We start from the raw sequence: 144,179 nt of genomic DNA, 5'->3' as shown, positions 1-144,179 counted from the left end.
TTTTAACTTTTTTTGGAGTTAAAATTTTATAATTAAATATGAAAATAAATTTTGAGATAATCTAAATAAATTTTTATACGAAAATTACATGCTACTATAAAATTTGTCAATAGAAACATAAAAAAACATATTAAAAATGGTTTTCTTATTTTTTGAAATTCTTTAATTTCTTTAATATCCTCGAGTTGGATCCCCAACTCGGGACAACTCGGGCTCTGCCACCCCAGTTTTGAGTTAACTCGGCTGATTTATCAAACGTTGCATTTGATAGACATGCCGCCTTAGCGCCTTTAGAATTTGACTTTGAAGAGTTAGGATAGTTCACAATTGTATAGGCCAACTCGATATTGAGGAAAATTATTTGAAAACTTTTATGCGAGATGATCTAAATCAGGGGAACTCGTATTGTCTGATCTTTATACTAAAATAAAATTTCTAGCTAAATGGATTTTACAATAGAAAGCAAAGCTACACCTAAAAACAACCCTGCAAATTGTATTCCAGCACTAGAAATATCTCGGATGACTTTGAAAATCTATTTTCACTCCTGACTTCAACATTTGAAGTATCTAAATTGTAGATGTCATTTTTAAATTAGTTGAATTTCTAAAGTCCCTTAGCCTGAAACATAAAATTCAAGCCTTGATAAAATCCTAGGTATAAGCCAATTATTTCCAGAAACCCTAGGGGAAAAGCCCAAAATAGCATAATCAGTCATTAGGGACCATATTAGTACAATAGACCTTAGTACCTTCATATGTAGTCCCTATACCCCAAATTATAATCCATAGTTTCTATAAAACCCTAGAAAAGATACTTTAAGAGTCATAAATCCGTTAGGCTTACCTGATGTTTACAGCCAAATCCGGCGAGATCACATATGAAATCTCTCCAAATATGTGCTTTAAACAAGATGAAATCTCTCCAAATATGTGCTTTAAACAAGTTAAAATTAAAGATCTATTAAAGATTACTGGGGTTTGCCAAATTACGATTAAAAAAGACTTCCAATCTTGAGAGATCTGTGTTCTTTAAGAACTGATGTAATATTCGACTCAAGATCGCGAAAAATCCTATCATAAAATCCGAAACACTAAAAATATCAAACAATACTCAACTGAAAATTTTAAAATAAAGAAAAGAAAATAAAATAGAAAGAACTTACCTAGTCGGGCCAATTGGCCAGCGCACCCAAAGACTCGGAGTTGGCACCCATATCATACTGTGGGTTGTTTATGTTATGCTCCTTTGCATTTTCTTGAATAATTGGGTTGACAATTGTTAGGGTTTAATAGTAGTTGGAATTAGGGTTTGAGGTTATACCTTGAAATTGGATCTAGGTTTTCCTAATTCTAGGGTTGGGATCTCCTACATGTCGGGTTTTTTTAGGGTTTTAGCTAGCCTTAGGATTTCCTTAGATTTTAGGCATTTTTTATTTCTAGTTTTTTATTCTAATTTTTTGAGAAAATTTGGATTTCTCAGGTATTATCTCTAGATATTTTTGGGGTTTTCTTAGAGAGGTTTATTTAGACTAGGTCTATGGCCCTTTTTGAAAATTCTAAAAAGGTGGTTTTATTTATCCTTAAAATATTTCTAATTATCCTAAGGAAAATTAGGCTAGAAACATGCTCATCAGATAGCCACAACCACTACAGCAACCCCTCAAGAAGCTTCCATAAAATTCAAGGGTGTTCTGGAATTTCCATAGTAACCATTCTAGAATTTCTTGTAAATAATTTTGTTCGGGCCATAACATTCTAACAATATGTCGAATGGGAATGATTCTTAAATTGCTAGAAAGCTCTTGATCTCCCCTATGATCTAGATTCAAATTTAGCCCAGTTTGGGTGATATTTAAGGTTCGGTTTATAGGATTAGGACTTAATCGGCGTCAATTTCAAGTTTCAAGGTGTTAGATTGGTGTCCGGATTGGTTTCCTTTGTTTATAAGGCTCAAATGTGTCTAGGATGACTAATTTAATGCTTGGATAAATCTAAAGTTTGGGTTCTAGGTTTGGAAAAGATGTCTAGGGTCTATTAGGCTCTTCTGATCTCCAGAGGTTTAGGACTTTTCGAAAGATTGCCAATTTCAAAATCGGGTGTCTATACATATAGTCAATTCATGACAGGAACGAACAAAATTCATATACGATTAAAACTCACTGGAATCCAAATCACGTGAGAAATCCATCTGAAAAAACATTCATATCGCAATAGGATTCATGGGCCCAAAAAAGCAGAAAGTGAAAGGAGACAACAACCAAATAGTTTTGCCAGAGTTAGAGAGTCAGCAAAACAGATCGCATTGCTACTAATGTGACAATCAAAATTAATCCTAATCACAATGAAAATCTAGAATGATCCAAAAATGCCTAAATCCACATAAATCAACCTATAAAATGTTCATTTTTAGAGCCTATAAATTTCAGTTTAGAAAGCTTAGGGATTATGAGTAGCTCACTAGAGTTAAAGAGAGTTCACAAACCCTAAAGAGATTAGAAAAGCCTAGCCTTGGAGAACTAAACTATGTAGCTTCATCCTCCATAGGCATGAAAACCCTAGAAAACCTTGATTAAGCAACCCCCTAGAGGTCTAGACACCTAAGATCTTGAAAGCTCGGTCACCTCAAATCAATTATATATCAACAACAATACTAGTAAAATTCTTTTAAGGAGAAGGCAAGGGTGTAAAACAACCTGTAGTCTGATGTGGTCCCCAACTTCGAAGTTTTAGTTTTCCTAGGCCAATAGGTCCAGTTATGGTAAAAAGATCTATCTTTTCTAATTTATTTCGTTTAAATTACCTCAGAAATATTTGTTTTGGCTCGAAAGATTAGCCAGCATTACCAACGATTATAAGAGAAATTGGTTTATCAAGATTAATGCATTTCCATATTGTATTCAACCATTTCCATGAATCTCTATCAAATTTATTAAATTAGCTGATTTATAGCATAAAGGGATTTTGTGCATAAATTTTTTTAGGATTTGTTTGTAAGCAGTTTAGTTAATCTCGCCTCATTTTCCCTTCCCAAGGGCATGAAGTCAACCTTTTACGCCCTCCAAGAGGTCATAAAACTATCAGACACTCCATGGTTGCACAAGTAAAAAATGTTAACTACCCCATACTAGAAACATGGCTACCTCATCAATGACAATATACAATTAGTGTGAGAAATATCTCACTTAGATTCCTGGGGCAAATGGGGTAATCTCGTTATCTACAAGTGTACAAATTTCTCGATTGTCTGACAATAGAATAGTGGCCAACCCATAAAGGTGATCGAACTATCATGTTTGGTCTGAACAGTGTTTGCACAAAGTATCCCTCGTGGTTAATCTAATTAGAATGAAAAGGCACAGAGAAATAAGTAAAGACCTTGTGCATCATTCGGGAAGATGAGCGCTATAGTAAAAAAAATGTAGATATCATATAAAAGGGTATATGAAGTACAAATCATACAAGTCAGTGAATAAAAAATAATTAAGAGTATATCCAGATAATAAAATAGAACCAAAAAAGTAAGGCATCTAAAGAAGGTCACATTTGCCTCAAATCCGTTGCCCAGAATGTGGCTACTAGAATGGACATACGGGGTTCTAGCCCTTGGCACTCTGATATGGCAACAGAGTTTGGGAATATGATGATGCAGTATCAAGTAGACGAGGAGTATTTGCTCGAGGAAATCACTCTGCCAGTGTTGGGGAGCCTCCCCAAAATCATGGATGAGTGCAGATAGTTTGTCATCTTCTCTTGAGTAGCCCCAAGCTCATCCCTCAACATATCCTGCAAAGGAAATCAAACTAGAGGGAATTCTTTGTAAGCGCAAGGCAATTGAACTCGAAGCAAATAAAAGGAAACATGAAAACAAGGAAGAAGAACACACTACCTCTCCCTGGACATGGAGGAAGGTTTCGAACTGTCTCAACTTCTCTCCTGTTGCTCCTCAATAGTAGTCATTTTTTATAGGCCAAGGGTATTAGATGTCGGACAGTGAAGCAAAAGGGGTTCGAAAAATGAAATTCGGCATTTTTTCAATATTAAACGAGCAAAAATTCAACAATACTGAAGGGAAAACTGTGGTTGTAAATCAAGCCATGGAGAGAAAAAGCTTTCTTTCTTCATTTATAGAGAAACTCTTTGAAAAAATATTCCAATCTCCCTCAATAGGGTGTCTCCTTTCCAAGCAATGAAAAATAAAATAAAATAAAATTGAAAAGATATACATCTTTTTATCCCACAACAAAACTTTTAAGAAATATTTTCCCTCTTTTTTTAAATTCGTACCACCTATGTACTCAATCTCTAACTCTCCTATTTTCTCTCTCCTCAGATCTACTCTTCTAAGATCCCTCTCCCCACATCACGTCTCTCTCTCTGCTATTCATGTGGTTGCCCATCCAACAATAGAAGAATGTGGCATCACGTGACCTCCCCTCATATTACCTTTCTTAAACCTACTAACTTCCCTACAAATAAAGCACTCTACATAAATCTAAGCTTATCCCAACTATTAAGGAAATGATAACGCTTACTAAAAAATAAGATAAAACTTTATAACTACCCAAGACAATTAATAAAACTCATTTTAACCCCTTCATTCAATAAAAGATAAAAAAAAAAACTACCCATATCGCTAAAAAATGAAGAAGTTCTCCATCCACCTAGCCAATTTCAGGACAAACATCCAAACATATTCAAATATGGGTGCACAAAATATGCTCTTCAACTAATTGTATCAGTCAATGGATTCCTTATGAAATAAACATCTTTATTCCAACCGGCTTTCTTCTTCTGAGGCTTCTTCTTTGTCTTGAACTCTTGTGATAACCATACCTTGAGTTGTATGTTATCAATTTGCTTAAAAGATTACAACTCCTGTTGTAGATCTGACATGAGCCTCGTCATTTCATTGTATCCTATTCCCACGAGGCAAACATTACTATCAAGACATGTAGCTTTCAAAGTAGTTGACATGGTTTTGCTAATGCATGTGTAGCTAATTATCACATCAACCGTCTTAGAAAGCTTGTTAAGGGATGAATTCCCTTGTGTAATTTCTAGATGAAATTTTCCCTAAAATGATAGCATAAAAATCACATAACCATATTTGGTTTTACCAATTATTAAGCCCATGTTTTGTGAATAATAATAACACGGAAAAAATGCGTGAGTTTTTGTACTCCCCACTTGAAAGTTATCATCAACATCCTCCTTGCGTTCTCCAACCATACAAATGGCGAGTGCACAAATAGTTTGTCGATCAACACCTAGGGCTTCAAGTACACATCCAAGAAACCATTTCCATTCACATCGCAAACCAAAGAGTAGATGCTTAAAACTCATATGATTGTACCTAAGCTGACAAGCTTCCCCTAGGAAAAATTTTAACACATCTAGATAAATTTTCAAAACATGCATGACACATGGAGGTGTTACCTCTATAGTAGCAAGATCATTATATCTTGCAATAATTTTCTCAATCTCTACATAAGCACCTTTCATGTTATTTCCCATGGACATCAAGACTTTGATTGCAAACCAGTCCCTTCAATTGTAGGGCCATATAAGATTTGTTTAGTTCCAACAAAGTTGACAAAGAGATGAGTCATATCTTCGTGTGTACTCATAATAACTTCATTCATCCTTTTAATAAAACTCTCAAACAATTTAATAACTTCTTTCATGAGCCAAATGCCATCAAATGGTTTCTGTACTTGACTAGGAAGATTTTTTTCTTGGTAAATAACATCAAATCTAATTCTAGTGTGTTGGCTAAATGTCAACATACTCCCACCACAAATTATCATCCCTACATTTCTTGAACATCCCAATTCAGCAACATTAATAAGCAAATGCCACACAAAACAACGTTGTTGAAACCATACTTCAAAAATTTCACACCAATTATGAAATGGTTCCAATAAACGATTGATCACCCAACTTTTTGCTGCATTCATGCTCTCGTCAATGCCATCGTGCATCGAACCCATAAGTACGATCAAGCATAATATTAGGCCATTCCCTATCAGACTCACACACTGATTTATGTCGATCTCCACAAAAACTCGTAAAATATGGATCTAACACCGTAGATCTCATGTTGTTCGATGTGTGATGTTTGAATTTTTCTTTTCGCAACAACTTTTCAACTATCTACGTCATGTTGTCGATTTTCTTGTATATTTGGTTATGCTCGGCATTCCTAAAGTTGCGACCTTTATGACTATCCATCGTAGTCACTAACCATTTTTCGAACTATGCTCTGATACCAAATGATGCAAAAGGAGTCCGGAAAATTAAATCCGGCTTTCTTTCGATCTTAAATAAACAAAAATTCAACAATACTAGAGGGAAAAATGTGGTTGTAAATCAAGCTATGGAGAAGAAGAAGCTTTCTTTCTTCATTCATAAAGAAACTCTCTGCAAAAATATTCCAGTCTCCCTCAATAAGTCATCCCTTTCCTTTTTGTACAAGCAATGAAAAATAAAATAAAATTTAAAAGATATACATCTTTCTATCCTACTACAAAACTTATAAGAAATATTTCCCCTCCTTTCTAGATTTCGTACCACATATGTACTCAATCTCTAACTCTCTTATTTTCTCTCTCCTCATATCCACTTTTTTAGGATCCCTCTCTCAACACTATCTCTCTTTACTATTCATGTGGTTGCCTATCCAACAGTAGAAGAATATGGCTTCAAGTGACTTCCCCTCATATTACCTTTTCTATACTTACCAACTTCCCTACAAATAAAGCACTCTACATCAATCTAAGTTTATCCAACTATTAAGGAAAGTATCACGTTTATCTAAAAACAACATAAAACTTACCCACATGAATAAAATTAATAAAAGACAATTAATAAAATTCCTTTTAACCCCTTCATTCAATAAAAGATAAAAAAATCTACCCATATCCCTAAAAATCAAAGTTTAAAAAATAAATAAAAAAATGTGTCAATCAATTTAATTCTTGCAAGCTTCGATGCAATTTGCATCAGACAGGGAGCAGAAAGAAGTTCCTCTAACTCTATCATTGCCTAGTCTAGCTTGGCCCTCATCCTCTCGAGCTCGGCCTCTACATACATCCTTAAGTGAACTGCCTCTTCAAGTTGTACATCTGAGGCGATCAAGTCCTCTCTGGTGGGCTAGCCTGTCCTACCCTCGTTGTACACATTCCTCATCTGCCTAGCCCCTCCACCCCATGTTTTGAGAGAAGAACGAAGCTCCTCAACAATGCCTAGTATCTCTCTTGATATAAAATGATGTCAACTTATTTAATTTGCTTAACTTTTAATTTAAATGAATTTTTGAAATGACTGAAGTACCTTTATGGAGGGGACTAAAAATAAAACTACCCTCATCTTTAGGTAGTAGTTCTGGAGCGTGCTTTCCTCTCTTTCTCTATTTCCAAAGTTCGAACTCCCCGGCCAACAACTCTATTTCTCACTCTCCATGCCAGGTAATTTTGATATATATATATATATATATATATATATTTAGGGTTTGTCTAGAGTTAACAACCCCTCAAAATATAAAGGTTAAAGTTAGAAGGGGTTGTGATAGGTGTATTTATAAAAAAGATCATTACTTTTTGTTTAAATAATTATTTTAATAGGTAACAAAACCATTAAGCAATGACGAATTTGAAAATTTTACAAAAGTACAATAGCATTTTAGAAGTTAGTGTTCTGGAATTTTATTTGTAAAATGCCCTTGTCTTTTAGTAAAAATTTCAACTTTACCCTTTATGGAGATGACAAAAATACCCCTTGTCTTGTAGTAACATTTACAAATTGCTCTTACTTAATGATGAAGATATCACAAAAAGTAACTTTTTTAAAAAAAAATAGATTATAAAATTAGTAAATCCACCCTTCACAACTCTTTCAATCTTTAAACTTTATAATTTGAAGGGTTGTAAAGTTTAGATTATCCCATATATATATATATATATATATATATATATATATATATATATATATATATATATATATATATATATATATATGAAAGTGTTTGCGAGTCATCATTCTATAGGTCTATAGAACAGTGTCAGATGGCTTAGATTGAATATAACATATCTAACAGCTACCATGTATTGACATTTTTCAACTTTTAGTTTTTATCCACGCAAATATGTCTACTTCAAGTATAGGGTTGGGATTATTTTCCAAATGTCTTTGATATAACTATATCAAAATAAGTTTAACTTCATCTCAAAATTCACTGAAAACTATAGTTTTGGCTTCAGTAAACTTTCAAATCAATCATCTCGATCTTGACCATTATTGTTGTGAAAAAAAAAAAATTCAAGCCCTAAAATAGTATATATTATAACATATTATCTAAATTGTCCATTTTATCCTAAAAATAAGTATTCATGGATCCACAAGATCCGTACCATTTTTTAAGCTTCAAATTTCATTGTCGGTGTTGGAAATTGATTTTAGAGCCATCATGGAGATTTTCGATGCTCAAAGTGCTTTCTAGATGAGGATTCAAGATGAGGTTTTACTTTGTTTTCATAATGCTTAGGCCTTATAGAAAGTGAATCCATAAAAAAAAAAAAAAGGGCTAAACTTAGTCATTTTTTCAAAGTGTAGAGACAATTTTGTCTTTACTTGCACAGATGCCTATTTTGGAAATCATTCAAATGAGCACAAATTAAAGGTATAATGAAAATCATTTCCAAAAAGATAGGAGTAGAAATGTCATTATCGAAAATTACTTACTCAGTTTCTCATTGTCTAAATACTCTTGTTATTACTGTGTAATCAATGTGTGTTATTGTTAACTCTACAATACATTATTCGTGATGTATTTTTAGAGGGAGACGAAGTCATTGATGAGAATTTCTACCTTCTATGAGTGGGTCCCACAATCTTTCGTACGTTCCCAGTTCTTGTGTCTCCTCGCTTTTCCTCTCGCTTCTTTTCTCTAATCCGTTCTCTCTCTCTCTCTCACTTATTTTTCTTTATTTGATCTTTCTCTCTTATGCTTTCTTCTTCTATGTCGTATAGAGCTTGTTCCCTTATTTTAGTCTCATTTGCAGGAAAGAGCCTTGCAAAGTGGATTTTTCAAGAAAAAAAAAGAAAGTGAGGAGGCTTTCCATCAAAACAAACATACCCTTAAATACAAGCTCAAGCTTTAGGTGGTTGGGGTAGGATGTGTCACAATGTAATGTCTTTTGTTCCATACTTACTAGGTGTCAAGTTAACAAAAGTAGATGGTTGAATCATATGCTTTTTAAATTTCCTATTGAGGAAAATGGTCAAATCGTGGGCATAAAATGTATTGGGAAGTGTGCAGAGAAAGGATATTTGGAAAGAGAGAGACACGGATGGGGTGTCATTGATTATGACATGAAAGGAAATCTAAAGAAATTAGAAATGTTATGCAATCTGTACTGATGGAGTCATTTTGTCCGCCATCATATCACTTGTATGGCTTTGCAAAATGGGCATAAAACGTATGGATTCTTTGTTATAAATGAAAGAAAGACCTACATGATATTTTACCGGGGAAATACATATTATTATTGTTATTATTTTTAATAATAATCACCCCTTATAATTTTGGCAACAAGATCACTCATAGATGGTCTTATTACAAAGAATAGAAATTTTAAAAATAAATAACACATCAATAAAATAAATCTCAACTACTTGATGCCATTCATACAACCTAATAATGTGCTTGAGAATATGAAATAAAGAACAAGTAAGTATAAGATAAAGATGTCGGAGATACCTCAACCAGGCTTCTTACACCCCATACCGAGTCACCACATCCAGTGGCGTCAGATCTGCAGTCCAACTTCAATCTTGAATCGAAAAAGCTGATTTCGGCCAAACTATATAACCACCCTTAATTCTTCACAAAACCCTAACCTCCAAAAATAACTTAGGCTTCCCTCTAATTTCTACAACCTTTAGTTTTTTCTTAGGTTTAGGGAGAAAAAAAGTAGTAGGTAGAGTTAGGGCGTGACCCCCCTTTGAAACTTTGGGATAGAGAGGGTTAGAGAGAGAAACTCAGAGGAGAGAGAGTGGGGTATGCCCCTCAAAGAGAGAGAGAGAATTGGAGAGAGAGAGAGATTGTTATTATTTTAGAGATGGAAAAGAACTCCCCTATTTATAAAGAAAATAAAATCTAAGATTTTTTTAGGGTTTCCCATAGTTTGCGTCTTTCATGAGATTGAATCTGTATCGTTGATCAAGGTGACTTTTGGGGTGAGAGATCAGAGACATCCATTCCATAGATGGACCATCAACATTATGGAAGGTGCTTGGACCATTATCCCCCTTTCCTTAAACCATTTTCCCATCAATATATTTAGATAAAATAGATATTATGCATTTCATAAAAATAGCATGATCATATTACATATTCCATAAGGATATGTCAAACATTATCAAGTAAATAAATATTACCAAAAATTTTAAACAAGATAAGGTCAATGTTTACCATCTACTCAAATTGACCATATCCTTTTTAAAGCATACTCATCATAGTACAAAATATATCATGGCCGTTATATCTTTTCCAAGATTTGACCACATGCCTCAAATCAAAATTACCATAATATTAAAGACATTGATCACAAAGAAACAAGAGAAATCCAAAGGGTGGGGCGTGCCACCCTTTTGTGGTACATGTAGGCCCCCACCCACATGCCACATGGTGGGCTAATGTGCACTTTGGGCCCCCATGGAATTTTATAAAAAAAATTTAAAATTAAATAAAACGAATTAATATATATTTGAATTTTTACAACTTTCTAAAATCAATAACAATATTTTTTTTAAGTCCAAAATTTATAATTAAAATATTGAGAGATTCATAAAAATTCAAATAATAAAATGAACACAATTAAATTAATATGATGTGAAAATAATCTATATAATTTTAGGAATTCAATATGTAATAATGGGGTACTCCACCTTCAATTGTGGACTACAGACCACACTAGCTTTATCGAACTGACCAAGTGTTTTTCATGACCCACAGTCCAAGCAGGGGCTCATTAGCGGGTCACCAAAGTTAGGTCGATGAATCAAGGGGTCGCAATCCCAGTCTGTGGATTACAGGTCCTCCCCTAGAGACGAGTCAAGGTCACCACGACCTGATGCGACCATAGCTCTATGGTGCATAGGGGTATATCTCGCACATCAATATGCTTCACGCAAAGGTGGATATCTGGCTTTCCCCGAATGATCTATCAATATGCATGCAGTGTGATGGAACATGGATGAGGTTTTTGGCCCCCGTCTCAATAGGCTTACCATCACACACAAGGGTCACATAGTCCCTCGGCTCTCTCATCTAGGCATAAGCTCCGACCTCATTAAGGGCTAACCCAAAACCCTCATCGGTTAATTCTTTATGCCCAGGCACCTTGGGTCTTACAACCGACTGATTTAGAACGATGGGCACAATTTGGTATAAGCAAACATCATTCGCTTAGTATGATCCTCGAGGGACTACACTGCCACTGAGTTTATGTTTCACTATAATAAAGGTATTTCAATACATATTCATAAGGCCTTTAAAGGCCACATAAATCCAACAATAAACTTGATGTCAAAATCTTTCTTAATAATTGTGACGTGATTTATTAAAGTCTAAAAAAGAATTGGATGGTATCATGAGGCAACACCATTGGCGATATAAAGTAAGACTACTAAATGTTCAAAGCTGGTTGGCATCTAGGAACTTTTCATTGCTAGAATCTCAAAAGATCTGGTTAAATTTTTATGGTGTACCCTTACATGCTTGGAGTTTGAAGTTTTTTGGGAGATAGCAAGTGTGTGTTGAAAATTGGTGGAGATTGACTAGAATACTGTAATTGGTGGTAATGTTGAAATGATTAAGATGAGGATTGAAAAGAAGTTTGGGAAAAATATACTAGAGAACATTGTATTGCAATGACAGATAAGAATTTTATAGTTAAGGTATAGATGAAAATTGACAATAGTTGGTGTTTGTAGGCCAAGTTCAGCAAGAAAGGAAATTTATTTAGTGATTCTAACTGGATAGAAGTAAGAAGAAGAAAAAGGATGTTGGATTTTAATGGTAATAATTGTTATGGGAAAGCAAGAGTGCTAAGGAAGATGGAGGGTCTCATGGATGTTGAGGAAGATGGGGTTGGAATTGAAGATGATTACGTTCTAAAAAGTTAGATAGGTCGGACTATGGTGGATCAATGAAACATGGCCAATTTTGGAATGGAATCAAATGGACGTAAACAAGTGTTGAAATGTAATTTTAAGCAGGCTTGACATCTAGTAAAAAATTCAGATAATACTACATGTCATGTGGTAGGTAGAAAGGCACAAGGACATAAAAAAGTTTTAGAATATAATATGGAGGACAGGGATGGGGGAATTGTTAGTAATTTAAAAGGTTCCAATGACCAAAAGTTAAATGGTGTTTACAAGGCTGTGGTAAATGAGGATGGGAAAAATGATAGAAATAAAGAGGATGATACTATTCGAGTAGATGGTAAGGTGAATGGGTTGGATGTAAGGAGGTTAGTAATCAATGTGGAACCTTCGTGTTTGATGTGTCAGTAGGAGCTTTATGCATGGTGAGCAATATATAATAAAAAGTGAGGTGGTGGAGAAGTTACAAAGATTAGAAACTACTACTTTGGTAAAAGGTAAGGAGTTATAATAAGTTAATTATGATAAAGTTAAGAGTTTAATAGAAAATAAGTAAAAGTATCTATTGAATCGTAAAGCCCTGGGGACTTCTAAACGTCAATCACCTAAGGCTTCATATGGAAGAGATTGGCCAACTGAAGATACTATTTACATTTATCTTGAAGATTGGGCCATGATGCCATATGGTAGGAAATATTTGGTGATTTCAAATGGATCAACTTATGAATGCGGAGAATCTTAAAATATAGAAAACATAAAGTGTCAAGAGGAGTTGGTGGTTGACTTAAAGCCTATTAGAGTGGTGCCAAGTGCAGATGTAAAGGAAGTGACGAATGATAAGAAATTACAAGGTAAAATTAAAAAAATACAGAAGCTATGACGGTCAAGTTTGCTTGTAATGAGGATAATCTAACTATGGTTCAAGAGAGTAATGAAAAGGAAAAAAGAGATTCTATTAGAGATGGGAGTAGCTAAGCAAGCAAGATGATTGAGCCAAAGAGTAAGAGAGGGATAACTGTGCAAAACAAAATGGTAAGAAAGACTCAAATGAGGTGACAATTTCTGATATTTAGAGAGAAAGTGCTCAAAGTGCTGATATTACATGGAAGAAATGAAGATACTCAGTCGGAATGTACATGGGCATGGAGTGGAAAAGGATTGAAGTTTTGTTAATGGTAAGGAAAGAGCGATCATAGATTTTTAGTGTTGCAGGAAACTAAGTTTCAAAGAGTCTATGTACAAAGTATTAGGTCAGTATGGGGTGATAGATCCATCTAGTTTTTGTTGTGAAAGAGTGGGAGGGTCAGTTTGAAGGTATTTGGACAACATCAGATCCTTCTTTTTTGTATGGTCGGATTTTGCTGGGGTCTAGTCTGTATTTCTTATGTTTCAGTGTATTAGTAATGGTCTTAAATAGATGTTATCAAATGTATAAGTCGCTAATGCCTCAGTTTCTAAAATTGATGTTTGGAATGAATCAGGCATATATACAAATTTTTGAGTGCCTTGGTGTGTTATTGGATATTTCAATGGAATATGAGGGCCCGAGGAATCAACTTCTACAAATTGTATCATCCCACGTATGAGAGGTTTTTCTACTTTATCTTGCAAAATGAACTATGGACTTACCACTTATGGAGCTTAGTTTACTTGGTCAAATAGTAGTTCGACCAATCCAATCATGACCTAGTTAGACCATTATCAAATTTCTAATTCTTTGGCTGAAATATATATAGTTACAATATGTGGAGCATTGCAAACGCTGTCATTAGTTCATGCACCATTGATAGTTCAAACTAAGGTGAGAAAACTTTGTACATCATGTTTTCATTTCAAAATTCGATATTTTTCAAATAGAACAATTCAGAATTTGGTGGAGGATGGTTAAAAGTCGAGTAGGCATGAAGGATGGTATGATATCAAGTGAAAATAATTAGTAAAAGAAAATTGATGGAATGGAGGAAATTGCATAAAAATGCAATTAAACAAAGAATTGATGAGGTTATGGTTAAAATTGAAGAGGTGGATAAAATTAAACAAAAGAGAGGAACAATTGATTTTGTTACAGGGGCAAAAAAGATGGAACTCAATAAGGATTTGCAGGAATGTCTAAGACAAGAAGAGGTTTATTGGAGGTAGAGATCAAGAATTAAATGGTTAAAAGAAGATTCTAATACAAGGTTTTTTCATTCGATTGCTAATGTTAGACAGGAGCAAACAACTTACAACGATTAAGATTCCTGGTGTACATGAGGATGATTGGGATAGAATAGAAAGGGCTATTGTGGATCATTATACAAGGGCTTTAACAAATGACTACATATCAAAAGTAGATTTTTCTGGAATTCCATTGCTTAGATTGTTTAAAGAGCAGATATTTGGTTAGAGGGTCTTTTTATAGAGCAAGATAGGGTCCCTGGCCCATATGGCTTTTCATTAATATTTTTCCAACATTATTGAAAAGTGATTAAGGATGATATAATATTGATAGTGGAAGAGTTTTATCATATATGAATGATTAATAAAGCACTAAATGCTACTTTTATTACTTTGACTCCAAAAAGAGGAGTGATTGTATATCTTAGTGACATTCGACTAATAAGTCTGCTGGTAGGCTTTTACAAAACTATTGCAACGTTGTTGTTGGTTGCCTATTAAATGTATCAAGAAAGAGATATAATCTCATGACTCCAAACCATATGTTATAGAACTAGACAACTAACACATCTGGGGCCAAATTCTCCTTGAAATTTTATATATTGGAAATATAAATGTTTTTTACTTATACTGGGGTTCATAAGGAATCCGAGGAACGTTCAATTCTTGTTAAAATTTAAGTAGTCCTCCTTATAGGACCAACAACCCTTGGTTCAAGTCTTGAAGCATAACATACAAATTTAAAGGAAAATACACAGAAAATGGAAAAGATCAACATTGAGGGGCATATAAGGCTTGTATATTGAACTATGGGTATTATCTATGCCTTACTCCTTGTTCAATCTGGGCTTCAATTCAGTGTAGAATCAGCAAAGTTCTCTCTTTATTATTTTCCTTCACTTGCAGAAGCCATTCACTCATTTACTGGATGTGCATAAAAATGATAGAGTAAAGGGTCTCGTTACTCGCTATCTATCATGTCGGAACATGGAAGTATGTGGTGTATGAGAATCCCAACCATCAGTCCCCTTCCCTACTGTATGAGTGGCGTTTAAACATATCTTTAGAAGTGATAAGTATAAAGAACCATGATGTTTATCTAGATCTATAAGCTGAAACCAAGTCTCTCACAGAGTGGTCTTAATGAGATTAGTGTCCTTTCGAATTTAAATTTAAAGCATATTCAAATAGTTATAATGATAAGTTCTAATCTCATTTAAACTCATAACATTCTGTTATTTAAAATTGAGCTTGCAATAAACATGATTTGACACAATATTCTATGAGAAATCGAGGAAGGTGGTTATCCAGGAGTTGTCATCAGTCAAACTGTGAATTGTTCTGACATATGTGAAGGGCATTAATCTCCGATGATAAATCGTTTTGGCCTGAAATTTTGTAAGTTATAAAGGACTCAAAGGAAAACCTAATTGTCCAAATCTCACCACAAATGAATCAATAATGATGGATAAATGACTTATGTAAGTTAACCCATTTTTATTGCAGATTGCAACAACATATTTGAGTATTGTGTACCAAACTGCTCTCACAATAGGGCATTATAATGTTGAGGATTGATGTCTTGTATTATGAAGAAATAGATCTGCTAAGGTGGAGTAAAAAAGATGACACTCTGGGGGGCCGTTAAAAGCCCGTAGGGCTTGAGGCCTGGAGGAGTCATCCTGACATGTTGACTTGATGAACTTGGCCCTTGCTGGGGTTTGGGGGTGGCAGCTCCCGAGGAAAAAATTCGGATATATCCATACATGGGATTCGATATATCTGGCACTTGATATATATCCGTACAAGGGTATTTCAATAATTTGTACCATCTATCTGGGACTCGATATATATCGTTGCGATTGGGGCTTCGTCCAAAATTAAGGGTTAAGGAAAAAACGTAGATCTCTTTGTAATTTGATAAAAACAGAGAGGCGTGAGGAAGAAAGCGTATTGTAACCCTATTTCCATTGCCAGTAAAGAAGCTCTAATATCCCGTGGAAGTAGGCATGTTGTCGAACCACGTATATCTTTGCATTGTGATTGGATGTCACTTTTTTTTGTGTTTATTTATTCTTTCTTGTTTTCGTGAATTGCCTTTCGTTTCTACATATAAACCATGGGGACTTGATAATCTTGTAGAGGGGCTCATGATGTACATCTCTACAAAATTTAAGACCAAAATACTCCATATATTTGAATATATTAAGGATCGGCAGCCAAGCTTTGGCAGAATTTATGCCTACTGTTACATAACTAACTGCCTTCATATAGGAAACCCATATAGTGCCGCCCTTATAGGGTTAATAGAGCTTCGAGTCAAGAATCCAGTGGTCCAAGTCCTCTAAGAAAACTCTTTGTAGAATGGGAGAGATCTCCATTTTAATCAGTGGAGGTATACCTAGCTGCAAAACATGCGTTTGGTAGATGATAAATATGAATTTTCAGTGCCGACAGACATGGATAAGGGGTCAAACCATCTCCTCATGACCATAGCCTTTAGGGATTGGGATGTCATGCCTCACATATGATTTCTCACAAGTTTCAAATAAATTCCTCGAATATCATGATGACGTTAGCGCTCAAGGCATATCCTTGCGATTGATGGAATTGGAAGATGAACGAAATGATGTTCATTTTGTATGATTCTTGGACCAGAGGCATACAAGGCTTCATTATACATATTTGCAAAGTTTCAACTCATTTTAATCTGATATGATGAGGTTGCACGAGGTTTGGCCATCAAACTCGTCTTTGAAAAATGACAGATTTACAGATATATTGTGTCGTATCCAAGTTCCTCTAATATTGTGCGAAGAGGTATATAGGGGCCATGGGAGTACAAGTCTCATAATTGGTCTCAAATTTAGATTATCTTATATGATTGGACATTCGTCATGATGTATGTAGTTGATGGGCTTCCAAGGTTTTCAAGTCGTATCAGGGCCTTGTTTGGCAAGTCTTGACTTTGTTACATCCCCTTAGATACACTTGAAGTGTATCTTACAAATATATCTTGTAATTATCTTCATCGGTTTTTATATTATGACCCTATTGAGGATTGATGTCTTGTATTCTGAGGAAATAGATCTGCTAAGGTAGAGGCAAAGGGATGACTATGAGGGTCGTTAAAAGCCGAAGGGCTTTAGGCCCGGAGGAGTGTCCGGCTAGGTAAACTCGGTGGCCTCGGCCCTTGTGGGGGTTCGGGGACGGCAGCCCCCAAGGGAAATTTTTGTATCCCTATATGGGATTCGATATATCTGGGATTCGATATATATCTATACTTGGGGTATTTCAGTAATTTGTACCATCTATCTGAGACTTGATATATATTGTTGCGATGGGGCGTTTTTTAGGGTTAAGGGAAAAACACAGATCTCTTGATAATTAGAGAGAACAGAGAGGCGTGAGGAAGAGAGCTATTGTAACCCTATTCTCCATTGCCAGTAAAGAAGCTCTCATCTCCCGTGGACATAGGTATATTGCCAAACCACGTATATCTTTATGTTACGGTTAGTTGTCTCTTTCTTTTGTGTTTGTTTCTTCTTTCTTGTTTTCGTGGATTGCTTTTCGTTTCTACAGACCCATCTTCTACCAAGCATATATAGGCTTGACATTCACTTGATACATATCTCTTGAGATGATCCATCAGACTTATACATAGATATTTTGAGTGCATGTAGCCGCTCATGATGGCTCAAAAACACACCCAACAGTTGTCAGAGATTAAGAGAGGTTCTGCTTTATATTGTCTCTGGCCCTCAAACTTCCTTTCATCAAATAATGACAACTTATAGACAAAATACATATAGCTCAGGAATGCATTTGTTCTTGGAAAGCTAGTAACAAAGCTGGGATTGTATGTAAGCAGGATCGAAAAAAATTATACAATAGAATCAATTGGGATTTTCTTTTAAAAACTATGGCAGCAGTGGGGTTGGTGATAAATAGATATTATGGCTAGAAGGTTGTCTTACCACCACATAATTTTCTTTTTTTAATCAATGATATACCCAAAAGTTTCTTTTGAGCTACAAGAGAAGTCCTTCAAGGGCATCCTGTATCCCCTTATTTATTTACTATAAGGCTGAGCTTTTCAATTTGATGTTGAGAAATGCTGAATAAGCAGGGACAATTCATAGTTTTTAAGTCTCAGATAGAGGTAAAAGATATTCACATTTGTAATACATAGATGATACCTTGATTTCTTGTGATGCTATGTAAATGATTGGGAGGTACTAAAAAGGTCTTTTGTTGTTTTGAAATTATTTCTAGACTAAAAATGAACATGAAGAAAATAGTTTTAGTTGGTATGTCTTGTGAAGATTCTAGGGTTAAGGAGTCAACATCAATTATGGAATATGGGGTGGCTGAAATTCCTATTAAATATTTGGGAATGTCTTCGATGACCCTAAAGCTTCTCGGTCTCCGTGGGGCTCAACAACTCAAAAGAATGCAAATATAAATTAGACTTATAGAAACCAAAATTTTTGTCACTTGGAGGTATGTTGACTTTAATAACGTCTATTATGTCCAAACTTTCTATTTATTAGATGTCTCTACATGGGATTCCAAATGACATAGCCAAACAGATTGAAAGGTTAATGTGAAGTTCCTTTTGGGGTGATACAGATGAAGATTAGTTTGGTAGCTTGGAACAAAGTGTGTACTCCTAAGAAGATGTGGGTTGGGGATTAAGAAAATCCGACTTATGAATAATGCTTTGATGTCCAGATGGTGGGGAAGGTGTTCTAGGGAGGATGGGTAGATGTGGAAGGCTCTACTCGACGGTAAGTACGGTAGTGATAGAGATGGTGTTTATGCTATATGGATGGGTATTGTGGCAGTTAGGGATGTCTTTGTAAGGAATGCTAGAATGTTGGTTGGGGATGGGAGTAAAACCTTTGTTGGCATAAAAAATGGGTTGGTGACCGATCAAAGTATATTTTTCTTGAATGGTTTGAGAAAGTATTGGCACATAATGCTAGATTTAATAATCTAGTGGAAAGCAATGGCTTCAACGCTGTATGGAATATAACGTGTCAATATAATTACCAAAATTAATTGACAACAACTCAATTTCAGCAGTGTCTACAATTGCTTCAAGGCCATTATATTTGGCCAAAGGCTCAAGATGAGGTGATATGGGAACTGTGTGGTAGTTGAGAGTTTCTGGTGAAGTCAGTATACTCTATCATTTCGTGACAGGATAAGATGGAGTGTCACTGGTCTGCTGCCTATTTAGAGATTGCCAAATTCCTACTACGGTATGTTTGTCATGCCTTAAGAAACTGCTAACTGTTGATAGGTTGAGGAAGAGGGGAGATCTTACAAATTTTTTGTATTATGTGCAAAAATGTTGAGCAGACTGTTGATCATTTATTTCTTGTCCATTTTCTTCGAGAATTGGGGAATGGGTTAAGGAAGGGATATTGGGGTCCTTGAGCAGACTGCTAATTTATTTGTGGAGAGGATTCACAATGAAGTGAATGGGGTGGGAAGAATGTATTTGAGAATGCTTACATGAGTTGTGGTGTGAGAGCGATGGAAGGAGAGAGAGTTTTTGAAAGAAGTGTGTTGGACATTGGAATGATTCAAAATAGGAAATACGGGTTGTAGTGGTTGAGTCGGCAGGAGGGTGTGAACAATTTTGGGGTTGGACTAGGTCGGGTCACATTTACAATATTAATATTAGGAAAGAGAAGAGGGTTGGAATTGGGTACCACCAGCTGAGGGGGTTATAAAGCTAAATTTTGATGGGAGTTGTTTTGATAATCTCGGAAGTAGAGGAATTGAATGGATTATCAGAGATAAAGAAGGAAGATTTCTTAAGAAAATTATGGCCCAATTAGAGAGGTGATAGCTAATGAAGCAGAAGTTAAATCCTTCTTGCATGGTCTCAGATTGTTTGAAAGATGGGTGAAAATTTCATTATAAAAGGAGATTCTTTGAATGTTTGAAGTTGGTGTTGTGGTAAGAAGAGTGTTCCTTACAGGATGCAAAGTTTATTAAGGGAAGTCAAGGTTCTATCTCAAGATAAAGAGGTTAATTTTTATCATGTTTATAAGTATAGTTGATTGTTTGGCAAGGAGTGGGATACGAGTTCAAGAGTTGTATGTAGAATATTTTGCAACAGGTTGTTCCTGTTATTTTGTAATTTTGTTTTCTATTCATTGTTGTGTACATGATTTGATGTACTTGGAGGATTGAGAAAATAAGAATGAGAAAGTTTTGATTCTTGTCAAAAAACAATAAAAGGTGACATTGAAAAAAGATGAACTTGTCTTTAAATATGATACATTTATCTTTGTATTTATAGAAAATTAAACAAGAAAAAGTTATTCATAGGGTGAGTTATCCATTTCTACATTTTTGGGTAAGTAAGTGGGAAAAAGGCCCCTTACTCATTTTTTATTAATATTTTTTAAAAAATGTCAATGGACTCACCCCCCGCCACACAAAAAATCAAAATCAAAATGGGGGCCCACCCGAAAGGATAAATAGCTCCAAAAAAAATTTCTTAGAAAAATAAATAAATAAAATCCGGTAGATAAAATGTAATTTGAGAGTGCAAAAATATTTCATGCTCCTGCACGAGCATATTGGATAGGTACTCCGTCGCGTAAAACCCAATTGTTTACATGCAATACCGAAAGGGGTGTCTGCACCAATCTAGGAATAATCTTCTGACTCATTTGGGGAAGTGAACTCTTCAACCCATAGACTAACCTTGGTTTAAAAAAAAAAAATCGAAATTAAACTTTATGCACTTGAAAAAAGAAATGTCTCAATACTTAACAGAGGCCATCCAATTTTTAGAGGATGAAATCTAAGTGTTAGTAAACTTAAAATTTAAATTTTGTCTTTTGAGATTTTTAGGTGGTTCTCAAAATTTCAGTTTAGAAAAATCCTCACAACGTCTTCTACCTGAGGGAGACCATATAGTATGCTCTCGTGGGAGAATAATATACATGCTCTAGAGAGTTTTGGGTCAATTAAATACAAATTAGGGGCGTCCGGCCCATGGATCCAGGTGACCACCTAATATTATCTAAATATTTATATGATGGGAAAATTTTATATAGAGCCGAGGCTCTAAACAATCAAATTGAAGCCTACCACAAAAATTTCAATAAAAGAGGTGGTTTTGATGCTCAAAGATCATCAAATTGATGATCTAGACCTGAGGAGCTATGGACATGCGAAAAAAATAGATTTCAAGTTTTAAAAATAGTATATTTTATAACGTATTTTTGGACTGTCAATTTTTGAGATTTTCAAATTTTCATAGATCAGTCGATCTACACCATTTTTGAAACTTTAAACTTTATAAATAAAGATGAAAATACAGTTTAACGTTGTCACAAAGATTTCCAGTATTGAAAGTTGAAACCACATTTCTCAATACGATTTGAAGGTAGGCTCTAATTTAATTGTTTAGAGCCTAGGCTCAATACAAACCGCATATGATATACGCTAGTATAGTAACTCAAGCACCTATATGCCCCATACCCTAGCTGGTTTCCTCTCTCCCTCACATAAAGAAGAAGCCCCTTTGATTTCCAAGTAGGCATATGCTTTGAATTTGTAATAAAATTAAAGGGGTTTATTTTTATACCAGGCAAAAAAATCATCATCATCCAAAGCATTATCCCAATTATATCATCCAAAGCATTATCCCAACTATATAAGGTCAAGTAAAAATGAGAAAAAAAATCTTTCACGTACACTGCGGGAGTAAGACCGATATAAGAATAGATTTATAGATATTTCCACATCAATCAAGGAGGGCACTCAAAAAAACATAGTCAATTTCAGAACCTTTATGCATCTAATCAAGCGCCCACCATGGAATAATCGGTACGAATTTGTTTCCTTTTTTCCTCAACATCTTTTGGCTCATTTTATTGCCAAAGTTCTTGAACTTCTTTTAATTAGAGCCATCCATTCAAGAGCAGGTGTTGGGTGAAGCACCACTTACATCTCTAGAACAATAACTGCAAAAACAAAAAAAGGATAGAGGTTCCCAATGAATAATACATTTGTGATGGCACTGTCCAGTGGCTATGTTAATTTAATGTCTCTGTGTGTGTGCTTAAAAGATAGAGATTACCAATAAATAATACATTTGTAATGCAACTATCCAGTTCAGGATAATTGCTAGCCATGTTACTGTAATCTGTGTGTGTGTGAGAAAGGTTTGACTCTCAGGCTCCAACACACTCTTTGTTCAAAAGGTCAGATTCAGGTCAACTTATCAGGTTCTTGTGCACGAAAATCTTCTCATAACTAAGAAGAATTCAGTCGAACCAGGGAATTTTTAACAAAAAAAAATCCAGAAATTCCTTTCACGACTAAGAAGAGTCCAGTCGAACCAGGGAACTTTTGACCCCCAAAAAAAAAAATTCTTTAGATTTGAAAAAAAAAGAGAAAAGCTATTGTGGTTTTTTTCTGCCCAAAATAACCAAAGCTCGTGATCCGGGGGACCAGTGGGTGTTTAAACTCTTCTCTCACAATATCTATGGCATGATGTACTCACAGTCAGAGTCGGTCTTGACCCATCTGCAACTATCTCCTTGCCCTTGTTCTTCATTTGTTGTTTCTGATTTTGCCATTGATTTGCTGGACAAGTACTTCCGGCTAGACGTCGAAGTACTCTGGGGATATATCCTCCTATGCAATATGGTCCGTAGCAACTGCAAATATATTCACAATAAGAATCATCTACAAAGGAAATAAAGACAACATTATGCCTTTTTTGTTAGAGTTTGAAAATTTGGGTCACTTACTGATCTGAGTCTGTTCATCGAGTCTTGAAAGAAATCAACCACTGAGAAAATTGTATAATCAGGGACCCCAACTTCAAATAATAAAATAAATAAATAAATAAAATAGATTGTTCGGGACTCAAGACTCGCCACAGACCCTATAGTGAACTAGAAAGTTTGCAAAGGTGAACCGCCTACCGCCTCATCGGATAAAGTGGGGTGATTCTTCAGTTGAGAAGCATCCAAAACTAGATAGCCCTAGTGCCGTGCGGGCTCGAGTGATTCCAAACCGGCTCGGCAACTTTTCCATCGCTACTTCTGGCAATTGCCACAAGATTTGCCTAAAATGCAAAGGGAAGGGGGACCAAGCAGTAGTTTGTGGAGTGCTTGCACATCATATGAATCTTGTGACGAGCATCACACATGCGCTGGACCATGGAAGCAGTGAATCTACTGTAGCAGACTTAATATCGTCCTAGAAATGGATAGATGACACACCCTAGCTGAGCCTTAATGACATCTCGCGGCTAGGATGAAGTGATTTTTCCTACAGTACCTTCACTTCTCTTGTTGAATGTGAACTACTGCCTATGTCAAGCAAATTTTGGTATTACGGGAGCAAAATGGAACATTTATGACGCAGGATTATCTTCTTATGTCCAAGATGCACTGTTATCACAATGATCTCAAAAATAATAGAAAAGGTAATAGTAATAATGGTTGAAATATTATTAGATCAATAGCCGCAAATTGTATAAAATTGCTCATGTTACAATCACCCCTAATCGCGAGATGTGAATTCTAAAGTTGTGTGATAAAGTATGAGAAAATGTTTTTTGGATTTTAAGCGCTATCAAAAGAACACTCTCAGCCGCCTAATTTTATAACTCATAATCTTCTTGTACCAACAATAAATGCATGTTATCATATATTTTCTCTTATCAAAATTCCTCCCCCGCCCCCAAAAAAAAAGAAAAAAAAAAGAAAAAGAAAAAAAGACATCAACAATAACAATAAAACCATGTAAACCTTCAAATAATAATGGCAAATGAAATATATATGTCAATTTAAATAATTTCAAAACGTCTTGAAGAAGTTTTGCCCCTTTTCTCCCGATCATGACGTGTCTAAAATAAGAAAATTTTAAATAAAGACTATCAAATTTTTGGAAAATCTAATTGTTTAGAAACTCAAAACCTGATTTTGGATTTTTTTCTTTTAATTATCATTATTGTTTTATTTTAACATCTCACTTAGTGATGCTAAATTGGATCCCAAAATTACATATGTAAGAAAATCCTTTTTTTTTAAAAAAACTTTGAGAGATCCTCAGTGCTTTGAGAAAATCTCACGGTTAAATATTATTTTTTAAAAATTACTTATTTAACCATGAGAAATCCTCCAAAGTAGGTCTTTCACCAGATGAATCATGCTTAGAGTGTGATCCCCAGGAGCACACTATACATGCTCGATGATAAATAATAAAGTTCAATTTACGTTAATAAAAACACCAAAAAATTGGGATTTGGTAATACCTTCTCCATCCTTGATTCAGGTAGGGGATCTCTGAGGCTTGGAACTGGAGCAAACCCACTTCTACAGACAAACATCTTCTTGAGAAGGAATGAAATCGATCGCTGACAAATTACACTCTTGTTGTCTACACACACATCCTTGCCTTTACTCCGAACAGTGCTGGAGCAATTCGAATCCTCTCTCAGCTCGATTCGATCCTCAGTGGCGTCCAACTGATACCTCCTCTCCAAATTCAGAGTCGAGGGGCAGCTAAGAAATTTCTTCAAAGGACAATCACTGTTTTCTCCTCCATTGTTAGAGCATGCATCCCCAGAGCTTGGCTTGAAGGCTAGGAGCCTGGTCAATTCCTTTTGGAGATTTGCAATCTCTTCTGCAGTGAATTCTGACATTTCTTCAAGTTCTTGAGCTCCATTTTTATTGAGTTCTTGATTTTCCCCGTCTTCTTTTAGGTCATTGTTGCCTAAGGTCCCAATGGCAAGTAGCCCATGCTGCCATTGTGTGTTGTCTTCCTTAGATTTGGTATCTTTGGAAGCTTCATGGGTCCCAAAGCCTGCAGGGAAAATAGAAGTGAGAAAATTAAGGGGGAAAAGGAAAATCTAGCTTTCTGTCAGTACATTCATCACTCATAACAATCAGTCTACGGCTGGGCCTGGGCTGGGCTTAGGCTGAACCAACCATAGCCTTAGCCCTGGGCTGGGCCTGGGCTGGGCTTAGGCTGAACCAACCATAGCTCTAGCCCGGCCTTGGCCACTGCAGGGCTGGGCTTGGGCTGAACCAACCATAGCCTTAGCCCGGCCTTGGCCACTGTAGGGCTGGCCTGAACCCAGCCTGGCATGGACTGGACTGGCCGATGGCCTAGGCCCAGCCCTACCACTGTCCACACCGGGCCACATACAATTAAAGAAAAATAAAAAAAAATAAAAATAAAAATGAAAAGCAGGGTCAGCCCAGGTTAATCGAGCTGGCCCTGGCATAGCATTCCCTTGGGCCGTGGTAGCCTTGCCCCAGCCCAAACCTCCGGCCAAACTTTTGTGTCTCAAGCCTTAGTTTTTTTAGTACGGGGCCAACCGGCCCATTCCGAGCCCATTCCCGGCCCTAAGTGCTCTAAACCAAGGACTAGGGTTGGGCTTGCTACGATCCCGAGTCCGAGTTAGGCAATTTGATAATGGCGAGTTTGGAGACCGCAGAATTTGTCGGTTAACCCGCCGCTGAGTTCTAAGAAAATTAGAGTATTCCATTTTCGTTTAAATTAGTCTTTTGTAATATTCATAGCACAAGTTGGGGTCCAATAGGGAAAATAAAGGGCAAAAGTATCTATGCCTTCTCACATTTTAATTTATGGATCACAAATGATGTAAATTACCTCTTTACATATTTTACAAACAAAAAAAAGTTACAATTGACTTAAATTTTGAAATGTGCCTGTGAAGGTTTAGATGTTGGGTATTTAATTTCTCTTTCGAAATGCTTCTTTACTAAAAATCTATAAGAGAAAAATCCACATGTTCTTCACCTTGAGAGAAAACAAAAAGTTAAACCTCAAAAGAATGAGAGAATGGAGTACACATCAATCCATCTTCTTAGCAGGTAATATAAGAAAAGGAAAATAATAATAATAATAATAATAATTATAATTGTTACGATACATGTGAGAAACAAAAGAAGAACGAATTACCTATGGATACAAAAAAATACTAAAATACACAATGAGTCAATTTTAGGTTAAAATTATGCGGAAGGTCGGCCAACCTTTTTTTTTATTATTTTTTTCAAAATTACCTCTCAATTCGGGACCACAATTTATTTTTGTTTGAGTTTTTTCAATAATAGGGTTGTGCCCCAATGTTTGGGGACAGTGCCCAGTCGGTCCGATGTTAGTATCATCGGACTGCCTTCTATGGTGCTCTTCAAAGCAATCCGCGGTTAGCATCTTCGGACAACAAAGACCGACTTTGATAAGCATTCAGAGGTGGTGTGAGCTGTACATTCTCGGACCATCTTCTCTGTACTGTTTAGGGCACTCTAAGGTTGGCATTTTCATATCGCACTAGTTCATTTGTTTGCTAAGAAATAAGGTGGTTTGAGGATGCCCTCCTCGGGCGCCCTTTTAGAGTGGGCATTGCTCCTAACACTAGGGCACTACCCTACTAACGAAAAAACTAAAAAATAATAATTAAAAAGGGTCCGAGGAAGGCATCCTCAGGTTAAGGGGCATATTTGAAATAAATAAAAAAACACGTGTTGACCGACCTTCATGTAATTTTCGCCCAAACTTGGCGTCTTTTTTTTTTTATCCATACGTAAATTACTCAATAAAGAATGTTAGCTTCAAAAATAATAATAATAATAATAGGAAGGAGAAAAAAAAAAAGAAAAAGAAAAAGAAAAAGGCAAAAACAAGTTTGTGTGATCACCCCACGTTTTATTAATCCATCCAATCCTTTTGGTTACGCCACCTAAACACAAAATTTTTGTTATAATATACACACAAGAGATCAACTATGTAATTATATCTCACCCATATATTTTGGTTAAATTTTAAAGTATCCATCGAAATATTATGACTATAAGTTGGAGCAGTTGAAAAAGTGTAAATTATTGAATCATTTAAAATTTAGATATATTTTTTATTTCTCAATGAAAGTTAACTAAAGGCTAAATAAGTTTTCTCAATTTTAAGATCAAACATACCTGGAGAGGGCAGTTGGGTGTTCTTTGGGGTATTTCTCCCATTGAGTTTATGTTGCATCCAACTTAGGAGCTGCAAGAAAAATGTACAAATAAATAACGACTTGTAATTCATTTCAAGACCAAGAAAGAATGATGTAGTTGAAACAAAATCTTATAATTCTCATTTTCATGCAAAAGGTATACACTCATCTTTTTGCTCTTGTGCCCCCCTTTCAGGTTGCCTAAAAACCATCAAAACTAACAGAAATTTGTAACTTAGAGAGAGAGAGAGAGAGAGAGAGAGTCTTCTTTAGAGGGAGAGATGTGAAGTCTTTTTACCTTCATTAGGATGCCTGCGCTTTACACCACAAGAAAGAGAGAGAGAAAGCAAGAGAGAGGGAAAGAGAGAGAAAGCAAGAGAGAGGGAAAGAGAGAGAAAGTAAGAGAGAGAGAAAGAGAGAGAAAGTAAGAGAGAGAGAAAGAGAGAGAAAGTAAGAGAGAGAGATAAAGAGAGAGAAAGTAAGAGAGAGAGCAGGAGTAGCAATTGGTAGAAAGAAAGCTGAGAGAGAGAGAAAGAGCAGGAGTGGCTATAGGTGGAGGGAAAGCAGAGAGAGAGAGGAGGAGGAGGAGGTTTTAGGTCCTGTAGTTATCTCATAGGTGGAGGCAGCTTTAGAGAGAGAAAGTGGAAAGTTGAAGAAAAGAGGTTAGAGAGAGAAAGAGAGGGGAAAGTAGAGGGAGAAGAGGTGGAGGGAAAGGGTTTTATAGGGAGATGTCATCCCATGGCCAAGGGATTAGTTGTTGAGGTTCAAGTTCCCACACACTCCCTTTTAACCCTTTCTCCACCACCTTTACTCCCTCTCTCTCTCTACATTTTTTGTGACCTTTTCTTCTCACTCTCTCTCTACATTTTTGTGACATTTTCTTCTCTCTCTCTCTCAGTTCCCACACCCGGCCTTTTAACCTTTTCTCCATTACCATTACTCCCTCTTTGATCCCCTTTCCTTCTCAACATATTTTCCTCTCTCTCTCTCTCTACTTTTCTTCCCCCTCTCTCTCTAGTTTTGCTTCTCTCCTTTTTAACTTTGCTTTGCTCTTTACTCTTGCGTCTCTCGAATTTTGTTTTTCCCTCTTTACTCTATGCCTCTCCCTCTCTCTCTCTCTATAATTTTGTTTCTAGTTTTTCTTTCTCTCTCTAGTTTTGCTTCTCTCTCTACCAAAGCCTGGTCAAGCGGGAGTTACATTCTAAGTGACCGTTGCCCTTGCTCATAGTCTTGGATAATTGGGCTGAAATTATGTTTGTAAAATAATGTCCTGCGATAATTCAGACAACCAATGTGCTTTTCTTCATCGTCTAAATCCATCTCTCTCTATGTTTGCAAAATAACGTCCTGCGATAATTCAGAAAACTATTTTGGTTTTCTTTTTCATCTAAATCCATCTCTCTCTTAAATATATTTTTTTTGAAATTTTTTATTTTTTTAATACTTACCGGTTTAGGCTGATTTACCAGTTACTCGGATTTGGCCGGTTTGATTTTTTTAACAATGCTTTGGACCATACAAAAGACCGAATTCAATATATTTTTTTTTAATTTTTTATTTTTTTAATACTTACCGGTTTAGGCTGATTTACCGGTTACTCGGATTTCGCCGGTTTGATTTTTTTAACAATGCTTTGGACCATACAAAAGATGGAATTCAATATATTTTTTTTGAATTTTTTATTTTTTTAATACTTACCGGTTCATCCTGATTTACCGGTTACTCGGACTTAACCGGTTCGATTTTTTTAACAATGCTTTGGACCATACAAAAGACGGAATTCTTTTTGGTTGATTTGAGAGACAGAGAGAATTCAAGGGTTGGTTTTCGAGAGAGAGAGAGAGAGAGAGAGAGGTGGTAGTTTTCTTTTTCTTGTAACGAAGTAATAAGTTGTGGCACTTGGGCTCTATATTTTGCAGGGAAAAGTGTGGAAGTTACTCGTTTCTATTTTTGATGGGTGTGGTTTCTATAAGGTTACTTTAAACAATCCAATTACGGTGTATCTCCAAATTTTATCATAATATGTAATTTTGGTGTAAAATTTTTTTAGGACTATCTCAAAATCTATTTTTAATGTTTAATTATAAATTTTTAAACTCAAAAAATGGTTAAAATCAAATAGATCTATAAACATTTGAAAATTTTGAAAATGGACGGTCTAGATAATGTGTTGCAAGATGCACTATTTTTATGACTCAATATCCTTTTGTTTTTTAGAAAATTATATATATATCCATTTTAATTTACGTTATTACCAAAATATTGAGTACTTTTCGTTATTACTCATCTGACCATTTTTTTACTTCATAACAACTTTTCTTTAAAAAAGACGTGGCTATCAATTTTCGGTTTTTCAAGAATCTAAACTTTAAAATTTTGATTTTTCAAAAACCTAAATTTTCTTGAACTTTCACGTCTGCTGTGAAAGAGAAAACGAAGTGAGGATTTAAATACACGTATCAAAGTCGCAAATTCGTGCGGAGTTTGTAGAGAGAGAAAGCTTGAAGTGTTGTTAAAGATGCAAGACACTCTAAAATAGAGGAAACTGCATTGGAAAGAGATAACCCATGACCAATTAGTGATACGGAGATGGAATATGTTATATACTTAGTACGTGCTCCCTCACCAGTTAGAGATATGAAAAGAGATTTACCCAAATTACCATGCAAAAAGATCAAAATTTTAAAGTTTTTGTTTCTAGAAAAACTGAAATTTTAAATTTTTTGATTTTTGAAATACCAAAAATGAGTAATTTCGTCTATTTTTTAAAAAATGCTATTATGAGGGACATATGAGTAATAACTGAAAGCATTTGGTATTTTACAAAGGTTTAAGATAGAGAGAGTTGTGAAGGGTGGATTTATTAATTTTATAGTTTATTTTTTTAAAAAATTTACTTTTGTGGGATAATTTTGTAAATATTACTACAAGACAAAAAATACTTTTATCATCACCATAAGGGATAAAATTGAAATTTTAATTAAAGGACAAACGCACTCTACAAATAAAATTATAGGACACTAACTTCCAAAATGTCATTGTACTTTTGTGAAAATTTCAAATTTGTTTTTGTTTAATGGTAACGTTGTCTATTAAAATAATTTTTTAATAAAAAAAAGTAATTTATTTTTTAACAAATACAACCATCACAACTCTTTCTAATTTGAACCTTTATATTTTGAGGGGTTGTTATATATATATATATATATATATATATATATATCATTGTTGAAAAGATCAATCAGAGGGTTATTCACCATTAAAACAACTTGTCTCGATTGATTTGTTAAGTGCATCTATAATTTTACATTTTAAAGTTGCAACTTTATGTTACTTTTTCCATTTTTAATTGAAGTTGATATTAACCAATCTTTTAGAGAGACAAGGTACGATTGCTTGAATATCACATGGCCTATAAGCTCATACGTAACTTCTTTTAATATGGCTTGAAAAGGCATGTATAGGCAAGTACACTACATACATATTATTTAAGAACGAAGTTTCTATAAGGCCTAGGCTTCATGAAAACAAAATATACTCTGATCTCAAATCCTCGTCTGGAAAGTACATTCGGCATCGAAAATCTCTATGACAACTCGAAAATCAATTTCCAACACCGATAATAAAATTGAAAAGTCAAAAAATAGTATAAATCTTATGGATCTATGAATACTTATTTTCAAGACGAAATAAAAGGTCTAAATAATTTCATGCAATATACATTATTTTTAGGGTTTGAAATCTTAATTTTTGAGAATCATAATGTTGAAGTCGCGATGATCGATTTAAAGGTTTTTCAACGCGTAAATTACAAATTTAAAATAAATTATGAGGTTAGGCTTTACTTATATGATAGGGCTGCAGCCCTATCAAACTATTTTCCTTATCTAAATCCAGTTTTTGGTTGTTTTATAAAGGAATTTAAAGAGCCCACGCTCCTGATTTTCCATATTCAAACTCTTTTTTTTTTAATGTTAAATTTTTCACATTCAAACTCTTGTCTTCTAAAGCATAGCTAAACTTGTTTTTATGCTTAGGATAAAGAGGCCAAAATATGGACAATGCATTTAATGATCCCCTTACATGGTCCAACACTTGCGCATTATTTGGTGCTTGGGCCTCTCCTCTCTATCTCTCTCTCTCACCAAATCATGCATGTCGAGGAGCTGTATCTCTCTCTCTCCTTCCATGGTCTTACACGTGCTCATTATTTGGAGCTTGGGCATCCTCTCTCTCTCGCCGACTGATGCATGTCGGTCTCTCTCTATCTCTCTCTTAGGGGTGATGAATGGGTTGGCTCCAACCTGGGTCTAGGTTTGGACTTGGGCTTCGATTTAACCAAGTTAAGTAGGTTTTATATATATATATATATATATATATATATATATATATATATATATATATATATATATATTTACAACTCATTTTATCATTAATTTTTATAATTTGAAAGGTTGTGAACTTTAGATTATCTTTTATATATATATATATATATATATATATGCTGAGATTAACCCATTAGCTAATATGAATCTAACGGTCTAGAATGAATCGGGGTCGATCTGACGGTCAAAACTTCATTTAGTATTTGAATTTATTTTTTTTTATATATCTAAATAACTTGAAATTGTAGGCTTCCATTCTTCTTATCAAGGTGCACCTAATAAAAATATTTAAAAAATAATTAGTAAAAATAAATTGATAAAAATACCCCCGAAACATTTCAGGGGTATTTTGGTTAATTTATATATGATAAATTATTTTTTTGATATTTTTATTAGATTCTCCTATTTTTTAAGAACATATGCCAAAATTTCAAGTTGTTTGGATTCATAGAAAAAAAAATTAAGATTAAAATACGAATAAGGTCGTGACCATTAGATCGGCCCAGATTCAATTTAGGCCTTTGGGCTCATATGTTCATATAAGTTAGTGGGCTAAACTCAACATTTGTCATATATATATATATATATATATGGAAGATACTACAAAATGGCTATAGGCGAATCTTGGAGCGTGTGTTCATAAAAAAAATATTTTACATAAAAAAAAGACCAAAATACCACTGAAAAGTTTTAGGGGTATTTTGGTCAATTTATTTTCTCATATTATTTTTATTTTTATTTTTATTAGGTGCGCCTCACTAAGATGTACACACACTCTAACTTTCAGATCATTCCGATTTGTAGAAAAAAAAATTGAAAAATGAAACACTATCGGACAATCTTGACCGTGCGATGAACTTTAGACGATGATGAGGGTAGGTGAAATTACTGTTCATTTTTTCCTATAGGCATTGGGAAGAATTTCATATATATATATATATATATATATATATATATATATATATATATATATATATATATATATATAAAGGTAAACCTTACAACAACTAGCCAGCTATAATGAATAATATATAGGTAGAATGGGAGCCGTTAGATCTTCATCATGCAGTTCAGAATGCACATCACTATTTGAATTTTAATTTTTTTTATATAAATCTGATTAATATGAAAATTTGGGTGTATATACCTAACACTATTGCGCACCATATAAAAATACAAAAAAATTATTTTCAGTTACCCTCGTCATTTTTCAGAGGTATTTCAGTTATTTTATATTTTTGAAAATATATTTTATATATTGTTTATTTGTGCGCCCTATTTTTTAATATACATGTCTAAAATTTTATTATGATCTGATTTATAGAAAAATAATTAAAATTAAAATAATGATATACATTAAAAATCGCATGATGAAGATCTGACGGCTCCCATTGTACCTATATTACTATTCATTATAGCTGACTATATATATATATATATATATATATATATATATATATATATATATATGGGTTTGTATAGAGTTAACAACACCTCAAATTACAAAAGGTTAAAGATATAAGGGGTTGTGATGGGTGTCTTTTATCAAAATGATCATTACTTTTTAATAAAAAATTTATTTTAATAGATAATTTTACCATTAAGCAATAGAAAATTTGAAATTATCACAAAAGTATAATAACATTTTAGAAGTTAGTGTCTTGGAACTTTATTTGTATAGTGCCTTTGTCTTTTAATAAAACTTTCAATTTTATCCCTTATGGAGATGACAAAAGTACATATTTATAGTGATATTTATAAAATTACCCGTACTTAAAAATGAAGATATCACAAAAGTAACTTTTTTTTATAAAATGAATCACAAAATTAGTAAATCCATCATTCACAACTCAATCTATCTATAATTTAGGTCCACCCTAGACTTTATCGAGTTGGGTCAATCTCAATCAAGGCTCTCTATCTGTAAAAATCAACCATAAAATTACTCGATCACTCATGCACATATATGCAAGACATTAATACAGGATCTTTCACAATTTATGATTTAATTCAAATAATTTATTTAAGCAACTTGTCCTATTTTAAAAAGGAAAATGTTTATATAAGGTTGCAACCTTAAAATGTAGAACTACAGACGCATTACAAAAATCCATCAGAAAAGGTTGTTTTAATATTGAAAAACCCTCTAATTCATCATCTCAACATCGACATGTATGATTACAAAAAATAAATAAATAACTAAATAAATAAAAATAATTTTGAGTCCCCTAAATAATATATCTTACGTCACATTATCTAGACCGTCTATTTTCAAGATTTTCATATGTTTATAGATTTACTTGATTTTTACTATTTTTGAAGTTTAAAATTTTATAATTAGATATGAAAATATATTTTGAGTTAAACCTAAGAATGTTTTACATCAAAATTATATGTTATGATAAAATTTGAAGGTGCATCTTGGAATGTTTTAGGTAGCAACCTTATGGAAACCACGCCCTTTTAAAAAATCTATTCTTTCAAAAATGTCCTGAAACTCCAAATAAATCCTTAAAAACAAGACCTCTAGTGACCAAATTACACTAATGACTTTAATTGACCTTTCCAGCAGATTTCAAAACTATGTTATATTTATATTTTCTTGAGTGATTTATATTTAGACTCGAAAATTTATTTCTTCAGTGATTTACATTTGGACTCGTAAACTTTACCCAAAATATGAAATGGGGCAATTTTGGATGAAAATTACACAGAATGTTGGTCAGCCTATATATTTTTTTTACCGCTCGGTCAGAGAATACCTTCCTCATACCGTATTTTAATTATTACTTTTTTTGTTTTTTATTAGTAAGGCAATTCTCCAAGCTTTAAATGCAGTGCCCAGGCAGTCCAAGGTCCCCATCATAAGACCACTCTTTCTCTTTTATTTTTTGAAAAAGATATTGGTATGAGGTCCTTATCCTCGGACTATGCTTTATATCTTATTTTTTGGAAAAAACAGACTAATGGGGAAGGGGATCTCAGATCTCTCTCTGAATTGAGCATAACTCAGTTCGAAGGTGGTCCGAGGTCCCATCCTCAAACCGTATCTTACTTCCGAAGATGGGGACCTCATACCGCTCTACTAAGGTTTTTCCACCTATAATCAGATTATTTTGTATTTCAAGGAATTATTTTGGCTCGGTACATAATTTACTCTATTTTCTTTTGACTTGAGATGAAGATACTTTAATTATTGGGCAAATGGAGTACTTTTGTTGGTGATAGCCAAATATGTCTCGTGAGTAGGGCCAGCAAAAGGGATGGCCCAACGCCGGCCCTAGTGCCTAGCCGGGCCAAAGAGGTCCGGGCCCTGTCCAAACTAAGCTAAGCAGGTCCATGCCTAATTGGGCTAAAAAGGACCTGTCCAACCTAGGCTGAGCAGGTCCATGCCTAACTAGCCTTAAAAAAAGAAGAAGAAGAATAAAGAAAGAAAAAGTCGGGTCGGCCTTGTCGTGGTCCTGGCCACCCTGTCGGTGAGGGAGAGACAATGGGTGCAACACTGGTTTGGTAGATGAAGGACGGACAAAATTGGAGACGGTAATGAAGAAGACTGGTTCAGGAAGGAACGAGGAAGTGAGGAGTAGAGAGGAAAAAGGCACTACGGACTTGGACCTCACGACAAACTTGTGTGCATACACACATGGGTCCAAATGCTGTGCATATGAGAGAGAAACAGCTGATTATGAGGGAGAGAGAGAGAGAGAGAGAGTAGTTGAAAAGATAAGAAGCACGACAAAGTTGTTGCCTGTACGAGCGTGTAACTGCTGTGCAAGAAAAGAGAGAGAGAGAGAGAGCTAGGGTTTGCATTGGTGAGCCAGAGATAACAACAATGTGCTAGAGAGAGAAAGAGAGCGATCGACTTGCATGAGAGAGAAACAAATGTAGAGAGAGCCAGCGAAGACTGCATGAGAGAGAAAAAAGATAACTTATGCACGGATACGAAACAAATTTTGAGAAAATTACATATATCCTCCCCAAAATGAACTTTATACGCATTTTATCCTACAATTTTTAATATTATATCTATGATACTATTTTTCTTGCGTTTACCTCAAGTCAAAAACTAAATATTTTAAATATTAAACTATCCCATCAAATCTTTCCTTTTCTCTCTCTACCCGCCCTTTTTGTACCCAAGAGAGAGGCGAGTCGAGAAAAAAAAAGAGACGACAGATAGAAAGAGAAAGCGAGAGAGAGAGAGGACGAGTAGAAAGAAATATTGGACAAAGGTTAGTTTAGTTTTTAAAATATATATTTTTTTTGACTATAGGGTAAACACAAGAAAAAAAAATGACTAAGATGTGTTACTAAAAGTATTGAGATAAGAATGTCTATAAAGTTTATTTTGGGAGGTGGGTGTCCATAATTTTCCCTTTAATTTTTTTTCTTTGTTTTTTTGCTAGTAGCACAATGTCCTAGTATGAGGGGCAGTACCCAATTTAGAAGGTAGTCCGAGGTTACATTCTCGGACCGCCTTATTTTGTAGCAAACGAATAAGGTAATACCGTCTATCTGAAGATGCCAACCTCAGACTGCCCTAATGGGCAGCTCGAACCGCCTCTAAATGCTTAACAAATTCAGTCTTTGCAGTACAAGGATACCAACCTTGGAACCTTTTGAAGAGCACCACAGAAAGTGACTGGATGATGTTAACATCAGACCAAACTGCGCACTACCCCAAACATTAGGGCACAACCCCACTATAAAATTAAAATTTTTTTTTTTACCTAAAATTGACTTTTTTTTTATTTTAATTATATTTTTTTTCGTACGTAATTCACTCAAGGAAAAAAAAAAGGTCGAAAGAGAAATAAGGATACACCCGAGAGAGAAACGAAGGCAGAGAGAGAGAGAGAGAGAGAGAGAGTAAGGGAATGGGATAAGTCCTTAACCAAGGTTGGTTGCGTGGCGTTGAAGGGGGGGCCCTACGGGAATGGGCGAACTCACCATCCACCCACCCTCGCGTGACCATGTCCCTCGCCGACCGGACCGACCGCCCCCCCACTGAAACCAAATATTCCACGTCTCTCTCTCCATAATCAAACACCCTCTCTCTCCCTAAATCACAAAGCGAGCAACGGGCAGTCACCGGGGGCAGCTGCCCATGGTTATGGAGGGTGGCAATTGGCTGCCTTGCCCGGCCCGGCACTAAACGGTTAGGGTTTAAGCCACAAAGTGCGGCTCGAGGGTGGGTTTGGACTAAGGTACAGAGGCTCAAATCAATTTGGCTTGACCTGGCGCAGCCCAACCCTTACTTCTTCTTTTTTTTTCTTTTTAATTTGTTTTCTCAATTTTAGAGTGATTTATGTAGGGATTTTAAAATTTTAAGTAAAATACAAAATACTTCTCTTACGAGCAAAGATTACAAAAGAAGTTGGGTCAACCAATTTTTTTTAATTGTTTTCTAAATTGCCTTGGTCAATTTGAATTTTGCTTTTTTTTGTCTTTTTATTTTGATTTTTTGTTTTTTTTGTTAGTAATGCAGTGCACCAAGGTTTAAGATATTGCCTTACTAATAAAAAATAAAAAATCAAAAAAATCAAAATTCGAGCTGACCAATAAGTAATTTTGAAAGAAAAAAAAAAAAAAAAAAGATTGGTTGCGCAATTTTCACCTTTTGGTATTTTACCTAAAATTTTAAAATACGTAGGTAAAATTTTACTTAGCTAGGGGAGGGGTGAGAATGGGGGTGGGCTGGGCCAAGCCCATGGGCAGCCGTAGGCTATGGGTGTAGGCTATGGGTGAGAGGGAGGGCAGCTCTCGTGTTTTGTAGCGCATTAGATAGATTCTTGGCAAATCACGCCCTTCACAAACTCCAACAATCGCCGTACAAGACAACCTGTGGGAGATCCATTAGATGATCGACGGGTTTTCTTAGAATATGGAACCCCACGCCTTCTCTCTCTCTCTTTTTCTCTCTCTAGTATAGAATATCCAAAGTTGAATAATTTTCGTTTTTACGAGTTTTTTGTAATTTAAGTTGAAATAAGGCTGCTTAGGCAAATCCCCGAATTTCATATCATTGGTCAGCCGTCAGCCCTTTTAACGCATCCCATGCATGTGAAAATGTCCGCCCATGTGGAACCTCCTCCACATCAGCACAAGTGGACGGCCCCACATGTCAAGCAGCCTCAAATCTATCTCCTCACAGGGCACTCCATGGACTCGATCTAAGTTTCCATGGACTCGACATAGGTTTGAGTTTGGGTCCTGACCCAGAATGATAATCGTCACGGGCATATGTCGTGGTGTAGCACTAAAAACGTTAACTATCTAATGTATACGAAAAAAGAGATTGGGGTATTATGTCTTCTCCATTGAATTATTCAAAAAAAAAAAAAATATAAAAAGAAAAAAATTCTACCACGGCCTAAGGCGGGTTAGCCTCACTTAAGCTCAGTCCTAGTCCTTGTAAAGCTGGCCCAGCTAGCTCAGACCCTGCTCGGCTAGCTAAGGTAAGATGAGGGATAAAAAAAGGTTTGGCTAGGCCAATATTGTCGTGGTGTTGGGCCATGCCATACCTGACCTTTCCCTTGGGTTACATTTTGTGACCCATGCCATAATTTGTAGGGACCGGGTCAACCTGGCCCCCAACCCATTGGCAGCCCAATCTAATACTAAGCGTTCAACTCCAGCTTGGCTTGCCCATATAAGGATTTACCCTGGTGTATGTGAACATGAGCATTCTAGGTTTGGGCCAAACTATCGATTTTAGTTAGGTCTAGACCCTACTACATCAGGTCCTAATCACAATCGACCCAACCTAAACCTAATGTATTTGCAACCAGGTAGACACCAAGATATTGCAGATCACCTTAACTTTCCTACATCATCGAAGAATGGTAAGATTATATTAACAGGTTTAAGGGTCCCTGTTCTATGGGAAATATGGAAAAGAGAGAAATAGAATAGTATTTGAAAAGCAAAACTTAGGTGTGGAGTGTATTGTTAGTATAATCTCAAACACTTTATTCAATTAGTTGGTTCCTAACAAGGATTGCCCTGGTATTTCAATAGCTACTCATGTTAAACATGGACCGTGTTGTCCAGTTGGGTGTGGTTTCTCATGTAGTGGGTTACAAACGGATTTTTTTCCCTCAAGATACAGTAAAATTAAATTTTGATGGGAGTTCAACGAGAAATCTAGAGATGGTGTGTTCAAGGATCACCCGAAAATCAAAAAACTCTCTCCCTCTCTACGTAGCTACAGTTATCCATTGCCATCCAAGAAATACCACCATAATAACCACCTAAAGTTATTTATTTCCTCCTTGCAGTTACCCTAAAGTTTTTTTTGGGTGAAAAATTATTCGGAAAGTACTTTCTTAATGCAATTCCTAAAATCCCCCTCTCTCTCTCTCTCATATGTATGTGTGCGTGTGGACATTCCTACAGCTTTATATCCTCGAGATGCAAGAGGAAATAGCATCCAAGACCCTACCAAATTAACAAAAATATTTAGATTTCGGTGGTCACAAAGGCAAGTGCTTGCGTAGGTCTCTCTCTCTCTCTCTAGATGACATCCTACATCCTCGAGATGCAAGACAGAAGAATTTTACGGTATAGTATATCGGAGACTTTTCAAAGGTCCTAGCTAGCTTGCATGGAGTTCCCTAGGAGTCCTCTTCTTCTTCACATCCCTAGATACTATCTAACGCTAGGAAAGAAGGTTTGCAAGAATAATAGGGTTAAAGATAGCACTGAAATCAACACACTTTATGCTATTAGTTGACCACCAAGCCATGTGACCCCCCTCTTCTCCACACTTTTCTTTTTGGCTTAAGGGCCCAAGGCTTCATAAAAGATGAATAAATTAGAAAGAAAAAAAGGTTTCTTGATAAAAGCCATAAACCTCAGTATCCCTTATAAGGAAATTTTGGATCTGGATCAAAATATCATTCCAAAATTAGGAAGTTTTGACGTCCAAAAGTTGGGTTAACCATGCCTTCAATGCAGGGATTAAGGAATGGTTTTATAGCTTCATGTGTGCTTTTGCATTGGTCTAAGCTTCTCCTGGGGTGGTGACAAATGGCACTCTCATCTCAAAATGATCTCACCATGATAATGGCACTTGTTCCCATTTTCTCTCTCTAATTGGAGAGGAAGGGACAAATCCACACGTTCAATCTTCAAAGATCTCTAGAGAATGCGAAGATCATTTTGGGTTGGAGAAAATACCAAAATTTCAATGCGAGGAAGAAAAAGGAAAGCAGATGTCCTTTCTGTAATGCCCCTTCTATTGGTGAATATGAGAGCGCATGGCATCATTTTTGAGAAAAGCCAAAAGATTTCCTACTCCCACAAGTGTATACTGTCTATATTTGCCCTCGAGCAAGACACGGATACTTTTTAGATTTCAAATTTTAGGGATGTAATATCTACAACTGGTAGAAAAATCCCAGTAAAAAGAAGTTCTAAAATGTACTCTCTATATACTAAGAAAATTTAATCTCATATTTTGGGAACTACAAGAATTGATAGATGATTATTTTCAAAAGAAAAAATTTAAAATTTGAATTTTATGACACTTAGATCTAACCTTCAAAAATTTCAAGGTCTCTTTTCAATCTTGTGGCATTAGGTTTATTTTTCCTAAGTAGGTGTTTTGGGTGAGGGAGTAGACACATAACATGCTCCTTAGGGAGCATAGTATTATGCTCTAGAGAAAATAGTCCGTTACAAAAGACTTCTACTTGATAAAAATCCCATATAATTTGCTGAGAGTGATGATAAAAATATCTCACATACCAGCATTCAATACACAGCAACTCTTGCCGTATAAGATCTGTATCTATACATAGTTGCCAAATGGAAATCGGCAGCGCAAAACCTCCCTAGTACCCGATATTTTCGAAGATACTTAAATTTGCATATAAAAGATTACCTAATCCGACTCAAACTCACCTGACTCGGATCAAGGGCAACTCAAGATCAGATCCCTAATAAGTCTGAGCCCAAGTCCAATTTTTTAATCAGTAATGCAAAGAACACATTCTATAGGGAATATTTAACAAAACTAGTCATGTCATCATATTTGTACATTTCCCTTTCCAAATTCACCATTGGCGGTATGGGTTTGTGTAGGTAAACGATCAAATCAGACAATTTAAAGCTTGTATTGCATACTTTTGATAGGTATGGCTACATGCAATCCTCAAAATAGAAGTGTTCTATTAAGCTTTAATATGCCCCTCTGTGACTCCTAAAATAAAAAGCTTAGTGTGAAACTCTAAAGAAGTCATTTTCTTTTGGCATTTTGAAACAACTAGAGCAGCACCTACAAAACACCACTTTGTCATTTGACTCAAAAAATTTCTTTTCTTTACCGATTGCATATGTAGTTAAATAATATTTGCAATATAGAATATACAGGCAATTTGTTCTCAATTATAACGCTCTCCTAGAGCTAAAAGCACAAAATAAAGGTTAGGTAAATGAACGCTTCCATAGCCCGGCCGTAGTTGGGTTTGAAACCTGAAGGACTAAGGCAATTGTACCTTCAAAATCAAAACGAAAGGACTTAAAAAGGAGTTTGTTATAAAAAGGGCATCACAAAATATAAAATAAAAATGCATAAGCCCATGCCACCATAAATACTATGCACGTGTGCATACGTGAGAGAGAGAGAGAGAGAAATCCTAACAGTACTTTATTATAAAAGCATACGATACACACCCAATGCACACTCAATATTGTCAATGTATAAAATCCATTTTTACTCTATGAGGAATTGAGGACTCAATCCGAAAGATATTAATCCCAAAGATAATAGGTGCAATAGAAATGTAGGATACCAAAACATTGAAATAAACAATAACAGAGCACTTAACACCTTTTTATTCCTTCAAAAGATTTCTTAATATGGTGTTGAAGATCAATGATATCATTAATGCTGCCAAATCGTTCAATGATATCACTGATCCTATCAAAATACCAAGCATGTGCGTGTGCGAGTGAGTGAGAGAAAGGGAGAAAAGGAGAGAGACAAAAAGGGGGGGAGAGAGAGTGTGAGGCATCACCTGGTTTGATAGAAACAATTTGAAAAAACAACTGGTATTTTGGTTATTCTGCAAGCAACAAACATAGAATGCTCATAAAAGGGCCAAATTTCGGCCTAAATTGGCTAGACCTGCTTGAGCTCATGCATCAAATCAGGTCCTTTTGTTCCTACTTCTCACCTCATCGTCAATTATTGTTTCCCAATGAGATGCTCACTGAGTCTACTTTGGAGTCACAATCGTGGTATACAATGTAAAGGTAAGAAGAATGAGTATATATTCACAACATAGAGACAGTTTCACTATGCAGCAAAGCCACAAATTTACAACCCCCAGCGAAGCAGAAGCCTCTGCAACAAAAAAAAGCATAGCATAAATGTGAAGAAAAAAAGAAGGGAAGAGTACTTGAATCTTCCTAATGGTGTACACCTATTTAACATGAACACGCATCTCTCGGGGTTTTTGCACATGTAGACATACCAAGGCCACAGTACCCATGTTTAACAATTTGGAAACCTGGACATTTCGTATTAACTTTTCTTCTTAAAATTATCCATAAAAAGTTCTTAATATCACCCAAAATCAGATGTCCTCCCTTCTTTAAATAGTATAGAGATGGGTCATGTCTGAAAAGACATATTTAAGGTTGGCATTTTTCACACTCATATTCATGTCGCAAAGACATTAACATCCGTGTTTTTGTAACATAAGAGTACATACAACAAACTGAGTTAATTTTTTATGTTTGTTCGTTCATGTCCCTCATATGCTTTTGCCCATCATAGTATGCCAGTGTTCTTTTTTGTCGTAAAACTTGATATATACTTTTTTAGATCTATAACATTAAATAAACAAATAACGATTCAAATTTTGAAAACTATTTGAGAAATAGAAAGGAACCTGGGGAATCACCCGCCTCTCCCCCAATGAGTTGTTGAACCATATTATCGCTTTCTATATAGTTCCTCCTAATCTTAAAAAAAAATTCATTTTTCCAAATTTTAAAAGAGTAATTCAGGAAATTTGGATAAGAATCACTGGATTGGTTCTTCAAGTTCAGGCCTAAGGTTTGAAAGTTCCCTAGAAATGCCTATATAGAGAATAATACACATGCCATATGTGAGCTGTGAAAGACAAGGATCTAGAAGTTAAAGGGGGTTACCTTGAGTAAAGAGAGTTAAATTACAGAAATTCATGATCAACATTTACCTCAACTTTATCAGTTAGAGCTCAAAATGATCAGAATCACTTCCCCCTGAACAATAAAGAGTACATCTACAAGTGTCAATAATAATGTCAAAAGAAAGCTAAATTCACAAGGAAAAAAAACATAATGAGGTGGCATAAATGTTCAGGTGGCTCTGGACCTCAACAAGTTTATTTTTCATTCTCACGCGCTTGGTTTTGAGTTCTGAATCCATTTCCATTTCCATAATTTTCAAAGTTGGTTTGACTATATGTAACTTATGATAATGCTGAACCTGTTGTTGCCCATTATTGATAGTTGTTTTTAGAATAACTAGATGGAAATAGTTTGATAGGGCCGTAGCCCTATCAAAGTAAGTAAAGCCTCGGCTCATAACTCATCCAAAAAGAATTGGAAAACCTTTACATCAATCATCTCGACTTGAACGTTATGGTTGTGAAAAAAAAAAAAGGATTTCAAGCTCTAAAAATAATGTATATTGTAACAAATTATCTAGACCGTCCATTTCACCCTAAAAATATGGGTTCATAGATGATTTTTTTAGTTTCAAAGTTTATTGTTGGTGTTGGAAATTGATTTTAGAGCCATCATGTTCTTTTGCCAAAAGTGCTTTCCGGACAAGGATTTGAGGTGAGGCTTTATTTTGTCTTCCTAAAGCCTAGGCCTTATACAAACCTCAGCCTAACTAGAAAGCACCTAACAAGCTGAAACATGTTCCTTTACAGTTGGGGATGCCAAGTGCATGCTGGGGTTTCAATAGTTTAACAGTAAGTCACTCAAACTTTATGTTCTTGACACATCAATATAATTGAGACAATGTTTCAATTTACAACTAGAAACCGGTCAAAAGGTGCCACTGTATGAAGAACAGTGATAAATAACAAAGGGATTCATTTTTGTGTGTTGGGCATGTGCATATGGCAAAATGGAACAGTGATAAATAACAAAGGGATTCATTTTTGTGTGTTGGGCATTTGCATTTGGCAAATGAGAGAGAAAGAGAGAGAGAGATTTGAAAATTGTTAGGAACTTACATCCTGATGAAGCAGTGGCTGCATCCTGATTGTCCTCAGATTTTGAAATGACTGTTTAAAAGCCACCCAAACATTAGTTTTGTGAGGGTGTAATAAAGATATATCTGAACACCACCAAAAGTCAATTTGTTCCAAATAATTTAACTTTCCATTAAGATACATTAGCCCAATGATCTGATGACTCAATTTATGATTTTATATAATTTGTAGCCAACCCCAAATAGTTGGAATAAGGCTCTAATGATGATGATATAATTTGTCACCTATTATGGACCCCAAAATGTAAACGAAAATGCTATATCAAACAGAAAAGAAATAGAAAGAAACTGACCATATTCCTTTCCGAAGAAAAATTCAATTTCACGAGCAGCAAACTCAGGGGACTCTGAACCATGAACACAGTTCCTTATTGCATCCGTGCCACAAAAAGCTCTGATGCTGTACATAAAATATATACAATAAAGCTATGGCCTGTTAATAAACACGTTAGAAATGAATCGTGAAAATGATATTAGTGTCAAGCAAAAAGTGAGATCCCCATGTTAATGATCAATGAGATTACAATAAGCGAAGAAATAGCTATCGTTCTCAATGAACAAGTATAAGCACAAACAGATGCACATCATGGGCCTTTCATCCAGTTCTACCTCACAGAGAGATTCATAAAGATAGGGAAGGGTAAGATAAGATCATAAGCTTAATCTTTTTTTTTTTTTTGAAATTCGAAGATTTGGCCACATTCTGTCAAACCTTCATGTGGTCAAAGAACCTTCTCTCATTTTGAAGGGGCTCCTCTCATGTTATGAGAATTGCTAGATGCCGAGGAATCTTGAAATGAATCATAAATAACTATTTTTGATATTCAACTTTTTCCCAAAAGCTTCTCTAAAAGTCGAAAACATCTTGTTTGTCTCACCAGTAATGGAAATAGTAATGATGACTCGAGCTTCTAAGTAATTGAAGGGGAATGAAGACAGCTTATCAATTCTCCAAGAGTTTGCATTGAACCAAATGTGATTGAAGAGGATTTAAGAATACTTACTTTGGATAATGAATTGCTCAGTCTTTCAGTTGCCAAGCTATGCCGGGCTGGCCTGAGGGTCTGGGGCACGGCCTCCGAACCGTACGCGAGACGCATAAAGAGTAGGGTTTTCTTTATTATTTGTGTGTGGTTAACATGGGAGGCTATCTCCACAACCCTCTTAGTTTGTTAAGGTTTAATCCTTAAATAGCAGAAAGAATAAATGAAAACTATTGACTAATCTTGCTATTTGTTTACATGCAAAATCAGGGATGAAATGGACAAAGCAAAGTCTATCCCATCCCAATTTGTGTCCAAACTTAGTTATTTAAAGATCAGTAGGGAATGGGGTTCCGTGGATTACGAATTATAAGGTATCGCTCCCAAAAGACCCTTTCTTCACAAATCATTTGCAGAACTGGCTTTGATTTTCGTAAAACCTGAAAAGAAACCTTTAAAAATAATAAGAAAATAGGAGCAATGGTTTTAAAAATATTTCAGAAATAAACATCAATTATTAACAAAGAAAATAAGGAAACAAAAAGAAATACCTGGGAAGCCGGCCCTCTAAGCCCAACATTTGGAGGTGGGGCCTTGATCAAACGGAAAATGTTGAGTCTTGCTCCTTGATCTTCGATTTTGACTGAACCAAAATCTTCTTAAACTCCGGGGATTTTTCCTAGGAATTTGCTTCTAGGCTTTGGTTTTGTCTAAGAGGGATGTTCTTCTCCTAGGGTTCTCTGAATTTGCAGGAGGATTAGGGTCTGTGAAATCCCCACATAGACCCCCGAGATTTCTAGGGTTTGTAAGACAGAAGATTGAGAGGCTAGGATTAGGGTTGCATTCTAAAAACCTCCGAAAAAGGTACAGGAGACACCCTTTTATAGACAGAACTTGCCAATATCAGAAGGTGGCAAATCTGGATTAAATATGGATCATGTGTGCTTCATTGACTCAGGGCACGTCGTTGAGCTATTTTCTTGCTCAGCTGCCACGATTCGTTACACAGTTGCCTAATTTGGCAAAATATGTTGTCATATTTTGCTCTACGGACTTCAATTCAGTGGTTTTGAATTATTATTTTTTTTACACTTAGGACCTGCCTATTTGGGTACTAGGCTCCTAAATGGGATATTTGGGAATATTTAGCAAATATTTCTAAGGTTGGATTCTGATTCAGGAGTGGAATATGGTTCAGTGTGTCCTAGGGTTCACTAGGCTGATGTGGCTCGGGGTAAGGGACTCTAAAATATCATCAATTTCTGTGGGGGTATCTACATTATTTCATAATCTCTAGAAAATAGGCCAAATGCAATCCTTTCTATGCAAAGAAGTTACTCAAAATTTCCACCCATCATTAGGGATAGTTGCTTCCTAAAAGTCATTTTTATTAAGAAATGGAGAATGAACTATCCCATCCATAGATCTTTTCACAAATAGAATTACATAACCCTGGATGTCAATAGAGGAAAAAGAAAGTTCCTTACAAAAAGAATAATTTTCATACTCGCTAGCTACAGGCGAATGACATAGAACACCAAAACAAGAAAGCTATAGAAGAGAAGCATATTGGACATATTTAAAATGAAACAGTACTAGATTGTGAAGAATCTTACGTGGAGGGTTCTACTCTTGATGCATCAGCCGGCCCAATGAAATCGAGCCAGTGATCAATAGCATGTGGTTTTTCAAGAACCATGATTACCACTGGACCACTACAAAATTTTGCATGTCAATGAAGAGAACCAAGAAAGGAGTAATGAAGCCATTTGTCAATTCAGGTTAGATGAAAAATTCCACAGCAAATAAAGACTTGAAGCATAAACATCAATTCTAACAACAACCATGGAGTCTTCAAATGGTTACTACTAGACAATTTCAAGTGAAATATGGATAACAAGCAAAGCAAGAGTAATTGATAAGCTATTAGACTAGTTTTCTCTACTAGTTTTTCCTCCTTTTTTCTTAAAAAAAAAGATTGGCCAGAGCAGATCGATAAATAAAAACTCCATTTTCAACCACTTGATCTTGAACGTAGTCCTTGAAGATGAGAACATTGATCCATTTAACATTCATAACTAACGATATCCAGTACTTTTACCTTTGCAGTAATATCCAAATAAACTCTATCGATGCATTTATGTTTTATGCCTAAAAAACTTGTCAATTCTATGGATGATCTAACAGAAGTCAGCATAAGAAGGTTGCCTGAAACCCAAGCTTAGAGAAAATGGAATATCAGGAGCTTAAATTTAATTGTTTCGAGCCAAAAAAATAAAAAGGAACTCAGGACTATCAACCATTAAGTCATTATCAATGCCATTATAACTTTGATTATAACCCCCAGGTGTAAGTACAAATACAAAACAATGAAATAACACTGGACCAGGAAAAGCACTCTTGTCCATGATGATTTAGTAAAACTATAAAACAAGTTTTACTTGTACTTAAGACTCTAAAACAAGGATCTCAGTATCATTCTAACATCTCACTAAACAATTGGGAGAACACTTGTTCAATTCCAATAAAATCAACAAGATATCATGAGCTTGTATCAAATAATCAAAGCCAATAGGGCCAAGAATTGGACATTGTTGAAAGTTAAACCAGACAACTAGTTGATAATACCTCTCACCAAAAAGCTAGTCACGAACAGAAAATTAAAGTTTATTCCTCTCTTAGCCACACTGAACAGTATAATCTAAGTATAGTGTCAAACAAGCTAAATGCTTGTATAGGCTAGCTTTGAATTCGTAATTTATTACTGTTTGCGAGCAATGGCATCCATCAAACAATATAATCTTTAGTGACCGTTAAATTTCAAAGAGATTAAACTCACAAGAAGAACTGAACCATAAAATGATGACCAAACTCCAAAAATAAAAGAGAAGCAACATATTGAGTCCAAAAAGGAGGTACCTCATCATGAACTCTATGAGTTTACGAAAGAACTTCCTATCCAAATGTTTTTCGTACAAATGAAGTGCTTGTCTCATATCAAGCTGAATAATCTTCATCGCCAGAACATGGAAACCAGCATCACGAATCAAGATCTGGATTACATCGCTGTGGGTAACACCATCTGGCTTTATGATCGCAAGAGTTCTCTCTAGTTTTAGAGGCATGTCACATAAAACTCCACTGCAAAACAGTTAAAAGTAGGCACATCTCCATAATTTTCAAATGATTATAAATTCAGAAGAGACAGTTGAACATAATTTGTATCAGAAATAAGAAAAATTATTGCAAACTATGAGAACTTGGTTTTAAAAAAATTGCAAGGTTTGCAGAAAAGAGATCATGTGAAGCCTCTTTGAAAGCAGTTAACAGAAGGTAAATATCCATGGTCTCAAAAGAATTACGATTTCAGACGAGAAAATTCAAAATCAGAACGATGAACTGTACTAGAAAGAAGAAATACTCTAATATAAATATGAGATTTTCACTTTGTTAACAAAGAGATCTAATGAAACTCTGAGAAGAACATTTGCCAGAAGGAAAATCTATGTCATCGTGAAAGCGTTACAATAGTTTCAGAAGAGAAACTTCACATTAGAACTGGAATTTGCACTAGAAAGAAGAAAATCTCTAAAAACAACATGCGAACTTTAGTTAGAAAAGAATTGCAGAGATTGCACAAAAGAGATCACTCTGGTTGAAAACATTCAACAGAAAGTAAATGAAATCTCCATAATCTCTGAATAATTTACAATCTCAGAGACAAATTTTTAAATCTATACCAAGAAAAACTCTTGAAACACTATGAAACCAATTAGAAAATGAGTTCCTGAGATCCAAAAAAAAGGAACGGCCAATCTAATGAATCCTTGTTTAAAAATAGTTAACAGAAGGCAATTGCCCCAATCTTTACATTAAATAACCGGAAATTGAACCATAAAGAAGAATAACTCTTGAGCAACAAAAGACTAGAAGCAACTGCAGAAAAGAGATCGCATGAATCTCAGTTGAAAACATTCAAATAATTCCAAATAATTAAGAGGTCATCAGTAGCAGAATTTGTATCAGAAACAAGAAAATCTCTGAAACATCAGAACCGGAATTTATATCAGAAGCAAGAAAGCCTTAGAAAACAAAATTTGGTCGCAAAAGAGTTGCCGAGAGCTCTAGAAAAGAGAAGATAATGACCTACGGTTAAGGAAAAAAACTGACAATCAGAGAAATATTCAATCTAAACATAAGGAAAACTAAGGGAAACCATGAGAATAGATCTAAAAAAGAGTTGCAGAAGATGCAGGGAAGAAGAGAGGATGATGGATTAGGGTTAGGGTTAGGGTTCAGTACTGACCTTTGGCAAAGAGTGTTCGCAGCGATGAAGAGAAGGAAGAAGAGAGTGAGCCTCCCCATTTGAGAGCTGGAAGGAAGAGCGGGAAACGAAGAAATACGAATGTCAAGAGCGGGGGGTATTTATAGGAGCGACAAACACGTGTTTAATTTAAGCGCCAAAATTTCATTTTCACAAAATTGGGAAATTTAGGTATACTTTCCGAAGGAAAATTACGTAAAAATATCATAATTTTTACTATTAAAAAATCAAAATATTTATTAATTTTACGCCAAGTTCTCTATGTTTCGCTTATTGTTTTGGCGCAACCCAGTACCTTGAGGTGCTTGACTGTATAGTCTTCGTTTGTGTCAAGCGTGTAGAACGTTGGATCGAATTTTTTTTTTTTTTTTTTAAGAAATCGGTCCTACACGTGAAGTAATAAACATAAGTGGATCTTTTATTGCTAATAGCAATAACATAAGAAAGATGTGTTGGCATGGGTAGTTATGATAGAAAAGCATACAATAAGACTAGTGTGTGTAGATTATGCTCCTACAGGAGCATAATGTATATCTATCGCTTCGCTTAGAAGACCTATTACCGATTTTAGTTTGAAATTTTAGGAACTAACTAAAAATCACTAGATGATTATATTCAAAATAAAAAAAATTTGAATTTAGAGTTTCGCACACTTATTTCACCCTCCAAAACTAGATGGACCGTTTTAGCCTTGAGACATTATTTTTCTCTTATACATAGAAAGCGGAACTAGGGAAATTTGTTTTTTCATTATTGTTGAGGTTAGTTTATGAGTTGAAGAGATTACATCTCAAAATTTAGTGTCCTAAAAGCACTCCTAGATTGGACTTTACTCATGGGAGCAATAGACAATATACTCCCACGGAAGCATTAAATCTATGTGAAAGCATACAATACGGTCTTGTAGTATACAATTACTTATCATTCTCTACTAATGAAGCTCGTAAATCACAGCCTTAGCATGTGATAGAACTGATTCTTCTTTAACCTCTTTATATTTTGGTATTGGGATTATATACTATGAGATGATTTATCTTTCTTATAAGAAAGTTACAATTACTCATAGCCATTAGATGCCAAATTAGATGGTTTAAAATGTGTTACAAAGTTCGAATCACAAAGTTCGAAACTACTTTCTTTCTTTTTTTGAACTTAGAGTCTAGTTAATGACACTCTTACAACCATCTGGTTTGAAATTTGATGGAGAAGTATGTTTCGTGATCTCCTTGTACCAAAAATAAATAATCTCTTTCTATACATTTCCTTTGTTGTGTTCAAGTTTCTGTAGTTTGTAAACCTTGTAATTCAATGTAACACAAGCTTGCAATTAGTGCCACGCGGTATGCACTTCTCCTTCGCAAAATAGTTTGCCATATTTCTATTGATCTTAAATAATTCCTTTCTGCCACTCAAATGTATATGAAATACAACATTCAAAAGCAAAGTGTATGTGAAATGCACTCATAATAATAAGAGATTGTATATAATGAGACCATTTACCTTCAATACAAAGTAGTCACAATCACTTACAACCTTCTAATGTGAAATTTGATAGTTTCGTGTGTCACAAAATTCGAAAAAAAAAAATTTTAAAGCTTGAACTTGGTCAATGGAATAAATACACTCACCCAATTTCAAATCCAATGGCCAAGATTAATTGTGACCACCTTATACCAATGGTAAAAGATCTCATTCTATACTTTTCCATAAATAAAGCACACCAATTCATTATCCAACTTCTTTGTCAAGGAGTAACTCAGGGCCTGTTTAGAGGACCATTAATTTTATATGGACCTTAAGAACATTCAATTTTACATGGAGTATGATGTCTTATCTAAGATCAATAATACTTTAATTAATATCATTTTGTTACTTATTTAGTACATATCTCATATCATGTATAATATTCTTAATTTTCTCTTTAGTGATTTATAAATATTTTTAGCATTCTTTAGCTAAAAATGTGATTTTTTTTGAAAAAATCACTTTGAATAAGCTAAAAACAGCTTCTCAAAAAGATAAACTTTATGTAAAACTGCGTTTAAGATTTACATTAGACAACTTTATAACAAACACTGCCAAACAACAAATAATTTATTATCAAAATTAAGTTTTATTAAAATATTAAATTATTAGAGATAATACCCTTAAACTATTTTCACACTAATCCCCTACTGAGCCTCTTGGACGTTGCCGTTAGTTTCTTGACATGGGAATCACAATACCTTGAACACGCTCTAGAATTCCTTTTACTGGCCCTTGTGAACTTTATCTCATACAAATTTTCTCTCACACTCTTATGTATATATTTTTTTAAGATTTGAACTCTTATTCTCAAATCCTGGTGTTTTTCTTTTAAGGTTGTTTTCTCAAATTTTATTGATGGTGGTTATGTTGAAGGTAATACGGTGGCAGCACCCCCACACCCTAGTCACCATATTGTCGTCTTTATTCCCACTAACAACTTCAAACTAAACCATTTGAAAAAAGGGCAAGCTTTTTATGCTTCACCTATAGCACAAAATCCAACCATCCATTCTAAATCGAGGGCTAAGATTGCCCGAATCACATTGTCACATCTATACACTATTTTATTTTTAATTTTTTTCTATAATCTATTTTAACATCAAATTTTATACGTCTAATCCTCTATTAAACTCACACTAGCGAAAAATATAAAATAAATATTTTTAATAAAATAAAATAACCAAAATATCCTAAAAAATTTCAACAGGTATTTTGGTCATTATATTTTATCGAAAATTATGTTTAATATTTTTTTATAGGTGCGCCCCAATGAGAAGATCGCACGTACCAAATTTTATATTCATACAATTTGTATAAAAAAAATTAAAAATAAAATACTTTGAGACATCGAATCTAAAATCAAACGGTGAGCAACTGTCTTGATCAAAATTGGATGGCTGGATAGCAGGGGAAGCATAGATCTTTTATGTTATAGGGAAAGCATAGATCTTCCCTACTAAATTACCCAAAAAAAATTAGGGTGGCAGACGTGCTCGCAAAAGAGGAGCAAACTTGGACTCAAACTACAGTTTGTTGCCAGAAGCACACGTTTCATTTGTTTGTTGCTTTATATGGTGTCATAATAAGCCCCTTGACAATTTCTACTGGTACTTGAATCTTCTCTTATTATTAATGGTATGGGTATAAGATGGTTTTCTCGGATCAAAAAAAAAAAAAAAAGAACCTTCTTAGCCAATAAAGCAAGCATTGTTCTAGACATGTATCAAAATAACAACGGGAATGTTTCCATTTATGTATAGCACTAGAAAAAATAGGGGATATATATACTCCTCTTTATATTTATAACCATAAATAAACTATAGAAGTGGTGGGAAAAGTTAAAACTTCACTGAAGATATGACCCATGATAAAACATAATGACAAACCAATATTCGTTTAGCCAACCCTGAATAGTTGAAAAAAGACTATAATGATGATGATAAGATAAACCCTCATGGGAAGCCCATTGACCCCCTTTGAGTTAAAAGAAAAAAACGTTTTAACCCCTCCTTACCTTTTTAATCTCCAAATTATAATATTGTTATTTTCTTCTTTTAATGACCCCATCACCCAAATGGAATTTGGAATACTACTTTTAAACTACTTGCAAGGTGTAGGTGTGTATGAGAGAGAGATTGGGGCTCAAGGAAAATAAACAGAGAAGAGATCCATAGGTAACGAAGAGAGAGAGAGAGATGTGCTAGACCAAGTTGGCAGTCAGTCGAAAAACTAGTGTTTTGGTGTGCATGAAAGAGGTGCTGTGACTAGGTTTGGCAAACCAAAATCTCACAAAAAATGGAAAGACGGGCTGAACACTAGGCGGAAATAGAGGACACATGGCCGAGGAAAAATTAAGGAAAGAGTTGCCTTAGCATTACAATTTCAGAGGACACACCTCTTTAAGTTCTGGAGTTGAAGGTGGTTTTTGCTCTCACTAACCCTTGGTAAGAATCCCAACTGCCCATCGACTGATTCAAGCTCACAGTTGGATTCAAGTAGCCCATTGGGAACTCCAATCTAGATCCCAGCTCTTCATTGACAAGTTCAAAATTTGGAAGAAATTTCAATTTCGACTTGCTCGTTCGGCCCCAAAAACTGTCTACCCAAAAATTCCAACCCAAGCCCAGACCTTCCACAGTCGAACAACATTCAGACCTTCCACAGTCCAACAACGTCCAAATGGATGCAGAAGAATAGGATGACTGCATGGTAGCACTCAAGCGATAACCGTGTTACAACGAGTACCATGAATGCAGCACTGGAACAAAAAAGATGTAGTGCTTCAAATGCATGATACCAAAGATACATGTAGCATTGAAACAACACCCTGATTCAACATATACCAACATAAAAGGGGTCAAAGAGAGGGAGAGAAGGGATATCCTCCAAAAAGCTACTTGGAAAGGAATGGATGGAGGAAATGGTAGTGAAATATGGTATTGGTAGCGAAATATGGAATGCATTAAAGATGGAAGAATTGGCAATAAAGAAAATAAAAAAATAAAATGAAATGTACGATAATAGCGCTACATAGAATTTCACAAAATCAGAGTTAGGCATTATGACAGGAACTCTTGCACCGACACTCACAACTGGACCAAAAACATTAAGAGTTTCTAATGTCGGGCCTAATATACACACTCTCCTCAATTAATACAACTGATGCAGTGCTCATGCAATTCCCAGCTACCACAGCAAAAGAGAAAATGATACGTTTAGCTACCATAGCAAAAGAGAAAATGACGCATTTTGGTGATATCCTCAAACAACAGTACTCATAAAACGCCAAGAACCAGCTTAGCTGGGCAACACCAGCTAAAGCCAATTAAGTTCATCAATTTCACCTCATCACATTTATGATACACGTAAAGGTGAAAGAGTGGTATATATTCACAATATATAGGCAGTTCAACATGTAGCAAGCAGCCAATGTCTGACCCGTCAGCAAAGCATTTGCCTGAAATACAAGCTAGAACATAAAAGAAAGAAAAGGCATAAAATTTTGACATGTGCAGTTTTAGAAATCACCCTGCTTGTCCTCTTATGTTTTGTCTAAGTATTCATTTCTGATGAAACTTGATGCATAATGATTTCCTAAGTATTTTTAACTTGTCAAAAGCAGTGTTGCATGGACACCAACACAGGTGTTTAATACTTCACCTTAAAAACCCAATACAACCTCGACACGTCTATACAAAATATATATATATATATATATATATATATATATATATATATATATATATATATAAGTTTATGTAAGGGCGAGGCTCTAAACAATCAATTTAGGGCACACCTCAAAAATCCACTTTAACTTCTCTCAAAAAAAAAAAAATCCACTAAAAGAAGTTGTTTTGAAGCCCAAAAATCCTCAAATTGATCATCTCGACCTCAATATGTATGAACAAGATAAAAAATGGGTTTCTAGCATTAGAAATAGTGCATCTTGTAATGCATTTTCGGACTGTCAATTTTCAAGATTTTCAAGTGTTTATAGATTTGCTCGATCTATACTACTTTTAAAGTTTTAAATTTATAATTAGAGATGAAAATAAATTTTCAAGCCGTCACAAGATTATTAGTATTGAAACAACATCTTTCGACACTATTTGAAGGTGCGCTTTACTCGCTTTACTTTGATTGTTTAGAGCCTCGGCCCTATAGAAACCACACCCATATATATATATATATATATATATATATATATATATATATATAGGGAGTGGATTCTGTCAGCCCATGAGCTGACTGCTATAGTGTCAGCCAATGGCCAAGATTCAATCTAAGACGATCTGACGGTTACAATCTTATTTTGTATTTGAATTTTTATTTTTTCCTACAAATCCAAATCACTTAAAATTTTAGGAGTTCATTCTTCTCATCAAGGTGCCCCTAATAAAAATATAAAAAATATAATTCGCAAAATATAAATTAACTAAAAAGCCCCCGAAATGTTTTGGGCCATTGGCAGACAAGATCTTTTCCCATATATATATATATATATACACTATGCAATGCCTATAGGTGAAAATGAACAGTATTTTTGCCGATAAGTGCTACACTGTCTGATTAAATCGGATGGCGTGAATAAACAACCACCACAGACATAACATGTCCGTGACGAGATTTTTTCACGCAAAAAAACGTAGGCAGCCGCCATGGCCCTTGTAGATCTGTGACAGTTTTTAAAGCAAAACCACCACTGACTAGGATGTTTGTGGCGGGACGAAATACTATTCAATTTCGCCTATAGGTGTTTTTAAGAGTTTTCCTAAAATTAAAAAATAATTTAAAAAATTAATCAATATAATTTGAAAATGAAAATATAAAATGTATGTTTTAAGTCTTTTATTTTCCAAGGATTTTTAAACCTCATTAGCGATACTTTTTTAACGTAATGTATGTTAAGCATTATTTATAGTTGCTTTGATATATTTATCCTTGAAAGATGTAAGCTGAAATATCTTAAAGAGCAATTTGTATTTAAAAATTAGAATATAAATTGTTTACATTTGAAAAAAAATTAAGTATTTTAAGTCTATGGGACTACACTAACATCTTAGTCCATGTGGGACCATATTTCTTTGATAAAGTACACAATAGAAAATATTAATACATGATAATTACATTATGAATAGAATAAAAAAAAATATTACTTTTTATTTTGAACATATGACAAATGTCGTACCAAATTAAGTGCATTCATTTAATGTTGTTTGTCATGACCTCTTGGGAATCCCGTCATTTCTCATGGGTGAGTTGCCTCTTACTGTAAAACTTCTCCGCTATCGAGTACTACAGTACTGGAAGACATGGTTTACAAAACCGCATCTTCGAGAAATCAAACACGCCCTAAATGAAGGCACTTCTTTTGGTACAAACAACAATAAATGAAGGCACTTAAATTAGTATAATATTTGTCATATGGGATTAAAAAATCAAATGCAATATATTTTCATTTTATTCATATAACTTCATCATATATTAATATTCTATCTCATGTACTCTATCAAAGGAATATGGTCCTCCATGGAGTACGATGTTAGCATAGTCCCACCGACTTAAATACTTATTTTTCAAATGTAAATCGATTTACATTTTATTTTTTAAATACAAATTACTCTTTAAGAGATTTGAGCTTACATTTTTCAAGGATGACTCATCATAATCATCATCCAAGCCTTATCCCCACTATTTGGGGTCAGCCATCTTTCAAGGGTGAATAGAATATATAAATAAAAATCATCACCAATGAGATTTAAAAAGCTTTGGAAAATAAAAGAATTAAAACATACATTTTTATTTTGTTGTATATTTATATTTTCAAATTGAATATGTGATTTTTCAAATTCAATTTATTAATTTTTAAAATTCTTTTTAAGTTTTAGCTATTATTTTTTATTTTTTATATATAAAAAGTTGTACGGACATGTTGGGACCGTACTGGGCTTTTAAGCTGAAGTACTATACACCAAAGACACGTACTAGACACGACGCCCGACTCAGTGTCCACGTACCATTGAAGAAACACAATGTACCACTGAAGATCATCTCTCATGCACTTATGGGCTGCAAGTATTTACTTTTATCTTTTGTGACATAGTTCTTCATGCTGTCAATTATAAAATTTTAAATAAATCCAGAAAATAAGAAAATAATTTTGGCCTCAGTTTTTGAACCTCACTAAGAACACAATGCTTTGTTGATAAAACTAGAAAGCACATATTTAGGTTTAGACAAGCCAAATCAATATTGTTAACTTCACTTTGCCTTGGATGAATCACCAAAAGTCTTTGGGTCAGCCTCTTGCATGAAGTGAATCAAAGAGCAACTGAAAATTTCGGTTCACCTCTTCAAATTCTAAGAAAAAAGTTGAAAGTTGAAACGTATTGTATGTACTATGTTGTATTGAATATAATACATGTGTATTGAATGTAACACATTTGGGTAACAAACCTAAATTTTGAAAATTTTAGTACTCATTATAATTTTGTATCATAACAGTTCTGTATTTTCCATTAAAATATTGCTCGCAATAATTGTGACATTAATGGTAGCTTCATTTCAAAATATTTATTCAAAATATTGATTGCACTAATTGACATTTATGGTATTTTTACTTACAAACAAAAAGAACTTGTACGTATTTCAAGAGAAGACAGTAGTATGAGGAGAAAATTGTACTCTCCCTCTCTCCAAATGCATAAAAAGATAATAATTAAAATCAAACTTTTTAAGAGTACAAAAGTATATTAATTTTTAAAAAATTAATTTTATATTCTTTACTAAATTGATATTTTAATTTAAATTGTATAATTCTTTCTAATAGTATATTTATATTATTTAATTTTTTTATTAAATTGACCCACCTGCTAGATCCACCATGTGGGTCAAAGCTGGAGCCAGATTGGGTCAAATTGCCAAGGGTTGACCTGACCCCTTTATCACTCATATGAACGAGAAGTCCAGGTAGTTGCAATGTTTCTCAAGGAAGTTAAATTATAGAATTAGTGATCAATATTTACCTCAAATTCTATCAGCTAGAGCTCATCATGGGATGAAGAAATCTCCCCTGTCCATAAAGTACAGTCACAAGTGTCAAATATATTGGTAAGAAACACTTCATTTTGTCAGCAAATAAGGAAAGTACAAATCAAAATCCAGATAATATTAGCACCATTCCATTTTGCGGTCTTTGATATTACCATATCTTGAGATTAGTTTCAAACATGACAAACAAAGAAATAAACTCTGAGTACTGTTGGAGATGGCCAATTTTGTGATCTTTGATATTACCATATCTTGAGATTAGTTTCAAACATGACAGACAAAACATAAACTCTGAGTACTGTTGGAGATGGCTAATCACAAAAACACTAATACGGAATCAAAAAAAATATTGAGGCTTCTCTCTTTAATACATAGAGGAGGTGTATCTTTTAGAATCAGCAGTAAATGATTGAGGGCTACGGATTTAGAACAAAATCATTTTTTCTTTTCAGTAGTTTGGTTTTGGTTTCTGAATTCATTCCATAGCATAAGTATCAAAACAACTCTTGATGGGTGGCCTACATGTGACTTATGATTCTAGTGGACATGTTATTGCCCATTGCTAGCAGCTGTTGACTTTACATCAACTCAAAACATCTCACAAGCTGAAGAAAAAAATGTGCTTTTCTTTCCCTCTACAGTTGAGGATTTAATTTGCATGCTGGGGTTAAACAATACTGAGAAGAAAGCACACATCTTAAAATACAGACGTGGGATGGACACACACACACTCTCTCTTTTTTTTTGGGTAGGGGAAGATGACTCCTGATCATACTCCGAATAATTTGTTCTAACTGTTCAAATGGAACTGCAGGCCCAGTTTTTGTGAGGAAAAATCTACCTTGACTCCACAAATGTCAATTGTAAGTAAATAATTTAATTTTTTATTAAACTTGAAATATATAGTTCCATATACAACAAGAAATCCATATATCAAAAGATAAAATTGAGATAGCATATCTATTACCTTCTGATGAACCAATGGTCGTCTCCTGATCATAGCTTGAGTAGTTCGCCATGACTGTTTGAAAGGAACCCACGAATTAGATTTTGGTAGGGTAACCAAAATTAGATTTTTTTTAAAAAAAAGTGTAAACACAAATCCCTAGTGAATAACTTTAATAGCCCAAATGATGGGAAGAAATAAGAAACAAAAAACTAACCATATGTCTTCCCAAAGAAAAACTCAATTTCCCGAGCAGCAGAGTCGGGAGAGTCTGAACCATGAACACAGTTCCTTTCTTTATCATTGCCACACATAGCTCTGATGCTGAAATATAAACATTGGGGAGATAAGCACAATGTATATTAATCTTTAACAAAAAACCTATAACGAATAACACAAGTACCAAGTTCAGAAAATGCGTTGGTATATATCTGTACAAAATACAAAACAGAGAAGATAGCATCCCTTGTCAAATTAAGGTAGTGCCTGGGACTTGCTTCTAGCATCAGAAATGACCAAGATTCCAAGAAAGAACCCTATCTCCTTTCATGTACCAAATTGGTTCTAACTCCTGCTGCAAATGATTGAAGCAACCATTATAGATTCCAAGAAAACAGAGAAGATAGCATCCCTTGTCAAATTAAGGTAGTGCCTGGGACTTGCTTCTGACATCAGAAATGACCAAGATTCCAAGAAAGAACCCAATCTCCTTTCATGTAGCAAATTGTTCTAACTCCTGCTGCAAATGATTGAAGCAACCATTATAGATGTAAATGGTTCAGGTTCATACTTCTTGAACCTCTACAACTGATTGTCTATAGCAATAGATTTTAGCCATTGGGTAAAATGTTTGTCTCGAGTGGTGAAATCACCATGTCGTTGTGCTCAATGGACAAGCACAAGCAAACGAACACCATGGACCTTTCATCCAATATTTTCTCACACAGACGATAATCAAAAGACACCAAGAAAAGGAGTGATGATAAGAACTTGGCAGAAGCCTGCACTGGAATTTCAAAATTGGGCCACAGCCTCAAACTTCAGGTGGCTAAGCATCAATTTTTCACTTTGAAGGGCCTTCTCTTCGATTAGAAGTATAATTAAAATACAGAATATCTATAAACAATTCAAGATAAATTTTTCACGTATCAAAAGCTTCTCTAATTAAGGGAATGTTAGCGGTGGCCTCAACAATTTTTCACTTTGAAGGGCCTTCTCTCTGATTACAAGTATAATTAAATTACAGGGATATCTATAAACAATTCAAAATAAAATTTTCACACATCAAAAGCTTCTCTGATTAAGGGGAATGTTATCAGTGGCCTCACCATTAATGGAAAGAGTAGCAATGAATCGAGCACTTCAGAGCAATTGAAGTCCACTGATGAGGACAAGACTGCTTATCAGTTCCCCAAGAAATTAATTTTCCATCAAATGCAATTGGAAGAGGGTTTAAAATGCATAAAATAGGGTTGCCTTCGTTATTGTGGAATGATTAACAGGGTTATCTCCAGAAATGCTTTTCATGTGTCAAGGTCTAAATATCAAATAATACAAAAAAATATCAGTAGTGCAAGACTAATAGCCAATCTTGCTATTTCCTACACAATTGCTAGAAAATACTTGTTATGCACAGTAGGTACCCAAAATATTCACGCATGATGTCATTTGGGTTTTGAATACATTCAGGAGAACTTAGGTGTGGCTCCGATTAGATAAGATGAAAGAAAGCAGACTGAGATGGGCTGGCCATGTGCAATGCAGACTCAGTACAACACTTGTTACGAGGTGTGAACTGGTTCAAGTGGAAGGCTCAAAAAGGGCAAAGGCGAGGCCCAAAAGGATATGGTTGGAAGTAGTGAGAAAATATATAGCGACTTATGGCCTCACTGAGGGTATGGCCCTTGACAGAGCAAGATTTGTACAACGGACCTCAAATAGTTGGGAAAAGGCTCTGAGCATGATGATGACGATGATGTCATTTGGGCTTCATTGTAGCACAATGTCCATATTATTAAAAAATAGACGATAAATAACAAAGTATACTCCTTAAACTTTACATTGATAGAATAAGTGCTTGAAAACTTGTGCAAGTGCACTCAGACTCCAACGAATGGCTCAAGCTTGGCAGGGTCCCGATCCCAGAACCATACACATGGGAACTGGTAGACTTTGGCCAGTTCCCATTATTTATTTTTAAATTGATGACAAAAGTTTATTGATATGGAAAGGAAGGCCCATGGATGGAAGTAGAAAGAAACGATATGATGACTTATGGTCTGACTACATTATGGTCCTTGATAGATCGAAATGGCAAACATGATTCTTGTAGCCGACATGAAATAGGTGGGATAACATTTGGATGATGATGATAATCTTGGATGGACTCCGTGTGAGTCTGACAAACTCAGCCGAGTCTGTTACACTGACATGACTCGGACTTGGGACCCTTCCGTGATCCAACTGAGTTTGCATGTTCTAGCAATGGATAGAATTAAACAATATTTGCTCAGAGGAGAAAATCTCATGTACAGAAAATACATTTCATCTCCTGTAATTACAACCTAATGAATAATGATATATAAACACCCAAAAATAAGTAATGCTATAAAAGAGGACAAAAAACATAGTTTGATATATTCCAATAGCAATAATCCTAAATATGGAGAACTGTACCTTGAGGGATGAGATTTCTTTGCTTCTGATGCATCAGTTGGTCCAATCAAAGCACGCCACTCAGCAATGGCATTAGGTTTCTCCAGAACCATGATTACCACTGGACCACTGTATGCTATGCAAGTCAATAAGGGTAACAAGAATTGAGTAATGAAGCCCCTAGTCAATTCAAGTAAGACCAAACAAATACAACAGCAAATAAAAGATTGAAGCATGCACATCAATTCTTTTGTCAAAAGCCAAGTCTTTCAAATGGCTACTCCTTATCAATTTTCAACTGAAAAGTGGAGAACAAGCCTGAGCTAAAGCAGTTTGTGAACCAACAGAATCAATTTTTTTTTACAGTCACACAAGTTTATGGTCACAGTAAATACAGAAATTAAAACTCCATTTTAAATCATTCCAGTTTGGATCAAGTCCTGAAGATGACTTCATTAGTCTGTTGAACATAAAAAACCAGTGAAAAGCCTAGCGTTCTTTTTTTATGTTCTGTGACTCAATAACTGGTCATATAAATTGACAATCTAGCAGAAGCTACTATAACCATATATGGAGGATGCCTGAAACTGAACCTGAGAAAAAATCGAATCTCAATCGCTTAAGCCTTTCTAGGACCCCAAAAAAAACAAAAAAAAACAAAAAACGAAAACAAAAACACCCCCAAAAAAGGGAATAAAAAGAAAATTAGTTTTTGGCAACTTTGAACAACAATCACTATGTTTAGTACCACTAGGTGTAAGTGCAAATATATAACACTAAAATAAAACCAGTGCAGAAGGAACGGTTATATCCATAGTTAGCAAAACCAGAATACAGTTTTCTTGCACGTACATCTAAAACTGGGCCTTCCCTATCATGCTAATATCCAGCTAAAACAGGGAAAGCACTTTTTCTATTATAAAACATACAACAGACGAGAGTGTGAGCTTGCATCAACTATATATCAAATCCCATAGTCTAAAAAGTCTAAAGAGTCAGACAAATGCTTAAATTTAATGAAAATCACTAATGTGATCCTTTTTTTTTTTTGGGCAAGTACTAATGTGATCCTTTAACTTATCAAAAATCATAAAACCAGTCATCAACAGAAAACAGAGACTTTTTGCGTCCTTACCTTTTAGCATGAAATTTACAGGACATCAACCTTTGCAAGCCATTGCTCGCATTGAACATTATAATCCTATTTTTAACATCAAATAATTAGCTGATCTAGACTTCAGCAAGCAATTAAACCCAAATCTTACTTTCATGACATCAAACATAGCAAGCAAACATGAACCATAAAAACTAAGCCAAGAAACGAAAGAAAAGGAACCAGATAGATCAACCTACAATATATAAGGATCATTCACCATGGTGTTTATTCGAGCAAGCTCATCCATGGTTCCATTTACAATACAGCAAATTTTTTTCTTCAAACAAATGATAAACTACAAAAATCCAAGAAATAAACAAGATGCAACACATTGCCAGTTAAAAAAAGGAGTACCTGGTCATGTACTTGATGAGGTTAGGGAAAAATATCCTATTTTGATGCTCAACGTAGAAGTTGGTTGCTTGGCTCTCATTAAGCTGAGTACTCTTCATTGTAATGACTTTGAAACCAGAATCAATAATAACAGTGTGAATTATATTATTGTAACCACCAGAAACACCATCTGGCTTTATAATTGCAAGAGTTCTCCCTGGTTTAGGCTCTGTGTCGCATGAAGTTCTGTTAAAAAAGTAGTTAAACAAAGATGAATATCGGAATATCCATTGTCCACAGTATTGAAATAATTAAAACAGTCCAAGAAGATAAATTTTACATTTCAGCCAGAACTTGTCCTGGAAAGGAAAGACCTCTTTAGAAACTATTGTTTTTTCGTTAAACTTAAGAAACTACAAGAACTTGGCCATTGAATGAGAGTTTCGGAGATTTCAGCAAAGAGATCAAGAGAGCATCCGCTTGGAAACAGTTAACAGAAGCCAAGTGTCCATTATCTCAAAAGGATTAAGAGAATTTTGATCTCTGAAACAATAAAATCTCCAAAAAACTGTGAAACTTAGTTGCGAATGAGTTGCCGAGACTGCAGAAGAAATATCATATTAGTACCAGTCACAACACATTTAGCGTAGGGAGAATCCCCATGATCTGTAAAGAATTACAATAGTTTCAGTTTATAAATTGGAAATCAAAACCACAAATTTCGCCAGAAACGATAAACCCTCAATAAAAAACCATGAGATTTACTCCATCACAAAATAGCCACAGAGGTCGATATAAAACAGAGGAATATGAATTAGGTTATGAAAAAATGATGTATGGGATCAAAATTTGATCCCAGAAAGGAGGAAAAATAGGAAGCAACTATAAGATTTTAGCTGCAAAAAAGTTGCAGAGAATGCAAAAAAGAAGAAACCATGAGATAAATTATGGTTAGGGAACGAATTAGGGTTTGGTTTTTACCGGTTGATTAGAGTCAGAGTGCTAGCAGTAATGAAAAGAAGGATTCGGAGGGATTGCCCCCGCATTGTTGAAACTTGAAACGGATAAAAGAGATAAACACAAAGAAATACACTGGTATTTGAGGGAGCGAAATATATGCATTTATGGCGCCAATTGTTTTTCGGAAACTTACAGGGCGACTATATTTATTTTTAAAATTTCAAAATAGTGTCCAAGATATTTTATATTTTATAATGAAGTCACTGAGCATCAAGTGTGAGTAAGGGTGTTTAATGGACCGGGCTTCCACGCAAACAGTAGCTATCGGGTCGGGCCTGCCCGGAGAAGTCTTTTTGCCCATAGGGTCAGACCCATTTAGCAAGTATGTGGGGCTCCACAAATTCACCATTCCAACCATCCCCATTTAGAGAGGAGAGAGAATCATTTATCATAAATTATGGAAGTGAGGGATATCATAAAATGAAGGTAATTGTGGTGTTCTTACCTATTGTCTCTCGACAAAACCATTTTCAATGAATGAGTGACAAAAGGGGTCTAAATTAGGCACCCTCCAAAGGAGAAACAAATTAGCTTTTGGGGAATAATAGAAAGAAAAAGTTTACATAAGGTTGTAAACTTAAATTTAGAATTAAGTACATGTAAAAAATCCATCATCTACTGTTGTTTTTCTGTTGGAAAACCCTCTAATTGATCATCTCAACATCGAGATGTATGAATATGAAAAGAAAAAAAAAGATTTCAGTTCTATAAAATAGTGTATCTATCTCGACCATCCATTTTCAATATTTTCATGTACTTATAGATCCACTTGATTTGAACCATTTTTTAATTTTACAATTTTTGTAATCAAAATAAATTCTCCAGCATCTTAAAAAAATTTTACATCAAAATTACATTTATAATAATATTTGGAGTCACGCTTTAATTTGATTGTTTAATATTGCAACTTTCAAACCACACCCATAATAAAATGGCATAGAAAATAAATAATTTTTTGAATGGACAAGGCATCTCTCTAACCCTTTCTCTCTAATAAAGAAACAAAGGCGGTGGTTTTGGTAAGTAAGCCGACTCACCTATTACCACGTGGTTCCTAATCTATCCAACGTCTATCTCTATGTTGGATCTCAAAAACTGTTATATCCACTAATAAAAAAAGAATTCAAAAAATAATATTTATATTTTTTAAAAAAGAAAATTTTAAATTTTGATCATTGTCATGGTTGAGATTATTGAACTCGAAATTTTGAATAAAAAATACATCATTTGGGATAAGGTGCACCTACCAAACACTTTTAAAAGGAAAAAGTTTATATAAGTTATCAACCTTATACTATACAAATAAGGTGCACATAAAAAACACACTAGAGTAGGTCGTTTATATGCTGGAAAACCCTCTAATCGGTCATCTTGACCTCAAAATTCATAGATATGAAATAAAAAAAGGGATTTCTAAATCTAAAAATAGCTTATCTTCAAACGTATTATCTGGATCATTCATTTTCAAGATTTTCAAGTGTGTACTGATATGCTTGATCATCACCATTTCTAGAATTTTAAATTTTATAATTAGGGCTAATAATAGATTGTCATATCATCACAAGGTTTTTTTTTTGGGTAAGTCAGTGGAGGAGAAAGCCCCCTACCTGAATTTTTCATTAATAGGGAAAAAAAAAAAAAGAACACATTATTTTACAACTCTATAATACGGCAGTTGTGTCAAATCATATAATAATAGAAGATAAAGAAAGTCTGGCGGACAACGACACCAAATTGTTGCACCTGCAAAAGCCGATGCTTCCTTAGCTACAGCAACTACCATATTCACATCGCGAAAAACATGAGCAATAGTCCACATATGTTTCGAGAGCCTTGAACGAAAATTGTCAACTATCGTTCATAATTTCCATGAGGCACTGCAAAGATCCTGAATAATATCTACTAGTAAAAATGAATCACTTTCCATCTATATCAGAAAGCAACCCATCTGGATAACTAAGAGAATACATTCCTCAAGAGCTTGAAATTCTGCATAATTATTAGACGCAACTCCAAAGTATTTAGCGAACGCTGCCACAAATCTACTATTGCTATCTCTTATGACCCCACCCCCTCCTACGAAACCAGGATTGTGTAAGGACACACCATCAATATTCAACTTATAACACTGAACCTCAGGAAATGACCATGTAATTGGGATCGAGGATTTTGACTTCTGCTGGCGCCAATTGATCTGTAAGTTTTCAATAACCACATTTTTTGACAAATGGAAGAGCCATTTTTTAACTTATGCTAAAGCCTTGACATGTGTAGTAATACGAATTACAACCTACTCCCACCTTAGAGCGTTAGATCTAAAAGTCGTATGTTCCGCTCCTACAGATACCAAATTGTTGTGAAAAAAATAGTCGTCCAGTTGTCAAGTAACCCATGTGATTTGAATTTGAAGGCTAACCACCAATGAAGAATATCTAGGACCGTAATACGAGGCACATATCTCTTGCCACATCGTCAAGCTAAATATAGCCAAACAGCTAGTGAAAAAGGACACTAAAACAAAAGGTGACATAGATTGTCCTCCTTGTTTCTACAAAAAGGGCAAATAGTAGCCATGTGTATACCTCGCTGCTAAAATATGGATAAATTCAGTAACCGATTATGCATAGCTACTAACTATGAAAACCACTTGGCCCGAGGGTGACATTTTGAAGACCAAATAGCACGAAATATGAGTTGAGATGATCTTCTATATCGAATGAAGTTCCATGCTGATTTAATTGAGAAAGCTCCATTGGTAGAATGAGTCCATATCAATAAATCATCCTTAGACAGCAAGGGAAGAGTATATAGCTCCACCTCACCCCATATAGTAAGTAGTAAAGTTGAAGGATGTGAAGGCAATGTCCATAATTGTGGGTTACCATTAATAAACTCTAAAAACTTTCACCTTTCAAGTTCCTTCAAATCCATTTGTTCATGTGCATCTAAAGAATCCCATATTGACTACACTGATTGCCAAGTATCTATCAAGAAATCCACCGTCTGCGCAATCCTAATACACCACTGGACATTATCCCTTAGCTGTGATAAATCGATATAAATGCCCATCCAAGCATGAGAACAACCCTTTTTAGCTACAGAATCCCAAATGGAACACAATCTGAAATACTTGTGTTTGAAGAATTGGGCAACTAAAGAAGATAGATTTGCTAAAATCATCCATGTCAGTTTCATCATACCTGCAATATTGAAGTCTATCATTTACCTCACACCCAGGCCCCCCTCCTCCAGAGGGAAGCAAATTGTCTTCCACTTAACAAGATGAACCCCTTATTTTCTACAACTTTTGCCCATAAAAAGTTTCTCTGAAGCCTCTCTATCTTGTTAGAGGTTTTCTTTGGTAGCATAAAATATAGTATCCAGAAAATAGCCGAAGTATTGTGGACTAACTTAAGCAGCTGAAGACATCCTGCATAAGATAAACATAAAGCTTGCCATGTACCTATCCTACCAATCACCTTTCCAAGCAGGCTTTTGACAATAACTATGCCCGAGATGGCCATGAAATAGAGGTAGTCCCAAATAACGCATCGGCAAGGAAACCTCACTGAACCCCAGCTTTCTCAAGATCCCCGCTCGACTGCCATGTGGAACCCTAAAGAAGAAAACCTTGTTCTTCGTAGAGTTACCATTTGACCAGTAGTATTATCAAAATTAATGATAATTGTCTTTATTACAGAGGCAGATGCATAAGATGCCCCGTAAAAAATTACGGCATCTTCAGCATAAAATGAGTGAGAAATCCCATAGTCACACCCAAAGGGGAAGGCTCTGGGTATCAATCCATGCAACATAGCCTGGTCCAATTACCTACGAAAGAAATCCATGACTAGAAAAAATAAGTAGGGGGATAAAAGATCTCCTTGTCTCAGACCTCTTATTTCGTTGAAAAAACCTTAAGGAGAACAAAAAAAAAGTAGTCGAAATATATAGATAAATCCATGAAATAAATAGGTTTGGGAAACCCAAAGCTTCACAAATAAATTCCCAGGAAATTCTATCATATATACTACTCAGATCAATTTGCATACACATTTTAGGACGAGTTGAATTCTTATAGCAAAGAGATATAATCTCATTTGCCATTAGAATATTATCTGAAATGATCATACCCTTCAAAAAAGCAGCGTACCTAGGGCCAATGATGTCCTCAAGGACAACTCTAAGACGGCTTGAGATTATTTTACCGATAATCTTATAAAAGACATTACACAAACCAATAGATCTAAAATCCTTCATAACAGATGGGTCATCTACCTTAGGAATCAAACATATAAAAGTAGAAACAATCTGTTTTAGAATCTTACTTTTACCAAAAAAGTCCTTAAAGGTTATGTACAGGTCTTTATTAATGATCTCCCAATAGAATTTATAAAATTCTGCTGAGAAACTATCCAATCTTAAAGCACTCTCACTTTTTATGCCGCGATAATGGCTTTAATTCCCTCCATAAGGTTTTGCAGCAGCATAACTACATTTTCGGCATGCTTTTGCGGTGCATCTTCCTTCAATACTCTAAGATTAAACACCTTATAGAAACTTCAACCCTTAATAAAAAAAAAAGAAAAAAGCAAAGCTGGGAAGAATTTCCAAATTTAAATGGTAGGATACAAAAGGGTAAATGTTGCAGTTGTGTGTTTACTGCCACGTGGCGAGCAAATAAGAATCACCTCAGACGTGGCATCGAAATAAAAGGAACACGTGGCATCAGCGTAGGTGGTGTGTTCTGAGTCCTACACTTTGACTTGCAAGAGTTTTGGGGTTTTCAGCGTCAAGGAGAGAGGGCTAAAAAGCTCCTCAATTTTTCTGGTAATACTTCCTTACTCATTTATTTGATAATTTTTATCCTTAATTGATTTTGTCTAACGATATAAAATCCGATTTAGTTGCTTGCTAATTAAACTTTGAATGATTTATTTGTTTATTTTCTTTTTGCAAAGTGATCATCTGTGAGTTTTCTTATGTTTTTATACTGAGTAATGTTCTGATTGCTTCATAAATTTGAGCTTTGCTGTGTTTTTTAATTGTCGTCACTCTCGTGGGAAAAGCTCTGATTATAACGATGATGACGACAGACGACACGACTCTGATCAGCACATGCGTGTAAACCAAGAGCCATCTCTCTAGTTTTGGTACACAGTGTGGATTACACACTTTCTCTCTCCTATCAGGAACACAGACTTTGTTATTCTCTCTCTTTCTCACAGGAATACAACCTTTGCTATCAGTACTCTCTCTCTCTCTCTCTCTAAAATAGGTTGCACTTCTATTCGTCTTTTCTCTCTCTTAAATTCAGTTGAAGTAATTGTCTGCATAGCTTTTGTGCACTGAGGTGTCGTGGTGTAGTTGGTTATCACGTCAGTCTAACACACTGAAGGTCTCCGGTTCGAGTCCGGGCGATGCCATTTTTGGACCCCCCCATCTAGAATTAAATTTTAGGACCGCAAACTTTTAGGGATGTAACCCCCCCCCCCCAATCTAGAATTAAATTTTAGGACCCCAAACTTTAAGGGATGTAACCCCCATCTAGAATTACAAAAGTTTAGGACCCCAAACTTTTAGGGATGTAACCTCTGAATTAAATTTTAGGACCCCAAACTTTTAGGGATGTAACCCCCCCCCCCCCCCCAATCTAGAATTAAATTTTAGGACCCCAAATTAGGGATGTAACCCCCATCTAGAATTAAAAAAGTTTAGGACCCCAAACTTTTAGGGATGTAACCTCTGAATTAAATTTTAGGACCCCAAACTTTTAGGGATGCACTAGAATTAAATTTTAGGACCCCAAACTTTTAGGGATGTAACCCCATCTAGAATTAAATTTGAGGACCCAAACTTTTAGGGATGTACTAGAATTAAATTTTAGGACCCCAAACTTTTAGGGATGTAACCCCCATCTAGAATTAAATTTCAGGACCCCAAACTTTTAGGGATGTAACCTCTTCAATCTGTAGATTAACCTCAATAAAAAGATTCTAAGTGGCCAGAAAACTTTTAGGGATGTAAGCCCCATCTAGAATTTAATTTTAGGACCCCAAACTTCTAGGGATGTGACCTCTTCAATCTGTAGATTAGCCTCAATAAAAAGTTTCTAATTGGCTGGATTGTCCAATTTTAAATGGTGAGATGGAAGTTTTAGAAAATTCAATTTTTTAATTGTTTGCTTTTGAGAATAATCTGCTGGTGATTTTTAGGTAGTTTGCAAAATTTTAGATTGGAAATATCTTCCAAAGTAGGTCTTCTAATCGAGGTAGAAGGACCCCAATTTTTAGAGATGTAACCTCTTCAAACCATAGATTAACCTAATTGGTCCTCTACACTTGAAAAAAAGTAATGTCTCAAGATTGAATAGCGACAAATTTAAATGGTGAGATTATACAATTTTAAATTATTTTATTTGAGATTAATCATCTAGTGATTTTTAGGTAGTTTCCAAAATTTTAGTTTGAAAGATTTTTCCTAAGTAGGTCTTTTAACCGAGGTCTTGAGGGAGTAGAAGTAAACTATCCTCGAGAGGGAGCATAGTGTACGTGCCCTCCATTGTATGCTCTCTATTTTTTTTTCTTTTTTCTTTTTTGGTAGTGTACTATACTAGTATGCTAACCTAATCCAGTGGTAGACCCAAATCGGACCCCATGGATTAAATTTACAGGCATCCTTGTTTTAGTTTTCATATTTCTTTTTTATATAGATAGCAAAGAAAGAAAAAAAAATGAGAGACAAATATGTGATTTTATATATGAATAGCAAAGAAAAAAAATTGAGAGACAAATATGAGTAGGTGAGTTTTTGACATTTAGATAATTTCTATGCATTTGGAGACATTCAATGCTGGCTTGTAACATTGCTTTTAACTCACTCCCAGCACTTCAATCAATACGGAACAATTCTCGGTCTCCAGCCACAAAAAAAAAAAAGAAAAAAAATTGAGCCCATCGACAATTATAGAAAGTGGCTATGCAAAAACTGCACTAAAAAATGATTAATCTATAGTAAACATAGGGTATGAGACGATTTTCCTAAACATGAAATTTGTTTTGTCCACACTGAGTGTTGGCAGTAATAAATAAATTAATCCAAAATTTGTTTTTGATGTTCAGGTTCGATATACATTATTCTTTCGCTAGTATCATTGCTTCATTTTCCTTGTTCAACATTCAAAACTTAGGAAGATGTTATTGGAATGGCTCTGGACCATGGATTGGGACTGCTGGGAACGTACACCAAGCCTCATACTCCAGCTCTTATCATTGGTGGGCTATGTGTTATGCTTGCTATGACCCTCTCCATCTTTCTAATTCTTCAGCACCTCCGATCATACGCCAATCCGGCGGTTTGTTTCTCCTCCTTGCTAAAGCATATAGGTAATTTTCTTTGTTAATATTTTTGATAAATAATTCTTATTAATTGGAAGTGATTATAAGAAAAATATCCCCAGCTCTTCTTTTTAATCTCTCTTTTCTTTTCTTTTTTCATTGAATCATATGATACTATAATCCATATGACCATAAAAATCTCATATTTTATTATCATCGTCATAGCTTTTTCTCAACTAATTGGAGTCCGTTACACGAATCTTGGTATGCCTCTATTAAGGGTCATACCTTCAGTGAGGTCACAAATCCTTATATCTGTTCCTATGTCTTTTCTCACCACTTCGAATCTTTGATCATATTTGTTAGTAAAAATAAGAGCTTTAAAGCCTAGGCTCTCTTATTTTTAATTTTCTTCTTAATTTTAGGTGATCATATTTGTGGTTTCCAATTGACACCTTCAAAAAAGCTAACTCCTTAATCTATTTGAAAAAACGGGTAGGGGCTTGTCGTCCCCGCCTAATTACCCAAAAAAAAAAATATGATGACACATACATGCAATTTTTAGGAGATAGAATGCACACTAAAACATACATCCATAGGGAAAGGCAAATATGATCCTATGCAAAAAGTGATGGCGGCCACTGTGCATTTTGACTTCTTGAAGGCCGTGATCCAATGTCTGCCAAATGGATGGTTTGTGCTCATCAAGGATGGCTCTTGTTTCTCCCCTTTGTTGCCTGTTGGCTTAGGTCTATACTATCTGTTGGCTTAGGCCTATATAATCATTTTTGTTATATATGTATGTATTTAATTATGTATTTCTATATATATGAGCTTTTGTCTCTATGTTTGTTTGTGTGTGTGTTTAATTATGTATCTCTATGTATGTAAGCATGCGTCTGTGTGGGGTACCCACCCTCTTTTATTGGTTTAGATTGGGGGAGGCCCCACCAATGGTTTGGATGGGCCATCAATGCGAATCTGATGTTCTAGCTGCCACTGGTACATCTAAGCCTCCATGTGCCAATGGTGTAGGACCATTCTTAAGTGGGGTGACAATCTCAATGTAATGGGGGGCTTAGATGGCATTAATGTGTAGGAGAGGGATTAGAAAAAATAGAATGGCATAATTTATACAATGTTGATGGCTAAGGATGGCATCTTACATACAAGTTATCCAAGAAAAGAATGAATAATAAATGAACTTTTTATTTGCTGTTATATTCCTAGGATTTTGCTGATGTTCAATGCCATTTGATATCATTTTTACTCGAGATTTTTTATTTGTTCAAATTATGTGAAGCATATATTTGAAATCTCCTTTCTTACAAGTAAAGCTAAGGTTCCACTACATGGGATTATTTTTTGGTTATCCTCATAGTTTAGTGCTGGGTTTTGTGAGCAATGGGGCCTAAGAATCATAGGTTATCTAACAATCCCATTTGTTTAATATTTCAGGAGCAAAAATGGCTTGTTGGTGTTCTTTTCATGGTTCCTGTCTATGCCTGTGAATCAGTGAGTAACATATGAACCTCAATCTCTGATAGTAGGAATAGATTGATGATATTGAATTAAAGGTTGCGTAGTTTCTTGCAAACACCTTTGATCAGAGTTCACTTTTAAATAACAAATTCAATGACGAAATCATTGTACTGTTGCAAATGTACTTTTTTTTTTTTTGAAATTAACGTTGTTGCAAATATACTATTGTTTTACTGAAGGGAACTTTTAAATGACATATTCAATGACAAAATCATTGTACTGTTGCAAATGTACTATTTTTTTTTTTTGAGACTGACACTGTTGCAAATATGCTATTGTTTTACTGAAGGGCAGCACGCACTAGAAAATTTGCTCTTAATCGTGTATATTACCAATGATTAAAGAATGAAAGAAAGAGAAGTGCTTATGTGTTCTCACCAATACATGTCTTAGCATAAAAGGCTTTGAAGCTTCTAACATTCTGAGCATGGCGCATAGTTAACCCCTTCTATTAGTTGTATTTTTTATATCCTTCATAATTTTTTATTACTTGTTATATAGTTTTTTATTACTTGTTAGTCTTACTTATACTCTGATTTGTTATACCTAAGACTCACTTGATTAACATCCCTTGCAATGGTCTCAACTTTTGTCTACATTGTTTTTTGGTTGTACAAGGAGTTAAGCATTTGTTCTTTGTATTTTTCAGTTATTGTCTCTTTGGAACCCCAGTATCTCTATTGAATGCGACATTTTAAGGAATTGTTATGAAGCATTTGCCTTATACTGTTTTGGAAGCTATTTGGTTGCCTGCCTCGGTAAGCTCAGTTATCTGGTCCATTTGGAAGCTAGAAAGCCATATAATCTGATGAATATTTTCTCTAGCCTCCGTAATCTCGTTGTTTAGCTTGTCTAGCCTCAGTATTTATACATATATACTTCAGTTACATACTATTCTATATGAACTTCAAGATTCTTAAATTCCTTAAGAGTTCTGGATGGTCTTATACACCGACCAATCTAGTAATTTTATCAAGTTTGCTCCGAGATTATGTATGTATGTGCTGGTGCCGGTGTGAACATTGTCCTTAATTATTGGCTTGCTAATAGTCACTACACTAAGCCGTATTTATTTTCCTCATGATTTACTTGAATCAGTCCAAGGCTACCACTGAAAGCCATTTTTCTATGAATGATTCTAGTCGAGGTTGCTTGGTACCCATTTATTTTGATAAATAGAAATGCTCTTCTAGGTGGGGAAGAGAGGGTCATTGAGTTGCTTGAAGTTGAATCAAGGAAGCAACTCACCAAGCCATTGCTAGAAGATGAGGGCAAAAATATAGCTGCCAAGGTGCCTAGATTCCACGACTTTTTCATTGGACCATCTAAGCTTGGAAAGAGATTGTCTTCAATTGTAAAATTTGGAATTGTACAGTATGTAAGTGGGAGGAATTTTTCATTTTTTATTTTATTTATTTTATTTTAGTTCTTCACTGACTGTGGCTCCCTTCCAATTTTCTTGCATTTTTCAGATGATTCTGAAGACACAGTGTGCCTTCTTAGCCTTGTTATTGGAGCTCTTTGGAGTTTATGGTGATGGGAAAGTTAAGTGGTATTATGGTTATGAACATCTTTTTCCTTTGGGATCATTTTGACTGAAACAAGGTTTAATATGCCTTTAGAAACTATAGACTTGGTAATAAATCAACCTGCAGGTGTTGAAAGGCATCTATTCTGTAGGGATGTTGAATTTTTTCTAATTTGTGTTATTTTTGCATTTTCTTCCTCTCCGTTTGAGATGCACCGCCCAACATGTGATCCTTTTTGAGATGCCTCTGTGTTGCACCAATCTCTTGAAGTGTTGAAATAATCCAAAAATTATACAGTAAACAGATTTTGGAGGGGAATGTATGGCAAAAACATGTAAACGTCTAGCGGTGAATTTTAGAATCTTTGTGCTTTCTTGAGTTGCATAGGATCGGAGTGAAATGTTGGTTTTGATTCGCATAGAGACTTTTGATCTATGGCATTCTCCTAGCAATGTTAAATGGGACTAGTGACTTGAAAATATTTTTCTCCCTATTCTTCTTTTACTACGGAACAGATTTCCTCTATCAAAGTTTCTTGCATTTTCTCTATTGATGGTTGAGTTCATGATTTGTCTGTTGCAGATACCCATATATAGTGGTTGTAATAAACTTCAGCCAAACATGGGCTCTGTACTGTCTCGTGCAATTTTACAATGCAACTCATCATAGATTAGCGCCTATAAGACCACTAGCAAAGTTCATTAGTTTTAAAGCGATTGTATTTGCGACGTGGTGGCAAGGTTTGGGTATTGCAATCCTTTGTTCACTTGGCATTTTGCAAAAGCAAGGGAGGTTTCAAAGTGGCCCTCAGGATTTTCTCATCTGCATTGAAGTAAGTCGACCTCTCCCTCTCTCTCTCTCTCTGATGCACATAAACACACAGATGTATCATTCTTTAAGATGGACAATACACGGATAGAAATGGAGGGGGCAGAGCAATATTGTAATAAAAATTTTAATGTTGAACTAGTTATCTTTCTGTGAAGCTTCAATGGACTGTCATGGTTATATGTATGATCATGAAGGAGAAATCAGCACAGTGTTTCTTTCTTCTTTTTTTTCCCTTTTTTCCTCTTTTTTGATGGTTTTCATGGTGATATATTTACAGATGGCCATTGCAGAGATCGCCCATTTTTATGTTTTCTCTGCTGAACCTTATCGGTTCCTTCCAGTATCTGAGCATGGGAAAGTAACAACTCCAGCAACAAAAGCCACATTCAAGTTGGAGGAGGAAGGAGAACAAGAACCAGCTCTTGTGGAGCAAACTGAGACTTATGTCAAGGCTCCTGGTACGAGCATTACCGAGAGTGTTCAGGATGTTGTCATTGGGTGTGGCGAACATGTGAGTTCCCTCACTCCGAGCATGAATGTACGTATAAACTATGGCATGCACATGCATCTGCATGAACACATGCCAGCGTGCTAGATTATATGCCCTGAGCCCATGAACAAACACAAACACAATGGTGTGCACATGAATCTACAAGAACACATGCATGCATATGAGTTTCTTTGATATGAGCTTATGTCAGCTCATGGACATAAGCAAGCACAATAGCATGCATGTGGAGCTTCTTTTATATGAGCGCATGAAAATACACACACACAACGGCATGAGCATATATCTAGATGAACACATGTATATGTCTTTATTATGAGCACATGAGGCTACAAAAGCACAGTGACATGCCCATGTATCTTCATGAATGCATTCCAAGAACTTGATTCTTGATGGGCATATGCTTCTATGTACAATGTAGAATGTAATATGTATGTATGCTAGTATGTGTTCACATATGCACATGCATACATACATAAGCATCACACGTAAATTTGCACAACTAAGAGCTTGAATCTATCTAAGTATAATTCACACACACTAACTTGCAAACTTGCATGCATCATTGAAGCCTTAGGTGGATGCATTCATGATGATGACGACTCATGTATTTTACAGTTAATGTGCATAATATGTTCTAAATGCCTACATTTATATTCATGACACATGGATGTAGGAAAGAAACACGTGAGCTAAAATACAAATTGGTTATGAAATCTCAGGTTAGGAAGGATGTGGTTCTAACAATAACCCAAGCAATAGAGCTTGTGGAGAAAGGAGTCACTAAAATACAAGAGACCTTCCACCACATCTCGATAGGTTCAGGCGATGAAGAAGTAAAGGTCGACAAACATGTGTCGGAGAATGTGACAAAAGACAGGTCCCATGTTCTAAGTTCTGAAAAGCCGGTAAGAGCTGAATCTAGTGAGAAATCTAGTGGTGCTCTTGATTTAGATGAGAAGTCATAAACAGCTGAAACAAGTGGTGCTCTAAATTTAGAACATGGGTAAACCCCTTTTATTTTTTACATGGAAACTCCAAAATCCATAAAATTAAAGAAATAACTTTGTTTTATCTTCTATTTTATTGATGGTGTGGATTCCATAAGGTCGCAACCTTAAACAACCAAATTAAGGTGTACCTCCAAACTTTAATGAGAAATTTCATAAGTAGTTCAAATCAACTATGCAAATGCATGAAATCATGAAAATGGACGGTCAAGATAATGTATTGCAATATGTACTATTTTTAGAACTTACTTTATCTTGGTTTCTCCATCTCTATACATCTCAATGTCGAGTTGACTTTAATTGTACATTTTAAGGTGGCAATCTTATATAAACTTTTCCTTTTGTTAATGTTTTCTTATGCGGTCCTCGTGTACTAGCTTGAAAATCATTAGCAAGAGTTGGTTCTCTTATGAGAGAAATGTGTTTTGGGTGCAACTTGAATTCAACCAAGCCCAAAAGTTCTCATCCTTGGCTCAAGTTTATGTGAATTAAGCCAGTAATAAGGAGCTTTAGGGGCCGTATGGATCTTAGAAAAGGATTACCAGGAAATAGTTTTCTGGGGAAATTGTCTATGTCTGCCATTGGTATCAAATTCTGGGATAGAAATTTAGTTCCAATGGAAATTATTTTCTTTTTGAGCCCAAAAACTTATTTAAATGCCGACACCAAGAAAAATCTTTTTCGCCGCCACCTTAAAAAACTTTTTTCCTTCCAGTTTATGTAAGGGTGCGGTTTGTGTAGAGCCTAGGCTCTAAACAATCAAATTAGAGCCTACCTTCAAATACTATCGATAAATGTGGTTTCAATACTGAACATATTTGTACGAACCTTAAATTTTATTTTCATCTTTATTCATAAAGTTTGAAGTTTAAAATATAGTGTAGATCGATAGATCATGAAAACTTGAAAATCTTGAAATTATTTTGAAAATCTTGAAAATTGACGGTCCAAAAATACGTTATAAAATATACTATTTTCAAAATATGAAATCCATTTTTTTTCATGTCCGTGCATCTTGACGTTGAGATGATCAATTTGAGGATATTTGAGCATGAAAACCTCTTTTAGTTAAATTTTTTAGGTAAGCTCTTCTAGTTAAATTTTTTACGGAAGCTCAAATTTGATTGTTTAGAGCCTCGGCTCTATATAAACTTTTCCCTTTATGTAATAGAACCAAAACCTTGCTCACCTCTCTCTCCTTCATTGCCGACGTCCTAACCGAACTCTCTCTCCTCCATTGCCGACATGCTCATCCTAACCCATCTCTCTCTCCCCCCGTCCATTGCCGACATGCTCATCCTAACCTCTCTCTCTCTCCATTGCCAGCATGCTTCTCCTAACCCCTCTCTCTCTCTCCCATGCGCACACCACGCATAAGCGTTTTATGACCTGGTTCGCTTCCAATGATTGTCCTCTCTCTCCTCATCCAATGCCCTATCTCTAGCTGAAGATACCCGGTTTGCGGTTTGAAGGCGTGTCGATTTCAGGTGGTTTTAGAAGAGTACCATTACCAACAGGCTGTGCCCAACCTGGTTTTCAAGGTCTTCATCATCGTGGTTTTTTTTCAATTATTTGCCGCCATGAACTCACTCATGCAATCAAGATTGTTGGAGGGTTCCCTACCTAACTCATGACCCGGCCCATTTGGAATGACAAGCTCATGGGTGAGCGCCAATGTTTGCAATTATAAAAGGATTTCCTGTACATCGCCACTAGAATGCAAGGATGGATCTCAACCATGCCATGCTTGATCCCTTGTACGGCTGGCGATCTTGATCACTATAGTTTAACCTAGATTAAAAGAAATAACACGAAAAAATCATGTAAATAAAGATAACCTTTTATCTCTATCCTGTAAGGGTGAGAATTTGTTTGTTCAAAGAATAATATACCTTGTATTGTTTACCCTAAACTCTCCATTTTTAAGACACTCCTACATATTCTCCAAAGATAGGATTCTTTTTTATTGTGTCCACCTCTTCACTCGGACTTAGTACACATTCGTATGGTATAAATACTCATTTTAAGTCAAATAGTTAGAACGAGGGGTGGGGAATTGGGTCAGGTTAACCAGACAAGGGGTTGGGCCAAGGTCTAACTGACCTCGACCCAACTGGGTCAAATCTTGATCCAAGACCAGCTTAGATAATATCGGTTCATGTCAATTCAACCTAACCCGCCCAAGTGTACATAAATACAAATACATGCTAATATTATCAAGGATATAATATAAAATACCATTCACCAAAAAAATACATATATATTGTATTTCTTCATATATTTCTTTATCTATAGACCTGGATCCGTGGGTTGAGTTCCGGTCCTATCCCCGACTTGGTGCGCCGGTTCCGGGTCCAATTCATCTATTAAATTACAACTAGACTAGGGGAAGAAAGGAAATGAGATAGAGAGAACTAGACTAGGGGAAGAAAGGAAATGAGAGAGAGAGCAACTAGGCTAGGGGAAGCTATCAAAAGGAACAAATCCCACATGAAATTCATCTATTAAATTATAACATAATATACAAACGGTTTACATGTCGCACAAGTCATCACAACAAACCTCAAGGCAACAATTGATGCAAGCAAAGCATGAAAGGGCACTGCAAAACTGCGTCATGGCGATGACGCAGTTATTAGAGAGGCGGGAGCACTCGCGCTCTGCATCTTCTCCGCAACAGACGCAGCAGCAGTCACCGATCACACTGATATTGAGTGCATCGCCAATGTTGAAAATGGACTTGGAAACGTTCAATTCGCTGGATTCAATAGGAATATTGTTTTCAGTTGCCTCGATGCTTCCAAAGCCGACAGTGAGGCCATGTACGAATGTGATCTTGCTGGCTTTTGAGGTCGTGTACTCTGAGAAATCAACCTTATTTCCCTGCGAAGTGTTGGTTTAATAAGTAAATTCAGTTGAATTATGGCCGACAACTTTGGATTGAGCGAGTCCACATATAGCAAGCGGGCAACTGTTGCCCCCTTTTTTCATGCAACAGAGAGAGAGTGAGAGAAAGAGAGATTAGACTCCAATCACTTCCTAATATGGACGATGGGGTTTACATTAATGATTGAATATCCACTTAGACTATTTCCTTAGCGAGAGAGAGAGAGGGAGGGAGGCCCAAACAGTTCTTCACAGTGTACCACCGGGACTCGGCCAGAGTTCCCAAGACAAAAAAAGGGATTCACAAGGATCGAACCCAGGACCTCCCATGAGAACCATCCCAAGGTAGCGTTACCTAGACCTTAACTAATGCGTCTTGTGCTGCATGGTGCATCTTTCTCCAGATCCATGGAGGTTGTCAGATGTGGGCGTCTCTGCAGCCCAGTTGATGATATGCTCCTTCTCTTTTTTATCAGTTCGCTCTTTGACATTTGATGTTAGAAAACAGGAGGTTATATTATGTATATCATACTTTGTTTTGTCTTTGTTTTAATTTTTTTTAACTCAGGCTGAACTCAAGCGAGTTACTTGGACTCACCCAAGGCTCAAGTACCTCGACACTGGTAACAACCAAAAGGGCTGAACTCAAGCGAGTTACTCCGACTCGCCCAAACAACTCGTCTTGGTGAAGGCCCAAGTACCTCGGCACCGGTAACTACCAAAGGTAACAGGTGAATTAACTAAAGGAGACTGTTGGCAAGTGGCATGAGTAATAACTAATTAATGTAATCAGCGGAAGGAATGTGTATAACACAACTATAACTCCAAACTCAGCTGAGTTACTCGGACTTGGCTCTTTGTTAAGCTGAATACTTGGGTTTGTACAATTATTCGTGAGTTTTTCTTGTTATATGACTCATTTTTATGTTTTTTTTTTTTGGATTTTTCTGAAATATCTCCAACCACAGATCAATTATTCTGAATACATGTTATATTTATATATATTATCGTTTTTGGACTTTTTTGGTTAATTTTGGTTTTATTTCAATATACAGTTTTTATGTTTAATTTTTTTTTAAAAAAATAGTTATTTTTTAGGGCCTATTGGCCCTTTCCACTACTTGGTAGAGTCTACTTGAACTTTGCAAAAGTTACTCATCTAAGGTTATGGCCGAGTTGAAAAACATAGGTTATCAGAAAGAGTTTCAATGTATACTGCTCACATTTAGACAGATTCTTACTCTTTTTAAAAAATGTTCAGTTTTAGACAAGAGAGAGAGAGAGAGAGAGAGAGAGAGAGAGATGCTTACCAGCTTTAGTTCATGCACAAGAGAGGAGTGTTTTTCTCTCTCTGTCTGGAAAAGAACCATGTGAGTGAATTCTGATGGAATGCCAGTGTGCATGCTCATTTTCACAACCTGCAAGAAGAAAGGAGATTTCAATTGAAATTAGTTTTAATCGCTCTATATTTATCTAGGCACTAATTATGTGCTTTGGTTAATTATCAACTAGACTTTGTGTTTAATTACTTTGTGTCGTACATTGAGAATATGAATAGATACATATGAACCCAAATAGATGCACAGAAGGGCGTGTAACCCAGAAAAGAATCAAGATATTGAAGTAAAATATGGAAAAAAATCAAAATGTAAAAATAGAAAAATAGGAAAGTCTTTTTTTGCAATAAGAATCAAACTTGAGATATAGCTCTACTAACCTCAGTAGCTCTGCTAATCTCAGCTGCTAACCAATCAATCACAAGCCCAAGCCCAAGCCGAATTCCCTTTTTATTTATGTTTTAATGGGGTAAATAGCCCAAGCCCAATTCCTAGAGGACTAAAAAAAAATACTAAGTATGAATGTTGGAAATGAATTTAAAAAGGCAAATAAAGAAAAAAAATTGTGTAAGAGGAGGAAGGGAAGTAGAGAATACACAGAATGTAGGAAGTGATAGTAGTTCAACTTGAGAAATTTAGAAATTGCCCCCTATAAAACTCTATTGGGTTTTGGAGATATGGATTAACTTTTGGAGAACTTGCAAGAAGAAAGGAAACTTCAATAGTAATTTGTTTTTAATTAATAAGGAAATTTCAATAGTAATTTGTTTTTAATTAATATGTATTTAACTAGTCATTAATTTATATGCTTTTCTTAATTACCGACCAACAATCTATATTTAGTTCCTCACTGAGGGTATGGCCCTAAATAGAGCATAATGGCGACCCCAATTAATTGGGAAAAGGCTATGATGATGATGATGATGATTAATTTGTATTTAGTTACTCTGCATTGTGCATGGAGAATATAACGAGATGAAAATGAAAATGGGCTTATAACCCAAAAAAGAATAATCTAGGTATTTTAGTAAAATATGGCACAAAATTTAAAACACAGAATAGAAAAGTAGAAAGTTGGATACAAATATGAAACTAAGCACGAATGTTGGAAATCAAATTACAGCAGGCTTAAAACAAATGTGCAAGGAAAATAGGAAGGGAAGTAGAGGATATAAGGAGAGAATGCAGGAAAGGATAGGAGTTGTAACTTGAAAAAAGTAATTTAGAAATTGAGAGTGTCTCCTTAGAAAACTCAATTGGGTTATGGAGATCCGGTTTGAGAAGAGCCATTCTTGTTACACTTCGGAGACTTGGTTAACGATTTTCTAGGGAATCATATAAAAATATATGAGTTTGGAAAATTTATAGGGATACCTTACCCTAAATGTCTCTCTACAATTGGTACCTTTCCTAAACTATCTTTTCCTATAGACTTATCTTCTAGTTGATGCCACGTGTTCATCCACTAAATGTGGCTCAAGAATGCAAATAGGAACAAGTCATTGACATTTCAGTAATCATGGTTTTGAGTGTAAATCAACTCAAGAAAGTCACTTGAAAAGCTTATCCTACAAAGTATCTCACTTGGAAATATCCAACTTTCGTCTCGCTAAACCGGAAGATGACCTAGGACGATCTTCTAAATATCATGTCCTCTTTTATTAGTACGCCAGAAGGCCATTCTGGGAGAGTATCTACTAGAGAAATGCCATAAAGATCTAGGAAAAAAATCATTCTCAATGTGCAATGCTAATTAGACAGCCAATATCTGATTAACCAAGAGATACAGATAACAATAGTTTGGAAAGTAATTTGTGGTGTAGAGGCCACATGATGAGAAGAAATGTCATATATCCCCTCCATGAAAAGTAAAGAATCAATGTTCTAAAGAGTAGCCAGCCCAATGCCTAGGCAAGCCAGGGGGGCTCAACGCCTTTCCCAGGCTTGGGCGGGCCTTCTAGAAGGGGTGTCCTTGGATGCCCACCCAGGGAGGCAGGTGCCCACTGCCTAGGCCTAAGCAGTGCACATAGACTGCATTCGCCTAAGGGTGGAAATGCCCTTCATGTGGGAGTATTTCCAGTAATTTTTCTCCCCAAATAAGGGGAAGGAGGGCATTTTCTAAACCCCTAATCTCATCTTTTTCCTCTAAATACAGCAAAAAAAAAAACCAAAACTTTTTTCAAATCTCAACATTGGTTGGATTTAACTTCGAATTTGAAGCTTCAAAAAATTGATCCAAACATTATCCTTTTGTTTTGCATTCAATTTTATCTATTAGGAAGCTCATTAAGGGGTTATTAGAGAGCTTTTGAGATTGCCAAACATCTCAAACATGGAAGATTGAAAATCGAGCATAAAGGTTAATAAAAAATCTTTGTATTTGATACTTTTTTGTTATTTCGATGTCTTCTTCAGGTTCCACTAGAAGTGGTAATCTGAGTTGAAAATATGGTTATAACCTGAATCTGTAGGATAAAAATTGCATAAGGTGTAACTATTATAAAAAATATACTAAGGGGTAATAAACTGGTTCAAGAAACATCCTGATGGTAATTATGGGGTATGTTTCCCCTTGTAAGAAAGTTTAAGAACGAGCTTTATATTGAAGAGGGAGATGATTCCCATGGTGATGGAGTCAACATCCGATGCATATGATTAGGTTGCCCCCACTTTTTCTAATGACCTGAAGATTATTGAGTCTTCAAGTCTAAATTTTTTTTTCTTATTTCCTCCTCTTATGTGCATGGAGTATGGACTATGGATTTTTTCTTTTTTTGAAAGTGTTAACTGTATATATGGATTATTGATTGACTGTATTGTATTTTTGGTTGTGCTAGTCCTTTGGTTTAGATTACGGGGATTTTAATATTTTATAATGTTTTAATTTGTTATTTACATGTACCCATAGTTGTATCAAATGTGTATAAGGTAGTATGGTACTATGGTTTATGTTTATGGAATATAGAGTGTATGGATATACTTTGGTTTGGTTACTATGGATTACTAAATAATATGGAATTATGAATTAAGGCTATGGATTGGTATGGATTATGGTTAGGTTAATTGGTTATGGGTTGTGTATTTTTTGTAGTAATGTAGTACTTTGGGTTGGATTTGGCATGATTGCATATAAAAATGTACAAAAAATACCTGTTCTTAGCGAATATGCAAGCTTTGGATATCCCACCCTCGAAAAAGAAAATTCTCTAGTATCTTTATACTTCCAAAACCTTTGGTTCCTAAGACTAACAACACACGTATAGGCACCACTTGTGAACTCTGCAACCATTCATCTCAATATCCAATATACATTCCAAAAGTTTAACCTGCTCTTCCTACCTCTTTTCCACAAATCACTACATCTGAAGATATACTTTTAAATATTTCCTGCCACATCATACCCTAGGAATAATGTGGCTCAATTCATTCAGGCTTTCCAGATATCTTAACTCACTTGTACAAAAATGACACAATAAAAAGTATCATGCATTACAAATGCCTTTCCTTAGTAGAAATGAGTAACTTGTCTACTGCATCATAAAGTCATTTATTGGTGGGCAATATAATATGGCAAAGCAGGTTTAATTTATCAGACCAGCTTACATTTGCACCAAAATGTACCAAACACATGCAAGTTAGCTCTTGCACATCTTGTGTTGTGTGTTGATGATATCATTGTCATGGAGAAGGAATATATCATATCACTATTTACATCAAGTTTGAAAGCAAACTGCGAGAATAAGGATTCGAGAAATCTGAAGTATTACCCAGGAATTCAAATGGCTATTTTTTGCATAAGAATTGCTTTTGAATAAAGAAATACATTAACCATTATCCCTACAAGTGAGCACCTAGTAGGTCTAGATCATGCTGCTTCCTTGAAAACAGAAACCCTGGCCAATCCATGATTGCATAATGCATCCAGCATTTTACCACATCCACGCATACTGTAGAGTGTCTATTTACTTGACCATAACATGACCTGATGTCACCTAGTCATGATACGACTAACTTAGCTTGGACAACACAATAATATCTATCCCCTTTCTTGGTTCTGAGAATCAGGCACTTGGTAAATGTAATGCAGATTTTTTAATAGAGTGGGGAGCCTCACCAAGAGCTATCTCGTTTCCATCAGAAAGAACTTAGCTAAGTCGTAAGCAAACAACAGTTGCTCACAAAAGTTAGTGCCAAACCTAAATGATAGGGCAATGAGTTCTAGAAATGTGAATGAGTTTGGCTCAGAGGACTTCGATATAAGCAGGAAATTTTGGCCTTCAATTTCAACTCCATGGTCATTTGTGTCAAAACTCAAAATGCCAATAATTAAACAGTGATCCAGTATTCCACTAAAGAAATAACCATATGCAACTGTCTTCAACTGCCATTTTATGAGAAAAAAAAAGATGAACGCAGGATTCATATGAGTTGCTTGTGTGCATTTGTATATTTGGACGTTATACCTTTCTCACTGCTAGAGAAATTGAATATCTTATCCGTAATGCATAAGAAAGATATGCAAATGATTATGTAAACAAAAACTGAAGATCATCTATATCAGTATTCACTAAAGATTATTTTGTACTATTGGTAAGAAACTTGTATTGTGAATTTAAGTTGCACCTAACCTGCTCCTCTAGGTGTTTGTCTTCATGGAACCAAGCTTGGGCTGTGAGAAGATCAATGTGTTGTTTAGCAAGCATCTGGCAGAGAATGCCAAAGAATTAATATAGCCTATATGCAATTTAGCATTAAATCACAGAGTCTCCACCGCTACAAAAACAGATGAATTCACAATCACCAATTATATCAGAATAGCATTTCTCATGTATATGGTAGGGAGAAGGAAAAACCCTAACTTAAATACCCCAGATATTTGCAATCTATAAAGGGAAGCATTTGGAATACTTTTTTTGAATATGTTAACTGTCTAAATTTTAGACAAAAATAAAACATCCAAGAGAGATTATAAGGGAAGTATTTGGAATAATAGACTATGATTTTTCCCATCAACCATAAACACACCTAATATTTTTTTCCCTGAATATATTTGTGATCACTTATTCATAGGACTTTTTTCTGAGTGACTAGGCCAGCATTGGTGATGGGCTGATTCCACATGTATATATTGCACTTCAATTCATGCAAGAACTATTCTTCCAACAAGGAAAAGTTAGATAAGCCGCAGTTAGAGCCATTTTACAAGCCCTCTTTGTCTGAGATGAAAATTATTCAAGGAAATAAGGGAAGATGACATGCATGACTAGAGAAGCAGAATGGGTGAATGAACAATGGATTGTCCAAGACAAACTTAGGTTTTGGATCTCCTTATATTTATTAACAATGTAACATTACAAATATGCATATGGCAATGTCAATTATTGCATATGAATACTAAGACAGATATAAAAGTCTATTTATTAGTTTTCCCTTGCATATCACATTATATCCTTCATATATATGTCCTTTTCCACTAGTTCCCATGATCCTCTAATGTAAGGATATAAGTTGTTGTGAATTAGTAATCATCAGCGATGCTTTAAAAGTTGACACAAATTAAAGTTCTTATGAATTTTTTACTAGAAATATTCAACTCTGTGTTATGATATCAATTCCAAGTTCAAGATGTCAATGTTTGGTTTTGTTTCTAGTTTTGAAGTTCAAAGTATATGCTTATATGATACTGTTTTGGGGAGACTTAGGTAAATGTTAATTAAACAAAATTGTAGTAATGTGCTATTGATTTAATAGTAGTTTGGACCTAGTACATGAATATATTTTCCTACTTTTACACTTTTATCTATTTCATTGAGATTTTCCTTCCTATTTTCTGGAATTTATTTTTATAAAATGAGGCTAACAAGTTTATGACACAACACCTCTGACAAAAATAAGAATAACCTAGTCTATATTAAAAAACTCAAACAATAATTTTACAATTTCATATTATGAATGACTGATTGGCAGCCACCAACAACAGATATATCAAAAACAGAATATCAAAACATCATCAGCCCTACGGATGAAATTTCAAATTTCGAACTGCAAGCAAGTTCCTAAAGAGATAAGCAACATATACTTTTCTTTGTGTAGTACAGATTGTGAATCAGATTTTGCATGTAAATAGGAAATATCTAAGGAAGACTACTGATACTCAGAATGAGTATAACTGAGATCTTAAAACCTTGACATCTTACTTTAACAAAAGGAATGTTCTCTAATCTCTGAACCTTCACATCAATATTCAAATTGGTCCAACCAGGCAAGGAACCTGTAAGTTTGAGAGAATCTGGAAATTTCCCATGAAATCTGCCAAAAATAACCCGGGGACACCTGGATGAAAGATCTGGAATAGGGCATGGGTACACCTAACAAGAAACCAATGCAGAGATAATGAGTTACATAATACATAATGCGTGAAAACAGTGGATCAAGATAATATGACTGACCGTGCAACATAACGTAAACACATATGTAACAAAGATGAAACTCATGCAAAATATTTTAGCCGGTTTTCAATGCATGTCCTGACCTGATGACTCAATTTCGATACATGATTCAAATCCGTTTCCTAAGTAGTAGCAACTTTGGGATTAGGAAAGCTGACCATATGATTGGACTGGAACCTAGAAATAAACCACAATTCCAGCTTAAAATAAGTGAATTCTGGACTCACGAGTACCCTGGGAACATATCCTCTACTTGCAATGTAAGTTCTCTCAATCCTGAGAACAACTAAAAACTGGATCATTCAGGAGACAGTTCTTCCAGAAAATTATGCAACACAGGTGAATGATTGTATGGGACTCTTAGTTCTCATCCTTTTCAAAGTGTTGTCTTCAAATGTGAGTGTGAACCTTTTCTAGAGAAAATCGTGAATGCAGTTGTAAAAAATGAGGTAAGAAACGGAATTTAAAGAGACTATTTACATTTCACTTTGTCAAAGCATGATTAATCGCAATTTTGGACTAGTCAAAATTAATTATGATAAATTGTCTCCTTTCATGTTACTCGTGCTATACATGAATGTTTGCAGTTGTAGATGTGCATCTTTATTCGATGGTTATGCATAGCTGGTGTTGGACCGAGTTCTAGTGTATGGAATGGGACGTAGGGACTGACCAGTATATATCATTTTTAACACATTTTCCTCGGACTGCTGATCAATTCTGTGGTTGACAGCTTTCTGCAGTTGATCCCACATGCAATCTGGTGCCTTGAGGAGGCAGATGTGAGGCCCTCATGCTGAGTCTAGGACTCAATTGCGTGATACATGCTACTCACACATGCCGGCAGATATGACCACGGGCTAGAGTGGGGATTACTCCTGAAAAGAGCTCCCCACTAGCATACTAGGTACATGCAGTACCAGCCACTAATGCCTGGCACTATTTTTAGAACCCGACTCTATGTCTAGGTATCTAGCAGGAAGATTAGACCATTTACTATGATTTCATGCTCAAAGCCCACAGATTGCATAGTGTGATAGATGAAGGAATTGGGTAATAAAGAACTTGAATTGTTGGGATTTGCAGAATTGAGACTCGAACAAAACACGATGCCACATGCTTGGATGCTTAATATGCATAGTCTGAAAACAGGCATGCATCATATGTCCCTACAGTGTGAAAAGAACATGTACATCAGTCCATCTAAGTCTGCCAATCTTCAGAACAGTTTAATTGAAGAGTCAAGTTAGTCATACCCATGTCAAAAAGCCAAAACGTTTTCAAAACATATTTTACTTATGAAAGGTATTCCCATAATTTCACTGTGGTGGTAGTGTTCTCTAATTTGTTAAAAATTGTTCTTCTCATGTTTATTGCAATTTTTTGGGATTTAATGGATTTTATTTATTTTTACAGATTTTTATGACACCATGGCTATTTTTGGTATTTGGTTTAGGGTTTTTAGGGCTTCTGGAGGGTGTATTTTTGGAATTGGTGAGTTAACCTAAGAATCCTGCAAATCATGTTTGGGGGAATGAGATTGCAAGAAGCCCTTTGCATTTATGTGTGGACACGTACACTGAAGGATATCCACTTTTCATTTGTGGAATTGTCAATGACAAGAATGGGGCATGGTGGTGGGACCATTATGGCAGGTTGCCAGGAAGTCTTAGATTAAGTCTTGCGAGATCTGGGGACTGGTGGTGGATCCTGATTAAGATTAGAGAGATTAAACAGAGAAAATTATTTTGGGTAGGGGTGTCTTTTCTCAAAAGGCCAGGGACACTTGTTATCTTTAGGTCTTTTATGGCTTATTGGGAGATGCCACAAACCTCTCTCAATCCTCATACAAGTTAGAGCCATCCAAGAGATGAATGAGGCACGGCCTTAAGTGCCAATTGCAAACGTGATGAAAGACCAAAACCTCAGCTCCCAAAAGCACAAGTCCAGCATCTCAATTGAATATGACATTGAGTGCACATAATTGAAGTTTTTTACTTCCTGGTTTTGATAAAATCAGACTTACCATAAATAGGAGGTACATACCATAAATAGCAAGTGTTACAACATCAGGCCAAGGGCACTTGTGCCAAACCATAGGGACTAGATCCAATAAATTTCCATTAACGGTAAAATAGAGTCATTTTTATATCTTTGAATTTGAATAATTAAAAAAGAATGAAAAAGTTAAATGAGACAGTTGTGGTACTGATCAGTTGAAGTATTTCTGTTTCGGTCCTGATTTGTTTCTACTTGTGAATTTAAAACCAAATCTCATTGAGATTGGTTAATCTGGTTTTAATCCTTGGTCTGGGAACCCCTAAATTTAATTTTAGGCATTACATGAGAAAATAAATTAGTTATAATCATGTAGATTTCATATTATATGTAAAAATCTAATTTTAGCAGTATTAATTGATAAATTAGGCCTTTCATAATAAAATACCAAGTTGTTGGAACTTATCTCATTTATTTTTCTAGACTCAATACAATTTTATAATATGAGATTATGATTTATATTAATGATGTCATGCTAAGGATGAATGCACATGCAAAAAATAGTTTTGCGTAGCATGCTGAACTTATATTTCATTGACGTGTGTATTGCGAGACTCTGATTTTATGTGGAAATACATCATGCTGGAATTTCTTGGGGGAACCTTTTTCAAATATTTGATGCTTCCATGAGAAATGTTTTCAAGAACATATTCACTGCATTCTTTATGCGTATTGTTCAGCATGAGTTAATGTCCACAAACTGAATTTTCAGCAAGCATAGGTTTGGTAAATTGCATGTACGCATATTGAGTACTTGTATTTGCATGTAAATATGAATCTCACACATTATTATTGTCTTTACAAAATCAAAGTGAGCATTTCTAGGAAACGAACAAGTAGATCCTTTAGATTCGTTCTCTAGGGTGTATGAATGTAACCCACTTTGCTCTAATTTTCACAATCTACTTCTGTTTAGGGTTTAACCAACAACTTACACCACAAACTGATATCTAACACATGGAGTTTCAACGTTCCTTGGGAAATTTCAAACACCTCGTGCTCCAGATATTAAAAATCAAAACATCAACTGCCCTGATTTTCTCAATCTACTTCTTTTTAGGGTTTAACCAACTACTTACACCACTAACTGGTATTTGACACATGGAGTTTCAACATTCCTTGGGAAATTCAAACACCACGTGATCCAGATATTAAAAATCAAAACATCAACTATAAATAACTATTTCATATTTTTATAATACGCTATATCTAGGACACTATGTCATTAGGGGTATTTTAGACATTTCATACCATAACAATAATTTGGTTCTTTTGACCTTATTTAGTTATATAACTATCTTGCTTCATTCATTGACACTCATTTTCAGCAATTTTGATTTGAGTTTACCAAGAACTCTTTACTATTCATTCCTATATATTGCATATAAAAGATCCTCCATATAGAACTGGCTAGAGGATACTGCAACTCAAATTCAAGTCTCTTAGATTCTCCATGGTTCTTAGGATCCAAATCACTATTACCTTTCATTAAACAGAAAGAATCTCCATTATATATTACCCCATTGGAAGTTTATTGAAATTAGCAGAAGGAAAGCAAAAGGGAAGGAAAAGATACCTCCACTGTATTTAGATCATTTGTTTCAATAACGGATATGTTGGTAAGTTGAGTACAGAAAGCTGTTGTGAACAGTTTCTGCATCCGGGAATCAATTGACTCTGGACAACAAAGAAAGTCCGTCATAAATGTCATAATCAAGATAATCTTCCTTAATAAATTGCATATGTAATGATAGCACACATTTATAAAAAGGTCGTCGCTACTTAAAGTTGTGAAACAAATTTTCATCACTTGCTATATCAGGATCCTTCTTAAGTACAGATGAGGCAATTGAAAAACATAAGCTAACAATATCTGCATGGACAGTTTCCACTTTTGCTAAAAAAAAGAATTATTTATTAGTCTGCATAAGGCCATTAGAGCCATGAAATGTATGAATAACACTAAACCTACACTAGAAAAGGAATACCAGAAAAGGATGTCCATACTAAGGTGTCCTGAAAATTTCACTGTCCAAATGCCTTATAGAGGGAGGTGCACATTGACTTAGCAAATCCACCAACTGAAGTCCTTATGATAGAGACAATGAAAGTGTTAAGAAAGAATTAGATGATCATTGACATTGCACATTGACTTAGCAAATCCACCAACTGAAGTCCTTATGATAGAGACAATGAAAATGTTAAAAAAGAATTAGATGATCATGGACATCATCATCATCACTATAGCCTTTTCCCAATTAATTGAGATCGGCTACACGAATCCTGGTCCGCCATTTTGCTCTATTAAAGGCCATACTCTCAGTGAGGCCAAAGTCTAGATGATCATTGACATACTTAACCAAACAAAAAAATTCAATTAATACCACATGATATAAAGACTAAATTAAGCTCCACTAGAAAGGAAGGATGTTCTGTCCAGACTTGCACAAAGTGTCCAAGTTACTTGTAACTACACTAGAATACTGCACACTAAGCCATTGAATTCCAAATCAGAATCACTGTGCTTTTTTTTATCGATAAATTCACAACTAAAGCTAACTATTGCATTAGATAAACTAACTTCCTTGTATTATAAATCAGTTAAAATATAGAAGTAAATAATGAAACGAGGAGAAAAACGGAAGAAAATAGATGAAAAGATCGAGTGCTCAGTGAGAGAGAGTGAGAAAGGAATAGGACATTGAGAGAGGTAAAGAGAGGGTGATGTTAGGTTATACTGACCTCCAAGCTCTCTCATATATAAAATATCAGTTTTGAAAGATTTACATACTGTACAAGAATGTCCTTTTGTGGAGAGATTAAAATACAATGTAATGAGGACTGAGCCTTCAACAATCACTCTCACAATACTCCACCTCAAGATGGTGCATAGATATCAATTATGCCCAACTTGCTTAAGATAATTTGTAGTTGATGTTTACTAACAACCTTCGTAGAATACTTATAGAAATTCTTCTGTCTTCACAAAAGGAAGATACATTTCTCTGGTAGCAACTCTTTCTCGAATAAAATGTTGGTCTATCTCAATATACTTGGTCCAATCATGCTGCAAAGGATTGTGAGCTATACAAATAGCTGCCTTATTATCACAGAATAAGGACATTGATCCCTTCACAGGAAAACCAAGTTCTCACAACAAGATTTTTTACCACAACAATTGAAATGCACCATGAGTCATGGGATAATACTCTGCTTCAGCACTTGACCAGGTTACAACTGATTGGTTTTCATTCCGCAAAGTCACAAGGTTACCCCTAACTAGAGAGCAGTCTGATGTAGATCTTCGGTTCATAATACAGCCAGCCCAATCTGCGTCTTATAAGCCTCAACTCTTAGGTGCCCATCATTTGCAAACAGCAATCCTCTAACTGGTGATGTTTTTAATATCTAAGAACTCTGTAAGCAGCTTCGACAAGAATAGTTCTAGGGGCATCATGAACTGACTAATCATGTTCATAGCATGTGCAGTATCTGGACCCATAAGTGAAAGATACATCAATCTAGCCACCAACCCTTGGAACATACCTACATCTTTATGTGCTTCACCCTTTTGGCACCCTTTTGGTCCTCGAGCTTGTGATTTTGTTCCATAGGGTATCAGCAGGTTTTGCCCCAAGCTTCCCTTTGACATCCAACACATACTTCTTTGAGAGAGACAGATTCCTCTCTTAAACCTAGCAACCACTATCCAAGAAAATACTTCGATGGACCAAGATCTTCAATCTCAAATTCCCTCGCTCGAAAGCTCTTGAGTTGTTGAATTTCTTTAAGACAATTCCATATTACAACAATATCATCCAGATACACAATTAGGGCGGTGGTACTGATGCTAGTGTATTTAAACCGGAGTACAATCACCATGACTCCGACCATATCCATGTCTTTGGACACCACCATTAAATCTTTCAAACCATGCTCAGGAGACAGATTTAATCCTTAAATGGCCTTTTTCAATCTACACACTTTTCCTTCATTTTCCAAGAGCCTTAAATCCAGGTGGAGTTAACATGTACAGTTCTTCCTGCAAATCCCCATGAAGGAATGCAGTCCTGACATCTAGTTGGTGCAACAATCACTCTATATTAGCTGTTAGAGATAAAAAGACCCAAATAGGATTCATTTTGGCAACAGAAGCGAAGAACTCTCAATTGTCTATTCCATAAGTTCGAGTAAACCCCTTAGCACCTAACCATGCCTTGTATCTGGCAGTTCTACCATGAGCCTTGTGTTTTACAATGTAAACCCATTTGTAATCAACTATCTTCTTCTCTTTAAGAGGATCTACCAGGTCCCAAGTACCCTTCTTCATTAGCCCCCTCATCTCCTGGCGCATAGCCTCTTTTCACTTGAGATGAGCTAAGGCTTCTATAACACTATTTTTTTGGGTGAGTAAGGCTTCTATAACACTAGAATGAATAGAAACAAGAAGCACAAAAGATTCGAAAGCATGATAAGAAGGAGACAAGGACTCATAGGAAATAAAATTGCTAATTGGGTGTGCTATGCAACTTTGTCTAGTTCAGCAAATAGCAATGGGCAGATCCGAATCAGCACACTGGGGTTTGGGAATATTACCTGGATTGCAGGAATACAAAAGGCATGTCAGCTATGGTGGTCTCCACTTCCTTTTGTTTCTGCTGAGTATAGACTTTCAGTTCTTTCTTTTCAGCACCATGAAAATGCCCCCCACTGTCATCCTAGGTTCCAAATTCAGAAACAATAGGGATAGAAAGAGGAACAGAGGACCTCTCTTCCACACCATTCTCCCCCATGAAGAGAGGTAGGAAGAAAGGAGTGAACTCAAAAAAGGTTACATCCATCAAGACAAAACTTTTCCCAAATACTGAATCTCATAGCATTTGTAACCTTTTTGCGAAGAAGATAACCAAGGAAAATACAGTTTACTGATCTGGGATCCAATTTTGTACAATACGGACCCAAAACATGAGCAAAGCAACCACAGCCAAAGATGTCAGGAGGAATACTAAATAGTGGATGATTAGGAAAGAGAAGCTTGTATGGAGACTTGTAGTCTAAAACACGAGATGGCATTCAACTACTAAAATAAGATGCAGTAGGCAGAATATTGGACCCCAATTTCTTTGGTACATTCATACTCGAGAAGAGAACGATCCACTTCTAAAGATGTCTATTCTTTCTTTCAGCTCTACTATTTTGTAATGGTGTATAGGTGCAAGGATTTTGATATTCCATCCCATGCTTTTCCAAGTAGGATTGTAGCTCTCCATTACAATATTCCCCACCTTGGTCAGATCGAAGTACCTTAATTTCAGTAGCGAGTTGAGTTCAAATCATCTTATAAAAGACCTTAAAGATATGTGGAACTTCATCTTTGATTTTCACAAGGTAGATCCAAGTATATCGAGAGTAATCATCCACAAAAGAAATAAAATACTGATGACCAAAACAAGATTTAACAGGAGAAGGATCCCAAGCATCAGAATGAACAATAGCAAAAGGAACCTTGATTTTATTGTTACTAGGTAAATAGAAGTTTCTAAAATGTTTTGACAGTTCACAGACCCCACATTGAAACTCAGACACACTAGTAAAAATAAACCTCAGGAAACAAAACTTTTAAAGATTGAAAAGGCAAATGACCAAGTCAGAGATGCCACTGCCAAATCCGATATTTATTAACACTAGAAGTGGATTGTAGGGCTCAGAGATGCCACTGCCAAATCCGATATTTATTACCACTAGAAGTGGATTGTAGGGCTTGTGAGGTAGTTGATGCTGACTCAAGAATGTAGTGACTACAAGTTTCATGACCACTGCCAATCATCTCTTGTATCTAGATCCTAAAAGACACAGTGAGAAGGAAAGAAAGTCATACTACAATTCCGACTTTTGGTAATCTTACTGACAAATACTAAATTTGTAGCAAAGATGGGAACATGAAGAAGTGATGACAATGAAATTTTAGGAGAAACATTCATAGTTCCTTGTCAAGCGATAAAAAGACCAAGATTGCTATCTTATTGACAAATACTAAGTTTGTAGCAAAGATGGAAACATGAAGAAGTGATTACAATGACATTTTAGGAGAAACATTCATAGTTCCTTTTCAAGCTATAAAAAGACCCATCACCAATCTTGACTTTGTCTCAACCAGGATAAAGGGAATAAGAAAAAAATAAGGAAGACAAACCAGTAATGTAGTTTGGTGCTCCTGAATCAGTAATCCATAATTGTCCAAATGGAGTAAGGGAGATATGATTTGTAGAAGCACGAGTATGCAAAGAATAAAGTACTGATAGTGGATGGCCTTCTATATATGCGAACCGCCTGCGAAGGCTTTCATTCTCCTCTTTACAGACTAGTATATCTCCTTTGAAGTAGATATTGAGGATTGTGATGGTTGATCTGTACTTGCAGCAGTTAAATTCCCAGTGGATGAAGCATTGTGAGCATTAAATTGACCTTGACAGTTGAATTTAGCTGGATGCCCAACAAGTTTCTTTGAGATGACTAGATCTACCACGATGGTTACATCTTAGCTTACTTTTACCACCTTGATTAGGCTCTCCTTTTCCAAATTTTTGAGTCCCAACCCCCGTATTGTTTTTAAGAGGAAAGGAGTCAGAAGTACGAGCAAATCTATCAACTCCTTGGCTCTCTTCACTTTGAACAAAGGAATACACTTGGTTAAGCGACGAAGGTTATCCCTATTGAATATTTAAACCCTGGCTAATACAAACTCTGGGTTCAAACCTGTCAAGAACTCAAAAAGCGATTTTGTTCCACGAACTCTTTGTATTTCTCACCATCTTCCTTATAGGATGATTTAAACATCTGATAGTGGTCTGACTTCTCCCACATATTAAGAAGTCATGAAAGACGTTCAGCAAGAGACTTCTCCCCCATCAAAGATGGTAATTTCCTACCTCGGTTGATACACTCAAGCCACATTCTTACTTTGAGAATAAGTTTGATATACAGAGTTCCAAATCTCTCGTGCAGTTGGAATAAACAAAAAACCCATACTAGTCGATGGCTGCATTGAGTGAAACAATCAAGACATAAAGGTAAGATTTTCAATTTTCTGCTTCTCCTGTACTCGACCTATTTCTTCGAATTCACCATTGATATACCCCAACTATCCCCTTCCATCGATGAACACTTTAGCAGACTGGGACCACGCTAAATAATTTTTTAATTGAGTTTGATAGTAGTAGTCTGCAGTCTGGGGTTATCTCCATGGATACCCATATGGGAGGTAATACCAGGAGTACTACACTCAAGCTAGACATATTGGCCACAACACATCCCATGAATGATATGTGTTAACCAATACAACTAGCCACTCAAAAATACTTTGAACAAGGGTCTGGGATCATCCATACAAGAGATCTCAAAAAACAATTGAATTTCACAACTCATAAACAATGATTTGATCCATATGAGCGGTCCGACAACAGATTTTAACATCATAGAACCATGTCAGGCAGATGTAAGTTTTCTAATCCTGCCTCAAAAACTCGAGGAGACAACTGTGAAACTAGTTTTTTTTTCCTATTCCTTATCTTTTCTCAGATCTAAGGTTTCATACCCCCTTTTTCTTCTTCAGATCTAGAGTTTGTGGCCATATAGCTTTAGGAGACCTTCACACAACTAAATCACATCTTGAGGGTTAGGAGACCTTCACACGGCAAAAAACCTCACAAAGCTTCCTACTCTGATACCAAGTTAAAATACAACAATAGATAATGAAACGAGGAGAAAAAGGACAAAAATATATGAATAGATCGAGTGCTCAGTGAGATATAAAATGATGAAGGACGAGGACGTTGGGAGAGGAAGAAAGAGAGGGTAATTTTAGGTCATATTAACCTCCAACACCTCTCATATACTTGTATCAGTTATAAAATGTTTACTTACTGTACAAGAATGCCCTTTGTAGAAGGATGAGTAAGTCCCTAGAGACTTAAATAAAATATAATGAGGACTAAGCCGTCAATAATCACTCTCATAAGAATATCCATAAATTTGACAATTTTATACAGAATCAGAGACATGGGGGAACATACTTGTGCCATAAGCAGCATCATAGTGACCCCTGCCAACCATTGCCAACATTCTCAAGAAATAATGATTACAATAAGCACCTGAAAGCATTTAAAACATAGTAAGAAAGAGAAAAGAGCTGCATGAAATGTGCAATACAACTTCATATAGAAGCAAAAAATGATCACAAAAGATAAATTTAAAGGTCATAAACAATTAATAAAATCATTCCCTATTGTTTGTGATCGTCGATTTTATAAAAGTCCCAAATCTAGTATTACATATTATAACAAATTTAAAGGGCAACCACTCTATGAGCGCAACGTTAGGAGGAACGTTTGACATAAATGAGGTTGGAGGTCATAGATACATTCTTAGGTTTAGGATATCTAAAGTGAAAGAAGCTTTGAGAAAGATGAAGATAGGAAAGGCTTTAAGACCAAATTATATATCAATTGAGGTTTGGAAGTGCATGAGAGAGACTGAGATATTTTGGTTGAACAAATTGTTCAATATTTTAAGAACAAATAAAATGCTAGACGAATAGAAGAAAAATACTATGGTAGTTATTTACAAGAACAAAAGAGACATACTGAGTTGTATGAAATATCAACATATCAAGCTTATGAACCACACTATAACAATGTGGGAGAGAGTGATTGAGCTATGACTACAACATAAAACGAGTGCATCAGAAAATCAGTTCGGTTTTATCCTAGGGAGGTCAACTATTGTGGCCAGTTTCCCAAAGAATGAATTTGGTAGTTGACAAGAAAGGTGTCTCTAATGATATATTGACATGGTGTGGGATATGTACAAAGGAGTGGTAACTATTGTGAGGACAACTAGTGGAGAGACAAGTAGCCCTGCATTAGGGGTCAGCGTTGAGCCCATATCTCTTTGCTTTAGTTATAGACGAGTTAATTAGATATCTACAGGATGAGGTATTGTGGTGTATGTTGCTTGTGGACGACATAGCTTTGAATGATGAGACTAAAGATGATCAAACGACATCAACGCAACGTTAAAACTTTAGAGGGATGCTGTAGAATCAAAAGGTTTTAAAATTAGCTAGACAAAGACAAAATATATGGAATACATGTTTAGAAATAATAAAAGTAGAAATGAAGAATTAGTTAAGATTGATGGCCAAGAAGCACCTAAAAGAGATTATTTTCAATATCTTGCATCAATATTCCATGAGAATGGAAAGATTGAGAAAGAAGTCACGCTCACGCCTAGTATTAGAGTCGGGTGGATGAAGCGAAGATTTACTTCTGGAGTCTTATGTAACCATTGTATGCCAATAAAACTGAAGGAGAAGTTCTATAGGACAGTTGTAAGACCAACTATGCTTTATGGGATGGAATGTTGGGCAGTCAAGAAACAACATATCCACAAAATAGTTATCGATGAGATAAGGATGTTGAGATGGATGAATGATAAAACAAGAAAAGATACAATTTGGAATGAATACATCCGAAGGAACTTAAGGGTAACTCCAGTAGGCAATAAGATGAGGGAAAACAAACTTAGTTAGTGTGGCCATGTGGAGCATCGACCTAAAAGGGAACCGATTAGGAGAGATGGTTTGGTTCAAGTGAAAGGTTCTAAAAGTGCAACGGGAAGGCCCAAAAGACATGGGTGGAAGTAGTGAAAAGAGATATGGTAACTTAGAGTCTGACTGAGGTATGACCCTTGATAAGTAGAATGATAGAACATGATCCATGTAGCCAACCCCAAATAGTCGGGATATGGCTCAGATGATGATGAAGATGATATTAACAAATTCCCATGGCATACTATTTTAGATCATTCTATACAAATTTGAATGCTCACTATGCATTCCTTTTTTTCAACTACAACACGCAATTATCTGATGCATGTCATTATTAATGAATAAACCAAGAAGTTGTAAAATACAAGTGCTATAATTTAGATGCTTGCAAGAATAGCTTGTTTTTAATGATTACATTACAGCTTACAAGTAGCAGACTTCTTGTTTATTGCTATTGATGATCAAGAGAAGGCAAACCTATAAGTCAATAGAAAAGTCCCTTGAGTGAAGAGATAATATGCCCCCCCTAAAGCATTTGAAGAGAATAACAATTGCAGATGAAATATGAATATTGGACACCAACATCGTCAGTAGGTCAAATTGGATGGATGAATCATTTCATCATTAGTTAACCTGGCTCCAGCACACGAGTTAAATAGGAGATCTAAATTGTTTCTTAGAAAAGTACAGTTCAAATATTTGAGTAGCTCAGTTAACATCGTCACTGACAATGTTTCAAACTTCAGGAATTGGTGGTTGGTATAAGAACGCATGGAGACATTGATAAGAACACCCACAAGTTAGTTCAGTGGAAGGGTTGATTTGAAGTATACTTTCTCCAATGAGTAAGTTTGTCAAACAAGGGGTACACAACAAAGGTACAGTAACTAGAAAGATAAACAATCCCAGACACTTAGTCCGCCACTCATGCCTTACAAAGCCAAGCTATCTACTTCAGTACTGTCTTCTCTATGAACATGATGAAAAATCCCTAAGGTGCTAGAACTCGCTAAGATCTCCTCCAACACATGTGCAAGTCTTCATGGATAAATAGTGCGATGAATCAAATAATTGATTAGGGCGAAAGGCTGCATAACTTAAATCTTTTTTCTGTAGTTACAATATTCAAATTTCAGTCCAAGGGAATAAAGGTATTTATGGTAGGCATCTGTTTAGGTATATTCTACATTATGTCTTTTTAGGTGAAATATTGATGAAAGCACTCTAAGCAAACTGTTCTATGGGTTATTTGTGCTTGTTCAACCATTCTAATTTGTTTAACTTCAATAGATAACTTGCACTTTAGTTTCTCATGTAATTGAAAATTTAAAGAATGTGGAAAAGAAAAACCATAATCAACCATCAAAATTTAATGCCAGTCTTCGTTAACTCCAGCAGTCAGTAAATACAATATTCACGTACAAGTGTCAAGGCAAATGCCAAAGGCCCTCACTTAATTAAATGGATAGAGAATAGGATTCATTAAACAATTTGCAAATATATGTAGGCCCTCAATGGTATGAGGACATCAATAGTCACCGAGCATTCCTCAGCAAGCAAGTAATCCACGTCTTACTCGTAAGTAAAAAATTACTAGAAAAGTTAATGATATAAATAATTAAGAGAATTACCTACACCGAAAGTGCAAATTCGAGGGGACACAAATCCTTCATTTGTTGAATAAGTTTGCATTATATGACAGATATTTCGTTCATCTCTAACGGCTCCGTCAGTAATAAGAAATATGTAACAAATAGAAGTGTGGGAAACCTTGGATAACATCTTCATGGCCTGAGTACAAAAGACAAAACAATGAATAATGCATATAGATCTTCTCCTATCAGAATAAAGCACGTGGACCACACATTCAATTTTTGGGGAAAAATAGATTCAGCATAAACCTCCATAGTCATAAGAATATGTAAATAAAAAATAACCATAATAAATAAAAATCAGTAGAAATTAGCACAAGATCGTATGTGAAAAGATGAACTTATGCTCCATTTAAAGAAAAAATCACATGACTATAGGAACAAAGGTAATTTTACCTCATTAACAGCCTGAAGAATATTCGTTCCACCCCCGGCTACACATCTTTTGGCAATCCATTGGCAAGCACTTTCAATCATTTCCTTTGTCGAGAATTCCAAAGAGGTTGAAAACGAAATGATTTCCTCATCGAAAGCTATTATGCCAAAAGAATCCCCCGGAGCAAGCATGGAAAGGGCTGTTGAGACTGCTTGTTTGGCATCGTCTAGAGGGCTTCCCCTCATGCTTCCACTCGTATCAATAAGAAAGAGGACATCTTTTCTGAAAACCTATGACATTCATTAGAGTGGAATAAGATGTATTCATTGTTACAGCCATGCGAAATGTGATAAGAATTAACAGCATTATTTCTTTGTCACTATTGACAAAAGATAAAGATATTCGAAAAAGGTGTAAAATTGAATTCGAACCAGGCAAGTCGCTCAACAAGAAATTCATGATTTTGCAGTATAACAGGACACAGAAAACATTGTGCAAGGTAATAGACAGCAGATGAGGAAAAGCAACAAATAGACCACTGATTGTTGCAGTTCTAACTTGAAATGTGTGCCCAGCTCTGAACCTCAAGCATGATTGCAGCAATCCCATTCCCAATAATATTCCCAATAATATAGGTCTATGTCCCTTTGGCTATTAAAGTCATTACTCAAAAATCCTTGATCCGAGGGTTGATATAGCAACCAGCTAAGCAATCCAGTCCAGTGTTTTAAAATGCGGGATGCGACCCTGATGTGGTGAGGGGCCGATGGGGCGATGCGGCCTGGATGCGGGTGCATCTCGTTGATGCGGTCAATAAATGTAAAAAAATTCTAAAAAAGCTAAAAAAATAAGTTAATGCATAGAAAAAAAATTGAAGGTGATATATGTGATAATAGGTATTTTAGTTTAATAATTAACTTCAAAACTATTAGTTGTCGGAGATTTTGTATTCAGTTATCCACTATCCCCTGATAGAAACTAGAAACTTGAAACCAACTTTATAAAGCATTCAACAATCAACACCATAAGCACAAATTTGTACCATAAGCACAACTATAATTAAGCATAACCATCAACAACCATAAGTACAACCATAAGTACAACCATAAGCATAAAATAATGATATTACAAAATACAAATCAAAAGTCAAGCTCAAGAAGAGTTAATAGTTAATAACTTAATACAATCATCCATTTTGAGAGTCAATTTTGAAATTTGAACTTCATTTTTTTCAAATATCAATCAGACAAGTCATCTTGAGAATAGTCATGCGCATCATCAATATCATCCTCGACGGCCTCCATATATTCTTTTTCATCGGTCTCCTCTGAGTCAGCTTCCTCCTCGACATCTGAAGCTAATGTGCGAGTGCGACTAGACCCAGCAGCCCCTCTACTCCTTTGTGCTCTAGTGTTAGGTCGATCTTCTTCAGTAGCCCTTGTTGCTAGCTTGACATCAAGCCATGTAAGATCCTCACCCTCAAACACATGCTCTTGTCTTGGATCCATGGTCCACTCACTTATGGAATCACCATCAGCTTCATGTATTTGAATAGGGATGAGCTTCGTGCGATTTTCATATCTCTCCCTAAGCCGCTCGTTATACCGCACATAAACCAAATCATTCAACTTTTTTTTGCTCCAACCTATTTATTTTTTTTGTATGGAGCTGTGGTAGAAATTTGAAATTAGATAAATTAGATTTTAGAATAGAAAATTGAAATTCAACAAATAAGGATTAATGAATAAGGAGTAAAGGACTTACATGCTCAAATGCAATCCAATTGCGCTCACAACCAGATGAACTACATGTGAGATTCAACACTGGAATAGCAAGATGTTGTAGATTTAGTGTCTCGCTTCCATATAATGCCCACCATGCAGCTGTATAATATTTTATAATATAGAATATAGTTAAAAATTAAGGGTATAAAATAAACAATGGAACTATACATAAAGTAAGAGACAAGTAAGATTATTTTTGGGCTTTTGGCCTTTACCAGGATTTGTAGTGTCTCTATTTCGAGTGGCAATATCTCTCCCAAAGTTTCCTAAGGCTAACTTGAACTTAATCAATTCATGGCTCTGGATCTCAACCTAGATATATTTGTCTGGCACCAACCTCTCCAGCACATCTAAGAACCCACCATTTATTACACAATCTGACTCAATGGATGGGTGCTTGCAGTGAAGAGATGGGTTTAAAAAATAACCGGCTGAATGGAGGTGCTTATGAAGCTGGGTATTCCATCTCCTATCAATAATTTCAAGTATAGCCTTGCGTATATTTTCATCAGCCTTTAAAACATCTTTGCCTCATGTATGTAGCCCATGGCGGTCTTCGCATCGCCATCAACCAGTCGAAGCACTCTCACTCAAGGGCGAACCACCTCAAATGCAAAAATTATTTGACTCCAAAAAGATGTATTCAGAATAATTTTTTCAGCCTTTCTCCCATCCTTATGCTTTGACCTTTTGCTTTGACTCCATTGCTCTGAAGCAAACATGGTCCTCAAGGCACTTTTTTGCTTGGCTAGACTTCGAAGAGTGAGAAATGACGTAGCAAATCTAGTAATACCCGGTCTCACTAAGTCTCTCTTCTTTATAAAAGACCACATCATGCTTAGGACTATGGTGTGATTGTAAATAAATCCAACAACAAACATAGCTATTGAAATCACCCCACTAAATAAATATGTTGTACCCATTTTTTTAAGCATAAGATTAACACAGTGAGCTGCGCAAGGAGTCCAAAACATATGCTTCCTTTTCAAAGTCAAGAAATGCCCAGCTGCAGCATAGTTGGCACCATTGTCAGTGATAATTTGTACCACATTTTGCTTCCCAACAAAATCGACAATCTCATCCATCAAACCACATAAGTATGTACCTTCATGTGACTTGTCTGATGCATCAATAGACTTAACAAAAAAAGTACTTGTTGGGCAGTTAACCAAAAAATTAATGAATGCCCATGATTTCCCATCGGACCAACCATCACACATAATAGTGGCCCCATATTTCTCCCACCCTTCTCTCTACGAAATCAAAATTTTGTTCACATCAAATACAACATCCTTCAACAAGGGCTCCCTAACCTCATGTAGTGAAGAAGGAATAAGTCCTCGGCCATATTGCCCAATTGCTTGGACCATACATGCAAAACTATCAAGAGTTATAGTATTAAACGGAAAGCCGGCCAAGTAAATCCACTTTGCAATCCACTTACATACCGACTTCCTTTGTTCTTTCTTATATTTATTTTCAATTGTGGTTTGTTTTGTTTTTTTCTCGCTCCTGAACCACAATTTTGGGGCTAGGGGTGAAAAAAGAATCCATTGGCCCTTTAGAGAGAGGTGTTCTTCTCTCAGCACTACCATCAATATTTATAACACTCTCTCTTGAGGTTGGAGTAAGAGTACCCCTTTGCTTCATAGCAACTTCAGACATATCATCATCATCAACATCATCAAATAATTGCATATCATCAAGTAATTCTTTTCTTTTTTTTTTGTTTTTTTTTTTATCTTTTTTCAATCTATCCAAATATTCTTTAATCCTCTTTTTTATATCATCTGTAGCTTGTGGGCATGCTCTTACATTCCCAGAAATTCTGGCTAAATGCTCTTTTTGTCAAAAAATACCACCCATATAAGTATTTCCACAGAGCAAGCGTATCACACAATTTCTATCTTTCGGATTTTTTAGTTTAGCATATTTTTAAGCCGGGTCCTTGTTACTAGAAGATTGGGACGAAGACATTGCCCCAAAAATAAGTATAACAGTATTATTATACAAGAAGGAATAAAAAGTTACCGACTTTGTGAAGTAGTGCTCGATTTCTTCACGGCCTCTGAAATTCCCAATTTCTTATCACAAATTCACCGTAACATCCCCAAATCAACAATCAAAGGCATCAAATGAACATCCAAGTATCAAACAACCGCCAAATCAAAGATTTGGATGAAAAAAAAACATTTGCCACATTTTTTCTCCCTCGATTTGATGCAAAAAAAGCCACAAAAGTGGCTGGAAATCTTCGTTTAAGGGGTATAATAATCCCCCAAACAGTTTCCCTATACTTTGGAAGTTCAAAAAGACCATTTTGCCCCTCCCTGAGGGGCAAAATCGATATTTTTTTCCTCAAAAAACAGATGCAGCGCGATGCGGCCTGATGCGGCCGCATATGCAGCGATGCGGCCGCATTTTAAAACATTGATCCAGTCCATAAATTGAATCTTTTAATTATTCACAAACCACATGTGCATACAAATACAGATTGACACATTACAAAAAACTGAGAAACGAAATAAGAACTGAAAAAAATTCCTTAAATCAGCAATCCACCTGCATGAGATATTATTGGCATTTAATCATTGTTTAAAAAAGGGTCCGCCGGTGTCTAGGTGCCCAGAGGACCTCAGGGCATACGCCTAGGGCTAGGCGGCCCTCCTTGGGCACCCGCCCAGGCAGCCCAGACAGGCGCCCCGCGCTCAGATGCTGGGCCCTTTGTTTGAGAACAAAGTGCCCCTAGATTATTTTTGACCCATAATGTTTTCATAAAAGGCTATACGGGATATTATAAACCCCCAAAGTGAAAAAAAATTGGAATCTAAGCCCCTAAATCTATTGATTTTGATATCTTTATGAATCATTAAAAAAGGAAAAAAAAAAAAGAGATTTCAAGAAACATCCAAAAGCTTACTCTTTATTGTTGGATTTTTTTTTTTTTTTTGGAATGCTAGTGTAGGTATTTGAATACATCTTGTCTTGAGTATTCCGTCCTCTTGAATTGGACATTTGGGATATTGACTTTATACTTCTCTTTTGTAGTTCATCTTGTCTAGTTGTGATTGTGTTCATGTGTCAGTATGGAGTATGCCATACTCAGTTGGATTGGATAGTACACAACGAACTTGTTTATGTTTTTGAAAATTTTCACTTTTTCAATGATTTGAAGTTTTGAGTGTGTTTCCATATTCATGCTTATATATTTGCATGCAAAAAGTTAGTTAGAATACATATAAATGTAAAAAAATTACAAAATTAACAAGACATACAATGTTTCACCTCAAAGCGCCTGAGGTTCTGGGTGCCCGCCTAAGCGCCCACCTAGTGCTTGGGTGCTAGAAGCCAACCTGGGCACTTACTGGTTGCTTAGCATTTTTTTAAAACTTGCATTTCATTTTGCCTTGGTGGCATAGACAACCACATACAAGTCCATACTAGTAAGTCATGTCAGTGTTTTAAAAAGCAGGATGCGGCCGAAAGCGGTGGGAGGGACGATGTGGCTTGATGCGGTCAATAAATATAAAACAAATTCTAAAAAATATAAAAAAAATAAGTTATTTCATAAAAAAGAATAAGGAGGTGATACATGTGATAGTAGGTATTTAGTTTATTCATTAACTCCAAAAGTGTTAGCCGTTGGAAATTCTGTATCCACTATCCTATGATAGAAACTAAACACTTGAAACTAGCTTCATAAAACATTCAACAACCATAAGCACAAATCTGCAACCACAAACTTTAAAGTTATAAAATACTACAAACTAAAAGTACATGAAGATTAAAGCGCTTTAAAGTCAAGCTCAAGAAGAATCAATACAACCATCATCATTTCTCAAGTCGTGAGAGTGAGATTCTAAATTTCAATTTTTAAAATACTAATAAGAGAAGTCATCTTGAGAGTCTTCATGTCCATCATCATCACTATCATCCTCGGCGGCCTCCACGTATTCTACTTCCTCGGTCTCCTCTAAATCAGCCTCCTCCTCCTCGACCTCTAGAGCTGATGTGCGACTAGACCCAACTCTACTCCTTTGTGCTCTAGTGTTAGGCCATTCTTCTTCATTAGCCCCTGTGGTTAGCTCGACATCAAGCCATGTAAGATCCTTACCCTCAAACACATGCTCTAGTCGTGAATCCGCAGTCTACTCACTTGTGCAATCACCATCAACTTCATACAATTGAATAGGGTTGAGCAACATGTGCTTTTGATACCTCTCCCTAAACCACTCATTATACCGCACATAAACCAAATCATTCAACTTTTTTGCTCCAACCTCTTTCTTGGTATGGAGCTATGGTAGAAATTGAAATTAGATAAATTAGATTTTAGAAAATTAAAATCCAAGAAATAAGGATTAAGGAATAAGGACTTACATGCTCAAATGCACTCCAATTGCATTCACAACCAGATGAGCTACATGTGAGATTCAACACTCAAATAGTGAGACGTAGATTTGGTCTCGCTTCCATATAATGCCCACCATGCAGCTGTTTAATATTTTATAATTTAAATTATCGATAAAATTAAGGGTAAACAATGGAACTATATATACAGTGACAAACAAGTAAGGGTACTTTTGGGCCTTTACCTGGATCTATAGTGCCTCTATTTCGAGTAGCAATCTCTCTCCCAAAGTTTCTCAAGGCAAACTTGAACTTAATCAATTCTTGGTTCTAGATCTCATCTCTGATATCTTTGTCAGGCACCAATCTCTCAAGCACATATAAAAACCCACCATTTAGTACATGATCTGACTTAATGTATGGGCGCTTGTAGTGAAGAGATGGATTTAGAAAGTAACCGGCCTAATGAAGGTGCTTGTGAAGCTGGGTATCCCATCTCCTATTAATAATTCCAAGTATAGCCTTGGATTTATTTTTATCATCCTTCAAAACATTTTTTATCTCTGCTCTTGCCTTAGTCATTGCTTCAGATATGTAGCCCATGGCGGGCTTCACATCATCATCAACCAATCGAAGCACTTCCACTAAAGGGCCAGCCACCTCCAATGCAAGAATAATTTCATTCCAAAAAGATGTATTCAGAATAATTTGTTCAACCTTTCTCCCATCCCGATGCTTTAATGATTTACTTTGATTCCATTTCTCTGAAGCAAACATGGTCCTCAAGGCACTTTTTTGCTTCCCTAGGCTTCGAAGAGTGAGAAATGATGTGGCAAATCTAGTGATACCCGGTCTCACTAATTCTCTCTTCTTTGTAAAAGTCTTTATCATGCTTAGGACCATGGTGTGATTGTAAATAAATCCAACAACAAATATAGCTTTTAAAATCACCCCACTAAATAAAGATGTACCCATTTCCTTAGGCATGAGATTAACACAATAAGTTGAGCAAGGAGTCCAAAACATATGCATTCTCTTCAAAATCAACAAATGCCAAGCTGCAGCATAATTAGCACCATTGTCAATGACAATTTATACCACATTTTTCTGTCCAACAAACTCTACAATCTCATCCATCAAGCCACATAAATATGTAGCATCATGTGACTTGTCTGATGCATCAACAAACTTAACAAAGAAAGTACCTATTCGACAGGTAACCAAAAAATTAATGAATGCCCTTGATTTCGCATCGGACTAACCATCACACATAATAGTGGCTCCATACTTCTCTCACCCTTCTCATTGAGAAATCAAAATTTTGCTAACATCAGATACAACATCCTTCAATAAGGGCTCCCTAACCTCATGTAGTGAAGGAAGAATAAGTCCTGGGCCACATTGCCCAATTGCCTGGACTATATATGCAAAACTATCTAGTGTTATAGTATTAAAAAGAATGTGGGTCATGTAAAGCCACTTTGCAATATACTTACATACCGACTTCTTTTGTTCTTTCTTGTATCAATTGTTAATTGTGGTTTGTTTTGTTTTTTATTTCTCCTCTTGAACCACAATTTCAGGGTTAGGCGTGTAAAAAAATTCATTGGCCCCGTAGAGAGAGGTGTTCTTTTTCCAATACTACCACCATTATTTACGACGCTCTCTCATGAAAATAGAGTTGGATTACCCTTTTGCCTCATTGCAACTTCTAATATACCATCATCATCATCATCAACATCAAATACTTGCACATCATCAAGTATTTTTTTTCTTTTCATGTTTTTCTTCTCTTTTTCTTGTTTCAAGCTATCCATGTATTCTCTAATCTCCCTTTTTATCTCTTCAATAGCTTGTGGGCATGCTCTTACATTCCCAAAAATACTGGCTAAGTGTTCTTTTTGCCGAAAAATACCACCCATATAAATATTTCCACAAAGCATACAAATCACACAATTTCGATCTTTCAGATTTTTAGGTTTAGCAGATTTCCAAGCCAGATCCTTATTACTAGAAGATTGGGAAGAAGACATTGCCCCAAAAAAAGTATTACTGTAAAAGGAAAAAAAAGTTACCGATTACTTGAAGCAAGTATTGATTTCTTCACGACCCTTAAAACCATCGATTTGCCGTCACAAGTTCGCCTAAATTTCCTCAAATCAATACCCAAAAGGTACAAATCAATAACCGAGTATCAACAAATGCACAAATCAAAGAACTTCAACGAAAAAATTTTCCCTTCAAATTTTTCTTTTGATTCAATCGATCACAAAAAAGCCACGAATGTGGCTCAATATTGTTGTTTGGGGGGTTCAATACTCCCCCAAACCCTTTCCCCCAAATTTTGAAGGTCAAGAAGACCATTTTACCCATCCCGGAGAGGTACCATTTCGAAAAACATTTGCAGAAAACTGTGCAGCCTGATGCGCTATGCAGCTCTGATGCAGAGAGATGCGACGCATATGCAGGGGCATCTCTCCAAACCGCATATGCAGTCATTTCTGATGCAGTGCCAAGCGCGTTGCGCATGATGCGAGTGCATATACGGCGATGCCGCCACATTTTAAAACATTGGTCCATGTCATTTTAGCATACCAAATTTCCTTTCATCCACCTGTTGTACTAGTTGCAATTTTACTCTATAAAAGATCGAATGTTACCTCATTCACATTCAGCTAAAGAAGAGGAAAAATTCATTAATAAAAGCAACCTAGGTCTTTACACGTGGGTCTTGTCCTTTTCAAGCATGTGCAAACTATTGAGGAGGGATCTCTTGTCATGATGTCTTTGTGTAATTTTAAGTGCAGATGGATTATTTTAATGGGGTGTGTTGTCACTCTATCCTGTGGCACTCGAAGGAGTACGCAAGTGCTCAAGATCACATTAAAATGAGAAGTCTTGTATATGCATGCCACGTAATGAATAATTCATGTCTAATGAAGCCCACTCCTTGCAGCATCACATGGTTCCCAACAAACCAGTTAATGGGAAGGGCCAGTATTTCCGAACAAAGGGGATATCTAACATGGACGTGGGTCGATTCTCTCATGGAATACATATAAATAAAATTAAGCATGTCATATTTATGCAAGTCTAGTTTCATATAGTTGGATAACTCTATAGTCACAGCGCCATGGTATCTCATTTGGGATAACAAGATTAAATTCCTTTTTAGGCAATTCCCAGGAAGACCATGGCATAGTGTCTGTAACTACGAGAGTTCATTCTCGATAAGATTACCCTTGGAACCATCTGTTTATTTGTTTGCACACTTCATTATCATTTGATGTAGGTATTTTGCTTCTGTTTTTCTGTTGTCTCAAATTCTCATAGATCTTAGGCATCATCTCAAGAGGAGTTCAATTAGATGAACCCATAAAACAGAGGGGACAACAGGTGGAGTGCAGCTCCCTAATGAAGGGTCAAGATGCATTTCTAAGGGGTACTACTGATAAATTTTAATAGCATTTCATATGGAAACTCATATAATAAAAGGGTGGAGGCTTAATTAAAGGAATAGTTTTTGCTAATGAAGAAGGCCTTCCTAGGGGAGGGGCAGAAACAGAGGCTTTGCAGTCTCAAAACTTCTATGCAGTCTTTCTCAAGGTCACTGATTGTATAAGGGGCTTCTTTTAGTAAAATCAGATGGATAGTACAGTTTTCCAATGGCCCTTATGGTACAGTGGATGTTTTAAAGGAAATCCTCGAAAGCTCTCTCTGAATTTCTAGTACCAAAGAGTAGAAATGAAGTCCACAAGAAGAATGATGTCTTTGCCAACAGCGGGATCATGAAAACAGGCCTGAGACTGTGGAAGCCCTCCCGTTGATGTAACATTTTCAATTCATTGAGCCACTAGTACCAAATCTAAATTCATCAATGAAATGAATAAAATTTGAGCTAGAACCCTACACTCAAGGAAATAAACTTCAACTCTGGTGATCTTTTAAATGACATTGTATGGCTTCATAAGTGTATATATTGTTACAACTGTATCTTTGGCTATGTACTGTAGTACTTAAATTGGGCATTAAATATAATTAGATGACATCTGCTCCAGAAGCAAATCAGTAACTTTTAGCTTTAATAGCTGAGTCCACAGATGATGATACATATATATATAAACATTTCCAAGCTCTAGCTATGATCATTAAAGTTGGCTCAAAATCCCCTGCACCACCCCCCTCCCCCCCCCCCCCACCAAAAAAAAAGAAAAAGAAAATCCACAATAGAAAAGCTAAAATACAAGAAATGATTAATGTGTATTAACAAGATGATAAGAGGTATTGGAACCGCCAGATAGTAGATGGTAAACCACACACCTGTGTATTATAGGTACTTCCAGGATAGAGAAAGAGGTAAAATATCTGTCTTTGATCAAAGTCATATGCATTTTGAGGTTGCAAAAGCAAGGTACCACATATATTACTTGAAGATACCTGCAAAAGAAATGCATACCTCAGGAAAAGATAGAGAGAAATTGTAATTGGCATTGTTTCATTTAAAATAGTTATCTCATACAGAGCATCACCAATCAGAGTACATATATCTCACAACAATATAAAGCACGGCAGCAGTTTGAGGCATCACGGTGTAAAAAATTCCAATCCAAATTGAAACATTCATCTAATTTCCATCACTCATGTACAGCCAGTGCACCTTCAATTTCATTATTTGATTTCAAGATTACAAGCAATTTCTTTTATGCATCAAGGTCATCCATGTAGTGATAATTCTATCATTAAACGCATCATGATTAAGTCCTCAAGAAAAACTCATGGGTACTTCTTTCCAAAATAACATTAGCATATCCAAACTAATTTTATCAATCTATGACAATTTCGATCAATGAGAAATTGGGACCAACATTAATGAAAGCATTTAATTTCATATTTGTAGGTCGAGTAAGGCCTTTAAAAAATCAGCCCCAAATGGTAACATTCTTTATTGTTAAAGAGAGAATCATCATCATCCTTATCAAACCCTTTTCCCAACAATTTGGGGTAGGCTATCAGGATGCATGGAAAGGTTTGGTAAAGTTTTGCGTTGGCTAAAAGGATGCATGTAAAGTTTTGGTCGGCTATCAAATGGCTTAGATATATCCTAAAGTCCAGGGGAATTAAAATCCCAGATATCTCAAAAGACGAAATAAATATGGCTGAAAAACCATTTAAAACCTTTTATACAGTTAAAGGTGAAACTGTTGAGTCTATCCACCCTTCTGAAACTAGTTTACAACTAAAAGGTGAAAAATTAGAAACTAAGGCCTCACCCTTCAAATTAGGACCTAAAGAGACAGACAACCATATGGCCAAACTAGAGGGTATACCACATATCATAGAACAAAATAATTATACAAATATTTTCCTTCAAACCATGGGTAAACAAACTATAAGGATTGAGAATATGTTGAACAACCTAAAAACCACACAGCAGGAAAAGAGAAAGGAAAACCACAGAAAATTCTTGACTTAATGAAGCATATGACAATGTATGTCACCGCTTGTAAGGCTAGCAACAATAAAGATCATGAAATAGCCAAAGCCATTATATGTGGATTTACAGGATGACTTAGAGGCTAGTGGGATTTCCATATGGACGAATCTGCTAAAAACCATATCCTTAACGCCACTAAGCAGTGGGTAGTTAAAACTGAAATTAGTCAAGGACAGGTCCAAGAAACACTAGTGGATGAAGGCAATGCAGTTAATACACTAATTTACACCATCACACTTCATTTTGTTGGGAGTACAGCTCTCTTAGCCGCTAGATCAGAGGATCTACTATCGAACTTACACTCTCTCACTTTAAGTGGTATAAAGAGGTTTCTACTCAAGCATGTTGTCAAGAGAGGATAATAAGACGGATCACTGGAAGGAAAAGTTCATATCCGACCTTCCAAATCTTTTTGCTAAGAAGGTCAAAACAAGACTTAAAAATAAGCATAAGGGAATTATTCGTTATTCTCAATGTACCCTAGGGGCATGTTTGGATAGGAGGAAATTATGAATCTTAGATATTTGAAATCCTAAGGAAATCTATGGATTTTCAATTTCAAGGATTTTCTTCCTGGATTCCTCAAATTTCTTGTTTGGATAAACTATACAAAATTCCTTGCAATCACTTTCATGTCCATTGTTTGGTAACAAAACTTGATACAATTTCTCTCTCTAAAATTTTTATATGCTTTCTCTCTGTAAGATTCAAAATTTGGGATAGTGTATCTCTAAAAATTTTGAGATAGTTTCTCTCTCTAAAATTTAATATGGTTTCTCACTCTAAAATTTAATATACTTTCTATCCAAAACTTAAAATTTGAAATAGTCTATCTAAAAATTTTGAGATAATTGCTCTCTCTAAAATTTTTAGGTGCTTTACTCTCTAAAATTTAATATAGTTTCTCTTTCTAAAATTTTAAGACACTCTCTCTCAAAAACTTAAAACTTGAGATAGTTCTCCTCTTCAATAATTTTGAGATAGTTTCTCTCTCTAAACATTTTTAAGTAATTTCACTCTCTAAAATAAGATATAGTTGTTCTCTCAAATTTTAAGACACTTTCTCTTTCTAAAAGCTAATAATTGAGAATATTTGCGATAGTTTCTTTTTCTAAACAATTTTATGTACTTTCTCTCTTTAAAATTTGATATAGAATTTATAATAATTTCTCTCTAAAAGTTTAAGAATACTTTCTCTCTACAATTTTAAGAATACTCTCTCTCTACAATTTTAAGAATACTTTCTCTCTCAAAAAACTTAAGATTTGATATAGTTTCTCTCTCTAAAATTTAAAATATGAAAAGGCAAGAGGAATCTTACTATGTTGGTGCAATTATTGGAGCGGACTTCAAACCGTTTCAAGTCTGATTACCTCTCACCTATAAAAGGGGGAGTTCCCCATTCATTTGGGGCATCAGAAGTAAAAGAGTGTCTTGCTTTGTATGGAGTGTCCTACTATTGAGTGTCTTGTATTCAATTATCCTTGCTTTGATTGTTGAGTCCTAGTGTTCTCAGACTGGTGGTGTATCAAGCTTGCCTCTACAATCTTGCTTTCTCCTATTGTTCTCAGTCTGGTGGTGTATCAAGCTTGCTTCTGCAATCTTGCTTTCTCCTATGTAAGTTAACCTTACGTTCTCTCTTTTGTATGAGATTGTGTTATCAGTTTCAGGATCCTTTTCTGCCTTCCTAGCTTAAGCGAGATCTTTGGGTCACAATGACTTTTAGATCAGACTACCATCTTAATTTAGCAAATTTTGTTAACCACTATGAAAACCTAGCTTAAACATGGCTCTGATACCATTTTACAGGGGAACAAATAAAAGTGTATAGATTAAATCCTTTTATGCCTTCCCATGCTTTTATGTATTCAAAATAGTGGCAGGATTTGATTTTAAATCCTTTAGTATTAAACAACTTTGGTTTTGAAGGATCTAGTCCCCATTCTCTGTAAGAGATAATTTTGTGTATTTGGAATTTTGAATACGCAATTTGAGAATCATTATTCCTGTAATGGTGGACAATTGTTGCCGACCACGTTTCCATGAGTATAGTCTCATAAAATTCTCTGCATCTCTCTCCCATATTTGGGTGCATATGGTTTTTTAAATAGATCGCTACTATTTCAGCAGTGTCTTTTATCTTAGGGTGCAGTTGGCATACGGATACATCCGCAGGTGTAGAGGTAAGGTGCACCTTCAAATTTTATCATGACATAATTTTGATGTAAAATGTTCTTAGGATTATCTCAAAATCTATTTTTATATCTAATTATAAAATTTTAAATTTCAAAAATGGTTAAAATCAAGTAGATCTATATACTTATGAAAATCTTGAAAATTGACGATGTAGATAATATGTTGTAAAATACACTATTTCTGAGAATTAAAATCTTTTTATTTTTCATTGTCATACATCTCGATGTCAAGATGATCAATCAAAGGGTTTTTCAACATTAAAACTACCTTTTCCGATGGATTTTTGAGGGGCATCCGTAGTTCTACATTATAAGGTAGCATATCCTTATATAAACTTTTTCCTTTATCTTATGGTCATTTTCAACAATTATCAAGAGTATATAAGCTGTTTCAATAAAGGGAGTCCTATTAGGACTTGAACCAAGACTATTAATCCTCAGAAGAGATTGTTGGTAAGCTATATCAATCTCTTGTGTTTTGTTTTTTATTAAAGCACTCGGTGATCTTGATGATATAGCCAGGGCTTTACTTGGGCTGGGAACGATCTCCATTGGCTGTTTTTGGGATTTCTTGCCAGCCCTGCAAAAATTCTCAAGTTAAAAAGTCACGAAGATGATTAGCTTTTTCGTGAATATGTTCAATAGTAAATTCAAATGCGGAGAGAATACCTTGCTATCGTGCAAAGATTTGTTTTGAGACAAGATTTTTGACATCTTTCTCAAGAATGTCCTTGGCGGCTTTACAATCGGTTCGAATAAGAAAAGGTCTATTAAGTAAATCGCTTTGGAATTTTGTTACACAATGAACAATTGCAAGGATTTCCCTTTTAACCGTGGAATAATTTTGTTGGGCCGAGTTCCAAGCTTTTAATGTAAATCTGACCAGTTGTTCCTTTTCATGAAATTTTTGTTTAAGCACTCCTCTTAGCCCTCGTTCAGAAGCATCGGTTTCAATAAAAACTTCAGGACTAGATAATGCGAAGCAGGGAAATTCTTTGGCCTTAAGCTTAATTTTCCTAATGGCTTTGGTATGCTCATCAATCCAATCAAGAGGATTCTTTTTTAACCGTTGGAACAAAGGTTTCGCGTTAATAGCAAGATTTTTGTAGAAATCAGAAATATAATTCAAACATCCAATTAATCTTTGAAGTTCTTTCTTATCTTTTATAACATCTAGAAATTTGTCCGCGAACTGAATTGCTCTATTAATGGGAACAATTCTTCCCTGATAAATATTGTGACCAAGAAATCTTACCTTGGTCTGGAAGAGATTTATCTTTTTTGCTAATACTGCTAGACCAGCCTTTTTAATAGCTTTTAGAAATATATTTACATGTTTCCAATGTTGGTCAATAGATTCAAAGAAGACAAGTACGTCATCAATGTATACTATCACGAATTTAGTGTAAAGATTAAATATATCATTCATGATATTTTAGAATTCGGATGGTGCATTTTTTAATCCGAAAGGCATGATATTTCATTCGTAATGTCCAAAAAGGACATTAAAAGCTGTTTTATATTTATCTTTTTCGGAAATTTGAATTTGCCAATATCCAGACTTTAAATCGAATTTTGAAAATACACAAGCACTAACCAATCTATCAAGGAGATCTATTTTGTTGGGAATTGGATATCTTATCCTTCATGGTGCTTTATTCAGTGATTTATAATTGATTACCAGTTTAGGGGGCTCCTCCTTCAATTTCAAAAGCCTTTTCCACATAAAAGGCTGAGTAACTCCATGGTGAGGAGCTCTTCCTAATAAGGCTTTTATTATGTAATTCTTGGATTTCTTTTTTACAAATTTCTAAAAGCCTACTATTCATTTGAATAGGTCGTGCCTTGGTAGCAATTTTCCGTTCATCAAAATCTGGCTCGTATGGGAGCTCAACTATGTGTTGCTTTCGATCCCAAGAGGCATTAGGGACCTCAGAGCATATTTCTTTTTCAAGAGTCATCTTGCAAGTATTAATCTCTTGTTGTAACTTGGAAGATGACAATTTTTCTTCAATTGTTTTGTATTTGACTTCCTCTTTTAAATAAAAAAGGAATTTTTCTTTAGTACAGATTTTATTCTTTATATTGCTTATCTCATGAACTCTTGGTTTATCTATGAAGTCAAATTTTACTTCATGTCATTCAATATTAGCTTTAATTCTTGTATCATCGATTTTTATAGGGTAGAGCATATTTAAAAAAGGAGTTACGAGAATAACTGACTAGCTTAAACCTTTAACCATAATGAATGGAAATTTAAAACGGGCTCCATTATTGCAAACCGCAGCATCGGATAATTTGTAGTTTATTAGCATTTTGCTACCATCAGCAGTATTTAAAACCTGGGTAGTTTTGCTGAAGTACTTCATAGCGACTAAGCCCTCATTTATGTAGTTTAAATCAGCTCTTGGTCAATAAGAGCAATGGTTTGAAAGCTATATTCTTGTTGTACCACTATTTTAACAGTAGTAAACCACCGTTGTGTTACAACCTTATCCAAAAGATTAATGTAGTTGAGGTTTTGGAGTATAGGCTTTTCTAAAGTGTTACACTGAGATTCTCCTTCCAAAGCTTTTGGTAGAGTGTCATCTACCTCAGGTGGTATGAGGTTATGGGGATATTCATTTATTAAGTCATTAAATTCTTCCTCAGTATTTAAATCCTCTGTTCTTTCCCAAGAAGTAGTAGCTATTTCTAGGACTTGAACTCTCGTTTTAAGAGTTATTAGGTCATTGCAAACTTCATTTAGTTCATGTTTTAATTCAGGAACTGAGGGTTCTTTACTAATCTGAGTTTTATTCTGAACTCTTTTAAGAATATCTTGAAAGCTATATTCCTCTTTTGTTGGTATAAGAGAAGTCTTGGGTGTAGTAGCTCTGGATGGATTTTTGGCCATGTTTATGTATTGGATTAAGGCTTCTTTTGTAGCATCTGGATTATTAATTTTGTCAATTAAGCCAATGATTAAATTTTCTTTTGTAAGAGTATTTAGACTTGAACCATTCATATCCATGATCGCTTTGTAGAAATTACATTCGCAAGAATCATCACCTTTGTAATCATCATCTAAGTCAGAGTCAGAGCTTGAAAAGACTAATTCCTCATCATTAATTTCCCCGATTAATATTTATTCATCAGATTTAGAAGAATCATCAAAAGTTTCTTCATTAATCAATAAAATATCAAATATTTGTTTTTTAATATTTTCATCAATTTCAAGAGCATTATTTCTCCTCTTGACCCGGCATTTATTTTTATAATACTTATCACAGTTATAACAAACTGGTATTATCTTCTTTCCCTTGTGTTTAAAAGAGTGATCTTGGATAAATTTTTAGGGAATTTCTCTTTCTTTTTTAAGGCTTGATTTTATCTGGATTTGTGAAAAATTTTATGCTTCTCTTTATGAAGCGGTTTTAGAAGAAGGTAAAGTGTTATACCCAAATTGCTCATAGAAGTTTCCTAATTCTTTTTTCCCTGTCATCCTTTGTTTTTCTAATTGTCTCCTGAGTTTTAGATCTGTACATAAAGCAAGACCCTCAGCACAAATTTTTGCTGATAATTCTCCTAGGGTATATTGAGAATAAAGAATAATTTCGTTATGCTTATTTTTAAGTCTTGTTTTGACCTTCTCAGCAAAAAGATTTGGAATGCCAGATATGAACTTTTCCTTCCAGTGATCCGGCTTACTATCCTCTCTAGACAACAGTCTTGAGTAAAAAACATCTTTATACCACTTAAAGTGAGAGAGTGTAGGGCAGCGTAAGTTCGATAGTAGATCCTTTGATCTAACAGTTAAGAGAGTCGTACTAACAACAAAATGAAGTGTGACAGTGTAAATCAGTGTGTTAACTGCATCGCCTTCATCCACTACTGTTTCTTGGACCTATCCTAGACTAATTTCAGTTTTAACCACCCACTGCTTAGTGGCGTTAAGGATCTGTTTTTCAGCAGATCATCCATATGGAAATCTCACCAGCCTCTAAGTCATCCTGTAAATCCAGGTATAATGGCTTTGGCTTTGGCTATTTCATGATCTTTATTTCTGCTAGCCTTACAAGCGGTAGCATACATTGTCATATGCTTCATTAAGTCAACAATTTGGTTTTTCAACATACCGTCTATGTTTCAATTAACAATAGACCTGTCGGAATAAGATACAGAACTAGCAATAAGGTCTTCTTCTCTTTGAAGATCTACTAGAGTAGGTCGGGGATAGTACATTCTAGTCTGGGAAACTGGTCTACTTTTTCTTCCATAATCTATCCTGTTGATATCTAAGCTTTCATATTTAAAGGCTTCTTCAATTTTTACAATTTCCTGATCAGAATAATTCTGATCTTTTTGTAAACTTGTACATCACTAATAATAGAATATTTTTTCCTTTATTTTATCATCAATATTCAATTTTGCAAGTCTTTTGACTAATTCATCCACAAGTTCTTTATTATCATCTTTATATATATATAAGCAAGTATCTGAACCAGGGTATAAGCCTAGGCCAATCAACAGGTGTGAAACTCGCCCCAAATGTTCAAGCAATTAACCAAGGACAGTAAGGAACCGATCCAGATTCTATATATATATATATATATATATATATATATATATATATATATATATATATATATATAGATGCATCTTTTGTGGGCTCAGGCACACATGTTGATGTAATCAGCACAAGTGTTTTAAATTCAGAAAGATCCACCTAAGTCCACTCACCTCGAGCCTGGCAGGTCCTGTGACTCCGAGATACATCACAAGACTCACCAGAGTCCAATCACTTCTCTAGATTTCTATTGTACTACTATGTTTAACCTGTATATCCCATGCGTCTCTAGTCTGACTCAGCTCAGGACCTTGGCGAGTCCCAAGCCAAGTCTGAGTTTCAAAGCACTTGGCAGCACCTCTCGTTCTGAGAATGTTCTTGCATTCAATACAGAATACAATAGTCAAAAGTCAAAGAGAAACATTTCTTAGTCACCCATTCCCATGGAAAAATATCAACATGAAAATGACAGTAGCTCAAGAACTTACGTCATAGGAAAAATGAAAATCAGATCTTGACCACATACTGACTTCTGCTTCATATAAGAAGCTTGATTTCCCCGGTTCCTTGTGTCTTTCCTGGAATTTTGGAATATATAGCTTCTTTAGAGAAATGAAGTACATCAAAATAAAAGATTATTTGCAAATATTCAAGACTGATAAGGTCACATATATTATGAAATAATTTTGGAATCATACATAATTGAACTGCAGAGTGACTATAGCCATAAACAATGGACCAACTTATCGACATACCTGCAATCCGTGGCTGCCATTCCTCCATCTGACTTCTTCCTTATTGCCAGAGTCAACACTCACACATATCCTTTCTCTTAGAGAGGAATGTTTCATAGATGGAATGACAAATTCTGGAAAGGAGAAAGGCATGCTGAGGGAGTAGTGGCCATCAGTATATGTTAAATGCTGAAACCAACTGACCTTGAGTGAAAGTACTGATCCTCCTTCAACCTGGACAAGAAGAACAGCAGAATGAACAACAGATTCTCTAAATAAAAAATGATTGAGGTAACAATTTCAGTTCGACAAAAATGATTTCAAAGACCACACAGTGGGCTCTGGAAACATATCCACTTTCCAAATACAGAGGAATGCCAACTCATAAGTTGGTTACATATAGATATGGTTATATGCAACAATATGTTTCCTTCAACTATATATAGATGTCATAGAAATATAGCACTTGTTTCAGAAGAGCCATCCATGCAGCAATATGCTCCCTTCAACTATATATACAAGTCATAGAAACATATCAATTCTTTCAGAAGAGTCAATCCTCAGCACATGGTTTCATAAATTGTTTCACCCTAGTGAATTGGTTATGCGAGAGTTATTTTTTCAATAATTGAAAGAATGCCACATTGCTCAAAAGACATCACAAGGACCACGATTTTCAATGTCCAATGATAATGATGGCACTTATGATAATGCATTATGAAAAACTCCATTCTGTGCAAGCATAATCCACAACCATGCAGTGCATATTCTTAACTTTGCTCCTTACAGATTATTATTGCCTGCTCGAACCTAAGACCAATGTCAATGGTTTTGCTTCACTTTGGTCAAGAGGGCCAAATTAGTGGGATTCGCTTCACTGAGGTGAAGTGCAAAAAGATGAAATCCAGCTGAACCTTCAGCATCTCCAAAGCAAACTAACCACTCCAACAGCAAATCCATTAGTTCCTAGGACTTTTATATTTCCTATATAGGACTTTTATAATATTTTGCAGCCAACTTGACAGAAAACCCCAGTGTGTCTATCTAAACCCAATCTGATAGAGAGTTTATAAATGGGAAATAATTAATCATGGGAGAAGATTGCAACCTCATGTACTTTCTACCTAACTTCTATGTTAATAACTTCAACTATAACATAGAAGTTAGAAAAGAAAATCCATTGAGGATCTTCAGTAGTAGTTCTGGATTAAAATTTCTAAGAATAATGATCTCAGAATTGACCTTAGTTTTGCTACAGTCCTTATTACCATTACGTATAAGTAGGAAGAATTATAATGCTTTTCGTTTGATAATTGACTCATAATGCTTATTTTATCAGTGACAGCTCTTTATTAGCCTAAAGAGTTCTTAAAGTCAAACTCAAACCTAACATTAAAATCTGGTTTTACTTCAGGATGGAATATAAATTTGCAGGGTTAATCTTTTGTTTGAAAGTTTATGAATATAAATATACATCCCTTACTACTGAGCTAATGGTTTATCGGAGTTAGACAAACAGATTTAAATAATTAAGTGACAAAATGACATGTGAAGATTCCCATATTATAAAAAGAGAAGTCTTCCAAAACATGTTCTGATATCTAGGAATCCCAAGTCCCAATAGACAGCAGCTGTGAAAGTCTTGGCAGATCACTAGAGATCTTTCTTAATTCAAAACTCAAACTAATGACCACCACGAGAGAAATTACTAACCCCATACCAACAAAGAACCCAGTTACATCCACAACACCCTACAACCCAAGTTCCTATGCAGAAAAACTTCGCAGCCCCTTCCCTTAGTTCCAATGATTGGTCTGCTCACCGAGTGGTATGACTGAAGTTTCACCTACAGGAGTCCCAAGGATCCTAGACATTGCCTCTCCTGCAGATTACAAAATGTGTTCGACATGTTCAAGGTGACATCGAGCTGGGCCATTTCATCATGTGTTGCACCCTAATCTTCTTGACCCTGACTACTCATATGAGAAATTCTGAGTTTGTATCAAAGCTCAACCTCCATCACAAAATTCTGAAAATCCACTAACTGTCATCCTAAGAGTGAAACATGATGCCTTTATTGCAACCTATCCTCTCTATAAAAAGGTTATCCTCACCATTTGAAACCCCAAGCCTTCACCAGCTACCCAATTTCATCTGATACATAGCTAGCTCCAATCCCTTCACCTATGACCACCAAACTCAGCCTCAATTCTGAGACTACAACAAGCTTTCTAACTTTACTATGTAGAGTTGTGCACATAGCAATCAATGTTCAAGAGTCCTGATTCAAATGGTTTAACCTTTAATAGTTTCTTATTCATAGACACCATAAAGATGAAATAAAAAAATGATTTTAAAATAACAACCTGATTTATGAAAACTAGGATTTAATCTCTTTTCATTTAATGCATAAAATAAATAGGCAATTGTAAGCTATCGAGTGTAATAGACTGGTTCAACAAACAAAGGGGATTCAAAGGCAATCGCATGACGAAATTCTTTATATGTCAGCTAAATATATTTTGATCATGGTTCTAACTTAGAAATATACTCAAGATTCCAAAGAAATAAACAACAATGGAAAGGGATAAAAAATGACATTTAACTTAATTTTAAGAAAGGCCCTCCACAGAAATGCTACAAAGATCTAGTCTAGAGTAGAAGATAGGGACAATTTAATGACCCTTATATGACGTAAGAAAAGCCTATAAAACAATGGCAACAGGATGCAGTTAAGTATATACATTCAGGGCCCATTTGGGAGCACATCTTTCAACAGTAGAAATATTTGTATTTTATAACAATATATTTCAAACCTCCCTTGTGTCCAAAATGCCACTGAAGTATCATTACCGCTACAAGAAAAAAGAACCTGTTTTTCCTTTATCTCAGGAAAAAAGGGGAGGCATGTTCGTTTAAATATCACTGTTTTTCAGGTCATAGTCATAAAGGCAACCACATATTTTTCATGATCGCCCATAAAGGCAACTAAATATATCAACTTGGATGTGATTACCAGCATGACCGACAGGGACTCAATATGCAGACCAATGTCACCAGTGCCTAGTGTGACCTTCTGACTGAAGAGACTCCAGCAGTAGATGGTTATGAGAGTGTTGTAGAGTTGAGAATGATTTTAGCAAAAATTTGTGTATTAAAAACATAAAAAAATATATAATATAGTTTCCAGGTTGGGATTTTTGCCATTCAAATGCAATACCTGGGTAAAACACTAATTGGCACTAACTGAAAGTGAATGATTGACTCCCTCAACTACAGATTCTGGAGGAAGATCAAACCATGCCTCCCTGGAATAATCAGATAAAATACTTAAAAGTGACAAAACCATAGTTGCCGGAGCCTCTCACCCAAGGTTACGATTCCGATTAAGAATCCCGATTCTGCAATTTTGATATGGAATCTTTATGGAATCCTATTCCGTGAAGTCAGGAATCTCGATTCCTTATTTTAGGAATCTCAATTCCTTATTTTAGAAATTTCGATTCCAACACTTAAAGAATATTGTTTCTAATATTTATTCATTATCATTACCGCAATCGTAAAATCTCAATCATACATTTCTTGAATCTAGATCCCACATAAAATGATACTCTCTCCATCAAATTAGAAACACAAACATAGGCCATGAACTACAATAAAAACAATTTAGAACCTATGAGAAATGTCAGACCAAAAATTCAATTCCAAAGATATCAAGATCTCGATTCCATATATGAAGGAATATTGATTCCATATGGGTCGATTCCAAATGGATAGTGCTGAGAATGGGTCAGATCGGGTTCGGATATACATCAAATTTGGATTCAAATCCAGACCCGATCGGATCCAAAATATTCAAATCCGGATCTGAAAAGTATACATGGATTTGGATCCAGATCAGAACTCGATCGGATCCTAAAAAAAGTATTTTATATATTATTTATAGACATAAAATAATATATAACAAAAAAATACTATATAATATATATGTATCAATATAAAATAATATATAATATTTTAATAACTGGGTTGGATCCCGATCCAAATTTTGGATCCGAATAGTAATTAGAATTGGATCTGGGTACATTTGGATTCGATCCAGATCCGACCCGTCGGATCCAAATCTTGAATCCATACCCGAAGTTCGGGTTTCAGATCTAAACCAGGTAAATTCTCAGCCCTACATATAGGTCAAAAACTCGAGTCTAAAGAGGACGGAATCTTGATTCCATATATATAGAGATCTCGATGCCATTTGGGTCAAATCTCGATTCCTATAAATTTGGAATCTTATTTCCTACAATTCTTCTTGTACGGATGTCGATTTTGAGAACATAAATCTACTAGCCAGCCGCGATTCCGGTGCCTAAAACAATTCGGAATCTCGTGAGTTTCCAACAACTATGAACAAAACAATGTCCTCTAGTTTGAGCATGTATATACATACTTGACAAAATTTTGATTAAACTAATAAATGCTGCTTTTAATAATGGAACAATGGAAATAATATAGGATTAAGAAACAAAATTATGACAATAAATGAGGTTACCTGAGGAATTGTTATAGAAAAGAAGTAGGGATTGAATATGCATCCATCTTCAATTTTAGTCGTTTTCCCCATGAAATCTTTAGCATATTCCATTGAAATAAGTTGTGTGGAATATATTCTTCCTGAAACTTCAGCCTCTACACCCAGTATTGAACCCTGTAAATAAAATATAGTTTTTCATATTGGTTAAACCAAACTCTTGCGAATACTGCCCAAATGTTTGTAATTGAAGAATGTATATGACAAGGACAGATATTGGAGAAAGCAAAGGATAACAAAGGACTTGTAGTTGAAGCAACAATGAGTCAGATAGAAATCAAGTCCAGAGTGCCAACTCATTAATATATAGTGAATATAACCATACCTATAGCACAAAATACAAAATAACAAATAAATCCTAAATATACAGTGATAGATTCTAAACCATCAATCACAAAATTTCACCCATGAGCAGATTACTCGAATGATGGCTTTATTCATTTTATTCAACCTGCCATGAATTTTTAAGAGAAGTTTCAGAATCAATCAGCTCAAAATTTAACTCATGCGACTTCAAAAACAAGGTGGCGTTCACTCATTTTACTCAAATGATGGCTTTATTCATTTTATTTAAGCCGCCATGAATTTCTAACACAAGTTTCAGAATCAATCAACTCTAAAATGAGTTCAGATACTATCCACTGCTTCCTGAAGAGCTATGCTGTTAAAATTAAAAGGACATAGAATTTTTGTTAGTGACGAATGTTTTACAAATAACTAATCGCCCAAGCACAAACAAAGACCAATAATGTTGGAGTCCTAAAACAGCTCATATTCCCTACTGTATTGTGATGAAATAGGACATCACTTCATTGTCGAATTTGATTGACAGCTAAATTTGATGTGTAATGGAAACCAGGGAACCCAATGCATAATTGACAGATAAATGCATGCTAGAGAGAGAAATAGACAGATATCCATCAAACTCAATAGATGCCATAACTAAACATCATCTGCATTGTAGAGAGAGAGAGAAAGGGGTACCACTTCATGCAATGGAAGAGCAAGAAGGCAATCACATTTCCTGTCACACGAAACACAGTGAACCCTCCATGAACCCTTCAACTCAAAAATCGCAGAATTTACAACACAATTCACGTCGACCTCAATCCTATTCATATGAAGCGGGATCAAAGCAGGAGGATCCAAGGTCCCATAAACATGAGGCTGATAGCTGGGTATATCAGGGTTATCAACAATTGAAGGATCGGAAATCATGGAATAAACCATAGGCGACCTAGGAAATAAGTGCTTTGAGTCCTCCACCATTTTTGCTGGAAATGGAGCAGAACGACGTCCTGAAAGCTCATTCCGGCCATAATACAGGCGTTTTGAGAGCTTTAGCCCTGATTCTACTGACCTTCCAAACGCTTCTTCCATGACTGAAAAAATGGCGATGAGAGAAATTTGGCCGGTAGTTCGCCGGGTTTTGACCAAAAATGGCCGTAAATTAGGTTACAGTGAGGTAATGTGGGATATTTGATAGGAATATCGCCCGAAATCGGCCCAAAACGGCCAGTAATTAGGATTGAGAAGGGGGGATAGCCTCCGGAAAATGAAAACAGAGAGGAGTGGCCGGAAATTCATTTTTCCGGCCGTGAAGGGCCTGTGAATTTATACTGTGAATTTAAATGGTCCCTCCTTTAGAGAGTGCGGGACCGGGGAAAAAAACGCCTGTCTCTTTCTAGGCGAGGTTCTCGGCTGGGTCCACATAGCCAATTGAGTTTTCCAAGTGGGGAAATCACCGATATTTATCTCACGTGTAACGCATGGGGTTGGCGATTCTAAATCCCGGACTTCATCAAAAAGGAAAAAGTTTATATTGAGCCTCCGTTCTAAACAATCTAAATTTCACTACTAGAGGTTATTTTGATGCTCAAAAAATATCTTTAAATTGATCAAGATGTATAGATATCTAAAAAAAAATTTGAATTCGAGTTTTGAAAATAGTAATACATTTTTTTACTATCAATTTTTAAGATTTTTAAATTTTCATAGATATGCTCGGTCATCACTATTTTGTAAGCTTTTAATTTTATAATTAGAGAAAAAATATATTTTAAGGTTATCATAAAGATTTCCAATATTGAAACTACAATTCTCGACACTATTTTAAAGTGGGCTATATTTTGATTGTTTAGAGCCTCCACTCTATACAAAAGGTATTTACATAAAGAAAAAAATTTATATAAGATTGCAACTTTAAAATATAAGATGCACCTCAAAAATCAATTGGAAAAGGTTGGTTTAATGTTGATACCTTCTGATTGATTATCTCGACATCCAGACATATAAATAAATAATAAATAATATATATATATATATATATAGGTTTTTTCAGAGTTAACAACCCCTCAAAATACAAAAGTTGAAGTTAGAAAGAGTTGTGATGAGTATATTTATCAAAACAATCATTACTTTTTTATTAAAAAAATACTTAAATAAGTACCTTTACTATCGAGCAAAAGTAATTTTGAAATTTTTACAAAAATCCATTGGCATTTTGGAAGTTAGTGTCTTAAAATTTTATTTGTAGAGTGTCTTTGTCATTTAGTTAAACTTTCAATGTTACACTTTTTGGAGATGACGAAATTTGTCTTGTAATAATATTTACAAAATTGCTCCACAAAAGTAACTTTTTTTATAAAATAGCCCACAAAATTAATAAATCCACCATTCACATCTCTCTTTATCTTGAACTTTTGTAATTTGAAGGATTGTAAAGTATAGATTATCTATATATATATATATTGAGTAATGATCCTGTGAGACACTGTCATACCCATGTGTGTAGGACCCCAAATGATCACCATTAAATTTAGCATAGATATCTAGAAAATTTATCATATGGGTGTTGAACTTGACTTTTCTAGAGATATGTGTCAAATTTAATGGTGATCCTTTGGGATCATACACACATAGGTGTGAGAAGGTCACACAAGGTCATTTCCCTATATATATATATATATATATATAAGAATTTGATATCCCATAAATAATGCATCTTGCAACACGTTATCTAGACCGTCTATTTTTAAGATTTTCAAACGTTCACATATCTACTTGATTTTAATCATTTTTAGAGTTTAAAATTTTATAATTAGATATTAAAATAGATTTGTAGATAATCCTAAGAATTTTTACACAAAAATTACATGTTATAATAAATTTTAGAGGTGCGCCTTAATTGGATTGTTTGAGGTTGCAACCTTATAGAAACGACACCCTTACGTAAATGAGTGGAAATGTAGTTGAGTTTGATGTCAAAACTCAAAATGCCCATGAATTTTTCATTTCGCGAGATCGATGCTTCTAAACCCTTCGTTAATCGGACGGAAGAGGAGTTGGTGGCATATTGTTTTGATGCCCAGATGCTAGCTAGTATTGTGTAAAGAAATGCAAACAATAAGATCATTTATTTTTGTTTCAAGGAGGTCATTCACTTGGCCGTTAGATTTAAAATCAAGTGGCTAAACATATTCTATTGACCAAGCTCAAAATTCAAAAGTGGTTTTCTCGAACTTTATGAAATATCTCAAGCTATCAGATTGGACATCCTATGGCTAGATGTGATTATAACCTCCTTATTCCAAGATAAATGGTCTCATAATATTTAGCTCCAATATATTAAAGATGTGGTTTGTATAAGGTTTCAACCTTAAACAATCAAAGTAAAGTGCACCTCAAAACTCTATCATAAGATGCAATTTTGGTACGGAAAAGGGTATTTATTAGAAAATATTTGTTAGCTTGGAAAAATAATCAAGACTACTTGGAACTGTAGAATCCTTAACATACAAGTTCACTTTGGAAAGCTGAGAGCATTTTGGTTGCTTAATTTGTGAGGTTTGGCTGTTAATTTTTAATTAGGAGTGTCAATATACACATGATTGCCTTTTGAGGGAAAAGAAAACAAAACAAAATCACAGAGGAACCTGTATCGTGTACTCCTATGGAGCACATTGTACATTACTCCCTCGAGCAAAAAAGTAACTTGTGAGGGTCTTTATCTCTAAGATCAATTTATAAAACAAATGAATATTTGTAAAAATAATAATAATAATTTAGAGTTCCGATTTGACTATCCTATAATTGGATGGTCTCCATTAATATTGGAATTTTTTTTTATGCACATATAGTACATATTATCATGAAAATTTTCTCAAACTTTGTGATATACCCAAACTATCAGATTTCTCATCGGATGGCTGTAAATAATTATGACCTCCTTGTATTAAAGGTAAATTTTCTGATTGTATATAATCCCTATTATCATAGGTTGGATTTTATTTCTTTGAGGCTGGTCACTAGTTTAATGAAGTTACATCTCCATGATTGTCCTAAATTTGCTCAGGGATTTACCCTAGGGAGTAAACAGAACAATATACTCCCTTGGGAGCATTATTATCTTTTGGCGAAACAAAAAGAGGCGTTTCAATTCTATGCAAGAAGGTAATGCTTTGTGACTTAAAAAAAGGATCCATTTGGGTCACATTTTTGCAAAGGACTCCAAATATACCTTAGTAAATTAAAGGATGGGAGGCGAATCTTTTAATTGTGTGGATTACGAATAAAACCTATGGATTAAGCATCAAGTAAGAGATTACATTACATAATAATATATTGTAAGATTCTTAACTCTTGATGCAAAAAAGTGACAATCACTATTAATTATCAGAAATAAAATTTAAAAGCTCCCTCGTTACAACGTATTGTACACTATGCCCCTGCAGGAGCAACCAATAAAGCAAAACCATGACTGTTAATCTCTCTCACATGGGTCCCGAGCCAAGTTGAGTCAAATAATAATGCTCATAAAAAATTAATGAGAATAATTACTAATGATTATTACAAAATTTAATTTGTGGAGAACATGTGCCGACACATGCTAATCAACTTTTCCTTTTCAAAAAAACGCTCCCACTAACAAAATAGTTTAACATTTGTAGGGTCCTACAACCTTTAGAGGAAACCAATCAAATAAACAATGCTTTAAAAAAAAAAAACAATCTAATAAACTAATCTACTAATTGTCTATGTTTATACTAATTGTCTATGTTTATATTAGTGTTTGTCAAATTGCCTCGCGTTAGCCGAAACCTTCAGATTTTAGGCCTAGACTGAAGTAAAACAAAGCTTGTTGATGTTGTTTTTAGGCCTACACTGAAATAAAATGAAGCTTGTTGATGTTGTTTTGGTCTGATTCAGGGCGCTTCGAGCAGATTTGAATCTACTTTATTTTTCTCATCAAACTGAATAAAACTTAGAAGCGAATATGACAACATTAGTTTATATATAATTGTGTAAATCTTTCAAATTCCACCAATTGGATTGATAAGCTTAGAATGCTTGTCTAACAAAAAATAGTCTATCCATGTGGGACGAAACATAGACAATAGAGGTATATACGATTCATTAAGTAAATACATATCTTTAAGATTTTTTTAATGCAAGAATATACGTGGCTAAATGTGAACCGTTTCATAAGACAATTATTATTTAGTTGAACTATTGCATACACTATTCGTTTACTTCTTTTTTTTAAGGAAAATAAAGGTATGGTGAACAACTTTCTTCTTATGTTGAATAAAGATTTATAGAAAAGATGGATTTCAAGTTCTAAAAAATTATTCATCTTATAACATTTTTTATAATTCATCTATTTTAAGTCTTCATAAATATGACAAGATCTGCATCATTTTTAACGTTTCAAATGGCACAATTGGGAGCAAATTAGATTTTCAAGCCATTACGCTATTTTTCTCCTCCAGGATTGGTCTCTCGGGTGGGACTACAGCCTGTCTCACATAAACCCATGCCCAAAGAGAAAAGCTTGCTCTTATTCAAATTATTTGGGAAAAGTATACAAAGAAACTGTTTATTCTTAGTATAAGGAGATCATAATCTATCTTATCTTTCATATTTCAAATCGGGTGGTTGTGAGCGTGTTGTTTGACTAAACTCAAAGTCCCAAAAATAAAATTTTGAACTTCATAGCATACCCCAAGCATTCATTTAACATCTATATAACCGATAAATAGTCTAATAGCATACAATCCCAATTATTTTACATGGTGAAAAAGTTTCTCGGCACAAATAAGAGAGCACCATCTTCAATATTAGCAAATGGGTGCGCTTGTACAAGGTTGCAACCTAAAACAATCAAATTAAGACGCACCTCCAAATTTATCATAAATATAATTTTGGTGTAAATTTTTTTTAGGATGACTTGATAATACATTTTAATCTCTAATTATAAAATCTTAAACTCCAAAAATGGTTCAAATCAAGTAGATCTATAAACACTTGAAAATCTTGAAAATGGACGGTCCAAATAATGTATTGCAAGATACACCCCACAAAAACAAATCCAAAAGGGATTTGTTTGATCCCAAATTTTGTGGTGGCCTTAAAAACATCAAATAAACACTTTCACAAGAAATAAAAGGGTTTTGAGGACATCTGACCTTACATTTAACAGTATAACAAAATGGGTAGTTAGCGTCAATCCATTTTTCTCTCTCCTCATCAATTGTTTAGGGTATTTTTTCTTTTAGATTTTTCTTAATTGCAAATGTTCAAAGTCAAGAGGAAGTGTGTGTGAAAAATGGGGTTAAACAAATACTCCGAACATCATTTCTTTAAGGAGGGAGAGTTGAACTTCTACAGAATTAGCCTAGGGGCATATGCAATCTTTTTCTCTTGTTCTTGTGTGTGCATGCATGCGTGTGTGCATAAAAGCTTGCAACATGAGATATGTATTGTTTGTGCCCTGACCTGGTTGGAAAATTTAACTCTTATCAAAGATTGCTGGTTGAATTAGCATAGAATCTTCCATATCTGATTCCCTATCCATCTCTATATGTTGCTTTATAGGCATAGGCATTCATAGTCACTAATATGATCAAGTTGTTCTTCAACATTTTAATATTGTGGAATGCTTATTTCCATTATACCATTAGATAGTTTGTTCTTGTCGAGTATATTGTATGAGTTCAATGTTGGTCTATTGCATGATGTGGGTTACGCCAGATTGGCTAGGTTTCTTAATTATCCTAGTTAATGGGTTTCACTTTCACCATTTTGATCTTTTCTAGGAATAACTATGTTCTTGCTTCCACTGTAGGAAGCAAATACTCTTTCATGGGGCATTGCATAGTGAAATATTCACTTGGAACCATGGATGGGCAAGAGAGTATAAAATTTTTCATTAGCAAAAGAAAAAATTTATATAAGGTTGCAACCATGAAATGTAGAAAAAAGGCACATATAAAAAATCTAACAATGAAGTGGAGTTGTTAGCGGTGCTTCAAGGTTTGAAAATCTCAAAGAATGTTGTATTCAATTTCTGTGCATTGCTGAGGGGGATTTTTTAAATGTTATTAATTGATGCAGCCGTATAACAAGATCGCCATGGAAATTGAGATCGAAGTGGATGGAAATCATGGATTTGGTGCGGGACATGAATGTGACTTTTCAATATGTGTATAGGGAGGGTAACAAGGTTGCTGATTCTTTGGCAAAGAAAGGTGTTGAATTACAAACTTTGGTAATTTCAAATGTTTTTATTGTATGAATACTTCCTTATTAATGAATTACAAAACATTGACAAAAAAAAGAAGACGAGAGATATATAGATGCATGAAAAAAGAAGAAGAGATTTTAAAATATTAAAAAATGATACATCTTGTAATACATTATCTAGACCGTCAATTCTCAATATTTTTATGTGTTTCTAGATCTAATGGATCTGTATTATTTTTTGAGTTTTAAATTTCATAATTAGATATAAACTAGTTTTTCATATTATCCTTAAAATTTCCGACATTAAAATTCCATGGTTTGTTGAGGCTTTTGGTGGTGCACATCAACTCATTAAGGTTGAGACCATATACAATCCACACCCACATGAAAAAAAGCTGTTTGGCCAAAAAGGTCGACAGGTAACATTGCTGTCTAGTCCAAAAGAAATTGACTATTTGTCTTGTTCAGACTTTGTCTTAAATTTGGAATTAGGTCATTGGTCTTATTCTTGATAAGTACTAGACAAATGTGGTGTGACTTACTAGTTTCTACGTGGCTTTGTCATTGACACAGACGTTTTGGCTGGTGTGGGTGCGAGTTTATTTATATTGTACCCACGGTTTTAAAATAGGGCTGGTGACCTGGGTCCCATGTCTGAAAAGTTGGTTTGGATGAGCGGTCCGGATTATTGGTGAATAAAAAATAAAAATAAAAATAAAAAGGTTTTAAAAAATAATGAGATTGGTTATGAATCTCGACTAGTTCCGTTAGATAATTAACTAAAACCAATTGATTCATGGGGGAGTATGCTAGTTCTCAATATTTGTTTGGATAAGATCGGCCCGACCAATTCTTATTTGTCAAAAAAAAGAAGATTGGCTCGACCAATTCTCAATCTAAATCGGCCCGTTCCAATCCAAATCACCAGTTTCAAAACATTGATTTTTCCTCACTTCTGAAAGAAACTATGTTTGTTAACATTAACAAAAAGAAAATTTTAGGCGCAAACCTAAGGTTTGTTTTTTAAACCCCAATAATATTCTAAAGAAAAAGGGGAAATTTATAGAAAAATCATGTTTTACTAAAATGATCCCATATATTTCATTCCACTTTTTTAGAGCATAAAATATATTTTAATTTAATCTATTTTTATACATTAGATTAAATTTAAAGATAAAATTAAAATATACAATATACTTTAAAAAAATGGATAAAGTTAAAATATTCTACATGTGGGTGTTGAATATAAAATATAAAATATACAGGAACTATTTTGAATTTTGAAAATAAAGCAAAATTTTTGTGCAATTTTTCTAAAAAATAAGAATGTTTGTCAAATGTTTATTTCGATTTTGCTTTTTTAACAACAAAATTGAAGCAAAACATGCACCTTGGTTCGTTATGAATGAATGGTGGAAATTGGCAATGGCCTTATCCGTTGTACCACCACCGTCCATCGTTCGGAATAGACAACGGACAGCTACGTTGTATACCACACATATACAAGCTGTGTATGGTAGGTAAACCATTGTTGTCTAGAGGAGGATAAGGCCTCCCTACATTTGGTCCCACAAAAAAAAATATTGCACATGGGAGATTTTGTAACCGGCCATATTCTTCTTTTTTTTTTTTTTTTTTCTTTTTTTTTAATAAAAATAAAAATTGAGGGAGCTATTTTCATGAAGAATATCTAGAAAATTGGGAATATGAAAAAAAAGGCGAATGTAAAAAACTAGCGGTTGGAAGCTGAGAAAATCAAGGAAATCTGCCTCTGATAATTTTCCTTTTTGATAACCTGGGAATTTGAAAATCTTTGGTTTAATCATTACTTAAGAAACCCATTAATTAAATGTTGGCTATCACTTACATAATACACGGTTCAGATGGAAAGTTATTAAAGCTATACGATGAAACCATTTACTTTTGATACAAAGAAGTTATATTTGAAATTGGGTAGTTGAAGATGTATCATTGTTTAGGCACAAAGTCTCAAATATATTTTTTTGAATATTGTGACACGTTCATCTATTGGAGTTCATATCTTATGGTTGAAAATAATTGTGAACTCCTTGTACTAAAAATAAATAATCTCGTAGAATATAATCCCTTTATTTTTTATAATGTATTAATTTTCAGCACAGCTGCTTATTTACAAAATAGTGATTCTAAAATGCTATCGTAACATAAAAATATAACATATAGCAAATGTCGAACAAATATTTTTTTAAAAAAATATTGGAAATATACATGCAGCAAATTGGACGGGAAGAAAAACTCTTCCATTACTTCGAATTCTCTAATACAAAATACATCATCACTCATACACACAAACACCTCTCTCTACAATTTCTCTTTACCATTACAACTCACGCACACCCACTCACCATACTCCCTAGCCCACACTTACAACTTGCACACATACGAAAGCTCCACATAACATCCCTTTGGTTCTAGGATGTACTTATGGGACTCTCTCCCTCTCATCGGCCTTTCTTTCTCTCACAAGCCTAGCGGCCCCATTTTTTCTATCTGGAGGTATCTCCCTGTACTTCATGGCAACGTGTAGCGAAATTTCACTACATATCGTCCATTATTCGCAAAATCACCTGATCTAACCGTTAACCACCCCGGTTTGATCGGAACCGGTCATTGGCCGGTTTTAATTTTGGGTGGTTCAGGTGATCAACCGGTATTTAAAAAAAAAAACTCAAAAAAAATATATAAATTATAAAAAATAAGTAATTTGATTTGTAATGCATTTTAAAAGATTCTTTACATTATGATAAATATTAAAAATTGTTTTATCATTAATACTCACTTTTATATTTTCCCATTTTTTATAGAAAAATTTAACAATAGCATTTGAAAAATATAAATTAGGTTAAAATCCAATTTTTTTCATTAATTTTCAACTTAATTTTAATGTGTTTCGTTTTAATCATTCTTTATATACTTTTCGTATTTTAGTAGATTTTTTTTTGTATCGTTTTTATTTCTTTTCAACAATTTTTTGACCTCTCAAAATTTGTCCAGTTAGAGCAATTAAATCGACCAATTTATCGACTAGACCGGTTAAACCGCTTTCAAGCCCATGTCCGATTAACCGTTCCCGTACGATTTTATAAACACTGATCTCACCACAATCCACACCAAGGCCTACACCCTCTCAATCTCACTCCTCTTGTCTGCATCTGTTCCCCACTTGCTCACACTACATCCTTTTTATAGGTGGCGGTGTACCCCTATTTTCAAACCTTTCTCCCACTTTGTCAATATTGGGGGCACCGGCCAATGTTGACCTTACAATAAATGATATAGAAATGAAGGCCATGAGAGTGAGAGTGAGAGTGTGAGTGTGAAAAAAAATAAGAGTGAAAGAGCCATTATTGAGATAATCATACTATGAAAGCGAGTGAGAATGAAAGTTCACAATCCTTTCGAGTTTACACGAAGTCCATAAGCCACCAAAATCATGTCATAATTTTGTTTCTCTATTGTACCCCAAATTTATGGTCTTCCCGACTTTGGGAATTTAACACCATGGCGATGATTTTTCTTCTTCACTTTTGTCATCATACTATTGTTGTGCCTTGGTTTCCCTTTTCAAATATTGAAGTGTCTAGTGATAAAAACATTTTTTAGGTAGTTCAGTGGGGAAAAGGGTCTCTCAAATATCGAAGTGTCTTTTGATAAAACACTTTTTTTAGGTAGTTTAGTGGGGGTTGGTGTCGTGTTGTATTCTTACCACTCAGCCTTAAGCTCATTCTTATTAAAAAGAAAAAAGGTATAAGTTTACACCTTATTATTAGTTTTGACTATTTCCAATAAGAAAAAAGGTTCTAAACAATTAAATTAGAACCTACTTCAAAAATTTTATTAGAAGAGGTTGTTTTGATGCCCAAATATATCATCTCGACATCATCTCGAAAAAATTAAATTTCAAGCTTTAGAAATAGTGAATCTTGTAACGCATTTTTGGACTGGTCAAGTTTCAAGATTTTTAAGTTTTCATATATCTACTCGACCTATACTATTTTTTAAGCTTTAAATTTTATAATTAGATATGAAAATATATTTTAAGGAAAAAGTTTATATAAGGTTACAACCTTAAATGTAGAATTACATATGCACCTAAAAAATCTATCCAAAAAGGTTGGTTTAATGCTGAAAAACCCTCTAATCGTTCATCTCGACAACGATATGTACGAATATGAAAAAAAAAAATTACGCCCCAAAAAAAGTGCATTTTACAACACATTATCTAGATCGTCAAGATTTTTATATGTTTATAGATCTTCTTGATTTTAACCATATTTAGAGTTTAAAAATTTATAATTAAATATAAGAATAGATTTTAAGATAACCTTAATAAATTTTTGTACCAAAATTATATTTTATGATAAAATTTAGAGGTGCGACTTAATTCGACGGTTTAAAGTTGCAACTCTATAAAAACCACACCCATATTTTAAAGCTATCACAGATATTTTCAGTATTGAAACCACATTTTTCGATTTTTCGACGTAAGGTCTAAGGTGTGATATACTTTGATCGTTTAGAGCCTCGGCTCTGTGCAAACCGCACCCCTTCGGTTGACACCTTGCATAAACATGTCCCCTTTTTAGTAGGAAGGTGGCGTAAAGGAATTCTGAACCTGTTGTTCATCGAGGTGCCCGCTTCCTAGCGCGAGAACTAGAGAGAGAAACACAACGTTTTCCCTCTTGGTAGCTCCCTATATAACTAGAGAGAGAAACCCAATCAAATTGGGCTAGATTCTGGGTTTGTCTCCGACTGTAAGATTTTTACCCTGAATAATTCATACAAAGCTATGCATTTATCATTCTCTCTAGCCATGGATTTGTCATTCTCTCTCTAGAAATGTAAGCAATGGTACTGTAAATGAACCACTGTTTCATGCCCAGCCAATGTTTGACAAAATGCATGAAAGAATTTTCTCTCTGTACAGTACCCACCTTCTCTATCCTCTCATGGGCACCCCTTCACTCTTCTTCTTATACACACGGTCGATTGTTAAGCTTCATGAACCACCCCATTAACCAAGTTACACATACTAATGGAATCGGAAGAGAAAGAAACCAGACATCCTCTACTTTAAGGCCACCAAGACTATTGCAAACCAGTAAAGACCCTCTGTATTTGCCCGCTGCTTTGCGCATACAGAAAGTCCTTAAGGTTGGGAAATGGTCAGTTGATGTAGAGAGAGAATTGAACGAACTATATGTAAGCCTCAATACGTATATTGCCAATCAAGTGTTGAAGGTCGAGACTGATTCCTTGTTGGGTTTCTCCTTTTTTTGTTGGGCTGAAAGACAACCTGGTTTTAAGCATGATTACTTCACATACACTTCGATCCTTTCGTTGTTGTTAAAGGATCGTCGATTTGAATTGGTGGCAGTTGTAAGAGAGAAAATGCGTGAGACCGGGTTTGTTATGCACGCGACGATCTATAGGCTTCTTATATCTGGGTTTGTCAAGGCAGAACTCATAGGATTAGCTATTAATACTTTCGATGAAATGCTTGAATCAAAATGCGTAGTTTTTAGTAGGGACTATAGTAGGTTCATAGGAGTGCTAATTAAGTATTGCCAATTTGATTTGGCAAAGAAATACTATGAGAGAATGGTGAGAAAGGGGTATCCATTGACTACATTCACGTATTCAAGGTTCATAAGTGGTCTTTCTGATGCAAATGATTTGGAATATATAGAAAAACTACTATCAGATATTTATAAGATGGGTTATGCTCCTGATATTTGGGCTTACAACAAGTACATGAACTCGTTGTGCAGGTTGAACAAGCTTGACTTGGCTTTGACACTTCTTGAGGATATGACAAGAAGAATAAAGCCTAATCCTGTTACATATACTATCATTATCAATGGTTTATGTAGGAAAGAAAGGTTTCAATCTGCATTGGAGGTTTGGAATGAGATGATTAGGAAAGGTTTTGAGCCAGATTTGATAGCCTGTGGGACATTGGTTTTTGGTCTGTGCAAGCATAGCAAGGTCGATTTGGCTTATGGTGTTGCGATGAGGGTAATAACTAGAGGAATCGCTTTGACCACTCCGGTGTATAATGCTCTTATAAATGGTTTCTGTTCCATTGGAAGGATTGATAAAGCCCAGGCAATAGTTGCATTTATGAGGCGAAATGGGTGCACCCCAGATTTAGTTACTTACAATACAATGTTAAACTACTGTTGTAATGAGAATTTGGTGTTTGAGGCAGAGAAGTTGATAGAAAAGATGAAGAGATATGGCATTAATCCCGACAAGTATTCTTACAACATACTTTTGAAGGGCTATTGTAATGCAAACCAGTTAGACAAAGCCTACTTGTTGTTGGTGGACAAGATGGAATCCAAAGAGATATTCGATGTGGTCTCTTATAACACTATTGTGGGGGCACTTTGTCGGGTTAGGAGGGCTGGCACAGCTTATAAGTTGATGGAAGAGATGAGTATGAAGGGAATTTCACCAGATGTTGTGACTTATAGCTCTTTGATTAATGGGTTCTTTAGAGAAGGTCATATTGACTTAGCAGAGGAGCTTTTCAATCAAATTCTTGACGTGGGCTTCGTCCCTGATGTTGTAACTTATACCACCATGTTTGACCACCTATGTAAATCTGGTCGAGTTGAACAGGCCAGGAGCTTGTTCTTCAACATGATCAAGAATGGCGTTCGGCCTGATATGATTTCATATAATGCTTTAATAGATGGGCTTTGCAAGGCTTTCATGGTGAGTGAAGCAGTGGAGGTTTATGAGGAAATGGTGCATGGGGGTTGTGAACCTGATGAGGTAACTTATCATTTGCTAATCGGGGGGCTTCTCCGGGATGAAAAGCTGGGAATGGCTTGTAAAATATGGGATCAGATGATGGAGAAAGGACTTGTTCTTGATACAGTTGTGGGTGAAGCATTAGTTGATTCTGTACGGATGAAAAATGCAACAGAAAAGACTGTACAAAGAGGTAAAACAAATTCTTGTGCTCTTGTTTTCTTGGTTTTTAGAGCTCATGCACCTTGGTTTTGATTCTATTTTTTGCTTTATGTGCTATATTTGCCATATGCAATTGTGCACATCGGTGCATATAATCCTCCACTCCCTAGAGATTTTGAAAAGGGGGGTCAAAATTTGATATTTGAAAAATTATTTTGAATGCATTTGTAATTATGCGAGGGGAATGAAATTGTATTCTTCGAAGAAAATGTGTTTTACGTGCTCCTTTAGCATTAAATACAAGTATTGTAGAGGTCTTAAGGTCAGAAAAATGTGCATACACAAAAACATGTGCCGTGCACACAAATATTCCCTAGCGTACATTAATTCTTGCTTGTGAATGGGATTGGCAAAGGAGTTAAGCTCTTGTGTCACACCCCACATTTACTTGCCGATGAATGATTTTCAAAAAGGAAAAGAAAAAAATATCAATAGATTTGTTATGTTACCATTTAGTCACCATGACAATAAAATGCTTACAAAGAGATTGGATTGAATAAATCCCAGTACTCATTGTTACGGTCCTATTCATTTTCTTTAAGGTGTTTTGCCTGCCATCTGTCCATGTTGATGTTTGTCTAGTTTTTTTGTAAAATTGCAATTGCTTGTTGACTATGCACTCTCGTGGCTTGCAATGCTGAATGACGATCGTACTTCTTGTTTTCTTTTGTCTTGTGAAGTTTCTGTAAGAGATAAGAATCGCTCACTTGATGTTGCATCTACTTTGAACGCAAAGCTTTTTTAAAGATGTTTCTCGCATGTGGTAGCTCTCCCAAAAAGAAAGCATGCAAATGGATTTCATGAAAGAATATCCAGGTTTGTGCTTTTCTTTCAGTTTCCTGATACTGTAAATTCTTTTTTTATTGGCAGAAAAATTTTTGTTGAAAAATACAAAGGAAAATAATCAGGAAAAAATGCAAAGAGATGCAAAGGTAGCATCTCACTTATCTATCAAGCATACTGTAGTGTCTTTTCTTTTCTTGTTTTTGATAATTACTAAGGATTGTAATGTCCGCATTATCTTTTAGATCCGTCTCATCATACCAAGGACTGTTCCCCTTTTATTTTCTCTTCCTTTCAATTCTGATGTTTAAAAGAGAAACTCGAGCTTCCTAAATTAAACTGTCCCAAGAATATTGCTGTGTGTTGTTCTTATCATCTATGTTACATGGATTCTTCTGTTTTTGTGCCGTACTTGTGTCAGACACGTATTTCTCTATATTTTTCTCGTTGTTTACTAACAATTAATTTCATCAAGGGAAATTATAAGAAATATCCCTATATTTTTCAAAAATACAAAAAGTACCATTTTTTAAAAAATTACATCGACACCCAGCAATTTTGTGTCTACGGAAATTTCCTTCACAGCCTAATGGGGCCGTGATGTCGGAGCAATGTCTTGTGGCACTTGCCTTGAGCACCAAAGGCCCTATTAGAGCATGATGCACCATCACAGCCCTATTAGGGTCGTGATGCCCTAGGCACCCCATTGGGTACCTTGGATGCTTTGGATGTGGGGGGCCTTGGGCATATTCCTAATAGGGCCATGACAGTGCATCACGGCCCTATTAGAGCCGTGAATGACATATTGGGTTAAAAAAGACCTGTTAGGGTATGGATATCATTTTAAAAATTCTGGTATTTTTTGAATTTTTGAAGAATATAAGGATATTTTTGATGATTTCCCTTGCATCAATTTAGAGACTTCATATATTCGTTTTTGTTTTAGATGCATATTAACTATGGATTCAGCTAACCAAGGTCTAATTGATTGTTCTCTTGTTACTTGTCATGACATGGTATATTGGTAACACATTGTTGGATTTGGTTTGTCTCGTCATAATGCACCCATGTCCTCAAATCCTCTTTTTCATGGTATCAGAAGTCCGACCATACCTATGTTTGAATCTGATACATGTACCTGTGTCCATTTAACATAGCTTGTCACTGATTTGTTATTATGTTCATCATTGTTGTTGTTTTTAGTGTTCAAAACTTCAAATGACTCTTCATTAAGCTAAATCTAGATTGAATTTCCTTGGGTTGTGTTGAGACAACTTTAAAAGGTTGAGAATGCTCTCAACCCTGCTTTATAGTTTCATATAAAAACAGATTCAATGCTTTATGGATTATGAAATATATGGGAACCTTTCTGCAAAAACTTAGTAGAAACCTTCAGATTGCTCCCCAAAACTAACAAATATTCTGCCTGATTTCAAGCTTGTATGATTTGTACTTGATCAGACTCGGGGTTCAAATGATTGGCCTGAGTGTACCTTCTTAGGATTTCTCTAATCTGGAATTTTCAATAATCCCTGTGTCCGTTCTTAACCATTGAAAGCAATCAAATCTCTTAGGGAAAGGAGACTCTGACTGGAACTGGAACCTGTCTGCATGATTAAAATTTCTTATGGGACTTACCTAATGAAAAAAACTGTTGAATTATACATTATGTTTGTTTGACTTTATGCTCTTTGTTGTCCATTTCAACAGATTATCAATGATGCACGGTGGGTTGGAAGATCTTGCCAAGCAGTATGTGCTCTTCATGTCGACTTTACCATGATTGAAGTTTGGAGTGAGTGAAGGTTACTGAGCAATGCCTCTTGAGCCTTGGGCAATGTAAATTCTTATGATTGGTCCTAATAAAGCTGCAACATTTTAACATTTAATTGGTATGAAAATTCTTTTAATTGGTATACTCTTTTGATAGTTCCTGTTGTAATATTAATACATCAAAAAATACAATAGAAAAGTACATCCTGATATCAACTTGTCATTGATTCCCCATTTGGTGTTGATTTGCTCTCTCTCTCTCTCTCTCTCTCTCTGTAGTGTCTGTTTTCAATATTTAAATTTATGCAGGTCTAAGGGATAATCCGTTGTGTTGGGTTGATGATGCCATCATCCAAGCCTCTGTGGAGAGTGGAGTTCTTATTTAGAGAGAGCAGAGGCGTAGTTCTTGGGAGGAAAATGTAACCGCCATAAAGTATATACCTGTCAAGTGGAGAAGCAGCAATCAGGTGGTGGGGGAAAGAAGGTTCTTCATTTATTTTCCCATGATCATTTTTTCTTTGTAGTTATGAATAGTTTCTTGTTTCTTTCTTTAATGTTGAAATCATCTTATGTGGAGATCAATGTTTGATGAAGAAAGATCATCCAAATGCGGCTTCTTTCATTCTACAAAAAATGTCTAATAAAAGAGATAGATGGGATGGATCGTCCACCAGCTGATCCTTGTGGGATCGCCTACCCAGATTGGTATGGATCAACGATCCGGAGAATATTAACAGAAAAAAATAAAAAAATATAACATTAGATATCGTATAATGTCTGGAATTTATATCACCTAGCATAATTGGCTTACTTAGGAGCACTTTGTGCCCTTTATCAAACGGAAAAGGTCTAGTGTTCGAGTGTTCGATCCCATTGCTGTCGGTGTATATGTTGAAATAAAAAAATATTTTTAACATTCGAAAACCAAAAAGAGCGCTAGAGATGGTTCAAACCTCCCTCTGAGTTCAACGACTGGCAGTTCTAGCCGCAGCAGTCATTCAAGTTATTTGATGTAAAGAATACATATTATATAGTAAACTTTAATGAATCACCGATTCCAATCAGGAACTTATGTGGTCATAGACTATTCCCAATCTAGATTGGCAATTTCTTATCAGGTTCTGACAAATTTTTATGCACTGTTGGAGATGTAGAGTGTGATGTGCAGGGAGGTAGAGTGGAACTTCTTCTTATTCATCACTCTATTACCAATAGGAGATGGGATTGAAGGGCCTACCTGTTTTATGCGGAATTTGCATTTGCTTAGGGATGAGATTGGAGTGAGTAGAAGGATAAAGTCTTTTTAGTGTAGAGGAGGATTGGATTATTGGTATTCTTTTCTTTAAAGGGAGCGCTGAGACCCTTCTCTCCTCTTTTTAATCCTCTCTAGTTTTGATTGTTTGCACAATGTACACTGCTTTCCAAAAAGGAACAAATTGTGTAATTGTGGTTGTTTTTAGTGACTATAGTGTGCACCCATGGGAGCACATTATTACATTTACTCCCTTAAGCAAAAGAGCTACTTAGGAGAGTTTTCTCAGTCCAAAAATTAGAGGTTTGCCTAGAATCACAAGTTGAGATGATTATTAAAAGAAAATGAATTTTGAGTTCCTCAACAGTTCGATTGGACTGTCCTAAAATTGGATGCTCCTATCATCGTATGTTATTTTTTAGGCCCGAAGCGTGCATTTTTTCTTTTCTCTGAGATTTGTCACTAAGATGAAGATTTTGCATCACCAAAATTCGAGTTCCAAAAATTATTCCTAAATAGGGTTTTTTTTTGGAGGTAGGGATCATTGGCCCAGCCATAGGCTAGGGGTCCATAGCTCACCTAGCCAACAAGCCTGGACCCATAGTTGTTTTGAAATTTCCAAAAATAGATAAAAAATCTGAAAAATGAATTTCAACTCTTATCGAGATGAGCAGGGTTTTTCTCAAATTATTCAACATGAAAAGAATCCCTTTTTGAATATTTAACATGAATAGAAGTCCATGTTATTATTAGTGAAAAAGTTTATATGAGGATGCAACCTTATAATGTAGAACTACATATGCATCTAAAACATCCATCAGAAAATGTTGTTTTAATGTTGAAAAACCGATCATCTTGACATTGAGATGTATGACCATGAAAAATAAAAAGATTTTAAGCATTAGAAAGAGTGCATTTTACAACATATTAGCTACGCCGTTCATTTTCAAGATTTTCATATGTTTATAGATCTACTTGATTTTAACCATTTTTGAAATTTAAAATTT

At 35.2% G+C, this 144,179-nt stretch overlaps 6 protein-coding genes, 1 long non-coding RNA gene and 1 other non-coding gene across 26 annotated transcripts; 3 read left to right on the top strand and 5 right to left on the bottom strand.

The window, feature by feature from the left end:
- Positions 1–21,966: 21,966 nt before the first annotated feature.
- On the bottom strand, positions 21,967–28,031 carry LOC110006698 (protein DEEPER ROOTING 1). 2 transcript variants are annotated; one of them, XM_020663165.2, is made up of 5 exons: positions 27,641–28,031; positions 27,323–27,392; positions 24,631–25,181; positions 22,867–23,023; positions 21,967–22,324 (listed from the first exon to the last, which is right to left on the bottom strand). In XM_020663165.2, the coding sequence occupies exons 1-5, from the start codon at positions 27,644–27,646 to the stop codon at positions 22,305–22,307; spliced, it is 804 nt and encodes a 267-aa protein (XP_020518824.2). In that variant the 5' UTR covers positions 27,647–28,031; the 3' UTR covers positions 21,967–22,304. The 2 variants fall into 2 exon arrangements, with proteins under 2 accessions (XP_020518824.2, XP_020518823.2); XM_020663164.2 differs by lacking the exon at positions 27,641–28,031 and having other exon boundaries at positions 27,323–27,503.
- Positions 28,032–41,767: 13,736 nt separating this feature from the next.
- On the bottom strand, positions 41,768–49,386 carry LOC18427489 (putative nucleoside diphosphate kinase 5). The gene is made up of 7 exons (XM_020663119.2): positions 49,297–49,386; positions 47,910–48,131; positions 46,607–46,705; positions 44,301–44,407; positions 43,970–44,020; positions 42,938–42,983; positions 41,768–42,078 (listed from the first exon to the last, which is right to left on the bottom strand). The coding sequence occupies exons 1-6, from the start codon at positions 49,353–49,355 to the stop codon at positions 42,952–42,954; spliced, it is 570 nt and encodes a 189-aa protein (XP_020518778.1). The 5' UTR covers positions 49,356–49,386; the 3' UTR covers positions 41,768–42,078; positions 42,938–42,951.
- A 4,468-nt stretch (positions 49,387–53,854) lies between these two features.
- LOC18427487 (putative nucleoside diphosphate kinase 5) lies at positions 53,855–64,208 on the bottom strand. Of its 2 annotated transcripts, none has more exons than XM_006836535.4 (7): positions 63,963–64,208; positions 63,003–63,227; positions 61,514–61,621; positions 59,055–59,161; positions 58,859–58,912; positions 57,867–57,913; positions 53,855–54,298 (listed from the first exon to the last, which is right to left on the bottom strand). In XM_006836535.4, the coding sequence occupies exons 1-6, from the start codon at positions 64,025–64,027 to the stop codon at positions 57,882–57,884; spliced, it is 591 nt and encodes a 196-aa protein (XP_006836598.1). In that variant the 5' UTR covers positions 64,028–64,208; the 3' UTR covers positions 53,855–54,298; positions 57,867–57,881. The 2 variants fall into 2 exon arrangements, with proteins under 2 accessions (XP_006836598.1, XP_088710169.1); XM_088854043.1 differs by having other exon boundaries at positions 63,322–63,968.
- Positions 64,209–68,769: 4,561 nt separating this feature from the next.
- LOC18427485 (organic solute transporter ostalpha protein (DUF300)) lies at positions 68,770–80,554 on the top strand. The gene is made up of 10 exons (XM_088854042.1): positions 68,770–68,831; positions 71,123–71,355; positions 72,797–72,853; positions 73,530–73,638; positions 74,074–74,258; positions 74,353–74,440; positions 74,991–75,241; positions 75,518–75,751; positions 76,471–76,656; positions 80,213–80,554. The coding sequence occupies exons 2-10, from the start codon at positions 71,206–71,208 to the stop codon at positions 80,285–80,287; spliced, it is 1,335 nt and encodes a 444-aa protein (XP_088710168.1). The 5' UTR covers positions 68,770–68,831; positions 71,123–71,205; the 3' UTR covers positions 80,288–80,554.
- Positions 69,354–69,427, top strand: TRNAV-AAC (transfer RNA valine (anticodon AAC)). The gene has a single exon. It is a non-coding gene; the product is annotated as a tRNA-Val (tRNA).
- LOC18427484 (inter-alpha-trypsin inhibitor heavy chain-like protein) lies at positions 79,235–126,683 on the bottom strand. Of its 15 annotated transcripts, none has more exons than XR_016046049.1 (13): positions 125,802–126,683; positions 124,779–124,934; positions 120,251–120,463; positions 119,984–120,073; positions 111,578–111,694; positions 101,144–101,413; positions 100,727–100,886; positions 97,561–97,638; positions 91,065–91,165; positions 87,179–87,349; positions 85,610–85,754; positions 80,955–81,062; positions 79,235–79,641 (listed from the first exon to the last, which is right to left on the bottom strand). XR_016046049.1 is itself a non-coding variant. In XM_006836533.4 (13 exons), the coding sequence occupies exons 1-13, from the start codon at positions 126,195–126,197 to the stop codon at positions 79,291–79,293; spliced, it is 2,286 nt and encodes a 761-aa protein (XP_006836596.1). In that variant the 5' UTR covers positions 126,198–126,683; the 3' UTR covers positions 79,235–79,290. The 15 variants fall into 15 exon arrangements, 10 of the variants coding, with proteins under 10 accessions (XP_006836596.1, XP_088710163.1, XP_020518820.1 ...); XR_016046051.1 differs by having other exon boundaries at positions 100,731–100,886; XR_016046050.1 differs by having other exon boundaries at positions 85,610–85,684; positions 100,731–100,886.
- Positions 102,233–103,006, bottom strand: LOC148779349 (uncharacterized). The gene is made up of 2 exons (XR_016046055.1): positions 102,888–103,006; positions 102,233–102,791 (listed from the first exon to the last, which is right to left on the bottom strand). It is a non-coding gene; the product is annotated as an uncharacterized LOC148779349 (long non-coding RNA).
- An 11,011-nt stretch (positions 126,684–137,694) lies between the features above and the next one.
- On the top strand, positions 137,695–142,528 carry LOC18427483 (uncharacterized). Of its 3 annotated transcripts, XR_016046464.1 has the most exons (4): positions 137,695–139,335; positions 140,045–140,180; positions 141,858–142,039; positions 142,230–142,528. XR_016046464.1 is itself a non-coding variant. In XM_088854489.1 (2 exons), exons 1-2 carry the CDS (start codon positions 137,772–137,774, stop codon positions 141,866–141,868), a joined length of 1,575 nt encoding a protein of 524 aa, XP_088710615.1. In that variant the 5' UTR covers positions 137,695–137,771; the 3' UTR covers positions 141,869–142,065. The 3 variants fall into 3 exon arrangements, 1 of the variants encoding a protein (XP_088710615.1); XR_016046465.1 differs by lacking the exon at positions 140,045–140,180; XM_088854489.1 differs by lacking the exons at positions 140,045–140,180; positions 142,230–142,528 and having other exon boundaries at positions 141,858–142,065.
- The last annotated feature ends 1,651 nt before the right edge of the window (positions 142,529–144,179 follow it).

The sequence above is a fragment of the Amborella trichopoda genome, chromosome 12 (genome assembly GCF_054954075.1).
Source record: "Amborella trichopoda isolate Santa Cruz 75 chromosome 12, AtrichopodaSantaCruz75HAP2 v2.0, whole genome shotgun sequence".
NCBI lineage: Eukaryota > Viridiplantae > Streptophyta > Magnoliopsida > Amborellales > Amborellaceae > Amborella > Amborella trichopoda.
The sequence above is the reverse complement of the archived record's forward strand: the minus strand, read 5'-3'. Positions and strand labels throughout refer to the sequence as shown.

Excerpts from the sequence above, each read along its gene's own strand:
- LOC110006698 (XM_020663164.2), bottom strand. The coding sequence starts at position 27,434 with ATGAATTACAAGTCGTTATTTATTTGTACATTTTTCTTGCAGCTCCTA. Across the intron at positions 23,024-24,630 it reads CTGAATCAAGGATGGAGAAG|TTGCTACGGACCATATTGCA; the intron begins GTATTACCAAAT and ends ATATATTTGCAG. Across the intron at positions 22,325-22,866 it reads GGTCAAGACCGACTCTGACT|TTATTGTTCTAGAGATGTAA; the intron begins GTGAGTACATCA and ends TTGTTTTTGCAG.
- LOC18427489 (XM_020663119.2), bottom strand. The coding sequence starts at position 49,355 with ATGGGGAGGCTCACTCTCTTCTTCCTTCTCTTCATCGCTGCGAACACT. Across the intron at positions 48,132-49,296 it reads GCGAACACTCTTTGCCAAAG|TGGAGTTTTATGTGACATGC; the intron begins GTCAGTACTGAA and ends ACTGTTTTGCAG. Across the intron at positions 42,984-43,969 it reads AGCCACTGCTTCATCAGGAT|GGGGAAGTGATTCTGATCAT; the intron begins GTAAGTTCCTAA and ends TTTATTGTTCAG.
- LOC18427487 (XM_006836535.4), bottom strand. The coding sequence starts at position 64,027 with ATGCGGGGGCAATCCCTCCGAATCCTTCTTTTCATTACTGCTAGCACT. Across the intron at positions 61,622-63,002 it reads CTCATCAAGTACATGACCAG|TGGTCCAGTGGTAATCATGG; the intron begins GTACTCCTTTTT and ends CATAGCATACAG. Across the intron at positions 58,913-59,054 it reads TTTCTTTGGGAAGACATATG|TCATGGCGAACTACTCAAGC; the intron begins GTTAGTTTTTTG and ends CCTTTCAAACAG.
- LOC18427485 (XM_088854042.1), top strand. The coding sequence starts at position 71,206 with ATGGCTCTGGACCATGGATTGGGACTGCTGGGAACGTACACCAAGCCT. Across the intron at positions 73,639-74,073 it reads CTATTTGGTTGCCTGCCTCG|GTGGGGAAGAGAGGGTCATT; the intron begins GTAAGCTCAGTT and ends ATGCTCTTCTAG. Across the intron at positions 75,242-75,517 it reads ATTTTCTCATCTGCATTGAA|ATGGCCATTGCAGAGATCGC; the intron begins GTAAGTCGACCT and ends ATATATTTACAG.
- LOC18427484 (XM_006836533.4), bottom strand. The coding sequence starts at position 126,197 with ATGGAAGAAGCGTTTGGAAGGTCAGTAGAATCAGGGCTAAAGCTCTCA. Across the intron at positions 100,887-101,143 it reads TTCTTCAGGCTGTTAATGAG|GCCATGAAGATGTTATCCAA; the intron begins GTAAAATTACCT and ends TTTTGTACTCAG. Across the intron at positions 87,350-91,064 it reads ATGATCTAAATACAGTGGAG|GTGTACCCATGCCCTATTCC; the intron begins GTATCTTTTCCT and ends GTTTCTTGTTAG.
- LOC18427483 (XM_088854489.1), top strand. The coding sequence starts at position 137,772 with ATGCGTGAGACCGGGTTTGTTATGCACGCGACGATCTATAGGCTTCTT.